At 43.1% G+C, this 112,372-nt stretch overlaps 3 protein-coding genes across 8 annotated transcripts; 1 reads left to right on the forward strand and 2 right to left on the reverse strand.

Annotated features, from left to right (window-relative positions):
* Window positions 1-6,585: 6,585 nt before the first annotated feature.
* On the reverse strand, window positions 6,586-65,172 carry LOC101958712 (disintegrin and metalloproteinase domain-containing protein 2). 6 transcript variants are annotated; one of them, XM_040292450.2, is made up of 21 exons: window positions 61,028-65,172; window positions 60,415-60,491; window positions 54,715-54,770; window positions 51,167-51,245; window positions 46,499-46,575; window positions 46,023-46,191; window positions 43,738-43,791; window positions 41,393-41,464; window positions 40,796-40,962; window positions 39,488-39,569; window positions 34,915-35,051; window positions 29,489-29,672; window positions 28,702-28,800; window positions 28,389-28,584; window positions 18,533-18,638; window positions 13,122-13,305; window positions 11,557-11,634; window positions 11,196-11,325; window positions 8,287-8,449; window positions 7,283-7,346; window positions 6,586-6,893 (listed from the first exon to the last, which is right to left on the reverse strand). In XM_040292450.2, the coding sequence occupies exons 1-20, from the start codon at window positions 61,098-61,100 to the stop codon at window positions 7,313-7,315; spliced, it is 2,217 nt and encodes a 738-aa protein (XP_040148384.1). In that variant the 5' UTR covers window positions 61,101-65,172; the 3' UTR covers window positions 6,586-6,893; window positions 7,283-7,312. The 6 variants fall into 6 exon arrangements, 4 of the variants coding, with proteins under 4 accessions (XP_040148384.1, XP_077886973.1, XP_040148395.1 ...); XM_078030847.1 differs by lacking the exon at window positions 11,557-11,634; XR_005737009.2 differs by lacking the exon at window positions 6,586-6,893 and having other exon boundaries at window positions 7,285-7,346; window positions 8,287-8,445.
* Window positions 65,173-65,316: 144 nt separating this feature from the next.
* Ephx2 (epoxide hydrolase 2) lies at window positions 65,317-107,988 on the reverse strand. Its single transcript, XM_078030849.1, has 19 exons — window positions 107,772-107,988; window positions 98,093-98,177; window positions 96,641-96,800; window positions 95,257-95,449; window positions 93,798-93,918; window positions 92,542-92,616; window positions 89,701-89,796; window positions 89,176-89,254; window positions 87,494-87,528; window positions 83,067-83,093; window positions 81,006-81,091; window positions 77,163-77,274; window positions 73,159-73,230; window positions 72,080-72,113; window positions 70,324-70,426; window positions 69,503-69,572; window positions 66,355-66,435; window positions 65,943-66,001; window positions 65,317-65,763 (listed from the first exon to the last, which is right to left on the reverse strand). The coding sequence occupies exons 1-19, from the start codon at window positions 107,870-107,872 to the stop codon at window positions 65,685-65,687; spliced, it is 1,668 nt and encodes a 555-aa protein (XP_077886975.1). The 5' UTR covers window positions 107,873-107,988; the 3' UTR covers window positions 65,317-65,684.
* On the forward strand, window positions 104,707-105,906 carry LOC101973672 (gem-associated protein 6). Its single transcript, XM_013363722.4, has 2 exons — window positions 104,707-104,995; window positions 105,516-105,906. The coding sequence occupies exons 1-2, from the start codon at window positions 104,868-104,870 to the stop codon at window positions 105,889-105,891; spliced, it is 504 nt and encodes a 167-aa protein (XP_013219176.1). The 5' UTR covers window positions 104,707-104,867; the 3' UTR covers window positions 105,892-105,906.
* Window positions 107,989-112,372: the final 4,384 nt, after the last annotated feature.

Genomic DNA, 112,372 nt, shown 5'->3' on the forward strand with positions numbered 1-112,372 from the left:
CACCTGTTAGAGCACGTGAAGGGATGGAGAAAGAGATTCCACACAATGGAAACTGAGGAGATCCGGAGGAGCTAGACTCACATTGGATAAAATAGACTTCAGTAAAAAAAACGGTAAAAAGATACAATGAAGGTCATGATATAATCAAAGGAGTCAGCAAGAAGATATAACATTATAAAGATATATACACCCAACACTGGAATACCTAAGTATTAAAGCAAATGATCTAAAGGGAGAGACAGGCTCCAACATGATGAGAGTAGAGAATTTCCAAACCCTGCTGACAGCAACAGATAGGTTAAAAACCAGCAACAGATAGACATAAAACCAGCAAAGATACAGTGGCATTAAAATGCATTCTAGACCAAATAGACTTGACATGAAGTGGCACCCCCTTTCTCCACAGAAAAGCCCTCTTCACCATGGCTGATTTTAGGACTGTCAGCAAAAGAGTCTCTGCAAAAGAGTCCAATGTAGATAAACTTCCTATTTTCATGTCACCCTGTTTACTTGGCCACTGGCCGAGAAGATACCAGCACTCCAGGTGCTGGACACCCCCTTACTAGTTTTCACAAACGTATCCAGTAGAGCACTTTGAAGAAATGTGCAAACAAGGCCTCTGGCCTTGAGCTGGGCTTCACAGAGATGTCTACATTTTTAAGATAAGTTACAATTGGGCTCCATGGTAACAGCTGGCAGGGGGAGGATAGAAAGAAGAGAAGAAGCTCTCCCCTTCTCAGGTGCTGTCCTTGAAGAGTTAATTTTCCCAGAACAGTGAAAGTAAAAACTGCTTTTATGTGAACTTCTGCAGACTGTGAACTTCTGAGCCCCTCCCCACTTACATGCTGGGTATAAAACTCTGAAACTCCCTGAACTCGGGGTTCAGGGGATTGCTGGATTACAGCAAAAGCTGTGCCCTCTGAACCTGGCTGCAGCCAAATACAACTGTTTCCGGCTATCTTCGGTGCCCTGCCTCCTTTGTCCCTACAACAGACGTAACATTGCAAAACATTTCAATGAACAGCTGCTACATGCACATTCTTTTCAGCTGCTTGTGGAACATTCTCTGGCACAGATCAGATGTGAAACCACAAAGCAGATCTTAACACATTCAGAAAGACTGAAATCATACCTTTTCTAACCAAGTGGTATAAAAGAAGAAATTAACAAGAGGAGGAAAATTTGGCAATGTTATGAAGACATGAAGGTTAAACGACGGGCTTCTAAATAACAAATGAGTCAATGAAAAAATTAAGAGGGAAGATAAAAAATTATTCAAGACAGGGCTGGGGTTGTAGCTCAGTGGCAGAGCACTTACCTCGAACACATGAGGCCCTGGATTTGATCCTCAGCACCACATAAAAATAAATAAAATAAAAATAAAGACATGTGTGCATTTACAACTAAAAAAATCACTCAAGACAAATGAAAATGAAAACACATTATACCATAAAGTCTATGGGACATACCCAAATCATAGCTATCCCAAGAGGGAACTTTATAGAAATAAATTCCTATATTGAAAAAAGAAGAAATATCGCAAATAAATAACCGAACACCACTTCCCCTTGAGGGAATAGAATAACAAAACTAACAACTCAAAATTGGTAAAGTAAGAGAGTAAGAAAGATCAGTGTGGAAAGAATTAGAGGGGAAAAAAAAATTCAAAAGATAAGTGAAAAGGAGGGTTGATTTTTTTTTTTTGAAAAAAGATAAAATTCACCAATCTTTAGGTAGAATAACTAAGAAAGAAGAATCAAATAAGTAAAATCAGAGATTAAAAAAGGAGACATGACAACTGACACCACAGACACAGAAAGGATCATGAGACCATAATTATCCAAGAATTATACACAAACAAACCCGGTAACCTAGAAGAAATGGATAAGTTTCTAGAAAAATGCAATCAACCACGACTGCCTTGTAAAGAAACAGAAAATCCAAATAAGTCAATAACAAACAAAAACATCTAATCAGTAATAAAAAGTGCCCCACCAAAGACTTGATGGCTTCACTGCCGAACTCTACCAAACATTTAAGGAATTAATACCACTTCTTCTCAATGTATCCCAGAAAGTGTGACTGACCATTACCCTGCTATGAAAACCAGACAAAAGATGCAGGGGAGAAAAATCTACAGACCCAAATCCCTGATGAACACAGATTCAAAAATCCTGAAAATACTGTCAAACCAAATTCAATACCATGGCAAAAAGACATCAACCCACCATGACCAATCAATACAAATCAATAAATATGATGCATCACGTTAAGAACAAAGGACAAAAAGCATTTCTATAGATGTAGAAAAAGTATTCTACAAAATTCAACATCCCTTCATGATAAAAACTCTCAACACATCATGGATAGAAGGAATGTATCGCCAAATAATAAAGGTCATTTTTGATAAATGTTTAACATCATACGGAAAAGAGGAAGTGAAAAGCTTACCCCTAAGGTCTGGAACAAGGCAAGGATGTCCACTCCCAACACTTCTACTCAACATTATACTGGTATTCTCTGTTTTATTGCACATCACAGATAGTGCATCCTTTACAAATTAAAGCTTTGTGACAATCTTGCCTTAAGCAAGTCTATTGACACCATTTTCTCAACAGCAGAGATGCTAATTAGCAATTCTTTTAGAATAGAATATTTTTATTTTTTGTTCATTTTAGATATACAGGATAGTATAATATATTTTAACATATTATATATACATGGTAGAATATTTTAAAATAAGGTATGCACATTGTTTTAGGCATCATGTTATTATTGTACCATAATAGCATGCAAACATCATTTTTATATGTACTAGGAAACCAAAAGACTCATGTGACTCATTGTGATGTTTATTTTATTGCTGTGGTTTGGAATCAAACCCGTAATATTTTTGAAGTGTGTTTGTTCTAGATGTCCTAGTTAAATAAACTAAGCCAGAGAAAAAATTCTGAGTTGGAAAGGAAAAACTTATATTATCCCTGTTTGAAGATGTCATGATCTTACATTTAGAAAATCCTAAAGACTTCCCTGGAAAACTGTTAGACATAATTAGTCAAGCAAATAGCAGGGTACAAAATTAGTACACAAAATCCTGAGTCATTTCTGTACACCAATTTTGAAATATCTGAAAAAGAAGTCAAGAAAACAATTCCACTTACAGTGGATTCAAAATATAAATGTTTAACTAAGGAGGTAAAAGATCTGTATGCTGAGAACTGCAAAATGTTAATAACTTGAAAAAGACAAAATAAATGAAAATACCACAAAAAGGCTAGGGATGTGGCTCAATGGTAGAGTGCCCCCTGAGTTCAATCCCTGGTACCCCCGGCTCTTGCCCCACAAAAGGCCAAAATACATTCTTTACAGAAACATAAAAGTTCCAAAATTTTCAAAATCTTGAAAATATTCTTTTGCAGATAAGGGATGAAGGCTTACTGCATACAATAAAGTTATCTTCAGATAAAGATCTTTCCTAAAGTTTATTTCCTGTATTTCCATTAACATATTTAACACAAATATTTAACACAAAAACATTTAAAAATGTTAATAGCAAGTATCATGCTTTAGATATAAGGTGTACTCTGTCTAAACCATGTGTGAGACAATGCAAGAAATGATTAAGAGAGCTGTGCTCTACTCAGTGGATTAATCCATTGATATGGGTTAACAGGGTGGTAACTGTAGTATGTAGGGTGTGGCTGGAGGAAGTAGGTAAGGGGGGTGGTGGTGGGAGTGGGGGGTGATGTGCCTTTGGGGTTTATATTTTGCTCCTGTTGAGCAGAGCTCTCTCTCTTCCTGTTTGCCCTGTTCTGAGCTGCTTTCCTCCACCACGCCTTTACGCCATGGTGTTCCGCCTCATCTCAGGCCCGGAGCAGTGGAGTTGGCCAAGGACAGAACCTCAAAAGCCATGAGCTCAAATTTCCTCCTGCCCGGGTCCTGCCCCAGCAAGATCCAGGGAGTCCTGAAGGAAGAGTGGTGTCGGTGAAAGCAGCAAGACAAAACCCTGTAGTGGGTGGTGGTTGCAACTTCAGGCAGTCTTCAGAAAGATCTGCTGCTCCCTGCAGAGCCTTTTATTCTTAAATACACTTTTTCAGATGGCCACAAGTGGCCTTATGGTCTGATTTTCCCGACTTACATATTTTCCTTGGGAGTTACACAACCTTTTAGCATGCCTCCTACTTTTACATGGAACCTAGACCACGCTTCTACTTTTGCTTTTCCTTTTGATCTTTTACTAACTTTGAGCTGTTGCTTTGTTCCTTGGTCAAGGTACACCAATTCTTGAACCTTTGTAACCTCTGACTAAAGGGCCGATCTGTGCGTCAGTCCCTTCTCCATTTACATTAACTACATGTCTTCCATTTTCTTCATAGATCCCGGTAAATGGCGCGGGAGGATCTGTCGGTCAGGAGAAGGCATTCTTATGAGCTTCCCTGTCCCTAGGAGGGGACCACAGTCTTCCTTTAATTAAATAAGCTATAACTGGCGGCCTCGCACTGTGGGCACAACAATTCTTTCCCTGTGATTAGGCTTACAAACAGGTTGCACTTTTGGATGAGGAGACCTAGCAGGAAATGTCAACTGCCGAGCAAAGAGTTCTGTAATCTAAGCCTTTCCCACAAATCCTGGTCTGGAACTATGTGTTTGTGTTTACTTGTATTCTTGGTAATGTTAGTCTTAAAACGCATCTCAGGACCTTTTTTTTTGTCATGTTCTTAGTCTCATTCTGCAAAAGCTCCCGTCCATTGTAACAACCTCTGTTTTTAGTTTGGATTGACATGCTTCCTGTTAACCACAGTAGTATTCCCAGGATCAGGGCAGCCATGGCACCCCTTGGTTTTGGTTTCCAGGTGTGTCAGCCCTGCCACGACACCCCCCACGGTGACCTGGTCAGACATCAGGGGCAGGAACACCTCACCATCCTCCTCTAGTCAGGGTTTTGTGGTCACAGTGGCTCCAAGCTGACGAAAACACCAAGTATCTTCAGCTTGTTCACAACATCAGAGGGCAGGCCATAGTAATTCTATTAATTATGGTGAATGTTGGACACGTTTTCTTTTCATTAGCTTAAGAAATTACAAATCGATTCCTATTCTATTTGTGTTTTCTGTAGGTATGTTTTGTAAATCAGTCACCTGTGTTGAATTTAATCAGATGGTGTGATCCAGACTGCAGACACCTCTTGTATCCTACCTATTTCATCAGTGCTGCAGCATCTGGAAGGATTTCTTTCCTTACCGTGCATGTTTTGCCATCAGTGTTTGCTGGCCTCATGCAACATGTAGGATTGAAGTTACATCTTCATCAGCGTTTGCTGGATTTTATTGAGGAAGCTATCCAAGACCTGGAACTCTTTTTTTTTTTTTAAACAAAGTTACTTTCAATTATGATTATGATTTTTTTTTAAGAAGCTGCAGTTCTATGTAGATATTAAGTCAGATAGTAAGTTCTTCTTAAGTCAGTTTTGAAAAAGGGTCTTTCTACAAAAACATTTCTATTTCATCTAAAAATTTAACATTCTTATTTGTAGTGACTCGGTGTGTCATTTCATTCCAGATACTGCTACTATCTGTCTTCAAAATTTTTCTCCACCTTGAACATGTTCTAAAGAGGTTTTTGAATTTGTTTGGTTTTCCCAAATAAATAAGATTGAACTTCTTTATTCTCAATATTGTAGATATCTACTAATTTTTTGTTTCTCAATTATTTTCTAATTTCAATCACTTTTCAAAATCTAATATGCTTTCCCATTAACATCTTCAAGTGGCTTAGATTTCCTCTAAGCAAAAGCTAGCTAGCTAGCTAGCTAAACAGCAAATTTCTTTTTTCTATAAAATTTTTATAGAATACGGTTCAAAGTATGTTTAAAGTTCCATTGAATGTACTTGTTGACCTATGGATTATTTAGAATTATATTGCTTATTTCAAATACTTGAAGATTATTGCATTTTATAATATGTTTATCTTACATTTAGAGAACATAATCTGAAATATTTCAGTCCTGAGAAATTAAGACTTGTTTTATTTCCCAGCACACCAATAAATGATTCATATGTGTATTGTATATATTTTGCAGTGTGGCCAAGCCCGGTCTATATATCAAGCAGACCATTTCTGTTTAATTATGCTTAAATCCCTCACTAAATTGGATAATTTATTTTCTTTTTCTTTTGGTCTTGTCAATCCTCATTTCACATATGTTGAAGTTATATGAAAGTCATAGAGACTGGGGATGTAGTTCAGGGTGGAATTAGGCCCTGGTCTCAAACCTGGCACTGCTTTTTAAAAAGTATTAAATTATCATAATTTTTATTATTACACCTTCCTCTCAGATTGATCTTTTGCATTAGGATACATTCTCCTTATATCACTGTGAATGCTATCAAAGTCTATCAACTTTCTTTTGTATAAAGTTCCTATGGTATAAATTCTACCATCCTTTACTTTGAACCTTTATATATCTGAAAATGTGTCTTTTGTAGGCAGTATAAAGATGAGAATTTTTTCCAAATCTTAGGATCATTGCCTTTTTGTATTGGTCATAAATTGGCAGAGTGTAATATAACAACACACTCAGTGCGATTTATAACATAGAAGTGGTCTTTAATAATGGCATCACATTTATTATGTTATAACCTTTCCTGTAACATACCTTTTGGCTAACAGAAGTAATGTGAGATAACTTATAATTAGGAAAATAATATAAAATCCATAATCATTCATTTCTTGCAAATGAATTGTCTGTGGAATTGTACATATTTACAGTCAATGTGAAAAGGCTTCTGTTCAGATGAAAATCATAATATGCAGGTTTTGAGTTTGAAGAAATCAGGTGATGCCTGTTTTTTTCTTTTTCATTTCCCTCCCCTTGTTCAATGAAGATAATTGCTCTGAAAGAATGAGTAAAGAATAAAAAGTCACTTGTTTGGCCAAGGAAATTAATGATGCCGGATGTAGCTAAGAGCAGAAGAGTACTCTTATCAGGAAGTAGACTTCAAACATACCCTTTAATCAACATTTGCAATCCACAGAAGCTAAAGGAATAACCTAATTTAAAAAGTAATTAAAAATATAATTCTGCAAGAAATTTTAAATAACTTGCAAATATCATTTATAACATTATCATATCAATGATGTAATTTAAAGTATCAAAAACTATTCTTCAGTTTAGTTATATTGCATGCAGCTATACAACTATTGCTATTTAATATATATTTTATTAAACATATTTATCTAATACATTTTTCTCTCTCTCTCCCTTGAAGTATCTGAAACTTACTGTGATATCATGATATCCTTGTTGTCCGAACTACTCTTTGGATTCAGTCTCGCTTTCAAGCTGCCTATGTATTTAAAAAGGAAAACAAAAATCCCTTAAAATTTTATTTTATTTTATTTTCTTCAAAACTCTATCTTGAAACAGTTTTGAATTCCTACCTGCTGGCTGGGTTTCCAACACTCCTCACCTGGTAATCAATGAAACTAGCAATGAAACTCTCTCCCCACCCACATAAAAGAAAAGGATCAGTGATATAAGGTTATTTGAAAATAAACTCAAGATTTTTTTATATTCATATTATTATTAGCTAAATATTCGTAAGCTTTATTTTTTTTTCACCATGCATCCTTAATTTATTAGCTTATAATTTCTTCAGTTATTTGACATTAATATTTTCACAATAGTTACCCCAAGTAAAAATATCTTTGATATATTTAGATAACTGCATTATAACTAGCTACATGTTCTTTCTGCAATGTCAACATATTTCCATGAAGTATATTCTATTTATTTCATTGTATTAATTTAATTAAATTGTTTATGAAATTCAATTCGGAAAAATTTAACTACATCTCAATTTATGTACAAAAAAAAGCTAAAAGTGCAAACAGGGACTGTCCTGGTCTTCCTTATTACCATTTATCAAAATAAAATATAAAAATTCTTTGAAATATACAAATACTAAAAAGTAAAGTATTGCTGTTTACTATATATTTAATAATTAAGATCAAAATGATAAAAGGAGGTAGATAAACTAATTAGAAATCATTTCCTTTTAATTTTGCCCCTAAAAGAGTTCAAGCTTTTGTAAGATTAAAATTGCCGGCCTTTTTAAAATCATTGTTGATTCTTTATTACATTAATCATGAATAGATTAAGTACTATCCTTCCTTGTAAAGACAAGTTAAACCTTAATTATTACTAATCCATCTATCATGATGTGATTAATAAGATATTATGCTAATGAATAATCTAAGTAACAAAGCAAATATGAAATAACATACTCATCACTTGTATAGTCTTCAGATTTCCATTTTTTCCTTTGGAAATGAACTTTTACCAGCATACCAATTAGTACACAGAGAATCACGAAGAAAGGAATAACTAAGAAAAATGGCCATCTTGAAGTTCTGGACTCGTAATAAGTACGCTCAATGAAGCGCCTTTCTAGGAGAGAAGAGCACAGTTAGAAGGCAATCGCCAGAGACAGAGTAAGAGTACTTCTGTATTTTACTATGACTACTAGAATAAAAATTTAAACTACTTAATAATTACAATTAGCATTTTTTATACGGAGTAAGTAACCTAACAACATAAGTAGAAGCTCTTTTGATGCTCACATAATAGTCCTGTTTCTTGCTTTTTTTAATTGAGAACCTTTGATTCTTGGTAGTCTCTAATACCATAGATAAAAGAATTAACGTGTGGTCCCTAGAAGAGTTGAATTTTTTCTTGGGCTTTTATTTTCTAACAAAAAATACTGCACATATAACATTTGGATTAAGTTAAATTGTCTTTTATTGCACTGATATATATTTTCATGTCTTATATAGGAAATTATCATTTATTTTGATTTTGAAGGAATTCTCATACCTCCTTCTAGAATCATCTACACATAAATCTGCACATAAATGAATTCATCTTTCCTAATCTTTCTGTTCCTTCTTGCTTATAGGCTAGGACCTAAGGTAAAATATTGAGTAGACATGGTAAATGCTAACTTTACTGCTTTGCTCCCAATTTTATGGGAAAACTGCAGAATGCAAGTTTTTTTGTTGTTGATGTTCTTTTATCAGATTGAAGAGGTTGTCTTCTGTTGGTTTGCTCTCTTTTGAAGGGATACTTTTCTTTTTTGTGCACTAGAGATAGAGCTAATTTGATGCTTTTTAAAAGATTCAATATTTTTTTAAAAATATATTTTTAGTTATATATGGACACAATACTGTTATTTGTTTTTATTTTTATGTGGTGCCAAGGATCAAACCCAGTGCCTCACACATGCTAGGCAAGTGTTCTACCACTGAGCCACAACCCCAGCCCCAAAAGATTCAATCTTGTCAATTATTTTTTTTTTTTTGCACCAAACTAGACAACTGTATTTTTTATTGTTTTGATATGGTGAATGATAAATGTGAGTCATTCCCAGAAAACACTTAGAATGCCTTTTGTTTAGGTAAAGGGACTTGTACCAGATGTCAACATAAGTTTTTCTGAAGTTTTAACAGAGAGGATTATAGTCAAATGCTTGACATTTTTTTAAAATCTGAGATAAAATTTTATTTTGCAAAAATCTCAAATTTGGCCTTTAGCCATTTCTTTTCTTAAATATATATTTTTAGTTGTAGTTGGACATAATATCTTTATTTATTTTTATGTGGTGCTGAGGATCAAACCCAGTGCCTCACACGTGCAAGGCAGGCGCTGTACCAATGAGCTACAGCCCCAGTTCTAGCCATTTATTTCTTTAAAAAGTTTTTGATTGAAAAGACCTGGAATGAAATTTAATTTTATTTTTAATCCCGTTCCCTTAAAAAATCCAGATTCTTAATATTTGCTCTGCATTTTACTTCTCATCAATAGGAAGGCTGGATTCTATTTTCTCCATCAGCACAAGCAGCAGTGATGACACATAATTCATCACTTTATAATAATGTGTCACTTCTTCCAACTTCTAACGAAGGCCATGTGTGTTGGGTTCTTGTGACAGAAATATACTACACCGGGTATTAATTCTTTCTGCTAGATATTGCTGTATAAGAAACTACCTCGAAGCTTGATTACTTATAGCAGCCATTTAATTTTTCTCACAATTTCGTGGGTTATGAATTCAGGGGGTGCTTAGTTGAGTGGTTATATTTTTGTGTCTCAGTGCCGTTCAAGTTCATACAGTGCAGATGATTTTCAAAAGAATAAGTGTGTCTGGAATGAGAGTTCCAAGACTGAATATTTTTAAAAATTCAGAATCTGCAGGAAGACCATGGGAGACCCAGAATGTCAGTTCTGCGGACTGGATTGATGAGTAATGCCACTAACACCACCCTGGATTCTAGGAAAGTAATCTTCACTGCATATTGGGTAAATGGCTTGTGTGCTCATAAGCAGAAGCCAGTAATTGCAACTAATTGTTACTAAGATGGAAAAAGCTTCACGTTTCCAATTTGTCAGCCTATTCCTATGCCGAATGAAATGTAGAAATGTTAACAACAAAAGTCAGGAAGAATCGGGTCTAATCATCTGGAAATTTAAGTGTTTATATCAAGTAAATCAAGTCTCCTGACCCTCGGTGCTATTGGATATGTTGGTCTCTGCTGGCCTTCTCTAAAATCCATCCTGGTAGTGCCTCTGCTTTGATCAACACTGCAGAGGACTGCATTTCCCAAGCCCCCTGACCTGCTGTCTTCTAGTTAGGACTGTCCAGTGGGGATCACTGGATGATTTACAGGATCAAAAGAGAATGAGGCAACCATGGTATTTCTCCTCCTTCCTCCCTGTGTCTCCTGTAACCTCTGAAGGCCCAGTCCTCCCATCCAGCCCTGACATCACAGGCCTGCTGCAGCTTCGTGGCTGCTTCTGGCAATTTCATTCCCACTGACTGTCCTTCCTGCCCCAAGGAGTGGACGTGGCTCTCTGGTGGTGTTGACACCTGGGTGGCTCCACCCTTCTCTGGGTCAGCTTTTCATCTTTGCCATTGTGTCACCTTAGGCCTCAAGTTAAAGTCCCTCCACTGGAAAACCACAGTGACTCCTCTGACACCCTCAGAAGTAAAATGTAAATGACATATGTGTTTTATTGTTTGATGTCCACTCACAACCTAGATATAAACTGGTGTACCAAAGATGGCTGTTCACTTAACTAAACTTCATGAATTAAAATGACACTTGAATTACGTTTGCAGTTTCTCATTCATACTCACCAGTGGCAGCAGCAGTATTTTCATGATTGCCACTGTCAATACTCCCCCCTCCTGAGCCTTCCCTTTCTTCTTGGCATTTAGGAGGTACAAAATCGGCATTACAGTGACAGTTTCTTTTGTTATTGCATACCTGAAAGTAGGAAAATATTACCTAATAAGAAAAGCAGCCAGATTTTTATATGTGTTTAATTAACTAGGTTCATAAAAGGTCACCTCAGGCTGATTTTCCTGTTGGCTTATGGGTATCTGAGTGTGTGTGTGTGTGTGTGTGTGTGTGTGTGTGTGTGTAGGAGCATTTGCTTTCTTGGGATAGTATAAATGATTTCTAGTCTTACCTCATAGCATTGGTACTGGTACTTACACCTTGATTGTTGCAAGTTTCTGGTGTGCAGTCATAATTCAGGTATGAATTGTCTACACATTCCTTCTCCTTGCACACCTAAAGTGGAAAGTCAAACAGGTGATATGCCACCTGGATTTACCATTTAATCTAAAGCACTCCACTATACTGAGATTAGAGACTTCCACAAAATATCACCCCACCTCAGTTTGAAAAGATAAAAAGTAACAAATACTGGCAAGGATGTGAAGAAAATATGAATAGCAGATACATGACATTTTTGCTCTTCCTCACTCATGTAGCCTAGAAATAATTTACAACTAAAGAAGGTTTTGGGTTTTAATTCGGTAAGTGTTTTTGCAAAGTAAATTCCATGAAAGCAAAGGTAGTACAAAGTCTTAAAGATGATCTAGTTTTTGTGCAAGCACTTGGTGTTACAATTTTTTCTTTTGTATACTTTTTCTCCTTTCCAATTTTCTGAGCAAATATTTAGCAAAGTTAGGTTGTAATAGAACTATTTGTATGGAATATATTTCCTTAACTAAATAAAAAAAAGATCTATTTTAAATATGTATACATTCATAATGACAATTAATACGTGAAAAAATTCTTAGATTTCACTTATACTTGCTGACAACCAAAATGTGGAAAGTCGTTTCTTTTTCTTAATGTTTACTCACAAAAAATATCTTTCAGCTCCCAAGTATATTTTGGCTTTCCCTCTTTTCTTCAACAAGTGGTTTACTATATTCTGGCTTTATGATTTCAAGTTTGCACATGAGACTAATTTGAACTTGAACCATCTTCTGTACCTATGTGTATGCATACAGGTATTCAATATTTCACAAAATGGGAAAATCTTGGAAGACAAGAAATGTTGACACAGAGCTCATGTGTCTGATAATGTTGAGTGATAAAATATCAAAAGCAGATAAAACAATGGAATATTTTATGCAAATTTAAAGATATACTAGAGAAATAGTCTATATCTCTATATATGTATGTAGAAATGGAGGAAGGCTCATGAAAATGGAAAGCATGATTGTATTTCAGATATGTAACTTGTTTGCTTTATGAATTCTTTATTTTCATTATCTTAATGGGCATATATTATTTAAACAACTATTTAAAATCAATGATATCACAAGAGTATTTATGACATTTGAAGTACTCTGTATAATATGAGATAATTTGGGGCTGGGGTTGTGGCTCAGTGGTAGAGCACTTGCCTAGCTTGCGTGAGGTACTGGGTTCGATCCTTAGCACCACATTAAAAAAAAAAAACTAAATAAAAGTATTGTGTCCATCTACAACTAAAAATTTTTTTAAAAACATGAGATAATTTAATACAGTGAATGAACAGTGTGATTCTTAATTCAGTGCATATGTGCAGCATCCGTAAGAAAAGTATAAAATCATTGGTGAAATATTATAGTAATATCATCTATGCATGGTGACTGATTGCAGTATTTTTTTTCTTATTTTCTAAATTTCTATTTTGATTGCACACTTAAATTCTGAGGAAAAATACTAAGTTTATTATGTAATAAAAAATATTAGGAAGTTAGGAAGAAAAGAACACCAACCTTTTTTGTACCACAAACAGTTCCATCTTTTACCCACATGTTCTTTATTTCTGCATGACCCTTGTTATATTCCAAAGAAACACAGATGTCTCCAGTTATGTTGGCATAAATGGCAGTGGCATCTTTCAATTGAAGGATATGACTACCTCCATATTTACATATTAATTTTCCACATTTCCGATCCCTAGAATTTATCCACAAATGAAAAACATTAATTTTAATAGAGAAATATTTGAATGTCATTTCCAAAGTGAATAGATTTAAATAAAAATTCAAGATCTGCAAAAGGATGCAGGCAACAATTAATTTTGAAAGCCCCCCCCCTCAAAAAAAACACTAAAAACATGAATTCATTTTAATAATACGGAATAAGAAGCATTTGAGAAAACAAAACCTCCATGCAAAACTGAAAGTTTTCAATAAGCCAGGACTAGAAGGAAACTTCCTCAACCGAATAAGGAATGAAGGAAGAGTATCTGTAAAATCTCTGTAGCTAACGATAAACTTAAGAGTGAAAGGCTGAATATTTCTGCAGAAAATCAGGAAGGAGCAAGCATATTCTCTTTATCCACTTAAAAGTGAACATTTTAATGGAGATCTAGAAGTGCAATCAAGTTTGAAAGAAACTGAAGGCATAGCTATTGGAAAATAACATGTACTTAGAAACTGACTTGCATATGACATGATACTAGACATAAAGACTAAGAAACTCACACACAGAAGAAAAATGTTCAGGAAGGTCACACAATGCCAAAGATCAAGATTAATATAAAGGAGCCAAAGAAAGTCTAGTGGAGTGGAAGGAAAAGGGGAAAGGAGGTGGAGGAAGGGAGGGGGGAACCGGAGGGAAAAGGTGGGAGCAAGGGGGAGGGGAAAAGGAGGAGGGAAAAGGGGGGATCTTGAACTGAAATCAGTTTCCATGCCTGGGTGAGTTTGTTGGGATGAACTCAAATACTATATATAATCATAAAGCTCTGATAAAAAAGATCAATATAAAACATCATTTGTTGGATAAAGGGACAGAATGGGTACTCACAGAAGAAGAAATACAAATGGTCAACAGATATATGAAAAGATGTTGAACATCTCTAGCAATGAGAGAAAGGCAAATTATAACTATACTGAGATCCCATTTCACTCCACTCAGAATGGCAATTATCAAGAATACAAGTAACAATAAATGTTGGCAAGGATGTGGGGGAAAAGGCACACTTATACATTGCTGGTGGGACTGAAAATTGGTGCAACCACTCTGGAAAGCAGTGTGGAGATTCCTCAGAAGTCTAGGAATGGAGCCATCATTTGACCCAGTTGTCTCACTCCTTGGTGTATACCCAAAGGACTTAAAATCAGCCTGCTACAGTGACGTGGCCACTTCAATGTTCATAGCAGCTTAATTCACAATAGCTAAACTACGGAACCAATCTAGGTGCCCTTCAACAGATGAATGGATAAAGAAAATGGGGAATATGTACACAATGTAATAATAGCCATAAAGAAGAATTAAAATTATGGCATTTGTTGGTAAATGGATGGAACTGGAGACTGTCATGCTAAGTCAAATAAACCAGTCCCCCAAACCAAAGGCTGAATATTCTCTCTGATGTGTGGATGCCAAACCATAACAAGGGAGGGGACGTACAGAAGTTCTTCATTGGATTAGACAAAGGGGAATGGAGGGGAGGTGTGGGGGAGGGAAATGGGAAAGACAGTAGAATAAATGGGACATCACTTTCCTATGTTCCTATATGAACACACGACCAGTGCAACTCTACATCATGTACAATTGCAAGAATGGGATCCTAATTAGAATAAGTTATACTCCATGTATGTATAACATGTCAAAATATACTCTAATGTATATCTAAAAAGAACAAATAAAAAAGTTTAAAAAGTAATAAAAACTATCATTTATAATTTTGTTTTGATAATTACAGATCAGCAACAATGTGAAAATTAAATTTAGAAAACTATTGTGTTCATGATAGCCTTGAAAACACAGTATTTAGGGATGTATTTAGCAAAAGGAAGAGGCCCCTTGCACACAGATTCTAGTAAACTAGCAGAAAAAAAAAAATCAAAGACTAAAATAAACTAAGAGACATTCTAAATTCATTACTGGGAAAATTCAACAGTCCTAAGATGATGATCAATGGACCTTTCCTCATCCCTCACTATGAATTTCTGTAAAACAGATGAAACCTGAATAAAGGGCATGAATTTGCCAATGTTCAATTTCCTGATTTTGATCTTGTACTGCACATTTTTATGTCATGGCAGATGTTGCCTCGTGGAAGCGAGCTGAAAGTCACAGGGATCCTCTCCATCACCCCTGCCGTGATTTCTACAACTGTGAACCTACAGTTACTTAAGAATAGAAAGATGCAAAGTAATGGCATGAAGTCCAAACCTGTGATACCAACTTCATGAGGATAAAACACTTAGTGGTGTGCATGTGCTCAACAGGAAAATCAGATTCTTTAAAGAGCCATGTAAAGAAGGGAAGGAACAGTATTATCAGTCCCAGTGCAGTTAGGGACAAAAAAGGTAGGGTTCAAAGTTTTCTTTTGTGAAGCACATAGATAATATGTTGCAGGATGGAATCTAGAAGTGTGTACATTTTAGATAGAAAGCTAGACTTTACACAATTAAAAATGGGAAGCAATGGCTCTCTTTAAATACATCAGTTGAATTTATTTCAGCTGCCAAAAATTTGCTAAGCATTGCGAATAGCATCTGTTTCAAAAGAGTTATTTTAAAATGAAAATCTTGAGGATTAAAGTTACATTAAGGAATTAAAATATCTTTTGACATACTAGGGATGTCTATATATGTATATACAAATGATATGTATCATTTAGGGTATTATGTTCTAGGGATTAATGTGAGCACCTGCTTGGAGTACATGCTATGCCATTTCATTTTGGTTTGGCCCTTGTATTCTGTTTGGCATCAAGCCACCCAGGTTGTCTTTTCTTTTTTTTTTAAAAAAACACATTTTTAGTTACAGTTGGACACAATATCTTTATTTTAGTTATTTTCTTACTTAATGTGGTGCTGAGAATCAAACCCAGAGCCTCAGACATACCAGGCAAGCGCTCTACCACTGAGCCGCAGCCCCAGTCCCCAAGTTGTCTTAATGATCCCCTAATCTGGGCTGGGGAAGTAGCTCAGTGGTGGAGTGCTTGACTAGGTTACATGAGTCCCTGGGCTCAATCCCCAGCACCACAAAAATAAATGAGTGAATAAGTAAAGAAATATAGATAAGATGACCTCCCAATCAGCAGCAGTTCAGCCATCCTGGAAACCGGGATATCTCAGAGCAATTTGTTGTGACCTGAATTTTTTGTCTTTGGCCCATGGAGGGAAGGGACAATGATCAAAGCAGCCCCTAGTTTTCAGGCAAAGGCCAGATGTTATCAGCAGGACCTGAGAGCACACAAAAGCTGTCCTGCACTGCTGGTGTCCCCTGCTGAACACCAACGTTAAGCAAAGTCACCCTGTGACCATGGAAAATCAAGAAAGACAAGCATCCTCCACAGGTCATGTCTGAACACACAGAGAGGAGACGCAGACAAGAGGCATACGATCATGGAATTACCTCCACTTCTTGGAGACATCCATTTTAGAGCAAAGATCCACTTCCTGACACCCTCCTATAAACCACCCACACAAGCACGAATCTGACAGTGTGACTCGATAAAACTCGGAAGCCAAGGTGCTCACAGTTTCCCATCATGTGCGTCTGTGCTACAGTGTGTGATGGATGCAATTTAACTTCAGTTGTGCTCCTGGTGGTCTTTGGCTGGAAGGCATTGCAATAAGGTGGAATTGTTTGCAACATACAGCATGTGCATGTTCACACATGCTCAAACACACACACTCTGAGCACACTGGCACATGACTAGAAAGAAAAGGATTGCATGACATTTGAGCCTTAAGACAGGAACTGTGTAACATGGTATTTTGTAGATAAGACTTTTTTAAAAATTCAAGCAAGCACATTTAATTTTCTTAACTTGAATATCAGGGGACAGAATTAGAAGATGTGCACAGGTGCTGTCCTCTATTTTTGAATGGTAATGTATTCCATTGAATAAATAATAATTACCGATTCAGAATGGATATTAATGAGTACATAGATAAGGAAAGGCACAGATATAAACAGAGAAGTGGACTGCTTTTTCCTGCAGTAAATTTGTACCTGTACAAAGCAAAATAAAAAAAATTGAGTTAAAAATTCATCAATGAATTTGAAAACAGGTGGATCAAAGAATATGCCCACAGTCTCAATATGACTCACTCTCAAATTATATGTTAACTACAATGGGAAAAATTAGAACATCACAATTGGGAGACTTAAAAAAATAACTCAACCAAACAATTTAACATGCAATTTCCAATTTTGAAAGAAAATTGTATGCACTTGTAAAAAAATGTATGTACATTCCAGAGTACAGCATTACTTGTGTTGTAAAAAGATCAAAATGCAAACAAATCTAATTTTGAAAACTAACAGAAAAATATCAAACAAATTCAAATTAGGAGAAAAATTCTACAAAATAAATGGCCTGTCGTGTTTAAGAAAAGCAAACACCTAAGGAGAAGAAACAAATGAAAGGAGAAGAAATGTTCCAGATTAATGAAGCCTGAAAGTACATTCTGAATAGATGCAAATACCTGACTTTGCATTCATTCCTGAGCAAAGGAAAATAGTTCTAAGGAAAAGGTTTTAAAAACGAATGAAATTCTAATATGATTTATCTTTTATAACTACAATAGAATTTATTCACAGGAAAGACAGGATGATTGATTTAGGGGTCATGAAGCACAATCTCCAACTTCCACTCAAGTGGTACATACAAATTATGGACAGAGAAGACTTATAAAAAGAGGAAGATAAAATAAATTCGTAAAATGTTAACTACTGATAAATCTCATCAAAGGGGAATATGGGATTTTTTTGTGCTGTTGGTGCCTGAGGTCACCCAAAGAGGTCAACAATGAAATTAGGATGTAAAGTCAAGAAGTCTGGTGATAGAATGTACGTACGTCTGTTCTTCAGCACTATGCTTTCTAGATAGTAAAAAATTCATGTATTTTCATTTCAACCCTATCAGGATCATCATCCTTTTAAAATTAAGGAGATGGCATGCAAAACAAAAAAAAATTTACTGATGAGCAATTAATGTACCTTTGTGTAAACAAAAACCTTGATGATAAAAACAACAGGGATGATTTGGATGAGAAAGAGAAATGTTGTGTATTTCTGCATCTACTACATGTATCATCTCATGAAACATGGTCTTACTTCATGGGTAGATGATACTTTGTTTATATATAAACTTAATTGGTGACATTTTCAAATACAAGGCTATAGAGGTTCTCTGTCAGGGTTTCCTAAAGCGTACTTAGCTTCACATGCTTTGTATCCATCATCAGTTATACCACAGTTCCCAGAAATGTCAGTCTTAGAGTTAAGTTCGTTGTAACAGTCTTCAGAAGCAAATATTGACCCTGAAAAAGAGTGAATTTATTCTAAGTATATTTTTAAACTCTAATATTGTGTTAAAAAGCTGGACTTGCTACATCTATATTAAACAATATATAATATAAACAAAGTATAACTAGCAAGGGATATTTCAGGGACATTACAAAGTGACGTTACATAATTAATTTTTAAGGCATAATATTCCCGAATGTATATGCACTGACATATCAATTGCAGTTCTTCAAATACTTGAAGCAAAAAGTGATAATTTGAAAAGAGAAAAGTCCACAGTTATAACTGAAGACTTCAACGTTTCTCTTTCAGTAATTTGTATAAACAAGAAGGCAGAGGTATAAAAGGCTCGAAAAATAATATCACCTAACTTGACCTAATAGACCTTCATTTTATTAAACACTAAAAGTTACAATCACAGAATACGCATCTTGTTCAAAAATATGTAAAACATTAAGGTAGACCATATTTGAATCATAGGAACATTTTCCAGACCACAACACTTCTCACCTTCACAATAGCAAAGCCATTCGAATTGTGAAGTCTGCACGGAATCAAACACCGCTCTACCAACAGGGGCTGCCAGATAAGGAGGGGATGGAGCTGAACATCTAGACTCCCTAGCAAATTTGGCCAGTCTGGGTAAGAGCTGTAAACCAACAGCAATATATTTGTGTCAGACAGACTCCTTCATAGTTGGGAGATTCTCAAATCGAAATCCAAGAAAGATCTCCAGTTCAGAAACCTCAGCAAGAAGAAAATTGAGTATCTGTAAGACAGTTATTACATTAACTGCTTCATGTAAACTGCTCCCCAATGTCTTCCCACAATTTGCATTTTACCAGAGTTCTAATTTGATGTATTTTGTCATTATTTGAATCCTTTTTGATACCTCTTCTCCTTTTTCTTCCATGTCCCGCCCTCTTCCACTCCTTTATCCATTTTTCTCTCATTTTACTTCTGTAGCCCTTTTTAATCTTTCTTCTAATTCAACTTGGCATACTGTAACAAATGCTTGATCTATTCACATAGTCTATATTATTTCTAACCCACTTTTCTCTTTGGTTAATGGAGTTGCAGAGATTTTTGGTAATAACTCTTATTGCATTTGTTGACATCTGGCTTGTTTTTAAATTACCACTGTTACTTGAAGTTACTGTCTTCTCAAATTGCTAGTAGTGGTTGGACTTATCATTTGATTATGCTGATCAAATGTGTAGAAGCTAAGACACACCCAAAGTCAAGTGCTTCTCATGAAGAGATAACTATTCACTGAAGGACTTTAACATTAAAGAGGAAGAGAGATCCACCTCAACACATGCACAAATATAGGACCTCAGAAAACCTTAGAAAACACACCAAGAAGATGCCTTCAAAAGTTTATAACCCCCCACTGGCTGAATCCACAGATAATAAAGTAGATGAAATCCCAAGGAATTAAAACAAGCTTATTGCTAAGGTGATCAATGAACTAAGAGAGAAAACACAGGATTTGAAAGAGAATTTCAATAGAGAGAGATGGGTTCTGAAAATGAAACAAATGGAAACCCCAGCATGAAAGACACAGTAAATCAGATTAAAAATTCAGTTAAAAGTCTCTTGGACAACATTAAGAGACCCCACATAAGAATTATTGGAATTGAGGCCATAACTGAGATACAGGCTAATGACACTGAGAGCCATTTCAGTGAAATAAATATAAGGGATGATATGGACATCTACATACAGTATGCAAAAAAGAACCTCTGTGTGACATTATAATTAAAATGCCAAATATATGGGATAAGGATGGAATTTTAAAAGCCTCAGGGAAAAATGTAACATTTAGAGGAAAGTAAAAAAATCAGAATAACATCTGATTTCTTTAAAAAAAAAAAGGCAGGAAATAATGTAAACATCTCCCTATAATAATGAGTGTAAATGGTCTAAATTCTCCAACTAAAAGACATGGACTGGCAGAGTGGATTTTTAAAAGACCCAACTATATGTTGTCTGCAAGAGACTTACCTCTTAGCAAAGACATCCAGAGGCTGAAAGTGAAGGGTGGAAAAAATATTCCATGCAATTGGAGCCTAAAAGAAAACCAAGAGTAGCCATACTTATGTTCAACAAAGCAGACTCCAAGCCAAAATTAATTACAAGAGACAAAGACAATCACTTCATATGGTAAAAGGAACAATCCAACCAGAATATATATATAATAGTAATAAATATTTCTGCCCACCATGGGTGCACCTGATTATATAAAACAAATGCTAGACGCCAATACAACAATACCAACTGATTTCAACATACCTTGATCAACAATAAGTAGGCCAATCAGATATAAAATCAGTAAAGACACTTCAGATCTAAAGTTTATTATAAACGAAATGGGCATAGCAGACATCTCTAGGCTATTTCACTCAACAATAGTTGAATTCATTTTTATCCCTCAGGTGTTCATGGAACATTCTCCAAAAGAGAACACATTTTATGTCATAAGCAAGTCTTAGCAAATAAAAAAAATCAAAATAATTTCTTGCATCTTATCATATCGTAATGAAATTAGAAACAGCAAGAAAACATACTGGGGCTGGGGATGTGGCTCAAGCGGTAGTGCGCTCGCCTGGCATGCGTGCGGCCCACGTTCGATCCTCAGCACCACATACAAAGATGTTGTGTCCGACGAAAACTAAAAAATAAATATTAAAAAAATTCTCTCCCTCCCTCTCTCTCTCTCTCTTAAGAAAAAGAAAACATACTGAAGCTATGTAAACACATGGAGATTGAACAATATACTTTAAATGATGAATGGATTATAGAAGAAATCACAGAATTTAAAAATTTAAAAGTAATGCAAGAAATTTTAGAGGTGAAATGATTGGGTTATGAGAGCCTTAATCTAATCCATTTGAATGGATTGGTTGGTTGGTACTTTTAGACAGATAGGACATGGCTAGAGGCATGTCTTTGGGGTTTATATTTTGTTCCTCGTGAGTCAAACTTAGTCTCTTTCTCTATTTTGTCATATTTTGAGCTCTTTTCCTCTGCCACACCCTTCCACCGGGCACAGACAAATGGAGTTGGTCATCTATGGAGAGATCTCAGAAACTGAGCTCTAAATAAAATTTCCCTTCTCTAAAATTGTTCTTATCAGGAAAAAGCAATGAAAAAGCTGACTAAAACAAGAAATAGAACATATCATAATCTTGGTGTCATTATGAAGAGGGCTCTAAGAGGAAATTTTATAGTTATGAGTGCCTACATTAAAAAAAAATCAGAAAGACCCCAAACAACCTAATGATGCATCTTAAGGTTCTAGAAAAACAAAAACAAAACAAAATAAGTACAAAGAAGGACGTAATTAAGATAAAAGCTGAAATTAACAAAACAGAGAATAAAAAAAACAAAACAAAGAATCAATGTTACAAAGAGTTGGTTCTTTGAAAAGATAAAAAATATTGGTAAACCATTAGCTAAGCTAACCCAAAAAAATGCAGAAAGATCATTAGGGACAATTTTGAAAACATATATTCCAATAAATTGGAAAATCCAGAAGAAATGGATCCATTTCTAAACACATAAGACATACCAACATTGAACCAAGAGGATATAGAAAACCTGAACAGACCAACAACAAGCCACAAGATTGAAGCAGTAATACAATCCTTCCAACAAAGGAAACACCAACACCAGATGGATTCTCAGCTGAATTCTACCCGACCTTTAAAGACTAATAACCAATGATCCCCAAATCACTCCATGAAATATAAAGGGGTAGAACACTTCTAAATTCATTCCTCAAAGTCAGTATCAACTTGATACCAAAACCAGATAAGGATATGTCAAGTAAAGAAAACCACGGACCAATATCTCTATTGAACATAGATGAAAAAAATCCTTAATAAAATATTAGCAAATTGTATTTAAAAACATATGAAGAAGACCATATGTCATGCTTAAGTTTGTTTCATTCCAGGGATGCAAAGATGAGTCCGTATACATAAATCAATAAATGTAATTCAACATACAAATAGAATTAAGAACAAAAATCACAAGATCATCTCAACAGAAGGAAAAGAAAGGTTTTTTTGACAAAATTCAGCATCCATTCACAGTAAAAACACCGAAGAAACCACAAAATTTATCTCCCCATCATTGAGGCTATTTATGATAAACCCAAAGCCAACATCCTAGCAAATGGTGAATTGAGAGCATTTCCTCTAAAATTGGGAATGAGTCAAGATGTCTACTCTCACCACTCCTATTCAGAATAGGACCTGAAATTTTAGTTTGAGCTATTAGGCAAGATAATTGTTTAAGTTACATTTTTTAGCATTGCCATGATCAAAATACCTTACAAGAACAACTTAAGAGGAAAAGTTTATTTGGGGCTCACAGTTTCTGAGGTTTCAGTCCAATCATTACTCTGGGCCCAAGGCGAGGCAGGCATCATGGGGAAAAGCGCTCCGCAGAGGAGAGCTGCTCAGCTCCTGGTGGGTTCAGAAAGGAGAGAGAGAGAGAGAGAGAGAGAGAGAGAGAGAGAGAGACAGACAGACAGACAGACAAAGGTGGGGTCAGGTGGGGCCAGGCCACAAGGAAGGTGAACCCTTTTAGGATATGGCTCCAGTGATGTACCTCCTCCAGGCATGCTTCACCTGCCTTCAGTGACCACCAATTCATTCAAATAAGGACAGGCCAATTAGCTTACAGCTCTCATAGTTCAACCATTTTACCTCTGAATACTCCTTCAGTAACACAGGAGATCTGGGGGGACACCTTATATTAAAACCAGGATATAAAAGGGATACAAAGAAGAATTATCACCGATTGCAGATGATTTAGCCCTATATTTAAAATATACTAAAAGCTCCACTGGAAGAGAGATCCAGAGCTGATAAAAAAAATATTCACAAAGCAACAGGATACAAAAATCAATATATAAAAATGAATATTTTTCTTCTACACACAACAAACCCCCTGAAAATGAAATCAGGAAAATAATTTTTTGCACAATAGCCTCAAAAGACACACACTCATCTACCCCTAACCTCACCACAACAATAAATATAGAAGTAAATCTAATCAAGGAGGTTAAAGACCTCTACAATGAAAATTATAGGACACTGAAGACAGAAATTGAGGAAGATGTTAGAAGACAGAAAGATCTCCCAGGTCCTTGGATAGGTGGAATGAATATCACTACAATGATCCTATTACCAAAAGCAATCTACAGATTTAATGCAATTCCCATGAAAATATCAATGACATTCTTCAAAGAACTAGAAAAACATTCCTAAAATTCAATGGAAGAATAAGAGATCCAGAATAGTCAAAGCAATTCTGAGTAAAAACAACAATGCCGGAAGCCCCACAATACCTGGTTCAAATTATACTACAGAGGTGGCAGTAACAAACACTGCAAGGTACTGACATAAAGACAGACATGCGGACCAATGGAACAGAGCAGAACAGAAGGCACAGAGACAAACCCGCACAGACATCTTGACAAAGGTGTCAAAAGCTGTTTAAACAAATGGTGCTGAACAATTGGAAATCCAAATATAGAAGAATGAAACCAGATCCCTTTCTCTCACCCTGCACAAAAGTCAACTCCAAGTGGTTCAGAGGCATAGGAATTCAATCAGAAACTTTGCAATTGCTAGAGGAAAACATAGGGTCAACACTCCAAATACAAGTGCAGGCAATGACTCCCTCGATAGAACTCCTAAAGTTCAGGAAACAACACCAAGAATTCAATGGAATGGCATCACATTAAAAAGCTTCTGCACAGTAAAGGTAAGAAGAACATAATTAGATAGCAAACAGAATAGGAGGAAATCTTTGCCAGCTACTCCTGCAACAGGGAATTAATATCCAGAATATGTAAAGAACTCCAAAAATGAGTACCAAAAAGCAAATAACCCTATCAACAAGAGGGCAAATGAGTCATTTCTTAAAAATAAAAAATAATAAAAAGAAATAAATACACATTAAGAAATGCAAATTGCCAACAAATAGATGAAAAGATGCTCAACATCTCTAGCAATTAGGGAAACGTAAATCAAAACTACATTGAGCTTTCACCTCACTCCAGTTAGAATGACAATTAGCAAGAAAGCAAATAATGATAAATGCTGGTGAGGATGTAGGAGATAACATAAACTCATACATTATTGGTGAGACTGCAAATTAGTGCAACCCGTCTGGACAGCTGTATGAAGATTCATCAAATCACTAAGAATAGAACCACCCTATAACCCAGCTATCCCACGTCTTAGTATGTATGCAAAAACTAAACTCAGCATACTAAAGTGATACAGGTACATCAATGGTTACAGGAGTCCCATTCACCAAAGCCAAAGTTACGGAACCAGCCACGGTGCCTGTCAACAAATGAGTGTGGTATTCATATGCAATGGCGTTTTACTCAGCAATAAAGAAGAATGAAATTATGGCATTTCTGGTAAATGGAGATGGAGACTAGAACGCTAACTGGAATAAGTCAGGCTCGGAAAGTTGAGGGTCAAATGGTTTCTCTCACAGGCAGAAGCTAGAGCAACGTAAGGGGGGGTAGGCAGTTCAAATAAAAAGAGAGGGGAGATCGGCGGAGTAGAGGAAGGGGATTGAAGGGGAGGGACGAGGGGCAGAAGAGGGAGGATCGTGGAATGAAGTTGACAAAATTATGCTGTGCACGTATAAGTGTCCCACAGAGAATTCCATCTTTATGCCTATCTATAAAACACCAACTAAAAAAATAAAGAAATACAGGAAGACCAGTAGAGTACAAGAAGGGAAATTGGAGGAAGGAGGGGGTGAGGACAAGAGGAAGTGCTGGGGACTGAAATGGAGCGATTATGTTCCATGCATGTATGATTATGTCACAATGAACCCCCACCACTATACATATAACTGTAATGTCTTGTAAAGACATTTTAAAAAAGAAAAAATAATGAATAGCTTCCTAGCCTACTGACAGAGACCCTTCTAAATACAACACAAGATTTTAGAGAAAGATTAGGATTTATGAGAGGCAAGATTTCTCTCTCTTTTAGCCTTTGTCCATCCTCTGGAGACTGTAGGGAAATTTTAAACGCCTTTTTAATGTTTCAGTTTCTGAGCTGCTTCAGAACTCCACGCGTGCTCTGTGGAAAACATAATCCACGGTCTTGAGAGTCCCCTGCAATTCCTGCTGCTAAAACTCTTCTATCCGCCCCCACCCACGCCCCCATTAGAGGATCTCTGTCTTAGTTTGGCCCAATCTTCAATTTCCAGAATCTTCCAATGTTCCTAGGAAGATAAATGGTTGACTGTTGTGACCTCTTACTCGTGAGGTTACTCTTGGGTGGAAATCGGATCCATTGGTTGTCACGGGCTCCCTGGGGTGCCAATACCTTTACGACTCCCACCAGTTCAATGGCGCTTGCATTTTCTACCTAGTTATCGTCTCCTGGTTGCATCTCTCCCTATACGCCACATCTTTTCCCTAAGACTAAGTCTTCACACAAGTTTTAGAATTAATATAATTGTGAAATATTTAAATGTAAATGAACCTCCTCAGTCTTTGTTTTTTCCTAATCTAGTTCCCCCACGCTGTTCTAGCCCTCTTTTGGGTGCATCAGATGTTTTTGTGGTGCTTAGTCTCCTGCCTTATGCTAGGTCCAGGTTGTGACATGGGTATTTACTTATGTCAGTCCAACTCTACCCAACAACACTTTGGCCACTGATCGTTTCTATCCTAAAGCCAGTCTTTATTTTTATTTTTTTCCTATTTGTAAGGTTAAACATCATTTGATTCAGGCACTTTTCAAGTCATTCTTTTTTCTTTTCTGTCTCGAGCTTTTCTTGAATGGGTTTTAGGGATGGCCCATTCTCTTACCTTTCTCCATCTGGGTCTCCGTAACACGTGAGTTCGTCTCTTTGTCAACAGGTTTTCACAACTTGTTTTCTCGCTCTGCTGTGAGTCCCTCCCAGAGTCTGACACATGCTGCACAAGCGCTCCACCAGGCCCTCGCACCCCCAGGCCTTTCAGGAACTTTTCTGAGTTTGCCCTTCCTTGTTTTCTGTGAGCCACGATGTGCAGATTTTCTTCAGACTTATAATTTACTCTTCAGTCATGCCACTCCAGTACGATTCATCTGCGAGAGAACTCATCATGTTCCAACTTTTATTTTTGAATATTTACTTAATTTTCCACACTGGCAGATAAATTGCATGTGTTTTCTGGGTACGACAAGATCTTTGGACATAGACATTGTGGAGCCATCAGATCTAGCTGAGCTCTTAATTTCAGTTCTAGATATTCGTACTTCATCATATTTTTGTTTTTTTCAAAAAATTCCCATATGCTACGCTTCGCAGCAACCACATCTCTCTGGATCATACCCGACTTTTCATTCTTTTTTTTTGGCCTGTATTTTCTTGCACAGGTCTCTCCATTCTCACACCCTCCCGCCCCTTGCTTCTGTTGTCTGTTGTGTCACCCTCTTCTGTAGTTCCTATTTTGACATGCAGTGATTTGGGGACATCAAGGGTGACGACTCTCCAGCTAGGGTCTGCGCTTTGCCTCCAGCCAGTTCAGGATACAAGTGGATCCAATGAGAAGGGTGTTAGCACAAAGGTGGGCTTCCATCTTCCTGCGGCTGACCACTTCCCAGCCACATTCTGCCAAGGTCAAGTCCTCAGTGGGTCCCCATGGAAAACGCAGGGCATCCACAAGAGCTCGTGTCCCTTGCCACAGGCTAAACTGGAACGTGGCTCCTCCCAGCTCCCTGAGACTGCGGGAAGCTCTGTCCAGGTTGCCAGCTGCCCAGCTTACAAGGGCTGAGGGTTTCCTCACCTACTTCTTCTCTCAGCCGTCAGTTTCACAGTAGCAATGCTTCAAGGGCGGACCTCTCCTCTCCGGGCACCCGTCTCCTGGCCTTGGTAGCTAGGCAACTCTTCCAAATAAAATTTTAAGTTTCTTTTGCCATTTTGATAGTTGTTCTTACTTCAGGAAGCTTTGTCTAACTCAAACTTATCAACCATTGCAGAGACAGAGGTCGGCTACCTTTTCTTTTGTTTTGATGATGTCCGTTTAAAAAATAGTCTTACTAAGATACTGCCATAGTTCTCTACAGTTCATAGATATTTAATCACAATTTTTCAATTTTTGGCAGACTATCATCACTAATCTTCTGAAGATCCACTTTAAAATTTTCTTCCCCTTTTCCCATTTGCTTGTATCCATGGTCTCTACTGTGGAAGGCAACCCAAATTCTTAAACTTTGGCACAATTTTCTCACATGTGTATTTAAAAAAAAAAATTCACTTAGATGGTATTTCCACAGTATATACTTTTCATAAGTTTTTCTCTCAATGTTGCATTACTCAATACATACCTGTTTTGTTAATGAAAATCGTGTGATATTTGCTAAGTTGCAATTAGTGCATTTAATTTTTATTCTTATTCAATCTATTCAATTTTGATTACCAGTAAAGCTTAACATCTACTTCTTTTTCTTTCCTTTTTTGGAGGGGGATGCAGTACTGGGAATCGAACCCAGGGTTACTTTACCATTGAGCTACATCCCCCAGTCTTTATTTTTTAAAATTTTGTGACAGGGGTCTCTCTGAGTTGCTGAGGGTTTCATTAAGTTGCCGAGGCTGCCCTCAAACTTGCAATCCTCCTGCCTCAGGCTCCTGAGTCACGAGGACTATAGGTGTACACCACCACAGACAGCTACTTTGTTTTTTAGTGTCCAGAAAAACACATATATGGAAAAGAAAATTATTATAAATACCTTGGCCAAAGAGATCTTCACATTGTTTATCCCCACTTCTACACACTCCCCCGATGCAGATCCACTTATTTTCGCTACAGGGATGCCCATCTATGATAAAGACATTTTCTTGACATACTTGAGACGAGCCATTGCAGTATTCAGTGAGATCACATTCATTGGCGGCAGACCGGCAGACATGTCCTTTTTTGGAAAACTGAGGGGGTGAAGTAAGTTATATTGAATAAAGCAGAATGTGAATATACAAGCATTATACAGAATAGTGATTGTCATTTTCTAAGTCACATAAAAAACTTAAAAAAAAAACTCTTACTTTACATTCACTACAGCAGGGTCCCGAGGCACATTCTGAACCAGCGGTCAGAGCACAGGTACTGTGTTCGCAGCATACAGGCCTGTTTGCCCCACACTCCTGAAAGGCAAGTCAAATGCTCTCGGGCATCTTCCAATTTTTATTTATTGGGTGGACATTTTAATAATAGATGCTTAATATGTTGGCAAACAGAAAAAAAATTCACATCTTCCTGATTCCCCCTTGTTCATTACCACCTACTGGGAATGTTGCCAAAGCTCACTCTTGAGTTTCACTTCAAGTTTTCATCTCATTTACTTCACTTTATCCTGACTTTATCTTTACCCTTCCAACTTCCCTCTAACTCTGGCAGTTTTATCTAAGATGGAGAGAGAGAGAGAGAGAGAGAGAGAGAGACAGAGAGACAGAGACAGACCTCTAGAGATACAGAGACAGAGAAATTAATATATGTAGATATCAAATATATTAATATATTAATAATACAGCATATAATATAATTTGATAGAGGTAAATATCACAAAATATGTACACACATCATCAGGATTGTGTACACCAAATATTTACAATTGCTTCATTGTCAACTATGCCTCAATAGAGCTAGAATTTAAAAAGTTAGATCACTTTATGGAGAGTCTACAAATCAATGGGCCTATAAAGCAATACGGAGTTTCTCTCATGGAGGAGGAGGAGGGTGGCCCATGGAGGGAAATGACAGTACAGCATTATAAAAATCAATTCACAGTTTCTGAGGCAATTCTGGGATGTAGCTCTCCACGTTAGTCCTGACCTGTTCAGTTCCACAGTCACAGGCTTCTCCTTGCTCCACAACCTTATTCCCACACACCGCCGCCTGCTTGTAAGACGGCTCTAAGCGTGGATGATTCTGAAGACACTCGGACTTTTGCTTTGAAACAAAATGTGCGAAATCTTCCATACTGCAGTTACTGAAGATCTTCACACCACTGGAATGACTGAGAACACACGGAACTTCAAATGTGGGTGCGAGCAGTTTTCATCGACTGCCTACCCTCAGAATAAAGGCACTTAGTTAGCATTCCACGACAGACTCAAGGCTCAAAAACAGCAAAGACTTTGGGAAGTCAACTGTGCAAGAACTTAGAGATCTTCTAGTAGGAATAAGGGATCAGTCAAAAGTGATGGATTCTTCTATTACACTTATCTGTTACATCCTTTTATCTTCTACCTTACAAACGTGTTCCTTTCGTCTATACTTTGTCATCCATCATTTTGTTCAGCTCCACAGTGTCAAATAAAACCTACATCTGACAGCTCAGGTCTTGTTCCTCTAACACAAACTTACCACCTAATCCCAGAGGCCAATATCTGACTCTTTACTTGGCGTTTCTCCTTGAGTCTAGCTCATAGGCACCTTAAGTTTAAATGACCTAAATTCTAAATGCTTCTTGCGTAAAAAACATACCGCTTACAAAGGATGGCATGGTGCTTCGGAACATGTAAACTGTGCCCAATCCAACCGTGGGGATTAAAATCTTGGTTCTGCCACTTACAGGTTGTATGTCCTTGGGAAAGGTCTTTAAATTATATGCATATTTTTTTTCCAGTTTCCTCTTTGCAATATGGAGATCAAGGTTCATTTGTGTCATAGACTTGAGACTCCAGTACCTGTAAAGTACTAAGACCTGTCTGCCCATTGGTTCTACTGTTAATATTTCCAAACTCAAAAAAAAGAAAAAATCCCCAGGACAAAATCTTGAGGTCCTTCAATTTCTCACCAACCCAATATTGTCAAATCTATCCACTAACTATGTCCGGCCACCTCTGCCCAGCCTCCACCAGCTCAGTACGAGATCATGCAATAAATAGCCCCCTCGCTGAACAAGCACTTCAGGCTTTGTCCTTTGTATTTTTCTCTCAAAATCCGAATCAAGCAGTCTCCCTAAAACACTGATAATGTCACATCTCTTCTCTGTTTAAACCCACCTCAGTCATTCAGAGCACGACCTATGTGACCTCAACACCAACCCCTTCTCCAAGGTCATGACCTATGTGACCTCAACACCAACCCCTTCTCCAAGGTCATGACCTATGTGACCTAATCACCAACCCCTTCTCCAAGGTCATGACCTATGAGACCTAATCACCAACCCCTTCTCCAAGGTCATGTCCTATGAGACCTAATCACCAACCCCTTCTCCAAGGTCATGTCCTATGTGACCTAATCACCAACCCCTTCTCCAAGGTCATGTCCTATGTGACCTAATCACCAACCCCTTCTCCAAGGTCATGTCCTATGTGACCTAATCACCAACCCCTTCTCCAAGGTCATGTCCTATGTGACCTAATCACCAACCCCTTCTCCAAGGTCATGTCCTATGTGACCTAATCACCAACCCCTTCTCCAAGGTCATGTCCTATGTGACCTAATCACCAACCCCTTCTCCAAGGTCATGACCTATGTGACCTAATCACCAACCCCTTCTCCAAGGTCATGACCTATGAGACCTAATCACCAACCCCTTCTCCAAGGTCATGACCTATGTGACCTAATCACCAACCTCTTCTCCAAGGTCATGACCTATGTGACCTCTAATCACCAACCCCTTCTCCAAGGTCACGCTCCTCATCCACCTCATCTCCTTTGCTCAGCTAAGGGACCTTCTTGACTGTCCCCTCTGCCAAATATTTAACGATTTCTTCTGCCTTGGAAACTTTCTCAATATGTACGCATGGTTCCTCCTCATCTATTTCAGATATCTTTTCAAAATTTACACAGAGATATTTCTAAGGACCTTGATTGACTTCTCAGACCGTTTTTCAGCTTCAGGAGCTCTAATTGTTTCATTTACTAGCACAGAGTAAAACTCCACAATTATTTTTTAAAAAACAAATGTGTGCAAGATTGGAACTATCTGTTGTAAATAATAGATCCTGAGTATTTTATGATTTTTTTTTAATTTTTCAGAATGTTAATATTATTTAAAAAGATTGTGATCAACCAGACTCCTATAGCACAGGACTAAATTGAAAAATCAACAAATGGGATGGTATCAAACCCCAAACTTCCTCACAGAAAAGCAAACAATCAAGAGCATAAAGAAACAGCCTACAGAACAGGAGAAAAATCTTTGCCATCTGCACCCAGATAAAGCATTAATCTCCAGGATACAAAAAGAACTCAAAATGCCTAACCCCCCCCCCCAAAACCAAATTGACCAATCAATAAATGGGCTAAGAAGCTAAACAGACAACTGGTCAAAAAATATATGAAAAAATGTTCAACATCTCTAGCAATGAGAGAAATGCAAATTAATACTATACTGAGATTTCATCTCACTCTAGTCAGAATTGCAGTTATCAAGAATACAAGTAACAATAAATATTGGTGAGGAATGGGGGAAAAGGTATGCTCATGCATTGCTGGTGGGACTGCAAATTGGTGCAATCACTCAGAAAAGCAGTATGGAGATTCCTCAAAAAACTAAGAATGGAATCACCATTTGACCCAGTTATCCCACTCCTTGGCATATACCCAAAGAACTTAAAATCAGCATACTATAGTGATGTGGCCATATCAATGTTCATAGCAGCTAAATTCACAGTAGCTAAAACTATCTAACCAACCTAAAGAAAATGTGGTATATATACACAATGGAATATTAGTCATCTATAAAGAAGAATGAAATCATAGCATTTGCTGGTAAATGAATGGAACTGGCAGCATACTAAGTGAAGTAAACCAATCCCCCAAAACAAAGGCTGAATGATCTTTCTGATATGCAGATGCTGAATCACAATAGGTGGGGGTTGTGGGGAGGAGTGGAGGTTCACCAGATTGGATGGGGAGGAAGGGAAGGAGAGATGAGAATGGGAAAGACAGTAGAATGAATCCGACATCACTTTCCTATGTTCATATATGAATACACGACCAGTGTCACTCTACCTCATGTACAACCACAAGAATGGGAAGTTATACTCCATGTATGTGTAATATGTCAAAATACATTCTATTGTCATGTAGAACTAAAAAGAACAACAATTAAAAAGACACATGGACGATATTCAGGAGGATGTGGGGGATCCAAAGGAGTACCTGCATTTAAGATCTCCTGATCCTTCCTATCATTTCTTCACCACCCTAACTATTAGGATCATTGCAACAGCATCACAAGCTATGCATCACCATTGCCATCGCATGAAATGACAATTTGGACAATGGCAGATAAAAATGAAATGAGTATTGCTTGACATTATGCACACAAATGATATAAGAGGTTGCCTGTTTAGATTAGCCAGAAAAACAACAACAACAATGTATTTGGGAGTTGATCCTAGCAAGAAGAAATAGTGGATCAAGGATGAAGAAAGACAGAAGATTCCATGCCAGGGTGTGTTATTGACCTGGCATGTCAGTGTCCCTGGAAGCCACTGGAGGTAGCCCCGAGGACTTGTTTTATAGGTGACGGGGGTAAAAGCTGGTTGACATTCATTGATGGACAGCTACTTCTAAAATAAATACTTGGGAATTGAAAATTTGATCTAAACATCTGCATACAGCAGCCCTTTGGTCCCCACAGGGGGTGTTCGTGCCAGAATCCCTGACAGATACCCAAATCCTCAAATGCTCAAGGTTCTTGTGCAGCATGTCCTGATATTTACATATCACCTATCTCTTCCTCCCATATTCCTTAATTCATCTCTAGACGACTTATAATACCTCTGGCAATGTCAATGCTAGTAAATAGTTGTTACATTGCATTGTTTAGGGAACAGCGACAAGAAAAAAGTCGTCTGCACATGTTCAGATATTTTTCCAGATATTTTTGATCCGTGGTTGGTTGAGTGTGAATGTGGCACACAGAGGGCCATCTGTACTTTGTGCCCACTCTGAATGCAGTTCATACTCCTTTCCCCACTTGTCCAGTGTTAAGAGTATACGGATCCTTGACCAAACATCCAAGTCATTGGCCATGGCAGAGGAATCTTTCCCAATCCCAGTCTCCATGGCTTCTCTTCCACAAGGTCAAAAGCCAAATACATTGTTTGCAAATGTGCTCACTGGGCCCTTTACCATCTCCCGCTGTCTTTAGGTCTAACCCTAACTGGACTATAATATGTAAAAATGATTTTCAAAATTCCACAACTGGTATACTGAAAGAAGACAGAGGTGTTTCGCTCTTCATCAACCAATTTTAGAGAGCTCCTCTGAGTCTATCGGTATACAGTGATGAACAAATATTGGTGCAATAAATGTAGGTGACATCAGGACCTGGGGCCCTCATTCATGTTATTTTTTTGTGCCATTTGGACCTACTCTAATTGCTTCCAGATATATCACATGCCCTTGGTCTTATAATCTTGTATCTGAGAATACCAATTGATGGTGAAAATGTTTAACTTCAATGGCATAGTCACCTGTCATCTCCTGGGTGCATGCTTCACTCTATAAAAACCTGGTAGCCCACCAGGAGCTGTAACACAATTATAGATCTCCCTTGCAAATGGCTGAAACTTGACAGAGACTCCATGATACTGAATGTACAAGGAACAGCTTTAGTTTCATAGTCCCCGCCCCCACTCCCCAGTACTGGATATTGAACCCACTTAGCTACACCCCTAACCCTTTCAATTAAGTAATTTATTTTTCTGAGACAGTCTCACTAAGTTGCATAGGCTGGCCTCAAGGAGGCTCCCCTTTAATCCCCTCGCTCTCTGGTCCTACTTCTATAAATTTCCTTATGAACTAACTCTAAGAAGAATGATGATAAAAGCAAACACATCCCCTAGGTCTTGAAGCACCACAAGGTGACTGCACAAGGTGCTCTCTATGACACAGCTGGATGCAGCATCTCTGGAGTCAGTAGAAGCTAAGACTTCAGGTGGAGCCAGAGCAGATAAAGGAGCCACCTGCAGACGGTCACACTAACAAAAAATTCTTGTATTGTCATTGCAAACCTAAGAAATAAAAATCACACAAGTAAAGAGTAATAGATGTAGCGTTTGCTCACCTATGAGAAAGCATGTGTGGCGTTCGATTTATATAAAAGATTGAGACAGATATGCAGTATGGGCTCTGGAATATGTCTGCAGTCTTGGGTCACAATTGATATTCAATCATTAATATTTATTCTAACAGCTTAAATTTTCTTAAATTACATACACAAAAATATCTTAATATAAATTATATATATATATGTACATATATGTATGAAGTATAAAGGTTAAGTCTCTTACATTGCTTCTGGGTTCATTATACAGATAGTTCCTGGGCAATGGCATTTCTTGACGTCATCGTATGATATCCCCATATTCAAGCTCACTAACTGAGCTAAAATAATGGCAAGTGATTCCAGACCTATGGCTTTGGGGTGCTGGGAAAAAAAAACAGAAACCCACAAATTTACATGTACATATTGTTATAGGCATTTTATTGACTTGCAGAACAATGTCATTATTCAAAATAGTCATATAATAAAAAAGGAGTAGAGGCATCTAATACTGTTATCCACAGAAGTGCCATCATTGTTGACTGAACTCTATATATTGCAGGTATTATCATAAATATTAGGAAAATATGAAAAATCAAATCTGAAATTGTACTAAAATGTAAATGAAAGACTCATTTGGTGGCATCAGGCCAAGGAATTAAGTGACCCAGTAGCTTATTAACTATATATAACAACAGTGTCGTACTCACAAACGAAATCTTTCAAGACAAACACATAAGACAAGTGTATCTCAAATTATTGGTCAATTGTGTTTATTTACTATTTAATTCTTCAAAGTTGAAGATATCTTGTGTGACTGTTCCATAGGTGTTTTTTAAACTTATAAAATCACTTGTTGAAATAATAATTGATATTATGGTAATAACGGCTGAAAATAAAAATGCTGTTTTCAGTTATTTACTCTTTATGTTCAAAACTAAAATACTTTTATTGTTTCCCTTTTTATAAAGATAATAAGATTGTAGCATATTTTCATACTATTAAGACATGAATTTTGAAGGAGACCCACAAGTCTTGGCATGCCTTCAAATATACCTAATGAGCATTTTGATGAGCAGACTTCAGGTAGGTTTCTAGGCATAAGTTTTAGTTTCTTCTTCCCCTTGTTTTCCACCCTGCTTTCTAGACCAAGAGGATGGGACAAATGAATCCTATCAGAGGGTCCTTTGTCCTCCAGTTTTACTTCCATGCCGTCTGATGAGAAGGAGGGTGAGACTGAGGTGTTTACCACCATCCATGCTAGGTGGTTGTGAATCCCAGAACCTTGCACTGGGGGTCTGCTTTCCATATGAACCTGATCAGATGCTGCTGCTCCCCTCTCAGCCTGGTAACTCACTTATCACCAGGACAGAGGGACCTTGCGTACGCATTGTTAAATGTCCCATTTATCAAATTTCCACATTTGAATATACCATTTGATTGCAGAGAGAGAGAGAGAGAGAGAGAGAGAGAGAGAGAGAGAGAGAGAAGAAGAAGAAGAAGAAGAAGAAGAAGAAGAAGAAGGAGGAGGAGGAGGAGGAGGAGGAGGAGGAGGAGGAGGAGGGGCGGAGGAGGAGGAGGAGGAACGGGTAGAAGGAGAAGAAATTGAATAAGAGGAAGGAGAGAGAGAGATTGCATAATTCACGGGGAAGAAAATGAAGAATTCTGCTGCATTTCAAGAGTTTAAATAGAACATATTAATACTGATTTAGTTATAAATGATCTTGTTTTCAAGGTATTGTAGGAAAGTCCTATCTATCTATCTATCTATCTATCTATCTATCTATCTATCTCTTTCTCTCTTCTCTTTCTTCTTATAGCTCAGTAAAATGAAAGTAACCAGTAAAAATTCCTCTTTAGGCATCTGTAGAGAAGCAGGTGTTTTTCCGTTCATGAACAATCGCTCCTTTGCTCCCGTCTTCTTACTGATGTGTGTATTTCCATCTTTCCTTGAAGTAACATTTCTTTATAATTCTCTGTGAAAATCTCACTTGGGATTTCTATTAGTTGGATTGGCCTCCCATAACAAAATATCAAATACTGAGTGGTTTACCCAATAGAAACGTATGTTCTCACAGTTCTGGAGAATCTCAGTTCTAGAAGTCCTAGATCCAGGTTCCAGGAGGGTGGATTTCTGGTTTGGGGCTTTCTTCTTGGCTTGGAGGAAGCAGCCTTCTTGCTGAATCCTCTAAGGACCTTTCTTCTGTGTGCAGTGGAGAGGGCTGTCCCAGGTGTCTCTTCTTCTTAGATGGACACCAGTCCTGTGGATTGGAACCCCACCTTCTCCCCTCATTTAATTTTAACTACCTCTGTATAGATCATTTCTTCAAAAAAGGGGGTGGAGATTTAACACATGAGTTGTGAGGAACATGATTCAATCCACAACAGACTAGTGGGAAAAACTTGAAAAAAGAAGGGAACTGGAGAGTGAGACTTTTCTACAGTGCATTGCTATTCTTACTTCACTATTGAAAAAAAAATTTAAAAAATGCAAAACTATATTCAGTATTGAATTTTAAAAAATATTTTAGGGCAAAAATATTACAACAAACCAGATGAGTTCTTTTTGGTAAATAACACCTGCCTAGGACAATATTTTCATATAAGAATAACAGAAGATAGTATTTATTAAGGCTTCTTATGTTCAAATCACTAGGTCAGGAAATGGTAAATGACTAGGTATTTATGGAGAATTCTTTGGTTGCCTCACGCATAAATGTGTCTTCATGTAAGCTTTGAAAAAAACTTCCAGTCTATAGTTTTAGAAATCAAGATCTCATATATGCAATTATTTTTCCTTCAATCAACATGGCTCAAAGTTTATTCAACCCAGGATTATGAGGGAACCAGTAAGATGTTAAAACTAATTGAACAAGCACTTGGAGCTAGGCATAGAAATAACCAGGGTCTAAATAGATTGGTTCATGAATGTTTTTATTACTAAGGTCAACAGACACTCTGTTCAATACTATGTGAAGCATAACAGCCTTGAGTTTTTTCAACTTGAGGCTTCTAAGATTATGAATCCTTGAGTGGATAAGCCTCAGGGTAAAGAGTCACAGACATCAAAAATTATCTGCTGAGTAAATGAAATAACACCAGACAGAGAAGGACAAATGCCACATGGTGGCACTTATTTGTGAAATCTGAAACAATCAAACTCATACATGTATAGTGCAGAACTAGGGTGGCCAGAGGCTGGGGAAAGGGGACAGGTTAGTCTAATGGCACACTCTTCAGTTACAAGATAAATTCTAGAAATCTAATGTGCACTGTAATAACTACAGTCGTTATGTTTGGTGATTAGTGATTAATTTCATGTGGTAACCATTACACACTATAAATATATTATGGATAATCATTAAGTCATATGCCTTGACTATGCACACGTTTTATTTATGAATTAAATATTTTAAATTTTTATAAAGTCATACACTGGGCTGGGAATGTGTCTCAGAGGCAGAACTTGTGCCTAGCATGCACAAAGCCCTGGCTTCCATCCCTAGCACTGGAAAAAAAAATGCTGATTATTTTCACTTGCTTTTACTCAACCAAGAACTACTTGGGTTGTGGTTTCATATATAATTTTGAATAAGCAGCAGCCCATGAAAGATATAATCCCCTTATTGCACACCATAGCCCTGGGGGATTAGGAGGGAGAAAGGTGGTGAATATCTGGCAGGCAAAGCTTTAATTATTTTCTTCAACATCTCACTTCTGTGGGCCTTGGCTACTTTCTGATTTTTCCAGCAAAAGATCAGGCCATAATTATTCCAAAGAAAAGTGGGGAATGAGAAAGAATATTTAAAAAGCTTTCCTGCAATTGCTCCTTTCAATGTAGGGACCATTGTCCTCTGTCTACCAGCCATATGTGTGGCGCAGCCCTTCCGGCAGCTCACTGGATGTCAGGCAGGACAGCTCTGCTTCTCTTTGTTAACCAGGTCAGCGTTTGCTCCATATACATAAATCCTTGATTTTTCTTTTTTTCTTTTTAGTGTCATATGGGATTGTTTGAGGAAGTTGGCCAGGTTCTAGCTTTTGAGACTAGGTCAATCGCTTGCCCATAAATACAACTTGCATTTTTCCAAACTAGGATTTGTGGATTTTGAAGAGGAATCCTGTCTCCATTTGGTTGATGCACCTCTTGATCTCTTTTCTCAGCTTCACCTTCACTGTGGACGGGAACCAGAGGTCACGCGTTGCCTCTCAGAAGCTCCGGTAGGCATCATGCCGACACACAGGCAAGTCCCACAACCACAGCATCAGGAAAGACTGGCAAAAACAAGCCAGTTTCAGATACTCTCAGATTTTCTACCGAGATAAATAATGTCAATTAGGACCTTTGGTCCTCTTGTTCTTCACCTGTGACTTACGAAGCATTTTAAGGTAATGGATGGTTTCAAAAGTTTTATTTTAATCTGGTTCATAATTGTGTTAACTAGATAATTAAGTAAATTATTAAGAAAAGTACAAATCTAAGCTTTAAATGAACATAAATACATGCTTAAATATTAAGATTTATGATACTGATTATTAATGACATCTTATGGTAAGACTCAAAGAGATTTCAACCTGAACAACTTTCTAAAAAGGATATATGGAATCAGGAAATGAGCACTGCAAATTTTTGAATGTAGTGAGTTCTGAGAAAACTTCCTGTAATTTGAGCATTGCTATCAGCAGTAGGGACAAAGATCACTAGGTGAATGCAAGTTTCAATACACATGGAAATCATAAAGTGAAGGGACCTTTAATTCTATACTCTTCTCTACAGCATTCTGCTGACACATTTTAGCCAAGCAAATTAAGCCATACCATACCATGGCCACACCTCCTCCGTAGTCCCTCTCACACATCTTCCCTTGAAAGGTGGCACCAACAAAATCTGTTCTTTCTCTGTAACTTAAATTCAAAAAACTTAAATTTAAAACCAGATCACAATCCTCTGGTTTTGTAAAAGTAAGCACAATTCATTCTCAATTTTCCTAAGACAAATTTTAGTTTTGCACATGGATACTAAAATTAATAAATATTTCCACTTAACAGAGTATCACCACTTTGAATGTTTCTGTGCCCTTTGAAAACAACAAAACAGACTTAGGAAACAGGTACTAGAAAGAGGACTTTCCTTGGGTTTTCTGTGACATAAGCAGGACCCATTTTATGTAGTGTCTTTTTAGACGGAAATGAATATGTGCCCCAAAATAAACATAAGAATAAATGAAATTCACTAAGATGGGAAAGCAAAGGTAAAACAGCTGGCCAATGGGTAGCCAGTCACCTCAGGGATTAAAGTCTCCCCATTAATCAGCCACAGCTAGCCTGCCAGAGGCATGGGACAAAGGATGAGAAGTGTTAACATTTTAAAAATTGTGTCTGTAATTTTACTGTATAGACATATATTCTGAAAAACAAAGAGCTTATTAAATAGGAGAGACTTATATACTAAAAAATTAATAGCACAATGTGACTACATGATGTCCATGTTATATTGGAATACAAAGTAGTATTTCCATTTCTTTTTTTTTCCTTTAATGACAATGAAGTAAAGAAGGCTAAATTCCAATACTCAAATTCAGACATAATCTTTTAGAAGAGATATTGTTACAATTTGCAAGCTGGGCGTGGTGGTGCATGCCTATAATCCCAGCAGCTCAGGAGGCTAAGACAGGAGGATTGTGAGTTCAAAGCCAGCCTCAGCAAAGGTGAGATGCTAAATAACTCAGTGAGACCCTGCCTCTAGGAAAAAAATACAAAATAGGGCTGGGGATGTGGTTCAGTGGTCTAGTGCCCTTGAGTTCAATCCCTAGTACTCTTCCCTCCAAAAAAAAATTGGAGTATATACAGGGACATTTAATGATGTGGTGCTCACTCTAAGGTAAGAAGTTGTGGGGTCCCAAGATCCAAGGAGTGAGCTTTAATTACAAACCAGTTGGTGAGAGTTATGGGTATCAACAATTCCGTCATAGGTGTGGTGTAGAAAAAAAATAACTTTGACTTTACTGTATGACAGAAAAAGTTAATGGGAGGCTTTTTTTTCCCCCCTAGAGGCCTGTCAATGATCAGAAACAGGGCCAAACTAGTATGTTTTCTTTGTCTAAGCTTTAGTAATTCCAAAATGTGCTCACACAAGTAAAAACGCCACATCGTGCGGACGCAAAACAAGGTAAGATCTTTTCCATCGTAGAAATCTGTGTAATAACTCATTAGCATCTCCAGCGGTTGACATTTTGTTTTCGTCTACCCAAAGCTCCAGTGAAGACAGAATTATGGTAAGGTTAAAGGAGGTGAAAATCTACAACAGAACACATACAGAAGACAGATTCATACGGCACGGTCTAAATGGATTTAGTGATCTGTCTACGAAAATGAACTTATGACAGACACATGCTGACCATCTGAACTCATTCTGGAATGTACCTTTTAAAGTGTTTGTAGATAATAAATGCTACTAGAAATGATACTGAATATGAGTGTTTTATTTAGCTTAATTCTTAACAATAACCTAATTAGGAGTATACAGTAAATGTGTAATGGCATAAAATTAAAAATTTTTAAAAAAGGAGTATACAATTATCATTATTCCTATTTTATAGGTGGGAAAACAAACTTAAAATGAAATGATTTTCTCTACCATCACACAACGTGTATACTCATAAAAGAAGATATAGGAATTGTTTTAGTTAACAAACAAGTGCAGAGGTATTAGAAAAGCCAACACTTACAGCATTCGTCAGTCCAATCAACTGGAAAATTTTTTGCGTGACAATAGTAGTATCTGAACCCATATGATCGTACTGTAAAATACAATTATCTTTTAGATCCACATGTACATTGTTAGACCTTTAAACACATATCAGTTTTTATTAAAAACATTTAAATTTTTCTTTAAAAACATATTTTTGAAGTGCTGGGGACGACTAAACCCAATGTCTTGTGCATGCTAGGCAAGTGCTGTGCCATTGAGCCACGTTCCAAGTCCTACCTTTTAATTAATTAATTTTGAGATATGAGCCTGTTAAGTTGTCCAGGTTGGCTTCCAACTCTCTATCCTACCTCATTCTCCTGAGATTACAGGCATGCACCACTATGCTAGGCAACATTATTTCACTATTATACAAACCATATGATATTTAGTGTAAAAATGGAAAATCTAAAAAATGAAAAGGAGATTAAAACAAGAGATAATTCCATTATCAAATGAATGATAGGACTTCCGACTGAAAATATTACCTATTTCGCAAAAAGTAAACATCTAAGTCAGATTGTAGATCGACTATACCCATTCAAAACCATGTTTGCCTGACATTTCATTAAAGCAATGATAAAAATACGATAAAAGACTCAGAAGAACAAAAATGTACAGAGAAGAAAAAACTAAAAAGCAATGACAAGAATTGAAGACTGAAAACTGGATGAGTAGAAAATGATGACAGGTACATAAAAAATGTGAACCATAAACCAGTAGAGCAATAGCGTTCCCTGAATCCCTAAAATGTGCAAAGGGGTTGTGCTGGGATCTCTGCAAACGAGAGAGCTCGGCTTAAGAGCAGATGCATCGACCTAGTTCATTTTGTGTAAGAAGTAGTTAAAGCCGGGAAAACCTTTAGAGTAGGTATGCAAAAAACTCCCAAAAGGTTATCTGTTGAAGGATTTCATTCATCTAACCTTTTGGAAATTAAAAAAACTATGTAGACATGGAGATTACAGTCATGGATTCCAGGGGTCAGGGGACGTGGGTGAGGGAGAAATGGGTAGACTATAAAAAGAATGCAGCAGATCCTGGCTGTGATGGAGTTATCTATACTGAATTGGTTACAATAGCCTAACTGTAACATGCTATAGAGGGTATTATTTAAAGAATGGACAGAACTTCTATGTAGTCTTCCAACTGCATATGAATATATAATCATCTTCCCAAAACAGAATAACTGGGCAAAGAAGACAACAGAGACATTAAAGATTAAAACAAAATTATAAGTTAATAAGTATCTGAAGAACATTTCACTGCAAGACAGCACATGTGCCCTTGGAACATGATCCAGAAATACAGCATATGTAAGCTGTTAGGATATAATCCAATTAAAACAATTTTTTTTTAAAGAGAGAGTGAGAGAGGAGAGAGAGAATTTTTAATATTTATTTTTTAGTTCTTGGCGGACACAACATCTTTGTTGGTATGTGGTGCTGAGGATCGAACCTGGGCCGCACGCATGCCAGGCCAGCGCGCTACCGCTTGAGCCACATCCCCAGCCCTAAAAAATAAAACAATTTTTAAAAATGCAAAATATGTTGTCTGAATAGAATAGGATGAAATTTTAAAAAATAAAAAGAAATCCGAGAAGTTTGAAATATGCAAAACCAATTACAAGTAGCCAATGGCCAAAGAAGAAATCATAGGGGACTTAGAAAACACTATATTATCAAAATAACAAAACTTGTGGTATTCAGCTAGAATAACAGTCAGATATAAATTCATAGCAGGACATAGCAACAAAGTCAGAGTCCAGAAAGAAAGCTTCCTATTGATGGCTAGCTGATTATCAACAAGGGCACGTGGCATTTCCTTGGGAAAATCCTAAAGTACATCAAAATAAATTTGTCATTTTTTTTGATGATAAACTTTGGAACTTTTCTGCAAAATAGATGGAAAAATAAGATAATGAAATTATTTCAGTATTCTCAAATTTCAAATCATCGTAATTCCATTTCATTGAGGAAATTCTACAAGAAATAACCTTCAGGAATGATAATACCATCTCCTATCCGCAATATAAATCATTATTTTCAAAGTTTAAAAAAGTGTTAAGAGTACATTTCTACGATTCTAAATTCTTTAAATTACATGAAGTTACCATTGACTTTATTTTCATTATTATTTTTAAAATTAAGATTAAACTTTTTATAGAAATTTGACTCCCAATTTCCTACTGATATGAATGGTTTAGAATTTGGCTAATGCAGAATTGTCACTAATTCTCCTCTGTCAATAAATTCTTTCCAAATTATTTTTATAACACTTCATTGCTAACAAAGTGACATGAGACAAATCAATCAAAAATATACTTACCAAATGTTTTTCAACTATAATATGCATTTCTAAATACTGAGCCATCTCTTGTGGCTGAAAAATAAAAATCCACAAACCTTCCATCAAAATTGAAGAATTACTTAAATATTTACAGTGTCTATCACTAATGAACTCTATTAATGAACACAATGCTGAAAATATGATTTTACACAGAGAAATAGAACCAGATAGCAAGCAAAACTAAATGTCACAGAATCTTTTTCATTTAATTCTGCTGTCACTTCTTTGCACTTAATCAACCTTTTAATGAACTCAGAAAATAACTTTTGTCCACCTTTCTTCCTTTATGTTCTTATTGGTCCTACAAGCAATTCTATCAGCTTTATGTTACTGCATTACTCTGTGGTATGATTTTGCACTTGATCTTAAAGGAGTAATAAGAGATCCTTATGTGTAGGGGTTTGCGTTTCATGTAAAGGATACAATTAATTCCATATAAGCTGCCTCAGAAAAAGATGAGAAACAGAGAGTCAAATCATGGGTTTTCTTAAGCTAGACCACAGGTATCTCAAGATAAAGTGGTTGGGGTGGGATGCCAGACAGATGGTCATGGTTAAATTAGAGATATGTGTGGGGCTTTGAACTGTGGCTTGTCAATGTCAGGCTGTGCTGAAAATGGAAAAGAAGTGATGGTCATCATGGTGATTCATAGAAGTGTTGTCTTTTTTCACTCTAATTGTTACATGAAGACAACCTATAAGAAATGCACTGGGGACAGACAGACAGACAGGCTTCGCAAACATTCTGACCCAACAGGGTAGTGTATTCATAATATTCAATCACTACAGTAACACCACCCACAGGCAGGAGACAAGTATTTAAATGCAGAGTAGAAAATCCAAACTCAGCAGCTGAAGAAATTTTTATTATGTTTATTTCACATTGGCATTTAATCCCTTGAACATTCAAGACAATCTCATTTTAGTTAAATGTGTTCCTAAACATATGAAGAGAGCATTGAATAGCAAACCTGGGATTTGAGTAGAGATCAGAAAAACAATGGTTATAGTAACTTCAAGGAGGAAAAAGTTGAGTAAAGTCAGTAAGACAAATTCAGGGCATATTGGTTACTTGTTTTATCATTTAAAATTCTCTCTTCTGGTCCAAATCAAGGGTTTTGAATTTAAAAGGTGAACAAGATTCCCTTGTAGTCTAACTGATTTCCTATTGTTTCCATGCAATATTAAGCACCAAAATATTTCATGGCCTTACTGAGAAAGTTGAAATCCATTGCTTGGAAGACTGCAAGTCACTAAAGTCCCTAAACAAGCATGCACTACTGGCTTCCAACTCCTGAAATGCTAGATTAATGGACTGGGATTCAAAACTACGGATTGGTTCTAACCAACACCAAGTGGCTCATATCCCAAAAGTCATCCTGCTCATTTTCATTTCTGAGACTGGAACTGGTGGTAGTTTCATAACTCATTCATTAATTTCCTGAAAAATAATCTCATTTGAAGAAAAATAAGAAGTCCATTTCATCCAGGAGACAGGTAATAAAGGGCATGCAGAATGCCAGGAAAGGGGTCTGCAGGGCAGGTGAGCAGTGGGCTGACACAGCAATGTACATAAAAGTTATGCATATAATGGATGTGTTCCCATAAACCGTCATTTACATAGACAGACTGTGGGCCAGATTTGGCCTGAGGATTGGAGTTTGTCAGCTCCTGAGCAGAGTGACCATTAACATCATTTTACTGTAAATATGTTTTGTACTTATAATTAGGTAATACGTCATACAAAATACATTGAACAATGCACCAATTAAATACTCCTTAGAGGAAAAAACTAAAACCATTAAAAACACTTGATTAATAACAATGATGTAAAGGAAGAAGAAAGATATAAGACAAAAAAACTAGTAGATTTAATCCAAGACATATGTATTTGCATTAAAAGCAAATGCAACAAATGATGTGTTTTAAAGAAAAATTGGATGTGATTGAAAATTTTAAAACATCAAATTGTTTGAACAAGCCATGCTTTAATTGAAATATACCTGGCTTCTCTGAACACAAAAATATTGGAAATATTTCAGAAATGAAAGAGGGGACCATCATAGCTAATATTGCAGAAATTTAAAGAGCTATCGGTTAAGTTATAAAACTAGTTTTAAGGCTTATAAGCTATACAGTTTCTGGTACATGAATCCATATGTGTGTCTGTGTGAGTGTGTACAAATTAGTAGTTTCTCTGAAAAACTGAAGTGTTCGTATTGCTGTAGAGTAACAACTGTAGAGTTTACTCAATTGATCACCTACCTCTATGCTTTGTATTTTATAGGGCAGATTTTTTATTTCAATATCCTTCTCAGTATATAAAGAAACAGTTTCATTCTTATATTTCACTTGGTAAATTACATGTTCAAAGCCCACTGAAGATTCCAGGGGTTCAATTCCATAGGTAGCATTTTCAAACTGCAGTAAGCCCCTATAAATTCCAAGAAAAGTATATAAATAAAATGCTGCACTTTAAAAAAGTTAATTAAGAGCTACTTAGTTCTTTTTATGGCCTGCATATTATTATCATCCTTAGTGGGTACAGTAGGAAGTTACTGGGTATTTGCAAACTTGCTAAGAGTTACAGAACAGTAATGTGATTGGTATTTGCCTAACTATATTTCACGATCTCTAAATATGAGAATGATCTTAATTCATTATAAGGGTAGGAGCCATTGTTAAAAATAATTTTCAAGTAAGGAATCCATTTTGCGATTCATACAATTATATATTACAACCTTAATCCAGTACATGCGCTAACCATCACCATAGAATTTGGATAACCTTCAACAAATCCTTGGTAGTAGCAGAAATTCTGAAAGATAAAATACATACAGATTTATTAGGAGATAGAGTTTTCAGATATTGTGTGTGTATATCAAATACTCAATATTTGCACAAGGGATTTATAAGATTATTAGATGAATGTAAGACTCAATTTCCCAAAGCTTTTCCCCACAGGTTCATAAAGAATGTGTTAATTTTCACCCTCTTTCATATTCTGAAAACTAAATTCGATTTTCTTGATCACTAGGACAAAGTGAAAATAATCAAAACCTCACTACCCACCACCCCCAAATTATTCTGGCATAATTCTGCCTGGTAGAAAAAACCAATATGAATCCAAAAAAGAAAGTCTTTTTACACAACTATTTTGATGGTTTCTTATTCAAGCTGTGTGTGTGTGTGTGTGTGTGTGTGTGTGTGTGTGTGTGTGTGTGTGTGTGTGGCATTGAACCCAGGGCCTTGTGCATGCCAGACAAGCACTCTACCAACTGAGCCATGTCCCCAAGCCCTATTTTTACACAACTATTTAGAGTGCAAGGGCAGAATAGCTCATAGAGGTGTGACCCTCTCACAGATATCAATGATAAATACTGAAAAAAATGTATGTCTATATTTTAAAAACTTCAGCTACAAAAGCAGACAGAAAAAGAGAGTACAATTGATACCAGAGAGAAGGCAACTGCGTTTGCTGAATTCTCATTTGGTGGGTTTCCTCCAGAAAGCACCCCCCCAGGCAGAGCTGCAGAAAGCCTGACACCTCAACAGCAAACCCAGACCTTTAGCCTCAGGCTGAAGCCACAGTCTCAGAGTGCGGCACCGAGGGGCTGTGTCCAAGAGAGGAGGGAGGAGGCGCGGAGCCAGGACCCCAGTGCGCACCGGTACCTCCTCGGGTGCAGTCTCTACTTACATCCAGACCCAGGATTCGGGAAAGAGGCTCCAGAGAGTCTAGAAGGAGCCAAGACCAGGAAAGCTGGAGAACAGAGAAAAGGGTTTGTCTATCTGCAAGTGCAGTGGAATAGTCAGGATCTGGTTCCCGCCAGCATATTCGCCTACTAGAACAAACTTGGAAACCCTTTAGAAAAAAAGTCACAAGGGTTAAGTGTGCCATTGAATGTGGCCAGTATATGATTTTAAAAGGTGCTAGATATTCAGATAAAAGGGAAAATGTAGTACAGAGTCAACAGGAAAATCAGAAAGATAATTGACACTAAAATAACCCAAGAATAGGAATTAAAAAAAAAAAGACTTTAAAACAGATACTAAAAATGTGATGGAGAACATTAAAGAAAAATTGGACACAAAGGGGGATCCATCAGGAAATTCAGAGAAATAGAGAGAGAGTATAAAAATCTAACTTGATGGCCAAGCATGGTGGCACATGCCTGTATCCCAGTGGCTTGGGAGGCTGAGACAGAAGGATTGGGAGTTCAAAGCCAGCCTCATCAAATGAGGTGCTAAGCAACTCAGCCAGACCTTGTTTCTAAATAACACACAAAATAGGGCTGGAGATGTGGCTCAGTGGTTGAGTGTCCCTGAGTTCACTCTCTAGTACACACCCCTCCCCCCAAAAATACAACTTGAACAAAACATAGTTTAAATGAAATACACTGAGAAGTTTTCAAAAAGTATAAAAAAAAATAAATAAAAATAAAAATTAGAACTATAAAAGTTGCCAAATCCCAAATCTGAAGAAATGTGAGAGAAAGGAAGTTTTAAGAATGTCACAGAGGGTATGGCTGCAGAGGAGGTGCCAGTGGGGGAAATGATGGACAGGAGGGACCAAAAGAGCCAGCAGGCTGGAGCTGCCAGAGGACCTGAAGGAGACCTGTGAAGGTCAAGGCTGTCTATTCCAGGGCTGGAGGGGAAAGTTCCAGTTGCAGTGTCCAGATGCCATCAGCAAAGGAAGAACCTGCAGACCCTCCCTCCGCACCTACAAGGAAGTCCAAAGAGGGCTCGGCCAAAGCACCCCATCACAAGTGGGTCAAATCAGCCCAAGGAACTGTCCCAACTCCTGCTGCAGGAAGGCCTTCAGCACAGCAGCCCTGAGCCAAGACGAAGCAGTGAACGAAGGAAATGCCTCTGGAAGCAAAGACCAGGATGAGAGAGAGACTGGAAGAGAGACCCCCACATCCGTCAGCACACTCCTGCACCAGGCAGGCCTGGCTCCAGGAGAATGGAATGTGAAGCACTCAGCTCCCCAGCTCAGGCCACAGGGCTTTCCTGGTAGGAGAAGCAGGTTATAAAGCAGAACCTAACTTCTTCCCAGATGCACTGAGTTCACTCACAACAGAGCACAGAGAAGCCCAAGGGAATGTTCCAAAGTTGATGTGGGTCACCTCGACAGCCTCCACAGGACTGGCTGGTCTGAGAGAGATGGATGGGCAGCAAATGGCTGGGAGGGGTCACTGATCTACAGAACTGCCCCTTCCGGACAGTCCAAGTTTAACTGGACAACAGAGCAACCCGCCAACAGTTAGGAGAATTTAATATGCTAACGTGGCCAGGGCGAGGGCCGAAGAGAGCTTTGCCATTCCACTTCATCCCACCCTGACAGTTGGGTGTACCCTAAGCTGGATCCCCCTAAAATTATACAGCCAGTTACCACACAGATAATCAAGCAAGAAACAATTAGAGGCCCCAGGGGACAGAGCAGTATTCAGATTGCCTACGATAAATCATCTAAAATGTCCCATTTCCAACGAAAAATCATAAGCCTTGCAAGGAAACAGGAAAGTATGACCTGTGATTGAAAAAAAAAAAAAAAGCAGATAACAGAAACTCCCTGTGTGCTACACACTGAGTGTGTGTGCCTGCCCCAAATTAATCTGTTAAAATCCTGACCCCTACGTGTAGGCATCAGAAGAGAGTCCCTTTGGAATGTCTGATGCCAATAACTGACCAATTGGCTCTTCTGTATATGTCTTTATTTTTCAAAACGATGTGCTTTTAGGGATGAATGCCACTTGCAAAACTCATGAAAAAATTCAATAAAATCATCTGTTTTAAATCTAATTTAATGAACTTTACTTGGTTTTCTTTAGGGTAGAAATAGGCTTACAGCATAACATATCGATACAACAACATATATTCATGACATTCGAGACCAACATTCAACAACTTACCACATTTTGGTTATTATTAAGGCATTTTTTTTAGTCTTTTTTAATCTGCATGCATATCTTTCTTTCATACCTCTTAAGGTATGCAGTGGAATTGGGTTTGGCAGAAAACTATAAAATTCAAATGTGGGATATTGTGGCCCTGTGTAGCTCTTTGATGATTTTTCTCTTACACACACACACACACACACACACACACACGCACTCGGGCGCACATACACACAAACACCTACACACCCCTGCACATATAAGTATTTGTTTGCATATAACAGTACATATTATTTCTTTATTTACATTGACTCACTTGTATTTGCCGTCTCTGATGGCAAATTTAAAAATGAAATTCAAAGCAAGGGCTAAGTCTATAATTTCTTCTGTTAAAATCTTAGCCTCTCTAAATGATGGACTCACTGTGTAGAAATCGGGAATGAAAATGGAAAACAACCACAAAGATGAGGACAACAATAGGTAGGGCAGACCAAAAGCAAAACAAAAAAGAGCATTTCAGGCCCCTTTACGCATGAACAAACCCTACAAATTCTACCCATTATTTTTCAATTACTTTCACCAAAAAAATTATAGACATCATTAAATGAAGCCCTGAGTATTCCAAATACATGAAAATTCTATCTAGTTCCAAATATGCATGAAACTTTATATGTCCTCAAGAAACAGAGGACTTTGTCACGCTGAGAATAACCACTGATCAAACTTTGCCCTAGGGGGTGGACACCAAGGAAGCTGAAGGTGACAGGTTCTTGGCTAAATCTGCATGTGTGTGTCACTTGGCTTTTTTCCACACACTGTCACCACTTCTGTAAGGCCCAAGGAGAACTGTGACAGCTGCATATCCCATTCATCCGAATGCGTTAAGTTCGTTTTCCCTTTTTACATTGTTTGCTTATTTCATTTAAGTAGGTGTCCCAATCCTGCCTGGTGGGATCCTGGCAGCTTCCCTGTCTTGGCTGCTGCAGAATGGACGGAGACACTTGCAAACCCTACAGCTGGTGAGGGGTTAATATTTAATATTTAAAATATATGAAGAACAGCAAGAAAACAAATAACTCAATTTTCAAAATGGGGGAGGACAGAAATAAATGTTTCTCAAAACAATATGTACAGATGGTCCACGTGTATTTTAGAAAATATTTGGTCCCTGAACATTCTTCAGAGGACACTTTAGATTCTCCTTTTGTTCCAGATTTAGCTTCCCCTGATTCAAACCCTGGTCTTCACTCCAGGCATTTCACAATATATTCAACCCCTGTTGCCACAGACACATGAGCACACACATGAAGCAAATGATTTAGAAACGTGACAATGATATTTGACTCCGTAACCTTCTGTTTAATAGAGCTGAGGACACACTGTCAAAATGAAATGAATGGGTTCCCATCAAAACAAAACACGACCTCCACCCTTGGTACTCTACGTGGACCCTAAATAACATGATCAGAGAAATTCGTATCGCAAAGGTACAACAGATAATGAAAATCGTACCTGAAAATCTTTATCAAGAGGCTTCATGATTCCTGTACCATCATAACCATAAACTTTAAAATTATGAGGCAAAAATACTCTGTAAAAATAAAGATAAAAGGGTACTTAGTGGAAATTTTGTTTCCTAAACTTTCATTTTTTAAAAAGATACTAACTATATTTATTGTAAGGAGAGAGGTTGGCCGAAAAAGAGTTTTCAGCGTGTGGATTTTCCACCTCCTTGTTAAGTTTTCCCAAATAGCCAGAGCAAAAAGGAGGTACTTGGAGGTGTCAGATGACCTGATTTCAAAATTATTACTGCAAAGCTGTAATAATCCAAACAGCATGGAGACCAGTGGAACAGAAGAGATACCAGAGAAATCAATCCACTTATTTACAGTTAATTGATTTTTGGCAACATCACCAGGAACCCACAGTGGGAAGAGAACAGTCTCTTCCAAAAAATCACATATGGAAAATAAGGTCCACCTACAGAAGAATGGAAGTGGATCCTCATCTCACAACACTAGAAGTGAACTGAAGACATCAATGTAAGACCTGAAACCAGAAGTTACTAGAAGAAAACATGGGAAAGCTTTGTGACGTTGGTCTGGGCAAAGTCTTTTTGGATATGACCAAAAAAGCCTAGGCAACAAAAGCGAAAACTAAAACTAGTGGACAGCACCAGGCTAGAAGGCTTCTGCCCAGCAGGACAGTCAGTCAGCAGAGGGAGGAGGCAACCTGCAGAATGGACACAGACACTTGCAAACCCTACAACTGGTAAGGGGTTAATACTTAATATTTAAAATATATGAAGAACAGCAAGAAAACAAATAACTCAATTTTAAAAATGGGAGAGGGCAGAAGTAAATATTTCTCAAAATAATATGTACAAATGGTCAACATGTATTTAAGAAAATGCTTGCTATCATTAGCCCTCAGAGAAATGCAAATGCAACCATCAGGAAGCAACACCTTACACCTGTTAGAATGGCTGTTATCAAGGAGAAGAGAGATGACGAATGTTGGTGGGATGAGATGAAGGAAGAACCCTTGTACAAGGTAGGTGGGAAGCAAGTTAGGATGGTGGATATGGAAAAGAGTACGGGGGTTCCTCAAAAATTAAGGGTAGAACTATCATCTGTTCTGGAAATCCCGCTGCTGTTCTGGAAATCCCGCTGTATATCCAAGTGAGGTGAAATCGTAAGTTGAAAAGACACCTGCATGTTGATTGCAGCAATAATCAAGCACACACTGGAAAACAATTAAGCCTTTAAAAAGTAAGAAAGAAATCTTGTTCTTTGGGAGACATGGATCAACCCGAAATATATTATGTTAAGTGAAATAAGCCAGGCACAGAAAGAAAGATAGTGCATGATCTCACATATATGTGGGATGTAAAAGAGTCAAACTCATAAAAGCAGGCAGGAAAATGGTGGCTGCTAGGGGCCAGGGGTGAGTTTCAGTGAGGATAAATAGGTTCGGAACACCTCTTACACAGCATTGTGACTAGAGTTAATAATAATGCTAATGAATACCTCGGATATCTTTTAAGATGCTGTAACCATGCACTCCCCACGTTTGTCAGGATTGCCTTGAGCAAGGTGATTGATTATTACCTGCTTTAAAGCCCTCAAAGATCGGGGCGTAGCTGTGACAGGTGCAGGGCGGTGCCAGTTCTGCACATAGCTCAGGTGTCAGTATGTGGTGAGCAACTTTTACATCCACCTGTTTACACAGAAGCTGTTGGCCAACACTCAGAAGGATTAACTATCAAGGTATCCTGGTCAGGGCTGGCAGGACTGGCCTCAGACCAAGGCCAATGGCCACTGAAGACCTCATCACTCCACCTGGGGTGACCCAACTATACTCATTGGTCCCCCCACAATCCCTTCTCCAGCCCTGCACACTTGAGTCTCATCTGCTGCATGTAAAATGAAAAAACAGTAAAAGCTCTGCACTGTATTTTGATTATAGATCTGGTAATTCACATTTAGACTGTTTGATTGATAACATTCTATCTGTTGTCATATTATTGACATTTTTGCCATAATGCTTTGAATAATTTTTTAATCCAAGAGTTATTTTGACAATTACTACCAAATTTGCAAATAGCTGGTGCTTCTTTGATTAAGCATTAAGTATTTGTAACTATCTTCTAATTTTACTCATTGACAAGGTGGTTATTAAATGCCTTTTGCTTGCTTGTGTGCAAGAAAAGAAATACATTTTTTGCAAGTTGAATAGTAAAGGGTCATTTACAAATTCATCATGATATCACCATTAATTGTATTGTATATTCTATATCCTTTTTCCAATCCAAAACATAAATCTGCAAAGACTGCATTTTTGCAGGGGGCGGGTATACCAGGGACTGAACTCAGGGGCATTCAACCACTGAACCATCTCCAGCCCTATTTTGTGTTTTATTTAGAGACAGGGTCTCAATGAGTTGCTTAGTGCCTCACTTTTGCTGAGGCTGGCTTTGAACTCCCAATCTTTCTGCCTCCCAAGCCTTGGGATTATAGGCATGCACCACCATTATTGGCTTAAAGACTGCATTTTTTTTTTTAAAGAGAGAGGGAGAGAGAATTTTTTTAATATTTATTTTTTAGTTTTTGGAGGACACAACATCTTTGTTTGTATGTGGTGCTGAGGATCGAACCCAGGCTGCACGCGTGCCAGTCGAGCGCACTACCGCTTGAGCCACATCCCCAGCCCAACAAAGACTGCATTTTAATTTAGATCTTCTTACATTTCTAACCCACTGTACTTCACCTACTTCCATCTCTATTGAACACTTGTATGTATTGTACTGTGATGTGGAAAGTTATCCACAGGATGGCTTAGCTCTCACCACTGGCTCATTTGCAGGCCCATCACTGTTGGGGAGATTCTGTCTGGGGTTTCCCTGCACATTTATTGCAAAAACACTCAGTTTTTTTTTCCTTAGGAAGAAGTAATTTTGAGTCAGCTTTTTGTGTCTTCCTTCAAACTAGTTCTTTTTCTTCCTTTCATTACTTTTGGTAAACTCATTCTTATTGAAACAAGGATCATATCAATTTTGATTTTTCTTTTTTGCTCAGCATGTTATGCTTCATTTTTCCCAAATGTATCAACTGACATGAGATTGAGTTTGGGTAATTACAATTGTAAGTGCTTAATACAGTGTGATAGGGTATATATGCTAAATTAAAAAAATTGTCATGATTCACAACATCCAAGAATCTGCTATGATCCTTCAACTTTAAGTTGGATAAAGGAACTAGAAAACAAACCATATTTATGTTTTCAGGAAATAATCAAAATTTGTCCTCCATGAAACCCCATGGGTAGCCCAAACCAAATTGGATGCTACCAGGAAGCATCACTACGGGGAAGATGGGAACAGCACTGTGGATTCCAACCCAGGTATTTGATACAGAGACTTAAGGTATTTTTTTAAAAGAACAACACAAGAGAAAAAGGAACACTCAGTAACATTTCCAAATGCAAAATAATTGCATTCTGGGTATTCACAAACAATAATTATAAATAGAACAAAGACAGTTGGTAACTCCATCACCTACTTTTGCGTTAGGTTCATAGTATATGTTTTCCCCTCAATTGTAATGTTGTAGGCCACCTGGTAGGAGAGTACATTTGAGAAGCAAAGAAAATGAGGGAAAAGAGGTTAGAAAGAAAAACTAACATTTTTACATTAATGACAATCAAAAACATATTAATGCAATAAAAATTAAAATCTAGAATTTGATAAAATTTTAGCTTGGATAATAGAATATGATTGGTATAATTTCTTATTCATGAATTTTCAATTTATCCAATAACAGGCTCATAACAAAACAGTGGATTTTATAGAATATATATATTTAATTTTTTTTTAGTTGTAGATGGACACAATGCCCTTATTTTACTTATTTATTTGTTTGTGGTGCTTTTTAGGATCAAACCCAGTGCCTCACACATGCTAGGCAAGTGCTCTATCACTGAGCCACACCCCCAGCCCTGAGACTAGATTTTTTTTAGTCCTATAATTGTGTTAGCTTAATATTGAGGACACTGGAAAACTGTCTTTAAAATGGATAGGATATGCCTAAATTATTTAATAGAAAATTTATATATAGTAGAGCCAAGAATTAATTAATAACATGTAATATATAATAGTAAGAAATTTTCTAATATTTGTTCATAGTTTGAATGCTAACTCAATCTATTTTATAAATAAGAGGATTAAGAAATGGTATCCAATGAAGGGACAATTAATTCTCTGCCAATCTGCAGACATCTTCATTATGAACAAGCATGTAATACATCTCCAGTTATTAAAGTCTTTATTTTCTCTTGTTTTATTGTCTTCAATGAGGTTTTGCTGACCTATGTAAGATCTGCATTTAGATTTTTATGTAGTATAAATTAAATCTTATTAAGAATTATGTTTTATATTTTTTTGATTGCTGGAATAGAAATACTACTTGTTTCTGTATTTCAATTTCAATCATGTCTCCAAAAAATTTACTAAGTCATGTATTATTTCCAATTTTTTTCTAGATTTAGATTTTATTTCATATATCACTATTTTGTCTGCAAATATGATGGCATTCTTTTCCCCTCCAATTATGCCTATTTTTATTGTTTTCTTCCCTTCTTGCAATGGTTAGTGCTTCCAAGACAATGATAAATAGAAAAAGTGATAATGGGCTTCCTTCCTTCTTGATCTCTAGAGGGAAGCTTCCAATATTTCAACTTTATATATCTTTTAAAGGGAATTTTAACTTCTTTATAAGCCACTCTTATTATTTTCAGTCATGTATTTTAGGCATATAAGATTCAAAGAAAAGTCTATAAAATATCATGTCATTAATGATAACATTGAAAAATAAAAAAATGCAAGTCTTTGAAAATAAGGATAAGCCTACTCAATAGATTATATTTTCTTTTTTACACCCCAGATAACCAGCCTCCCAAATTTCATGTTTATTATTCTCATGCCTATTTTCATAACTATATTAGTTATGGATGTTTGTCTAAATAGTGGTTGGTTTTGCAAAAATTTTACCTTTACTTGAATTTTATCCTACAAGTTATATATTTTTTCTGTTGCATGAAACACTGCCTCAGACATAATAAGCACTATAGCAAATATTGCCTGCCCTCACCATCACCCTTAGAACCTGAACCTTTGTCATTTATTTCTCTATGGCATAAAACTTCATTTTCTGAGTATACCACAGTTTATTCAACTATTTTCTTACTGGATATGTAGTTCTATTTGTTTTAAGCAATACTGCAATATGTGTATAATTGCCAGATATATGTTACTTATGAATGAACTTCTTTTGTTTAAAAAAATGTTTTTACAACTTCACTCATAATTTAAAAAACAACCTTCAAATTTGTTGTGCCAATTTACATATTCAAAAGCAGAAAATAAGACTACCTTTTTATTTATATCTTCTAATCACATTTTGTTTTCCTAGATTTAATTTTGGCCAGTGATGGATGTAAAATAGTGTCTTACTCCATTTGGCAATTCTCTGCCAAATAAAATTTCTCAATTTTTCGATTACATTTGATGTTTGCTACCCCGTCAGGTTTAACACTTTCTTGCCATTCATAGCTTTATACATAATTTCCATTTTGTTGGGTTTTTTTTTCTTATTGATTTGTAAAAGTTCTTGATCTGTTCTGGAAACTCTTATGTGCAGTAAGTGGACTGCAAAATATGAGTTTGGGATATTTTTCACTTTGTTTATGGTCATTATTATTTTTATTTAAATCTAGGTATTCCTTTTTTCATTGTTCAATTGTTCCCTTATATTAGAAGGTCCTAAAATGTATATCCTATATTTTCTTCCAAATTCTTATTATTTTACTCTCATCGATGCATTTACATGATCTAGAATCAACTCTGGTATAGGAGGTGACACTACTGTACAGTTCATTATTATTTTGTGTTGCTAATCATTTGACCTCCATCATTTATTAAATCAGGCATTTTAGGTTTTGTTTTAAACAACTGAAGCCTGCAATCAGAGTGTGGGGACGGTGGTTTCCTTCTGAAGGCCGCGAGGGAAAGACCCCTCCAGGCCTCTGTGCTGGCTCTGCACATGGAGTCTTGTGCCTGCACTCAGGTCAGGGTGCACATTCCCTCTTCTCTCCGGGGCACCAGTTATGTTGGACTAGAACCCACTTTAATGAACTCATTTTAATTTAACGACCTCTCTCTCCAAGTAGGGTCATATCATGAGGGGCTAGGGGTCAGGTCTTCAACAGATGGATCTTTTGGAGGGGAGGTGTCACAATTCAGCCACAGCATGCAGTAAACTATCCTGACAGAATGGGACTCCATGCTGGATCTGACTGTCTAGAGCTATCATCTCTAGAAAACTTCAGCCATGGCTGTTACCATGGCCCTTCATGAACTGAATGTATCTGGGGGGCAATGTATCCAGGGAAGGAATTAAAATTAAGAACCAATTTGCTCCACTAATCTGAAGACACTATTCATTTTCTTGTAGGTGTTGTGTAAAGGATGTGTGGCTGGGGCGGCTACAGAACAGCGGGGGAAGGACCTGTGGGGGAATCACTCCCTGGGCCTCCATTCCTGTGTCATGGCAGGCCTCCTGTTATCCCCCGTGAATCTGAGTTGTTATGTCGGTGTTTCTCATAGGCCGTGCTCACTGTAGGTGCTCAGAAGAAAACCAGGTGACATTGAACTCCAGAGTGAATGTGAAGGCACTCTTCTGTAAAGCAGGACACAGGCCCGACCTGCCTGTGTCCATAGGCAAGGCCCAAAGGGCCAGGTAACTATTACTCCTATCCATTCCCTTGTAGATGCAGCAACCTGAGACCAACATTTTGTTTCCTTCTTTCTCAGGAAAGTAGTATAATAGCCAACTCTGGCTAAGAGATTGAGCTCTACTGTGGTTTGTGTAGGCTGGGGATGTGGCCCAGCGGTTAAGTACCTCTGGGTTCAATTCCTGGTATCAAATGTTTAAAAAATGATATCTAGAGACAGGGTCTCATTGAGTTGCTTGGGGACTCACTAAGTTGCTGTGGTGGCTATGAACTTGTTATCCTCCTGCCTCAGTCTCCTGAACTTCTGGGAAGACAGGCCTGTGCCACCCACCTGTTTTGTATCACTCATTTTTAAAAATGTGTCCTCCTTTCTCATACAGGCACTTTTCCCTATCTAGTAACAGTTTTTATACCTTTGTTCTATGTTACTTTGAAGACTATTTTTTTTCTTTTTGCCTGAGAAAAGTATAGCTACACAAGCTGCTTATTTGTGTTGCATTTTTAAAAATAGTTTTGTGTCCAGCCTTTGTATTTCTTTATTATCAGGTCTGACTGTTAGAGTTATATCCTTACGTCCAATCTGAGATGTCTCTGTTTTCTGATACATGTAATTAAAGATCTAATATTTAAATTTTACTTGGATTCCCTATTAAATTGATACTGATATACACTTTCTACTCTTTTGATGGTTACTATTAAATATCATATTCAATGTGTTGTATTTTGAATTAAACACATTCCTCAGCTTTTTTTTTTGCAGCTTCTATGTTTATGTTATTGTTTGTCTGCTTTCATTTTCTACCTGCCAAAGTACATTATTATACCTATGTTCTCCTCTTTTAACCTGGAAACCATCAATAGATACTAATTTGTGAAGTATACTTCACTTGAGTAAATGACAAGATTTTCTCATTCCCGTTGCTGATTTTGAGACTTCTGCTGTTAGTTTATTTACTGTTTGGTTGTAGGTATCCTTCCTATTATTCATGACTACCTTCAAGACATTTTCTTCCTTTTAGTATTCTGACATGTAAAGATGTCATTTGACCTTTACTTATTCTGCTTTGAATTCGTGAAACTGGAGCTGAGGGCTCCATTTTTTGAAAATCGTTTCTTGGTTAATATCAACTCTCCTCCACACCTCCCCTTTTCCTTCAGGAATTCCCATGGTGCTACCTAAGCTTCTAATTCTATTGTCCTCTTCTATTAGTCTTTTATATGTTACACCACTTATTCTCTTCAGCTATCTCTGATCTACTACTAGTTCCTGACTTTTATAGCTTCATATTGTATTTTTCACTTCTACAAGCTTCATTCAGTTATTTTAAAAAGCTTTACTAGTGTCAAGTGTATATTCTCCCTTTATGCTCCTATATTCTTTATTATGATAATTTTAAACATACATTGTTTCATGCTATGTTTGTTGTAATTATTGCATCAGTCAGTGATAGCCTCATTGATTCAAAAATACTACTATTTCCTTACTATACTCTATGCCATGAGAATGCAGATATTAACAAACAGACCATTTTTGTCTTGAATTTTGACTGTTGAAGAGAAATATTTTTATTTTTCTTCTACTTCACTTGTTCTAAATCATCCTCTTATAACAATCCAGTGATTCCTGCTTGGAGATATTCCCCTCTAAACAGACTCCTTGTTTATTTTCTAAAATGAATAACATGCCCATAATATTTTTGCATTAATATACACTCCTAAAATTCTATAAGAGCTTCACTACTTTTCTTAAGTGATTTTAAAATTTCATAAACAGATATGCATTCATTTAAAAATAAAGAGTTATAAACTTAAAACTCTAAGTTGTTGAATGGAAACTTGCTAAGGGCATACCTAAATCATGAGAACATCCACTTCCCAACCAAAAGGAAAAGTGAGGTTTCACAAAACATATTTGACTTCTCCAGAAATGATTCTAGAATTTACTTTTAAAAAAGGAGCTTTTAATTCAGATAAGATTGGGCATGTTAAAAAGCCTTTTATTTCAAAGGAGAAACAAGAATAATATAATCCTAAACTAAAATGAATGAAAGCAGTTTTAAAAATCTTAACCATTAACATATTTGCAATTAAAAGGGGAAAATCATCCATATAACATATATCATTAAATAAAATGATCGTTATCCCCCACCCCCATTTTTTTTCCTCCAAATATAGGCTGGTGGGTGGGTGAGAAGAGACCAGCAGATCAGGTCAGCTGGTACTCAGAGATACCTAGGGGGAAACATTTGGGGGGTGGGGCTCCAGGCTTTAACACCCCACATCACTGCACCATTATTTCTAGGAAATAATAATCTTGGCTCATTTTTAGAAAAGACTTTTCCACTCAAAAAAAAATTGAGTATAAATATAAAATTCAGTAAATGTGCATGAATGAAAAATGGCCAATTAACATCTTGGGAACAACATATTCGCATCATTTCAAATCGTGAACAATGTTAATAATTCATTACATGTGATTCAAATCCTCCGTTTTTAATTGACCGTATTTTCACTGGAACCGTAACTTGCACGTGTAGTCTTTCATAATCTGCAAGGTGCAAAATGTCTTATTAGAGGGTTGCCCCGCGTTGTACAGCTCCCTTCATTCTCTCACATCTAAAGGCATCCTCTGCATTCTCTAGGCCACCTCTCAGTTTTACTATCTTTCCAATATTCTCACTTCTTTCTAGAATTACGAGAGTTTTTAAAAGACAAGTATATTGCTTTAGGAATATGGCCCGGTGGGCAGGGTCTGGTAATTCTGGGGCAAAAGCCAGGCTCCCAGAACAAATACAACTCATACCCTTTGAGCCCCTAAATAGAGAGTTCAGAGTTGGGTCTCCACGGTCACCATCACTAGAGCGCAGCAGGACCTGAAACCCCATCCTCCAGCCATCCTGGAGCAGGCTGGGGTCCCTGTGGGCGTGGGAGGGCGCCCCGCTCCCCGGTGAGCTTTGGGATCGTGGACAGCTGCAAGGCCGGGAGCGGGCATCCTGCAGGATCCACGCATGTCTAGTGCACCCTGGGAGGCGAAGGGCGAGGGGGGCACGCGCACCCGAAGGTCAGGAAAGGTCTGGGACTCACTGTGTTCTCGGTGGCGGGGGCTGTACCCGCTGAGTCCACCCAGCCCGCCGAGAAGGAGGAGGACGCGCAACATGGCTAGCGATCCGGATCCCAGTCCCAATGTGGCCGTTGGCCAGCCACAGGGCAGTTGGGAGCGCGAGGTGCGGTCCGGCCTCGCACCCTGCGAGAAGGCAGGGACTGCGCCACGTGCGCGGAGCCCAGCGGCCCTGCTGTTGAACCTGGGCGGCCTGGGCCAGCGAGTCTCTCTCCAAAGAGGAGCCCACTGGATTTGACTCCTATTTGAAGCTAAGGAAAAAGGAAGAAATAGGCGGGAGGCAGGGCCAGGGGGAGAGAGGCCACTGTTTTCTGTCTACCTTTTTGATTACTGGGGATTAAACCTCGGGGATGCTTAAACACTGAGCCACAGCCCCCAGCCCTTTTTTTGTTCCGAGACAGTCTCTCTAAATTGCTTAGGTCCGCGCTAAATGGCTGAGGCTGGCTTTGAACTCAATAATCCTCAGGCCTCCGCCTCCTGAGCCACCGGGATTACAGTCCTGCAGCCACCATGCCAAGACAGCAGCAGATTCACTTCCAAGAGGCAGAGTGGGTGAAAACGCTAAGAAGAGACATATCGACTTCTCAAGTGAACTTTCAATTCTTAATAATAATGTTATATAATAATATATTACATGTTTACGTACAGTTCAATCATACGAGGACAGCTTGATTAATACTCAAGTGAACAAGTCAGTGTAATTATTACCTGGATCAAAACAGAGACCACCAAAGTCCCCAGTTGCCCGCTGACAGTTATTACCTCAAAAACTATTGCAGTTGCTCTTTACATTTGGCTTCCTTTAATGGGATGGTTGTAAGGCCCATCCATAGCAACATTTGTCTTTCCATTTTGCTGTTGGTGAACATTTGGTTTGTTTATACTTTCAGCTATTAAAAACAATATTTGACTATAAAAATTCTTGCATATGCCTTTTATGTAGAAATTTCTCTTGGGCTTATTTCTAGAATGGATCACAGGCTATGTCTTAGTAGACACCTCCGTAGTACTAATATATGCTCCCACCAGAAGTGTCTGAACATTCCAGTTCCTCCACATTGATGCCTACACTTTTTTCTCCTCTTATTTCATGTATTTTTATAGGCCTGTAGAGTTTTCTGCATTTGGGGTTTAATTTGCATTTTCTTGTGGTTAATAAACTTGAACACAATTTTATAAGTCAATGACAATTTATATAGCTTCTTTGGCAATTGCTGCTTGAAATTTTGGTTCATTTTCTAATGGAGTTGCCTTATATCTTTTATTCATTTTTTTTTTAAACTGGGGATTTAACCCAGGGGCAATTTACCACTGAGTCACATGCCTAGCCCGTTTTCATTTTTAATTTTGAGACAGTTTCTCACTAAGTTTCTTAGGGCTAAATTGGTGAGGCTGGCTTTGAAGTTGTAATCCTCCTGCCTCAGCCTCCCAAACCACTGGATTACCTTTATGTGCCACCATGCCAGGCACCTTATCTCTTTCTTATTATGGGTTTGTTTCTTTCATGTTTTTTAGTATTTGTAAATGGAGCTATTAAGACCTGGAGTTTTCTTTGTGACAGGGCTTTTTACTTATGGATCTGATTTCTTTAAAATACTAAGATAACCTCTTTCCCCTTGGGTTAGTTTGAGAAAACTGTTTCTGAAGGAACCTGTACATTCTTGGGAGTTGTCCTTTCCACATGAATCAGTGAAAGTTGTTCAAAATGCCCTCCCCTCCTCGGTCATTCTTTTGCAATCTGTGGCATCTGCAGAGATGTCCTCCTTTTCACTCTCAGTACTGATCATTTGTGATTTTTAAAAAATTTGGGGTACAGTAGTTTATTAAATTATTAAATTTTGGAGCTTATTGTTTTTATTAACTTAAAAGGCCTCAAATGTGACTGTCCGGATTTTGTTCTGTTATATATTTGTTTTCTGTTTTGTTGATTTTTGTTCTCAGGTTCCTCTCTTTCTGGTTTACTTTTTCCTTTTTCTGGTTTCTGAAAAATGGAAATTTATATAATTTAAAACTCTTCTGACATGTGCATTCAAAACTATAAATTTCCTGGTATTCACAACTTTAATTTCACCAACAAATTTTTATGTATTTTGTCTTGTGTATTTTATTTTGACATACTGTATAATCGTGAGTTCATCCTACCCTAAGATTGAAAGAAATAGCCTTTCCTCCCAGCTAGTCTAACAGCATCCCTTTTTTTGAGGCTATTTGTTTTGGAAACCTTGGGTACAGCTAGTATGACTGATCATAACTCCCTGGGCACAGCACCACAACCCCACTGGTACAAGGGTGCAGAAAAGAATATGGGGATTGCCACGACTCTTATTAAAAAGCCTATTTCTTGTAGCAGAGGTAAGTTTGCTTGTTACTTATTCCTTTATAGTGATGATATAAAAACTAGCATTCTGTAATCAATTTTGAATACACTCCAAGCAAGCATAAATGAAATGGGTCTGAAAATCTTCCCTTTCTATCCCGGTGAATCCCTTTTACTGCTAAAACCGCAGCAGTTGACATATGGCCCAAAGCTCCCCAAAGAAGACCCAGAGACACAGCTGAGGGTATTTTCTCACACAACCTTGAGACCTTTTCCAGGCTAGCCTCACGCTGGGCTTTCCATCTTGCACCACTGGCTGTATTTTCGTGGCAATGTTATGGACTCAATTCATTGGACTCTTATTTACCAGAAGAGTAGAATTTCTGATGTACTTAGGAACTTTTGATGGTTTATGGGGGCTAATGGACAGAATCTTTCAACCTGAGCTAACAGGGCAAACAGATTTTCCTGTTTGGTGACTTCTTGTGAAGGGTATTCTAAGATTCTTCTTTCCCCCATTTGGTCTCTCCCAGATGAGCTTGGACAGATTCAACTAGCAAAATGATGTCGTCTGGCTCCTACAGCTATTCCCCGTGGGTCTTGCTCTGGAATCAACTGGAGACGTCACACCAACCTTCCCCCAGAACTCACTCCATGCCAAGCACTGGCCTGAAACTCTGTGTATATTACCATATTTAGTTCCATCAATTCCCTATGGCCTAGGTATTATCAATGTCCCCTATTTATAGGGGAGGAAACTGAGGCCCAGGATCCCTTTCTCAAGGTACCCAGCAGACCAGATGTCTGACCCAGCTGGTCTGGCTTCAGATTTAGGAAGTAGATTTTTGGTAGAACTTAGCAGAGCTCAGTTCAGGCTCTGCCCCAAACTGCCAAGTGACCCTGAGCCAGTTGTCTGCACCTGTTTCCCCCTCTGTTAAATGGGAAGGAGCCTTGGAAGGGATCAGAGGTGACATACGTAAAACCAGGCACGCTGGGGTAGTGAGCTGAGGAGATGCTGCTAGCATTCTGACTGCCCTGCTGCCTTCGCCCTCCCCCCCACACTGCCTGGTCAACTTATGCTCATTATAATTTGGAACTTGCCTGGGGAGATCCCTTCCTCGGATGGCTTTACCTGCACAAAGTGCAGTGAGGAAAGCATGTGTTTATCTGTGAATGCTGGCTGGGGTAGGAAGGACCCAGGACCCAGCCTGAGATTTAGTGGAGGGGACTACAGCTGGGAGACTCCAGAAAAGAATGCACCATCAGAGTTGGAGCGTCAAGGAGAACCAGTGTGCGCAAGATTCAAGGACAGCTGCATTGGAGGAAGTTGAGATTAGAGTGATGGGCCTGGTGGGAGTGACAGGGCCAGGCTTGATCCTGGAGGCAGCTGGGAGGATCCGACCTGCAGCGTTTAAGATCTGACCTGTTTTAGGAGGCTGCTGCTGTAGGGCTTTGGCATCCAAAATGGGAAACAGACAAGATGATTGCAGGAGACCAAATGAGTGTGACCTGGCGCCTAATGATGTGACAAGAGAAAGGAGAGGCTGGAGGGAAAGACAAGGCTACATCTGCACTGAGCCCTGCAGCGGCAGCTGACTGAAGGGGTCTCTTTGCATTTAAACTAATTAAAATCAAATCTTACTAGCACATTTTAAACACCCAAAGTGTGCATCACTACCTGAGAAAACTCTGCTATGGAAACGTTCAGCCAGCTCTGTTAGGGCTCAGGGCTGCCGGAGGCCAGCTGCTACAGACCACTTGCATCCTTCCAGAAGGCTCCCATGGCCAATCTGGTCTGGATGATGCAGCACCTGGAGACCATGGCAAAGCCCAAGAGTGGAGGAAAAGCTTCCTTCGAATGCAGCTGTTTCTGATAATGAAGAAAGCAGCATTCTTCCAACAGTGGCCCACTCTCCCAAGAGCACAGAGAGAGCGGGAGCAAAGCCATCTTAGATTTATTGAGTAAAGGATCCCAATCTCTGCTGAAATACTTCAAAATGAACTGCAGACTTGGCTGCAAAACTATAAATTGGTCAGTCAATGTGACCAGGTGGGTACTGCATTCTGTCCCCACAGGGCACTAACCATCCTCAGAGATGAAGTGATGATGCATCGTACCCAGGGAATCTACGGGTGATTCCTCTTGGATTTAAAATCACAGCATATTTGATTAACTTCATGTAAAGACCACTTTTGGGCAAATCCCTTGGAACAAAGCCACTGGTCTTGAGAGGTGCACAGGAGGCCACATCTGGATACAAACAGGGCTCCCCAGCAGATGGAGCGCTGCCGGCTACTGCCACAGGCTAAATCTTTGAAATCACTGGTGGGTTCCTGACATTAGCCTGCAGCCACTCAATGAGGATCTGATTCAACTCAGCGGGCCTGGAAGAGAAATGAAAGGCAATTCACACTCTGAACTCTCTCTCCCGTGCCAAAGAGGAGCCGTGTAGGGTGAGCGGCCAGCGAGGCAGAGCAGGACAGAAAGAAACCTGCAAGGCTTTTCAGGAAGGTGAATGGAGAATCTTGCTTCACCCTCACCCAGGGGCCCCCAGTCTCCTTACTTCTCCATCTGTGTCCAGTGCCCACAGTCCTTAATGTGTCCCCTTTTCAGGTCCGGGATCTGAAAGAAAACCCATCCAGAAAGGTCAGCGGCAGGACGCACGTGGGTGGGGCTTCAGGCTGCTGCAAAGAGCAGCAGAAGCCCCTGGGAGGGTGCACCTTCCTCGCTGCTTTCTAAAGGCCACCCCACCTCCCACCCCCAGAACCCTGCATTACCCAGGAAAGGACTGAGAACGGAATAAGAGCCCACATCAGTGAGGGGCAGGAAGGGCCAGCCAAACAGGGACAGTGATTTCAGCGATGATCCCCATCAGGGCAGGGCTTCAGCTGACCCTCCCGTCTGTCAGGACAGATGTGTCCTCTGCTCCTGTCCCTCCCAGGACACCCCAACCCCATGCAGGGCCATTCCCTCACCCAGTCCTCCATGTTCTTGGACATCTGAGGGGTCAGCACAACGTCCTTCTCTGCTGTCACCATCAGGGCTGGGACCAGGATCTGGGAAGAGAATGGGCTACAGGAGTGGCCAGCAGGCTGCCTTCTGCCACCCCTCATGCCAAGCTTTTATGCCCTGGGGCAGATCTCCACGCTGAAACCCCTGGGAAAGACCCTGGTCGCCGCCGCTGGGGGCCTGGCTATGTTTCTGCCGAGCTCTGCAGGACAAGTCATTGTTACTTCTGGAGATCTTTAGGATGCTGCATTTAGAATGTAGCAACCAACACATGTTGGGGACATCTGTCAGAACATGTGCTGGCCGCTGAGACTGATGTTCATGAAACTGATTCCATGGCACTAGGAACGACAGACGCCCTTGAATGAAGGTCAAGGTTCATTTTTTCTGAATTAAATGCTTAAAAGGGCGATCAGGATTCCAGAGGCAGGTGGGGCCATAGCAGTCGCCCATGTGGAATCAGAGCAACAGAAATGACCTGGCCTTGATCTGCTGCAAAGGAAGGGCACAATGGGTCCTGGAAACCTCCGCAAGCTGTGAACTGCCTACACTCTCCACGCCCAAATGCTGGGCGTGGCCATGCTCTGTCATGCCCACCACTCTCCCACACCTGACAGCTGGTTGTGGCCATGCTCTGTCCCTCCTACCACTCTCCCACACCTGACAGTGGGTGTGCCCATGCTCTGTCCCTCCTACCACTCTCCCACACCTGACAGTGGGGCGTGGCCATGCTCTATCCCTCCCACCACTCTCCCACTCCTGATGACTGGGCATGGCCATGCTCTGTCCCACCCACCACTCTCCCACACCTGACAGCTGGTTGTGGCCATGCTCTGTCCCTCCCACCACTCTCCCACACCTGACAGCTGGGCGTGGCCATGCTCTGTCCCTCCCACCACTCTCCCACACCTGACAGCTGGGCGTGGCCATGCTCTGTCCTTCCTACCACTCTCCCACACCTGAAAGTGGGGCGTGACCATGCTCTGTCATGCCCACCACTCTCCCACACCTGACAGCTGGTTGTGGCCATGCTCTGTCCCTCCCACCACTCTCCCACCCTGATAGCTGGTTGTGGCCATGCTCTGTCCCCCCCACCACTCTCCCACACCTGACAGCTGGGCGTGGACATGCTCTGTCCCACCCACCACTCTCCCACACCTGACAGCTGGGCGTGGCCATGCTCTGTCCCTCCCACCACTCTCCCACACCTGACAGCTGGTTGTGGCCATGCTCTGTCCCGCCCACCACTCTCCCACACCTGACAGTGGGTGTGGCCATGCTCTGTCCCGCCCACCACTCTCCCACACCTGACAGTGGGTGTGCCCATGCTCTGTCCCTCCCACCACTCTGCCACACCTGACAGTGGGTGTGCCCATGCTCTGTCCCTCCTACCACTCTGCCACACCTGACAGTGGGTGTGCCCATGCTCTGTCCCTCCCACCACTCTCCCACACCTGACAGCTGGGCGTGGCCATGCTCTGTCCCTCCCACCACTCTCCCACACCTGACAGTGGGGCGTGGCCATGCTCTGTCCCTCCCACCACTCTCCCACACCTGACAGTGGGGCGTGGCCATGCTCTGTCCCACCCGCCACTCTCCCACACCTGACAGCTGGTTGTGGCCATGCTCTGTCCCGCCCACCACTCTCCCACACCTGACAGCTGGGCGTGGACATGCTCTGTCCCTCCCACCACTCTCCCACACCTGACAGCTGGGCGTGGACATGCTCTGTCCCTCCCACCACTCTCCCACACCTGATGACTGGGCGTGGCTATGCTCTGTCCCGCCCACCACTCTCCCACACCTGACAGCTGGGCGTGGCCATGCTCTGTCCCACCCAACGCTCTCCCTTGCCTGATGACTGGGCATGGCCATGCTCTGTCCCACCCACCACTCTCCCTAGCCTGATGACTGGGCGTGGCTGTGCTGGGGATTTGCTGTTTCTTCACCTACGTGCAATAATGTGCTCCTCACCTGACCCCTCCTCCATGATGTTCCAGGAACTAAAGGAAATGCAGAAGGGATTCTGTGGCTGGAACTAACCACAAGCCACTGCTATGGGGTTCTGTAAACTCTAGAATGCCCCTGTCAACTGTGGCAGGGCAGGAGAAGATGAGGGAGAGGTGTGAGGAAGATTGGATGGTGACCCTAGAGGAAAGGAGTTCCCAGCCATGGCACCGTCTGGGTTCACCTTCCCAACACCTTTGTTCTTACTTCTGTCCAGGTCACCAGAGATCTTGCCTATCCAACTGCAGTTTGGTAATTTCAATCAGTTAGAGATTACAATGGTGATAACAACAATGAACATGAATGACTACGACAGGCCACCTACTGTTCTTAACACTTTGCATGCATTAATGCATTTTGCCCATGCACAGCTGGGGGTGGGGGGCTTTATTTTTGTCATTTCCTCATTGCTGAAGAGGCAACAGTGGATCCAGTGGTTAAGTGTCTTTTTCCACATCACACAAGAATTAGAGGTGGGCTGACTTGCTTCCCAGCATGCTTTTAGCCCCTGTGCTGCACATTCAGTGGTCTCAGGACCTACTCAGGAGGTCAGGACCAGCCCTGCTGCATCAACCACAGTATCTGAGGCCTGGCCTGCTGCCTGGCACGGCAGGATGTCCAGTCCAAGCAGTGGGCCGAGACAGGGCCCAGACTCCCTGTGCTGTCCTGCTGGGTAGAATGCAGCTCTCCTCTAGATTTTAACATTTAAGATGGAAACTTGCTTCCTTTCCCACCAGAGATCTACTCAACAAATGAGAAAACCGAGACTCAGACAAAACCAAAGGAAACATGACAAGAGGCTAACACCTGTCTCTCTAAGGGGACCAAGTGCTCCTCTGTGGTTGGGACTCCATTACCCACATCACTATGTGGTCATCTGGCCCCACTTGCTATCCTGGCCTGGGCCACCACCAGGAGACCTGGGCACCCTCCACCATCTGAGAGGTACATCAGCCAGGGAAGCCTCCTGAGTGGAGGAGAAAGGAGCAGGATGCAGGACTGTCCACCCCACCGGGTTCCCACCAGGTGGGGCCGACAGAAGCCCCAGAGCTCCTGGGAGGGCAGCAGGGGCGGGCGGGGATGGATGGGGAAGGACACTGCACTCACCTTCCGTCCAGAGCCCCTGCAGCCCCACTGCCAGTTCCTTTCCATGTTTCGATACCAGTTGAGGGGACCTCTGGAGAATGGATCAGAAAGTCACATAAGAGGAGCGCCTGACCGCTATTTCCCCGAAAGGAGCCGTGCTGCACACAGCCAGCCATTCTGGGGGGAGCCCAGCTTTCTGCAGGGCAGGACAGACTCTGGACTCACGCCTGGCATGGGGCACACTCGGCCAGGTCTACCCAGCAAGGCCCGGTGCAGCCACAGGAGCTCTGCCAGAGGGGGCTTTGGGACCCATGGGAGCTGGCCCTGTGGGACTACCCTGGCTCTTGGAGGGACATGTTCAGGGAGGCTGCTGAGGACAAGAGCTTGGATCAGCCCTCGCCACCCGGAAGACACTGGCCTGCTCCAGGAACCCACAGCAAAGGGACAGTGGGAGGTTGTGGAACGGTGTCAGAGGCCTGTGACAGAGGTGCACTGGGTATGCTATTTTTGATTTTTGTATATATATATATATATATATATATATTTTTTTTTTTTTTCTGAAGACAGAACCAGCGTTACCATCTGATCCTCAGAGGAGTTGTGACTGAAAAATAATTTAAACTCTCTGGTCTGCTGGGACCCACAGCCACAAAGAAAGAGCAGCTGGGCCACCCAGAAGGAGGCTGGGCACATACAGCAGCGAGCCTCTGACACTGGGGCGTTCAAGCAGAGGCTGCCCAGGCCCTCCTGGGGGCTGCGGTGGAGGGGACCTGGGTCCCCACCCTGAGCCAGCCTCCTTCTCCACCCCCAGCTCGCCCCGGGCGGGGCACTGTCCTCTTTACCTGAAGCCGGGTTTCCTGAACTGCTGCACGTAGAACTGAATCTCCTCCTCCGAGACCATCTTGCTGAGGCTGGGCTCTTCCGGGGTATTCACAAAGAGTCCTCCTGCAGGAAAGCACCCGCTTTCTCTCCAGCCGCAGGCCGGGAATCCAGGTCTGCGGCTGGGGCTCCCAGCGGAGGTTGCGCACCTGGGCGCCTCTCACATCTCAACAGGGAGCATCGCTGCTCTTCCTGCTCTCACTGAGCCCCTGCCCACTCTAGCACCAAGCTTGTGATCTCACGGTCACTCTGGAGCCCAGACGTATCCCCCACACTGGCCTCAATGTCGCCAGCTGCCACCGTGGCTCTGGAACAAACCTCAGCACAGCCCTGCTCCCAGCATGTGCCCACCACTCAGCTCCAGCATGACACTGCTCAGGCAGACGTCCGTCCTATTCAGGGCCCCGATGCCCCCCCACTCCCACTCGCCCTTGGGGACTGAGCCTTTTCTGAACAGCTGGACTAACTCTGTCCCTCAGAGAGTCCCGAATCCACAGGTGCTTGGTCTGGTTTCCCTCCTGGCCAGGAAGAACCCAGGCCAGGGGCTCCCGTGCTGCTACCTTCCGATCTCACAGACCTCCTGTGGGTTCTCGGCACGGAGTCCCATCCGGTTGTCAGAGATGCACTGTGTCCCCGCAGCTCCCATGCCCCAAGGGTGACCGTGGTGCCTCCCAGCAGCCCCCAGGGCTACCAACACTGGCGCCTGGGTGGGACCAGCTCGCCATTATCAGGCTCAAAAGCCTGGAGGCACAGGCAGGTCACTCCAAGTTTGCCTGCTGTAGGTCAAGGGTAAGTGGCCAGCCGTGGGCCGTGACAGGCTGGTGCTGCTGCCCCGCTGGGCCCTGTGTCCTCTCTGCGCACCCTGCCTGTTTCCTCCGCTCTGTTACTGCTGATCTGCCTCCCCGCCCTGCTTGTGGTGCCTGCGTATCTGCAACAGCCAGCTCTGCTCACCAGGGTGTGCGCAGAACATTTGAGGAACAAACGAATGAATGAGCAGATGAAGAAGGTGGAGGCAGGGTGGAGATCAGAGGGGTGAACCCTGCTGGGCCCTCCTGGCCACATCACCCTCTGGGACCCATCCTCTCCATGTGTGGTACAGAGAGCATCCCGGCACCACTGGGGATGATAAATGAGCCCAGTGCCTGGGGCGCACTGTAGGTGCTTAGGCAAGTGGCAGTGATCTTCGCTACTAATAAAACACAAGGGGATAATGGCAAGGGCATCATGTTGGGGGGAATAGAAGGTTTTGTGGGGACAGTGCTGAGTGTAGGCGTGGATGAGCTCCCACCTGAGCTCCACTTACATCCAGCCACGGGGTGAACAAGGGCGGCCTCAGGGAGGGAGCAGAATGGCTGGAGCAAGGAGCCTGGGGAAGGAATACCTGGGGGGCCAGGACGGAGGGTGGGGTCTAGTCCCATCCTCCTTGCACATGACAGGTGATCCCACGGCCTGGGCTCACGTCCCCCTCAGTAGAGGGCGGACGGTCCCAGCCAAGCTCCAAAGGTCCTTTGAGCTCCAGCTACTGAAGATCTTGGTCCCAGCTCCCTAGAGGAAAGCCTGAGGTGCTGTGACCAGGCCAGGGTCAGGGTCAGAGTGAGCACCAAGTACCACCCTGCAGGGACATTAGCTGGGCAAGCCAAGTTCAGGATTGGAAGGGAGGCTCGGGCTTCTGCCACCGCAGTGTCCGGCTGACCCTTCTCTGCGAGGCAGGACTCTTACCCATTTCTCGGACTTTGTGCACAGCCAGAAAGCCCTGCGGGAAGGAGAGTTGGAAGGAGTGTCATGAGTGAAACAGGCACTGAAGCAGGTCATCAAAGCCAGCCTCAGCAATTTAGTGAGGCCCTAAGCAAATCAGGGAGACCTTGTCTCTAAATGAAATACAAAAAAGGGCTGAGGATGTGGCTCAGTGTTCAAGGGCCCCTTGGTTTAATCCCTAGTATCCCCCCCACAAAAGAAATATACAAAGGAAGGAACTAAATAATAAAAATAAAACAAAACCACAAAAAAATCAGAATGCTTTAAAAAAGAACCAAATAAAGCTTTCATAAATTAAAAAAGCTATTCATTGAAATTAAAAATTAAACTTTAAAGAAGGGTAAATGGTAGATTAGATACCATAGTGTCTTAGACAATTCATTACCTAAAGACAATTAGTAAATACAGAGGAGTGAACACCTGAGACAGATTTCTCAAAAGCAATAACAGAGAGAATTTTATACTTAGATAAACCATTCTTCAAGATCAAAAGCAAAAATAAAGATATTTTCAGGCCCCAACAGTCTGCTAACAGACTTATTGAGAAAACTACCAAAGGAGGCACTCCAGGAAAAGAGAAACTTAACACAGTATGAATGAGAGGTGAAGACGTGACCAGCAGAGAAACTGGAGACACAGGTAAGCTTAATAGGCACTGACTGTGCACACAACACTAGTGAGGAAGACCTCGGATGCTAGGCAGGAGGCGTGCACTGTGGAGGTGAAGCATTCTAAACTTTTTGGGGCATTCAAGAAAGGGCTAGGGTTAGGGTTAGTTTGGGACTTGGATAACTCAGTACCCATATTAAGATGGTAATAGTGATCATGGTGTGATTGCCAAACCATCACTGCTACAATCACGGTTTGGTCTGGTGTGACGGTGAGAATGTGACTTTTCTCAACTAACACGGGAACAGCAGAGTGAGGGCCCTCATCACCCTGACCACAGAAGTCAGAGACGAGGGAGCCAAACTGTGGCTCCCAGGTAGCCCCTTCTTCAGAGCAGCCCCCTCCCGCCCTGACCCTCCTCCCTGACTGCTCACCTCATCACTGGCTCTGAAGAAGCTTTTGAAAGTCCGACTCAGGTTTTGTTCAAGTTCAGCCTCAGCCACACCCTGCGACAGTCGAGAAGACAAAGTGAAGGACCCCCGACATTCTGGAAACCAGGCCCCTTCCCCATGTGAATGAAAGCAGGAAGCCCCACCCACGCAGCCGAGTTTCATTAGCATATGAAACTTCAGTATCTGTTTTGAGACACATTTTTAAAAAGACTGAAATAAAATACAAGATGCTAACAGTACCCCCCTTCCCCAAGGTGGGTTCATGGGTGCTGCTTCCTTTATGTTCCCCCAAACTCCTGCCATGAGAATGTGTTACTTGCAATGCTCCCTCTAAAGGGAAGGGAGAAGGGGCTGGCACAGCAATTGGTGGCCGCGGCCGAAGGGTGTTAAGAGGAGAGAAGGCTGGGCAGACTCTCTGAGGAGAACAGGGCTGAGTCAAAGCTGGGCATTCAAGCATCTCGGTTTTGCTGTAGTAACTTCAAATGCAACGCCTTGGATCTGGACCAAAGTTATTACAGACCAGAAGCTGCCGATGGATTGTCTTCTAAAGAACAGAGCAGCAAAGCCCCATTGTTCAAGAGCTGGATTCGCATCCTTTGTAATGACAAATTACCAGGCTCTTCTGCCCGTGGAGGTGTTATTGCATGTAATTGCTTAATTCCTTCCAGTTCCAGCAGGCCAAATTGTGGGTCCTGACTGCTTGGCTGCAGGAGATGGGGAGCAGAGAAGGAGGGGAGGGCGTGGGGCTGTGTGTCTGTTAATTTCTCTTCCACTTCCTTTTTCCTTTTCTTGTGCTTTTGAAATTAACATTCATAAGACACATATCTACTGCAAAAAAGATGCTGTGGTAATGTGGGTGAGGAGTTGACTGTCACACATAGATTTAAATGTCAGAGACATGTTGACCGGTGCTCTGTGTAGAGACTCCATACTCATTAATTCACCTGTCAAATGCTTATGGGGCTTCCAGTATGGGCCAGTTTCTGAGGGGGGTGTAGAGATGAGAACGAGCTCTGTGTGCTGGAGCGGGGAGGCAGGTGGTGAAACGTGGAGGATAAGGCAGCGTACAGGACTGCAGAGGAAGGCACAGGAGACCTGGCTGCCCCAGAGACTGCAGTTAGCTTTTAGCAAAGGATGGCCCTGGAGCTGGGCCCCGGGAGAGGAGCAGACTCAGGTGGGCGGGTTGAGAGGGGAAAGGGCCGGGGATGCGCTGAGACTCCTTAACCTGGGGATAGAGATGGAGAGGGAGTGTTCTAACAAAATAGTCAGGGATCCTTAATGTGGGCTTCAGGAAGTCTGCAGCACCTTGAAGCTGCCACAGGATTTAGCATGCACATTTTCCTGGGGAACGAGTCCCTAACTTGTCAAATGCTAAATCATACAGCGAAGGCAGAGCTGCTGGGCGGGGCAGCCTTGCTGCTGGGGGCTGGTGCTGCGAGCGGCAGTGTCCACTCGCTGGGAGCTGGTGAGAAAGCAGATCCCTGGGTCCTCTCCCAACTCTACCCAACAGGACTCTGAGTTTTACCCTACCCCAGGATGACCTGCACCCCTGGGAGCCCACAACGATCCTGCCCACACCACAGAGGAAGTAGTGGCCCACCAGCAGACAAGAGCTGGGGTGCCCCTGAGCCCTGCAGAGACTCCACCCCAGCAGGGGCCCCCCCCCAGGTACACTGCCTCCTCTGGCTGGGCCACCGAGGCGCTGCCGGTATCCCTGATCTCAACACAGTCACAAACCAACACACCACACACACCTGGGACGTATCCTTCCCTGTGAAAGTCACTGCATAAATGAGAAGAGGCACAGACCCACACAGGACTGAGGCGACAGGAGCAGGCCCACTGGGCGCCCGCCTCCCCCTCTGCCTCTTCCTTCCTGCTCTTCTTCCCAGCCACCTCGCCCTGCCATTGCCTTTCTTTGGCAGTGGGAATAAAAACATGAATGAGGGACAGCGTGTGTCCTTAAGGAACCCACAGATGGTGAGGAGACCAGACCACAACCAGACAATCCTGGAGAACTTAACAACGTTAAGAATGTAGAAAATAGGAATGATCATGATCATGGATTGATATTCTTCTAGGCATCAAGCATGGTAAGAACAAGCATTAGCTCACTTAATTCTTACAAAACCCCCATCTTCCAGGTGAGGAAACCGAGGCTCTGGGGAGCAGCTTCCCAGCTCATCAGGGCCAGCACTGGGGCTTGAAACTACGTGTGTTGCAGTCTAAAGTCCATCCCTTAACTCCAGTCTCAGGAGCCAAAAGGAGGAGCCCCTGACCAGCTAGTCAGACAGGAGGGCATTTCTCATTGGTCTGTGGGACTTAAACACCAGCCTTGGCTTTTGTAAATGAGTGTCAGTATCAGCTGGGCGGCAGCCAGAGAGCAAACGCTCTTATCTGCTCCTCTTTCTGGCCTTCACCTCTACCCCACTCTCCCTGTCGGCCTGGTGGACTTTGATGAGCACAGGTTATTTGCCCCTGAGCTCTTTGATTCCTTCCTGGCCCTTTGGAGCTACCCAGGCCCCTGTGAGGACAAAGCCCTGCCCATGCCCTGTGGGTCCCCCAGCTCAGGAAGAGCAGCTGCTCTGGGCTGGGGACGGCCCTCCATAAATAAGAGTCGCGGCTGAGGGTGACACAGGCTGGCCAGGGCTGCATCGATCACCTCGAACCAGTCCTGGTCAGCTGCCCCTCCCCCTGGCATTCAGCACGCTGCAGAAGGCCGCGATTGATCTCCACCGTAATTGAATCTCACAAATGGGCGGCGGCGTAATTAAGGGGTCCATGGGGCTTCATCAGAAATCTCCAAGGGCAGAGCAGCGCTGCCGCGTGATGAATGGCCGCCCTCCTGCCCTGCTCCCAAGGCACAGATCCGGAGCTCTCGAGGGCAGCCAGTACAGAACAAAACAAGGTGATCCCTCAGAGTGTGCGAGGAGAAGGGCCCGCGGATCACTAGACTGTTTCGTAGATGTGGTTTTAGGACTCTTCTCTGGGAACCTACGTTCAGACCCTACTCTACCCCAGGAGAGCCACAGATTCTGCCCAAGCAGGAGGGGTCCCTGCCTCCAGGAGCCTCCGGGAGCTCCCATTCCCAGCTCTGCAGGGTCAAGAGCACAGGGATGATTTGCTCGTGGTGGAGGTGGGACTGCTTCCTGGAGGAGGGGGACATCCTGGAGGAAGCAGTCTCCAGCCTGGGACAGGCTTCAAGGCCAGGTTGAGGGGAGCAGGCGCTCCCAGATGGAAGTCATGATGTGCTAACCAGGAGGCGGGAGAGCAGAGTGCCTGGTTGGGAGACATTCTCCAGTCCAGCTCAGCGTGCAGGGTGTGTGGCTCTTTCATTAGGGTCTGGGTTGAGGAAGCATCTCTGCCATTCCTGAGCAGGAGACCATGATGCTCAGTGAACCCCCATCAAAGGTGGCAGTGACACCCCACATGCGTATCATCCATGGTCCAGGGGCTACCTTTGACATGTATCTTGTGGTGCATGGGTTAACACACTTGGCAGCTGTACCCAAGTACACACAGCATGCTTGGGACCTGCTGCAGGACTTTTGGTTTTCAGTGAGTGACATAATTGCAAAACTCAGCTCTCCATGAGCAGATACACTAAGTCCTTGGTGACAGGCCAAGAGCTGCAAGAGCTGTCTCCACCATGAGACAGATTTCTCCAGCTTTCCAGCCAGAAAAGCAAGGGCAGGCAGTTCCCAGTGAGCATGCAGACCCCCACTCCTCAATTTCAGAGAAGCAGGACAACCAGTGCAGAGTCATCCTTCCACGCAGGCCCCTCCCCTCCTCCCATCCCAAACACACAGAGATGCACCACCAACCGGAAAAGAACCAGCTCTGCAGCCAGCTGCACCCAAGCCAGGCTGAAAAATCACTTCTGACTAATGACACAGAAAATTAAAGGGGACAGAGATAAAGCAAGAGGCAGAAGGAGGGAGGACAGGGAGGAAAAGTCAGAAGTCACCTCCATGCCCCACACTTACTGGTTCTTGGAAGTAGAGTTGGTAATCAAACACTGGGTTGGCTTTGATAATCTCCATGGGGGACACCTTGGGATTTGCTGGCATGAAGGGAGTGTTCACACTGGCCACTGCCCTGCAGGAATAAGAGGCGCGAAGTCAGAAAGCCTGCAAGAGGACAGTCTACAAGAACCAGGAAGAACCTTGCATGTCAAAAACTACACCTGCCAGGTCTCCCACCAGAAGTGTGTGGGATAACGGGATTAGAACTCAGATACATTTGGATTCCTAAACCAGTGGGATTTTTCCTCCGACTCAATTGCAATATTTCCTCACCTACCTGCCAAGACAACACACACCCATACTACACACACCACATCAAGACTGACTAGGTGATGTAGACACTTGGATCTCTTCCTTATTTTTTTTTTGGGGGGGGCTGTAAATTGAACCCGCTGCTCTACAACCAAGTTACATCTCCAGTTCTTTTTATTTTTTATTTTGAGGCAGGGTCCAATTTTATTTTGAGACCTGCCTCCAACTTGTGATCCTCCTGCCTTAGCCTCCTGAGTCACTGGGATTACAAGCACCTGGCTGGATCTCTCAACTTAAGAGTGTATTCACTATTCACTTTTTCCCCATTCCTTCATCCACTCACTGTGTCTCCTTGGTGTAGAGCATAATTCCATGTTATAGACTATGGAAGGGAAAACATAAAATAAATAAAGCACATCCTCTCTCCTCCAAGGAGTCCATTATAATTTAATAAGGACACACAGAGAGAGAACTGCGCAGATGACCGCATCACGAGGCGGACTGTGATAGAGCCATAGAATTGCAGGAAACACCATGAGAGTCCAAAGGACATAAAGAAGGACTGAACTGGACATCATGGAGGCCCTCGGGAATAAGAGAGCACTTGAACCTGACCTTTGAGGGTGGAGAGAGTTGGGGGAGAAAACAGCCGACAGGACCATCCGAGGAAGCAGGAGCAGGGTCTGGAAGTGGACCGAAGTGTGCAGTCCTACTGAGTGGAGGGAGGAGACTGGTCAGAAGCCCAGCGTTTAGTGCGGGAATGAAAACAAAAGCCAGTGGGAGCCTGGACAGGAAGGGCCCGAGTCTGGACTTGATGATGTGAGACAGGAAACCATGAGAGCTTCCAAGCAGAGGGGAGACCGGCTCAGAGTCACGGGGGGGAGACTGATCCAGCAGTGACACAGCAAGAGTCCAGGGCACAGAGGTCAGCAGAGGTGCTGCCTGGCCACCCTCACAAGGAGCAGGAATAAGAAGGCGTGGGCTTGAGACCCAGCCGGAAAGCAGAGTTGACAGGACACTTAGTTGGCCTGGTCTGGAAAGGATTCCGTACCCCACCCAGCCTGGGTCAGAGGAGACAATGTCAGCAGGAGACAGGGACCAGGGAGAAGCCAAGGAAATGAACTGGGAGAGGAGCAGTGTGGTTCAGGCCAGTGCTGGCCGATGTCATATAATTGAGCCACAAATGAAACTTGAAATTTATCCCTAGAGGGGCCAGACTCGTGGCTCAGTGGCAGAGTGCTCACCTAGCACTGTGAGGCACTGAGTTCGATCCTCAGCACCACATAACAAATAAAATAAAGGTATTGTGTCCATCTACAACTAAAAACAAAATTCTTAAAAAAAAATTTACCCCTAGCCACCATAAAATAAATAAAAAGAAAGATTAAATTTTAACATTTAACCAAAGATATCTATAATATTAATAATTCAAAATACATGATTCATATAATCAATAATCATTAATGAGCTATTTCACATTTCTTTCTTTATTCTTTTTTTTGCATGTCCTTGAAACCTGGTTGGTATTTTTCATGTATGGTAAACTCGATTTGATTGGCCACATTTTAAGACCGATAGCCACATGGCTGGTGGCTGCAAGAGAGGGTGGTACAGATTACAGTATAAAATAAATTATACGGACGACTATAGGCTTCTAATGTCACAATAGCAAACCTATTTTAAGCATTACTTAAGTCACAGATCAAGAAAATTTTAGTTTTTAATAAATATTCTGAGGGTAAAAGGGTTTTCTTTTTTAATAAACTTCACACAGGGGCTGAGATCGTGGCTCAGCAGTAGACCTCTTGCTTAGCCCAGGTGAGGCCCTGGGTTGGATCCTCAGCATCACATAAAAATAAATAAAATAAAGGTATGGTGTCCAACTACAACTAAAAAACTAAAAAAACATATGTTAAAAAATAAACTTCACACATAATTTATTCCCCACTTTTATAAAAAAAAATTGTCATTGTAAAATGAGGAAAAACACAGCCTCTGGTGGGAGCCGAGTCTCCAGGTGATTGGCAAAGACAAGAAGGATGTCAAAGGGTCTTCCTGGGCCAGTGAGTGAGCAGCCCTGAACTAAATAAGCCCAGAGCTGATCTCAGTAGAAAATCAAACAAAGGGTGGAAAGAGTACTCCCATACGGGGGCGATTTTCCCACTTACTGTCTGGTTGGGGAAGTGCAGGTCAATGTTGTCACCAATATTCTTAAAGGACAGGTTTGCTCCCATCCAGAAGACTGTTTCCCATCACAGACTGCCCTGGAAGAGGGTCTTGGTGCCTCCGCCTCAGGGGACTGCAGCGGCAGGCTGCCCAATGACAGCCGAAGTGACAGCCACCACTGCCAGGGCCACAAGAAGTGGAACCGGAAACCAGAGCACGCCGAGGGGCCTTGGATCTCACATCATTTGGGCAAAATTTTAATTCTCATGGGAGAGATTAAGTTCAGTAAAACAACAAGGTGTTTTTATTTTTCCTTTAATCTCCTTTAAGGAAGTTTCTTGCTATAGTTCCTCTTGTTCATTCCTAAAAGCACATGTCATGCCCATGGAGCAACTGTTTGGTTAACTTGACTTAAGAACCAAGCTCTTGTTTCCATTGCCGAGGGTGGGTAGGGGTGTTAGGAAGATCAGCAGAACAAGAGCACAGGAACTTTTTAAAAAATCTGTGTATACGTGGCCATATAACTAATGTGATTCTGCAACCTGTACACGTGGAAAAATGAGAAATTATACCCCATTTGATTCAAATGAATGATATGTCAAGATCATTGTATTGTCATGAGCAACTAATAAAAAGAATACTTTAGGAAATGTTTGACCCTTTTTAGTCCTGGACATAACCTGGCCATGTGAGCAGGGGCGGAGGCTGAACCCAGTTCTCTGGACAGAAACTTAGCTATTGAGGAAATAACTGGATCAGCTGGGATGCAGAGGGCTGCTGACAACCATGTTTACCTCACTTGCTAGGTGGGGCTCAGGCCGGTTTTGGCTGTGACTTGCCAGCCAAAAGGGGTACAGCCACGAGGCCACCCACTGTCTGGGTTCCAGACCTGACATCTGGAGCTGCTGCTGGAGACTGGAAATGCCTCTCTCTGGTCATGTGCCGCCTGATGGTGAGGGCGAGACGCCATGTCCAGGTCTCACTGCCGCCTGTGGCTCAGGAGGCAGGCCTGAGAGGTGAAGTGGTCCGTCCCCTAGCCACTTTGGGGCAGGATGGAAGGGCAGGTGCTCTGACTCCACCCAGAGGAGCACTCTCCCCTGCACTCGGACACCTTCCTCCTCACCTGTTCCCTCAGAGTCTGCCATGGATCTCCACTAGCCTCCAGGCCCTGGATGATTTGTCCCAGGACCAGTAACAGGCACAGGCGCTGCTCCCTAAGACGAGAGCTCCTGGTGAACCTGTAACGGCCCTGAAGACCTGGGCGGGGCCACTTTCCCATATCACCCATTAGTTTTCAAGAAGTCTCGTGGGAGGGAGATCCGAGGGACAGCTTCAAGGCATTGAAGTCCGGTCTCTCCAGACGCTGGTTATGCGTGGCCTGCTCACCTCACTCTGTCGGGGTAGAAGAGAGCCATGCTCCACACCAGCACGCCGGCCCAGTCGTGGCCAATGAACACTGCTTGCGGGATGCCCTGGTGGAAGAGAAAGCAGGGACCCCATGTGGGAGAGCCCAGCGCCTCGCCCTGCAAGCCCAGGGTCTCCACAGACCCCTCGAGAGCTTCCCTCGACGTTCACCCTCCTCAGTCCTCCATCCCTATACATCTCCAGCCCCACACCCTCTCTCCAGCTGGCCTTTTCCTTCTCATGGAAGACTGAGGCCACTGGCCACGAGTTCCTTCCTCTCGTCACCTTCTCTCAATCCGACTGCGTTTCCCCTTTGCTCCTTTTCTCCTAGGTGAAGTACACCCTCCCTCCCCAGGTTCCGCGTTCACATTCCACAGACTACGATTGCACCCTCGCTCTTTGGGGAGTGCCCCTTCCAGTCCAAAAGCATCTTTGTCTCCCCTTTCCCTTCTGCTTTGCTGCTGATGACAACAGCTCCCCTCTAATGAGCACCTACTACGACCGCGAGGTCTTGACCTCCATATGAGGTATTGAACCCCTCCACTAACCTCAATACCCATTTCACAAAGGGAACCGGGCTCCCACCCTCAAATACACCAGGCTCTCTCCTCTACCCCAGCTGCTGCCCCAGTCGGCCACCTCAGGGCCGTTCAGACCCTCCCCACCTTGGTGGTCCCTAGCTACAGTCCCTGCCGTGCTCTGCTCCTTCACACCATCAAACTTCTCATGGTGGTTTGCACCAGTTGTCTCCCTAAGCACCATCTAAGTCCCCAAAGCTTGGCTTCTTCCCTCTCATCCCCAAGTCCAGTGCCACCTCCCGCTGAAGGCCCCTGCTCGCCAGCAACGGTGGGTGTGGGTTTCCCCTCCTCAAGCTCCCTGCTCTTCTGCAGCGTCAGACATTTCCTCTGCCACTGCCTTCCCATGGCTTCATGGTGCTGGGCCTTCCAGCCTCGCGTGCCCCTGGCTCTGCTCTCTCCTGTGCCTCTCAAGGGCAAGTATTTTGCCACTCGGCTGTCAGGACTGTCCTTCTGAATGGACACTGTCCACAGAGAATTCACCTGCTCCAACCACTTCAGCTACCACCCCGGGGGAGGCAGAGGCCCACCTGGTCTGCAGGTGGCCCAGGCTCCTTGCTGCATGTCCTAGCAATGACCCAAAGATGGACACCTGATTCCACTGACCTGTACCCACAAGCCCCTCTTTCCACAGTTGGACATGTTCTCAGACAGCTGGAAGTTTTGTAGTGAGAAGTCACAGAGAGTCGCTGACCCTTTGAGCTTGGACTTCCAACCTTCAGAACTGTGAGGTCTGGGCAGCCGCACCAGGCCATGCTCACTTGGAGGTCTCCATCACACACGACACTTGCAAACCCAATTCCATCCACGGAGCTGAGACCGTGCCGAGGGCAGACCCCCAGCTCCTCTCCTCCCATGCACCCTGTAGATCTGGAAGTTGGCGGTCTGAGTCTTCTCTCCACCCTCACATCTCATTAATAAGCCGAGTCCCTCTGCCTTGCGGTTCTCTCTGCTCTATCCCTCTGTTGTCACTGACCTGGCATGGCCGCGGTCCCCAAGACTGCCCTGCAGGTTCTTTCTGCCCCCAGCCTAATCTGGGGAGGCAGAAGACATGACAGGGCAGGGTCTGGGGAACAGTGGTGCTCATTCCATTCGTCATCACTGAGATTGACATGGCCAGCGATGCCAGATGAAGGCGTCAGCCCTTAGATTTGTCAGAGTACATGATGGCACAAAGCTGTGAAGCGGTAGCCTATGGGACATTTTCCAGTGCCTTTCCCTGGTACCCAAGGCTCTCCTCCCTGGCCAGCCCAGCAAAGGTACTTCCCTCTACTTCCTGGAACAGAGAAGCATGCCTACCCCACACTGCCCTCCAAACACTCCCTGTCAGTCTTTGTCACTCTCCTCCCCAGCTGCCCCAGGTGGGCCCATCCCCTGCCCTGGCTATCTCTGCTCAATGGCGCCGACAGCTGAATGGCAAAGGCCACACAGAGTTCTCCAAAGACACCTGCTGTGCCCATTGACCTACCAGCTTATCCAGGAAGGTGACCATTTCCTAAGAAAGAAAACAGACAAAATCAGAAATCGAATCCACCCACCCCATCCTCCTCAAGATCCTGGTTACTGTGTTTGTGCCATGAGCTGATGGCGTGCCCCACAAATTCCTACGTGGAAGCCCTAACCCCCGTCAGACTGTGACTGTGTTTGAAGACAGGGTCTTTAAAAATGAAGTCCTTAGGGTGGGACTATTCCAATATGACAGGTGTCTTCATAAGAAGAGATCAGGACATGGACACCCACAGAGAAAAGGCCAGGTGGGAACACAGGGAGAAACCAAGGAGACGCATCTGCTGGCCTAGGAGAGAGGACTCAGGAGAAACCAACCTGCTGACCCTTTGAGCTCGGACTTCCGACCTTCAGAACTGTGAGAAACGTACGTCTGCAGTCAGTGGGGCTGTGTCATGGCAGCCCTGGGTGCCTGAGACAGTCACCAAAGAAGACTTTGGCTGAGGGTTCTCCAGAGATTCCTAAGGTGCCTAATGGCAGCAGCACACTAGAGGTTCTCAGTGAGGACCAGGGCTAGGGAGTGTCCCCGTGTAAGGGAGAGTCTTCCAGGCTCAGGGTCTCGCAGGAGGCAGGGTGCAGAATTTTGGTCCAGCTACAGTGGACAGAGTGACCCGAGTCCCCATCAGCCACATACGAGGGATGGGATTCGCCTTTCACATAAGCACAGGAACCCATTTACATTCTCCTTCTAGAGACACCAGCTGATGGTCCTGTCCAAAGCCCTTCGCCCAGCACGACCGTCTCCTTCAAAGTAGCTCCTGACTTTCCCTTTTATTCTTTGACCTTTGGGGTTCTCAAAGTCGCTCTCACCCTTGCCCAGGGACCTGATACTGCTGTCTGGGGGCCTCATCTCTGCAGCACCTTCTCCCTTTCAGCTGTGGGAGCAACTCAAAGCCTGGGATTTTGCTTCTCAGCAACTTTTAGTGGCTGATTAGGGGCAAGGTGGAATCAAGGTCAATAATTCCAGGACAGGTAGATCTTTAGTGCCCCTGTGGCGATGCAGAATCTTATTTCTAACTACAGCCTCATTTTCACAGCTTCACTGATCCCAGGAAAAATGGTTTCCAGAAAGAGGGGTCTGGGCTAATAGACATTCTCCAGGGCTTGCCCGTGTCACCACTGGAAAACTCACCGAGGAAGCTCCCCAGCCAGGCCAAAAGCGTGGAATCACCCTGGCACGACATGGTACCCTCATCCTCCCAGGAAGGAGCACGTGCCCTGCCACTGCTTCCCTCCCCAGCGCCCCCCCTCAAGGCGAGACCCGGTAAGCTCCCAGACCTGTGTGGAGAACACTGATCTGAATCATTGCTTCTGTCTCATGGCTGCGTTGTGCTGGGAACTTCCTGTGCAAAAGTGCAAGTTAAGATGGCCCTTTGCTATGGTGACGCCAGCCTGAGAAGTCTATATACAAAGATGTAGAGCTGTATCAGTCTGAAACTCCAGCTCGGGCACCCACTCCCGGGGATAGAGAATTCTGGGCATGACAAGAATGGATGTCGTGCAAATTCCACTGCAACGTTCAAGTCAGTCTGCTTTTCTGAAACTTTCTCACAGATGAAGTTTATATATAATAAAACCTATATAATAAATGTGCTGAGCTAACTCTGAGTCAGTCACACTCCATCAGAGGTTGGCTAACCACCGGGCCCCAGGTTTTCCTCTCCATGTGTCCATTTGTCTTTTCTTCATCTCCCCTTGTCCCTGGCCAATTTTCCCCTGAATTAACAGCCACAGCTGAGAGATGAGAGGGCCACAGCAACCTAGAACACACACCCACCAATAAAGCACACCGAGAGCCTGCAGTGCGGCACTGTCTGAGCACTGGGGTATGGCAGCAGGCAGAACACACCCCTGACCTCAGGGGACCTTAATTCAAAAAGACAGATGAACAGTGGATGGAACATGCCAGGCTAGCCCTGCCCCTCCCCCCACCTACAGTGGTCACTCTGTCCCCTCTGACTCTTGAAGTCTCTGGTGAAAATCCTGGATCCTCCCCCTGGAAACGCACATGGGCACCTGTGTCTCAAATTCTGCAAACTCTTCCAGGAGTTCATGGCCCTTTAGGGTCCTGAACACCACAGATGACATGTCCCCACTTAATGGCACATGGCCACGTCTTTTCACTTCCCAGTCCACCGCAGAGGCTGAATGAGTTCAGTGTTCCCCCCACCAGAGCCCACAGAATCTTACTCAGACCCGGCAGGTGCCTGGGACAACGTAGCCCAACCATTCACTGCACGTTACACCTGAGCATATGACCTGCCACAGGCAAGTGACTCACCCAAGGTCACACAAAGAAAACTGGGGGCAGCCAAGTCTCTACCTGTTAATGAGCTTCGGAGATACTATGGCTCTGCTGCATTCCAGCATTCCCAACCAGGAAATCTAGGACTACAGAGGCACAGGGAAGGGGCTGACAGATTCCGTAAAGGTGCCCATTCTAAAGCCAGTCAGCCCTCTGCACACCCGTGTTCAGTGGCCAAGAGGCGGAATCACACTTGTTGAGTGGACGAAGAGAACGTGGCACATACACAAAGAAATACTCTTCAGCCACAAAAAGAATGTCATTCTGTCATTTGTAACAACACACACAAGCCTAGAGAACTCTATGGTAAGTGAAACAGGGCAGACACAGAAGGCAAATACCACACAGCCTCACTCAGACGCTGAATCTCATACACTTGACCTCATGGAAGCACGAGGCAGAACAGTGGTCACCAGAAGCCGAGGTGGGTAAGGGTGAGAGCAGATGGTCAGTCAAAGGAGGCGGGGTTACAGTTAGGTGGCAGGAATACATGTCAACAGACCCACTGTACAGCAAGGTGACTATAAATAATGAAGATATACTGTATTCCCAAGAAATGTACAGGGCAGATGTTTACGCTCTCCTCTCGAAAATGATACCCATGTGAGCTGATATTACTGTTACATTCCAAAACGCATGCACAGTTCAAATCATCACGTTGCAAATAGGACAAAACATACCACGTGACCTGTTAATTTGAAAAGTGAAGCTAAAATTGGATCTTTAGCTTTAAAAAAAATTGTGTAAAGTATTGTCATGCAAATTTAGGGAATTGGGGTTGAAAAAATGAATTTTCAATATATTGTGGGGGATAGAGTTGAAAAAATGCTTTTTATGGGCCTTGACAGCAGGCAAAATATCCCATTTTCTGTAATGCTGTCTTTAAAGTTAATGTAATTAACTATTAAAATCTTACACTAACAATACTATGATAATTTTTAAAACATCAACTTTATTGATATGATTCACATGCCACAACATCCTCCCTTTTAAAGTGGACAGTTCAGGGGTCTTTATTAGATTCACAGAGTTGTGAAACCATCACCATTATCCAGTTTCAGAACATCTTCTTTGCCTCAAAAAAACTGCATACTCGCTGGCCGTCACCTCCTCTTTTCCTTCCCTGTGCTTGGCAAACAACCACTCCTATGATTTCGGGGCCTATAGATTTGCCTGTTCCAACTGTTTCAGATGTAACATGTACTTTTTGTAACTGGCTTCTACTGAACACAGTGCCTTCAAGGTTTGCTCGTGAGGAAGCGTGCACCACTACTTCAGCACCGCTGCGTGGTCAGGAATGGTCTAGCCCATGGGTGGACCACATTTTGCGTGTCCATTTGCCAGCTGATAGACAGTTGGGTGGTTTTCACTTTGTAGCTACCATGAATAGTGCTGTGTCAACCCTGGTGTCTGGTTTTCTGGGGGCACATGTGATGGATCCTCTTGGGTAAATTCCTAGTTTAGTGATGGTACAGGTGGCCTGGGAGGACGAGAGTGTCCCTCTTTACCTCGTTTGTTTGGGGCAGCAGGACCCCCTCAGGAGTGCGGTTCTCTGAAGCGACCCCTCATGCCCACACCAAAAATAGACTCTGACAGGTCTAAGTGGGGGTCCACGTGAGTGGACAGCAGTGGGACAGGAAGAGGGTCCCACTCAGGGTCACTGGGGAGATCCTGGCTTCAGGAGAGTCACCAGCAGGAGAGGGGGAGAGGCAGACCTGGGACTAAGGAAGAACAGGCTCGTCTGGAAACTGGGCTTTTCCCTGACTTGCTGCTGTGCCGCCAAAGCCCCCTGTGGGGCTGAGGGCCGGACACACAGGGACAAGGTGAGAGGCGGATGAGGAGTGTGACCCACACGATTCCGCCTTAACCTGCCTGACACTCGGTTTCCCCGGGAAACACACCAAACGCTTCATGCATGTTGGTGATCACTTAGAAAAGCCACCCCAACTTGCAGGAAGGATTCCCACTCAATGCCGTGCAATGCACTTTCTTAGGGTTTAACTGGACACCCGAGCTTCTGGCTTCCATCCACAAAAACCTGGAGTGGAAAACATGTTCCAGGTATTATCAAAGATCCTTCTTACCTTACATAACACTTCCATGGCATATTCTTCTATTTCTGCAATTCAAAAAATAGAGAAATACATTTGACTCACATGATTCAAAATATAACAACAAACTAAAAGGACCCCTTTGCAAAACAAACCAACCAACCCCAAACTTCTTACGTTGAAGTCTCCAGTTCTTTGTGACCCTTTGTGTGTGTGTGATGTGAGACAAGGGCCTGGTTTCATTCCTGTGCATGTCCCCTACTGCCACCTGCTGAGACCATCCCCCCCCCATCTGCACTCTCGCACCCTTGTCCAGAGTCGGCTGACAGTAAGTGGATGCTGCTCCGTTCTGTTCCACTGGTCTATGTGTCTGTTTGTAGGTTTGGGCTGTGCGGTTTAATTACTGTAGATTTATAGTAATGTCTGGAATCAGGAAGTGGGATCTCAATTGCCTCCAGCTTTGTTCTTTTTCAAGATTGAATTTGCTGTTTATAACTTTGGTGGTTCCATATAAATTGCAGAATTGCTCTATTTCTATAAAAAACACCACTGGAAGAATGGCTGGGCATGAACATGGGGACAAAGGGGTGAATGGCAGCTCAGCTCACTCATCCTGTCCACCACCGTATCACTGACACCAGGAAGGACCTGGATGGCACTCATGCCTGGCCACTCTGCATCTCTGCCCTCTGTGCCTGAGGCTCTTAAGAGTTCGGGGCTGAGGACCCACTGGAACTAGTCAAAACAAAGGACTCTAACCACGGGGAACAGGCTCATAGCCCCATTCACAGACTCAGGGTTCCCAGGTCATCTACTGACCATCTGGATAGATTCCCACAGGGATCCACAGACACTGGGTTAAGAATCTGACCTACAAATCACCACCAGACCCTGCCCTTCTACTTCTGGGTAAATATCCTAAAGAATGAAAAGCAGTGGCTCACAGATACTTATTTGTACACTCATGTTCACAAGAGCATGACGTGAAGTAGCAACTCAGGTGTGCTCAGGTTCACACAGGTGCTCAGGATAAGCAGAATGTGGTGTGCACACACACGAACTCTCATTCAAGTGCGGCGCGGTGGCACAGGCCTGTAATTCCAGTGGCTTAGGAGGCTGAGGCAGGAGGATCACAAGTTCAAAGCCAGCCTCAGCAACAGCGAGGCGCTAAGCAACTCAGAGAGACCCTGTCTCTAAATCAAATACAAAATAAGGCTGGGGGTGTGGTTCAGTGGTGGAGTGCCCTGAGTTCCATCCCAGGTATGCCCCCCCCAAAAAAGAATTAGCATTCAGCCTTAAGGAGGAGGAAGGTTGGCACTATGCCACGACACGGATGACCCTGGAGGACGTCAGGCTAAGTGAAAGGAGCCTGTCACAAGAGGGCACACCCCATTTCCATATGTGAGGACCTGGAGGAGCCAGTCCCTGGAGGGAACAGTGGCAGCGCCAGGGGCTGGGGCCGGAGAGGTGATGCAGGTGGCAGAGCAGCCTGTGTTCTATACCCCTGGTGACCAGCAGGAGGCTCCCTGGGCACAGGCCTCGGGCTCCTGGGTTCATTTAGAGCATGGGGAACGGGCACTTGTGAGCCCCGAGGGCACAGACAGAGGACCCCTTAGGATGGCTACCGTAGCCAGGGGTAGGAAAGCCTAGGTGCTGGAGAGCTCAGACAGGGAGACGCAGGACCACACAGGACAGCTGCAGGACAGCCAACCCACCTGGAGGGGAGGACGAGTCTCCATAGCCTTTCATGTCCATAGCCAGAACCCGGTAACCCGCCTGAGCCACAGCAGGGATCTGGAAAACAAACGATTCAGGCACCCGCCCCACGGCCTCATCAGTCCTGCCGAACCTTCAAGACTGGTTCCTCTAGCCCCTGCTCCTAAAACGGGTCATTCCAAAGTCCACAGGGTACTACCTGGCCTCCTCACCACAGAGCTGGAAGGGGCCCCCAGGCAGGGCCGCCATGAACAGTGGCGGGGTTTGTGCACTGTGTCAATGACACATTTAGGAGGGCACCTTTTACCAAGATTCTCAGCAAGATTTTATGAGAAGAACCCGCCTTTTCCCAACTGGTTCAGGTGCTGTGGGGCCTACCACAGCTCTGAGATCTGGAGCCTTCTCCACAAAGGCCCCTTTGGAGACGATGTTCCACTTCCTCATCACATTCCAGACTGGCCACCTCTCCCGGATGTCCCCCCTCCTCATCCTGCCTGGGGCGTGCCTTCCTTAGTCTCCCTTACCTGGTACCTCCAAGAGAACCAGCTCTCAGGAAACCCGTGGCAGAAGATCACCACGGGGCCGGAGCCCAGCTCCACAAAATGCAGACGGACCCCAGGCTGTGGGAAGAGAGGGAGGAGACAGTGACCACCGAGTCTGGCACCCCTCCTGCAGGCCACCTGGCACGGGCCACTTCAGTGGGTGGCTGGATCTCACAGGACCCCGCTTTCCAAGCTAGGACCCAGGGCTGGGTGATGGTGGCCGGCAGGGCACTGGTCTGCCTGCACTGACACAGGCAGCTCTCACTTCAGAGTGGGAAGGTGACGAGGCTGGACACCAACAGACGCAGAGGGACCTCCCCTTCCCTGTGTTGTTCTGAAGAGTCTTCAGCACCTGCAACTGGGGGCTAATTTTGGACAAAGCTAAATGTTCACGGCATGGTGAATACCACGATCATTTTATTAGGAGCTGTGTACTCCTTGGCGGGGGGGGGGGGACTTTGCTACACTTGTAATCCTTTCTGAGGCTGCAGGAGTGGGCAGAGACCACCAGTGCTCACGACATCTGCATTCTCCCTTCCTCCTGGCACAAGGTGGCATTCTCCAGGCACCCCCACCCCCACCTTACAGATGGCTATGGGACTGAGTTCTGGCCAACAGGTATGACCAGAAGACATTCCCCACCAGGGCTTTCTACGCTGAGCCCTCCTTCCCTTTCCCTCTCTGCACCACCAGTCCTGCAGACCACCAGTCCTGATGAAGGTGGAGGCACTGAGAAAAGGCACCTAGGCTCTTAGGTGACTGCTGGAAGGAACCCACACTCCCGTGGTGCAGATAAGAAACACACTGGTATGAAGCCACTGAAACAGCAGGATTGCTTGTTATAGCATCTAGCCCATCCTGACTATCACAATGGGCTCTAAGCAAATAGACCAAAGTTATACCTAACCCAAGTGCCCTATTTCCCTCAAAGTGCACGTCTCCAACATTCTGAGGGCAAGGCACGAGAGTAATGGAGTCTTATCACAGAGATTCACTAGAAACTATGCACTTGGTGGATTTCAGTGGCTCCAAGCTGGTGTCCCACACTGCAAGATTTGTGATTCAAAACAAGCTATCTTGCTCAAGAGAACATCAGGTATGCATCTTGCAAACCCTTTCACAAACTACATTCCATTCACTGAATATATTCTGTAGTCTTCCCATTAGCATTTGGCAGAAGTTAACTTTAAATTCTCAATTCCTTATGTTGAAAATTGTGATAATGTTTATGCTTGATCCTAATTTGCCTCTATTATGCATCCCAACTATAAAATTCTCTTGCTGCCTCATATTAAACTCAGCTGAGAAATTCATAAATGTACGCACCTTCCTATCATTTTTTTATGTTTAAAAAATGGCTGTAAAACCAGAACAAGAGAATTCTGGCTACCAACTCAGTTTAGGTGGCATTAGGCTTTGATAGCCTGGCCAGCTGGGACTCTCCAGAGGTCAAATGAGGAACCTATTAAAACTGTCAAGCAGCGAGAAAGTGCTAGACTAGCCCTACCCACAGTGGAGGGGAGTAATGTTTACATCCCACACCCTAGTCCTGGGCAAGTCTTCCCTCCCTCCCTGCCAGGGAGTTGAGATCTGAAGGGACCTTATTAAACATACACCCCTTCAGGAGGACCCAGAGGTCTAGGGGTGACTGCAAGGATGCTGACCAGTAGCTTATAGCAAAAAAAGAAAATCCTTTTTTATAGTCCAAATCCCACTGCCCTCCATGGTCCCCTTCATGATACCCGCCAGCTACATTGCCATCACTTAGGGTGGACTTCACAGTTGGGGTCTCCACCCGCAGAGCCCCATTCTGAGCACATCTGGGCACAACTATTGCACAGGCACTTCATCCTGTAATGGAACTGCTGGGGCTTGAACATATTTCATTAGACTGCAACACCTCTGGGGTCACAGAGGGCCCCTCATTCATCACAGCACTTCTATCTGCACCCAGCAAACAGCAAACGCTCCGGCAACACATGTGGAGTCATCCTCCAGGTCAGCAAGTCTCCGCACGGTCTCTGAGGGCAGCGCAGCTCACTCTCCACCTCCTGACCGTGGAGAACGCAGGGGTCAAGCCCTGTGCCTGGCGATCTGGTGTGGTGTTTCATCTAATCCTAAGCAGAAACCTACAGGAAGGTAAGGCCATCATCCCTTCATGAAGCGGTGGGTACTGAGGCTCAGGGTGGGCAGTGGCTGGCCCACGGCTGTGAGCTTAGTGAATGGCAAGGTCAGATTCAGCCTGGTCTATCTGGCCTCACCCTGCTCTTGAGCTGACCCCTGCTTTAGATCTCTTCCCATTTAATGCAGCCAACGACACATGAAGGAAGATCCCAAAGTGGATCCATAAGGACATCCTGAAGCTTCGGGTCAGCCGCTGGGGGAGGTCTGCTGGCAGGGCAGGAGTCAGGGCCCCTCTGCACCTGGTCTTGGCCTTGCCATGGCCCTGCCCACTGGGCACCATAGTGACCTCGTCCCTCCCTTCACCTCAATGGACTCCTTGTTCATCCCTGCTCTCCCGGTATCCAGCCTGCGCCTCACACAAAGGAAGTGCTCTCACTGCCCAGTGAGAAGGGCTCTGCCCAGAGCACAGGCAGGATGGGCACAGGCTCCCGCACACAGGCTGCCAGGCCCCACATTCCCGGGGGTTTGGCCACATCGGCCGTGCTGATTAGGGTCTCTGACTTCTATTACTTTTTCGGGAATGAGACCTTGGTGAAACCCTTCCTCATCAACGGTGGATGTTCAGCTCCCCTCCATATTTCACAGGTGACTCAGCAGGAGGCTCACCCAGGCCTGGTCAGAGAGCCCCGGCTGACTTACCTTTACTGTCACGTACCCATGGCTCACGTCACTTGGGCTGCAGGGGATCGGCAGAGGGGCCACAGAGTGGAGCAGCTGAAAGGAGGACAGGAACAGTGAGGGACAAGGGACAGCCTCCTTCCCTGAGGCCCTCCCTATATCCTCCCCAGTCCTGCTGGTGCCTGACCACCCAGTCTCTCTCCCCCTTTTGGGCCTAGATAGACTCCATTTCCCAAATAAATTTGTGCAAGATTGTGGAATTGTTACACGTATACTTTTCTTTGTTTATTAAAGATGGGCAGTAAACCATTTTCTATTCTGTCCCTCCTCAGATTCATATGCTAAAGCCTTCCCCACAGAGCCTCGGGTCTTTAAGGAGGTAATTAAGGTAAAATGAGGTCATTAGGATGGCCCTAATCAATATGACTGATGTCCTCATCAAAAGAGGAGATTAGACACAGGTACCAAAGGAAAGCCTGTGCAGAGGAGAAGCCAGCCTCAAGCCACGGAGAGAGGCCCCCAGGGAACCGACCGTACTGGGCTTCTAACCTCCGAGAGAAACAGACTTCTAGAGCTGAAGCCACTGGTCAGTGAAACTCTGTTGCAGCAGCCCTCACCGACTGGTATCTCCCTTGGAGGAAATGGCTGTGAAGCCCTGGAGTGTGCCCAGCTCAACAGGGTTCCCGACTCCTGGCCTCCCCCAGCTCCTGCAGACAGGAGCCAGGGCCTGCGCCCCAGAGGCTGGGGTAAGTCTGCTCCTGCGGGGCTTGGTGTGGTCAGGGACCTCGGGTGGACCCAGAAGAACAAAGGTGACCAGGTCTGAGGTGCTGCTCATCTCCAGGCAGCCCAGGGACCTTAACTCTGTGTCATCCTTCTATGTGAAAGACAGATGTCAGGGACATTAAGTCTGTGGCATCCTCCTATGTGAAGGACAGAAGTCACCTAGGAACTTCCTTCTGACTGCCAAGAAGGCGTGAGCCAGATGGAACTGGTCAGCTGCACCTGAGGCCCAGTGGCACGTCCATGGACCAGCGAGGTCTGGAGGCTCCGAATGTCCCTGTCTTGCCTGGTTCCTGAGTGGGCACTGAGCCTGGCTGAAATGCTGGCGTTTGGCTTGTCTGCTTCCTGCTCACAACCGCAGAGAGAGGAGATGTTCTCCAGGGACTGCGTGGCTCACGGTACTGTGGGCAGCAGACGCCTCTGTGGAGGGGAAGCCGGGTTCTCTGTGGACACCCCAGACACCAGCAGGAAGCTCGCTCTCCTCAGAGACAAGTTACCTGCGTCCCCGTGACTCTCTCCAGTTCTCTCAGGGCAGTGTTGGTGTCGTGGACGAGGATGGTGACCATTCCCAAGTCACGGGCCGGCTTCAGATTAGTCCCGACGTCATCTAGGAAAGCCACATGAACCCAAAACAGCACGTCAAACCAAGGAAAACTCCTGTGAGAGGGAGTGCACCCGAAAGCAGGCCGCCACAACACGAGCAGGGCTCCTCCAGCACAAGGGCCTCGAGAACCCTCCCAGCGTGCCCACTGAACACCAGCATTACACCGCACACACACGAGCACAAGGCCACAGCCCTGTGCCCACAGAATACCTGTGTGGGTTTCAGCCGGTTCTGAAGCTGCAAGAAGATTCAGGAGGATAGACACGTGTCAAGAACACACTACCACCCACCTGGGAAAATCGACAAGTCCAAACGGACCTGGCGCAGCTGCAAAAGAACTCTAATGAGGGCAGACAGTGAAACAAGTCATAAACAAGAGCAGAAGAGTTTGGTTCTAGAAAAGAAAACAGAAGTGTCTATGAAATAGCAGAGAATCTAAGATAGACACAAATGCAAATGAGAATGTGTTTTCTGATGGGGGAGTCGTGTCCCTTCACAAGGAGGACTGATGCAGGGCCTTGGTGACTGCTTGGTTAACTGGGGAAAAAGCAGAGCCCCCGTCCACGTCACCCCAGAGTCAATTCTGAATGGGTCGCAGATTTAAATCTAAAAAGAAAAAAGACTTTTGAAGTTGTAGGGGGAAAAGCATGAGTGTGTTTGTTTAAAATCTTGGACCAGGACAGCCCAGAATTCTAAGCAGCTCATTCCACCCAAAGGTTATAAAAGGGGGGACTGGTAGACTCAGGGGCACATGGCACCTTGGAGCTGCTCCCTGCCAACTGCAGCTGCTGGAGAAAGGGTCCTCAGGGGTGGGGCCAGGGTCTGAGGTGGAGTCAGCAAGAGAGGGTCTAAATTAAATTTTGCAATCACCCGAGGAGATGAGCATAGGAATCCACAGTGAAAACGGTGTCTTAGCTAGAAAACGTTGGAAGACAGTATGAAAGACATGCTTTGGGGCACACAGGTGCCTAGAAGGAGACTGAGGCAGCATGGGGACCCTTCCCTGCTCACCCTCAGGTGGGGTGACCCTGACAGCCCACGTGGCCTTGGAAAGTCTCCCAGGGTCTCTGGCTTTTCATAAATAAGCTTGGAAGCTGGTCTAACAGCTTTAGATGATACCTGTTCTACTCAAGTCCTGTAAGAGATTCCCAGGGGCCAGGTGTTCACCTCTGATAGAACTCTCTAGACTGAAGGACAGGTACCAGTCCTTTAGGAGAAGTCCCAGACTGGGAGAAACAGACCTGGACCTGCCCTGCCAGGCCCTAAATGTGCCCGACCTGTAACCTTTCCCTTTTTCCTCCAGTTACGGTATCTCTGGTACCTTCGTTTTCCCTGAAAGGAAGCATCTGCATACCTCGCTGGGCTTGGCCTTCAGGGTGTCCAGTAGGAACTTGTAGATCTGAGGCTCGGGCTTGACCATCCCAACCTGACAGGACTCTATCAGGAAGTCGAAGTGTGGGTTCAGCTCACACATGAGCTTGGCCAGGCTGTCCCTCGTGGCGCTGTCATCCAGCCAGTTGTTGGTGAGGATGCAGGTCACAAACCCTAAGCACAAAGTCACCCGTGAGCAGAGCGGCCACTGCAAACTGAAGCTCAGACAAGTAGAAGCGGCCAGAGTCACGGGGCTGGGGAGGGTCCAGCGCTCCGTCTCTGCTACTGCCAACTCTGCCTGGCTGCAAGCACCTTCCTGGCTCTCAGGAGCTGCATCCCCACGTCCAAACAGAGAAACAGAAACAGAGGTAGCATCATCCCCTGGCTTGGTCTGCCCAGCCAGCCCGGCTGAGAACCAGGTGATGTTGGAGATGTGACACAAGGTGAGGCCTTTCCATGGAATATGAGGGAGCAATGATGGACATGGGATGGTGCTGCAGTTTAAACATGCTCGTCAAAAAGCTTGTGCTGGAAACTTAACCCCCAATGCTAAATCGTTGGGTGGAGGAGTCTAAGGAGCAGTGATCTGGGCCAGGGGGGCCCTGCCCTCATGAATAGATTAGTGCCCAATTATAAAATGGCTTGAGGCTGCAAATTAGATATCTTGGTCTCCAGCCTGCAGGCCTTTTGTTGCCCCTGCCTTCCACCATGGTATTATGTGGCATGAAAACCCCAAAGTCCCCTGATCTTGGACTCCCAGCCTCCAGAACTGTAGGAAATCAATCTTCTTTATAAATTACCCATGTTCAAGTATGCTGTCATAGCAGCACGAGGCGAACTAAGACAGATGACTTAGCCATAACTGCTAAAGTCCACTGGTAATAGGGTGGGACAATTTCAAACATGCCTATGAATAGGAGCCAGACATGGGCACTAAATAAATACTGGAAGAGCATGACCTTGTGTCTTAGATCATGTGACATAATCTAGACTTGGGTCACTTGGCTTGGCTACTCTGACACCCAGAGACTGGGAAAATCATGGTTGCTTAAAAGGTCTTGTTTTTAAATCTGGGATAAAAGATTGGGTCATCACTAATACTACTGGAAGGAGAGAATATGGCTCACAAGACAGTCACTGGTATCAATGGCTTGATTAGATGAAATTATGTCATTTTCTGAGTATTCTAATAGTGCTGTTTGTTGATGTTTGATAATACTTGCAGTGGGCCATGTTTCAAGAACAGTTTTCTGTCAAGGCTCAGAAGATCTGTGATCTCAAAACACACTTGGTCATCCATGGCGTTCACGCTGCCAACGGTCCTGGTATGGTCAGGTCAGAGAATGGCCACTACAGGACCCTTACCCTTCTTTCTGAGATCAAGAGCTGCCTGAAGCATGGGGCGGTTGATGTTTCTTGCTGATATCGCCTTGCAAAAGATTTGGTTTACAGAGAAATTCTCGGGGAGGCGGATTCCAGAAGCTTCTGAGCGTTTCCTGTAGTTTTCTTCCATGAGTGGCACCCACTGTAAAAGCGAATCGAAAAGGGGGACCGTTAGTGGGTGCAGCCACTCACAAAAGCTGTGCAGCACCTACTAAACGTGAACACAGGCATCCCTGTGACCAAGCAATTTCACTCCTAGGAATACACCGACTGGGAATGTCAACATCTATTCCCCAAGAGACGTGGGCAAAACGTCCTCACAGCACTCTTCCCAAGAGTCCCCAACTGGAAACTACCCAGAAGCCCTCTGAGCGGGAAACGGGGGTGGGGCACATTCACACACCTCAGCAGCATCATTCCCAGGAGCCCCGTCTCCTCTGTGTGGGCTGCTATGACAGAACATCAGAAGCTGATCTCTCCTGCGAGCGCTGGGGTCTCCCAACTAACCGCACTCCCACACTCACGATCTAATCACTTCCTGAAGATTTCCCATCCCAATGTGAGGATTCAGCATGTGAATTTGGAGGCCACAGGCATTCAGATGCCAGTGAGCTCCCGCCTGGAAGCCACATGAGTGTCCTCTGTTATGGGATGAATTATGTCCCCTCATAATTCACATGTCGAGGTTCCTACCTCCTGTACCTCAGGGTATGACTGTACTTGGAGACAGGGCACATAGGGGGGTAACTTAGGTGAGAGGGGACAGGTCAGGAGGCCACGGGGATGGGTTCTGATCCTCATAAGGAGAGAGCAGGGCCTGGCAAAACAGGCACAGGTGATGGGGAAAGTCAGGTGGGAGCTGCTCTCGGAGGGGTCGGTGCTGGGGTGGGGCACAGGTGGGGGGCCGTGATGCTAGCTGCGCTTCATTTCTTGGCTGGGTACCGAGGCTACGAGTGTATTCAGTTTGTGACACTCACGCAGCTGTGTGCTGCAGTGCCTCTCTGTTTGCACAGTACTCATAGGTGAGAAGCTAAAAGACAGCAGGCACTTCCAAGAAATCAAGTGACTTGTGTGGTCACTCAGTCTGTAAGTGGGTCCTGTGATTCAAACTCTGGTCTCTGACTCCAAAGTGCACCTATTAGTAGTTATTGAATTAACAGTCCCAGTGGTTCTGTCCTAAAGTAGTTACTCTGGCTGTAGAGTTCCCTGGAATAGTTCTTCAAGGTCTCGGAGATGTCCCCCTGGTTTGACTGTAGTCAAAGAGATTATAGACCAAATGCCCCTTCAACGTCTCCTGGCCTTCTGGGTGGTCCTGGGTGACGGGACATTATGACACTGGGGGAAGATGTGGTCCGGCCCTTGGGATTTGGTGGCTGGTGCAAGGCAGAAACAAGCAGAGTGCGCCTACCCAAGGGTCCCGTGGTGCCCCCTTACCTGGGAGAACGTGATCTGTCCTTTCATGAGGCGAGCAATGGGGCCATCCAGGCCTTCCTTCAGGAAAGGCTCATTCAGGAAGCCTCTGGGGGACACAAGAAACACCGCGGTCAGGTATGCTCCGCCTCGCAGCCGCGGGAGACAGACAGGTTCACGTTCACAGCGGCCAGCGATGGGAGGTTAGAGTTCAGCGGCCCTCTGTCCACACAGTGTCACCCAACGTAAACCAAACGGTAAATAGGCTGAAGGGGCAGCGGCCTGGGGGACAGCCCTGCACGGAGATTGAGCAGGGTGGAGCCTCGGCTTTACAGTTAAGGAAGAGAGCCAGAACTGGACCCGGGTCATCACTGTCCTCAGCTCATTTGCCTAAGGAAGTGTCCAGACGACTTTTTCATTAGTTCACATTCATTGAAAGGAAAGAAATAGCTCTTCTCTGGTTTTGATGATGTACATGTGATTTCTATTTTGTCTTAATCTCATTGTCTACATCTTTAAAAAGTTTTGGGTGAGAGCTGAATTATAACTCCCCCGATTCCCTTGTTGAAGTCCTAACCCTGGTCCCCCACACCGCGCCTGTGTTTGGAGACAGGGTCTTTAATAAGATTATGAGTTAAAAGAGGTCACTGGAGTGGGTCCTAACCCCATATGAGCAGGATTCTTATAGGAAGAGAAAATCTGGACACAGATATGCACAGAGGCAGATCATGGGGAGACACAAGAAGATGGCCATCCTCAGCCAAGGAGAAAGGCCTCCAAAGAAATGACCCCTGCTGACCCCTTGACCATGGGCTAGTCACCTCCAGAGCTGCTCTCCTGTTAAAGGCAACCAGTCTGTCTTATGTGCACAGAAGCCCTAATCAAGGAATATGCCTTAGCTCTTATCAGCTGCCGAATGGTAAGACAGCCACACTATTTACCACCCCAGAGAAAGAGAACAGAGATCTCCAACCTGGGAGTTTCATTTCTGATAATAGCCAAGTACCTTTCAGCAGACTAACCCTTGGGCAAGTAACACGATAAACTCTGGACAAACTATAAAAAGACGTAGACTTATCTAACACTGCTCCACTGCCCAGTATCAGCAATGGCTCTGCCACACCTTGGCCATCAGTTTTTTTTTTAAGTTTTAATAAGTTGGAATTACAGATCACCAAAATTCACATTTTCAGTGTATAATTTAACAATTTTTAATAAATGTATGGAGTTGTACAAACACCACCCTATTCCTATTCAAGAACATTCTTCATGCTTTTCAGCAGCTGCCCTCCAGGTTTAAGAAGCAATGCACAATTCAACTCAATGAACTTTTATTAAGCACCTATGGTATACAAGGCATTGTGCTAACTGCTGAGATATAAAAATGGAAAAATATGGCTGTCTGCTTGGGGCACTCATAAGAGAACAAGGGAGGTGACATGTAAAGATAGATTTACTCATTAACTCAACACAGAAGGGACGCCAGACCTCCATAGATGAGGTCAATTCATTTTTCAACAAAGAAGTCACCAAAATTGAAAGTAAACAATTTTTCTTCAATAATGGTGTTGGAACTACTGGACTTCCACAGGGGGGGAAGACATCTAATCTCCCACCTCACACTATATAAACAGAGATTAACCTGAAATGGTTCATAAACCTATGTGGAACAAAGTCAATCCAGCCTTAGAAGAAGGTAGAATATGACTCTTAGGTAAGTAAAGATTTCTTAAAAGGACACAAAAAGTGTTCATTGTAATAAAATATATATATAAATTAGATGTCATTAAAATGAAGGATTTCTGTTCATCAAAGACATCAAGACCGTGAATGAGTAAACCAGAGACATGGGGCTTTGGCAGTATGTACATCTGACAAAGGCCCAGTTTCAGGAATATGTGAAAAATCCCCAAACATCAACAAGAGCAAACTAACTCGGGGAAAAAATGGGCGAATCACCTAAGTGTATTCTTCAACAGAATTACTGTGGTTCATAAATATATGAAAAGAAGCTCAGCGTCATTCTTCACAAGGGAAACCCAAACTAAAACCACAAAGACTTGCCACCACGTGCCCACGGGCAAGGCTGAACTAGACTGACTGGCAGTGGCATGCAGGGTGGAAATGTGGTGGGACTCACTGGAGTTCCCTTACGTTCCTGGTGGGAGTGTGACGTGATAAAACCACTTCAGAGAATAGCATCTCTACAAAGCCCTTTTTATATATATTGGCATGGGCACAATCACAATAAAGCTATCAGGCACAAGTTTTATGTACTGATTAACATTGAAATATGCAAAATTAAGAAAGTAGAGATTGTATCAAGATAGCAAACCCAGGATATATCTGTTTCTCTTTCTGATCAAACATCCCACTGAGATTGTTGCCAGAGTCCCAGGCCAGGGTGCCCTGACTTTGGGGAGTCCCAAAACACCAGGTCTGGCTCCTTGCCCCAAAAGGAAACCAAATGAAAAAGTAATGACAAAGTAGGGAAGGAATTTAATATTCAGTACAGCCACATTGGGAAGACAAGGAGACTGGCGTCCTCAGCCCTGCCTTCCAGGGGTGCTGACATGAGCTTCAAGTTTAAGTAGGGAAGAACTGGGATGGGGCAAGAAGACTGCACAGCAAAGTCACTAGTCCCACTTGGCGGGAGGCAGTGCCATCAAGGGGTGACCTGCCTGCAAGGCTCCGTGTTCCTGGCAGGTTTAGGGCAATGACTGGAGACTTCTAGGGTGTTACCCTAACTACAGCCATGTTCCTTTTGCCCAGACCCCGCTCTATGAATACTGTTCTTATTCCCAAGAAAGAGAAAGTAGCCCGAGATAGAATCTACTGGCCTGGAGGTGTGCTAGTCTTTCCCTGTTCTCTTACTGAGAGATAGGGGACAACCTACAGGCTCCTGAAATGGGGACACACTGGTTTCCCTGTTCTCTCCTTGAGGAGATAAAGGGACATGTCAGTTTCCCTGTTTCCCTTCTGAGAGAGGAAAACTGCCTGTCTCTGTTCCCAAGAAACAAACTTGCCTTCCACAAGATCAGGAGATGCTTACAACGTTGGTCAAGACTAACTGCACCCCTAATGCACGGCCATGATTCTAGCCTATTAAAGGTAACATTCAAGGGGAAGTTGCTGCTCTGTCCCTCTCTCTGCGCAGAGCAGGCTCCTGACAATAAACCCGATCTTTATCCCAGGTGTATGTGTGTGATTAGTCCTGCCACTTTTCTTTCCTAGGGGATCTGACACAGGACATTGTAAAAGCTGGCAGCTGACAATCTGTTAATTATAATGTTCCTGAAAATCTTGAAAATACCTTAGTTGCTCCTATCTTGGTGCCTTCAGCCTTGGAGGGAACAAGAGAGGTTAGGTAAATCTAGAAACAATCCACCTGTACTGCCAGTTTTTAAATAGACACTCCTTAAGCAATTAACTTATCTATGTGCAAAGCTTAGCAGGAATTTGACCCAAAGTTTAAGGGGAAAAGGAAATATACAATATGAAAGCAGAGATGCCAAACTTTTATCCTGTTAGTTACCCATCAGGCACCTGTAGGCCCATGTGAAGAGTCAGTGCTTTTAGCAAAAGTGGACTCTAAGTCCCTGTTAAAGATTTTACAAAAGATAACATTAAAAATTTTCTCAAAGCTTCAATAGTACTAAAAAACCCAAGAAATATGAATTATCAGACTAAAATAAAAACCTCAAAAAATCTTGGAGACAGAAGGTAAATGGGAACGTATTGACTTGAAAAAAGAAAAAGGAGAGTCCAATCACGGGACAAGTTCATTGTTCTCACTAAACCCCAGAGGAAGCTCAGACCCAGCGTTGGCAAACATCACATGTAGAAAGTGGGCCTGGGGGGGCTTCAGGGTAGACAAACGAGGGGCTGTGTTGAGGCAGTCTCTCCCTCTACCGCCTCATTTGTTCCTGCAACAGATACTTATGGAGCGCCTTCTGTGTGGCAGGCACTGCGGCAGGCAGCACGGGGTCACTCCAGGTCGGCTGGTTTGGGACTTCCCCAGCACAGGTGCCTCAGGGCAGTCTGCTGTGTCCCTCTGAATCCTTTTCACAATAAGACTTTATTTACAAATTAGTTATGAAATCAAAATTCATTTTTTTTTTTTTAGTTAAAAAAGGGAAGATGCTTCAGGAGCACATGAACTCTTGGAGGTGTGAAGAGCAGCGGAAAGCCTGGGCGCTGACCTGCAGATCCTGGAGGCACTCAGGAAATATCACAGAAACAGCCACAGGACACACCTAAGTCCTACTGTCAGACCCTCTTTCGAGTTTTGCCTAACTGTATTGTTCTGGATCAAACCAGATGTGCCTTGACCAGACACACTCTATTTTACCCGAGACTCCATTTCACGTAAGAAATGTTTCTCCCATGAGAAAACGCCGCCTCTGCCACCTTCTGCTAAGCATGTCCTGTTTGACAACGCATGACAGCCGAAAAATGTTTCCTCTACTTTTATACAATATATTATTAAGAAACACATTTGTAAGATGTTCTCCATTTAGTTACCATTTTTCTTGCACAGTATACTGTACCCTGACCAGGGTTATTCTGACCCATTCCCTACGTTGTTGTGGTTTTGACTTACTGGTAGTTGGTGGTTTGCAGGCTCTAAGAGTGCACCCTACCTTCTTCAAGGGGCTGAAGGTTGCAGAGATGACTTGCTTGCTGCCCTTCCAACCCACAGGTGAATAAAGTCCCACGTCCTGCTTCAAGACTGACCTGGTGATTTATTTCAAATGTGCCACAACAGTATTAAGAATAAGATCTCTTATCTAGCTCACTCAAAGAACATCTATTGAGGGCGGGGGCTGTAGCTCAGTGGGAAAGCGCTTGCCTTGCATGTATGAGGCACTGGGTTCAATCCTCAGCACCACATACAAATAAATAAAGATACTGTGTATCTATCTACAACTAAAAATATATTTTTTAAAAAAGAACATTTACTGAGTTCTGTAGCATGAATTTTTAAAAGATATTTGACAACTTAACCGTCTCTACTTTTTAGTCTAGTGGTGCTGGGCAGACCCTCCACCATGATGCCGTCTGAGCAATTGTACGATTACGCACATACAACTTCCTATGGACTAGGCATGGTGCTGAATGCTTGTGATCCCAGGGATTTAGGAGGCTGAGGCAGGAGGATGACAAGTTGGAGGCTAGCTGGGGCAAGTTAGCAAGACCCTGTCTCAAAATCTCTAAATTGCTTAGTGATGATGCACCCTGCTGCAGGATTCAATCCCAGGACCACCACCCCCAACACTACAGAAACAAAACTGCCTACAGGTCATAGGAACCTTGGGAGACCACACTGGCTCCTTCAGAACACTTCAGTCAGTTTTGGCTGCAAAAGAAAACATCATTTCCAGGGGCTGGGGATGTGGCTCAAGCGGTAGTGTGCTCACCTGGCATGCACGGGGCGCTGGGTTCGATCCTCAGCACCACATAAAAATAAAATAATGATCTTGTGTTCATCAAGAACTAAAAAAATGAATATTAAAAAAAAGAAAACATCTTTTCCAGCACCCTAACTCTCAAAGACACTGGTCCAGATGGCCACAAAGGTAGAGCTTCTTCTCCTCACTCTGTCTGCTGCATGATGCTAGAAGATCTAGCACCCAGTCCTCCCACAACCTCTGACTTCCAAAGTCCATGGCAGCCTGAGACCAGGACCCTGCCTTCAGCAGTTATTTATGGGTGACCAGGACTTGTGGGCCCCTTACCTTAAGCCTCAGCACCAGGCTCAAGGCTCCCTCTTGTCCTCAGCTGGGCCCTTCATCCTCCATGGCAATGACCCCACAGACTCCTAATTCAAGCTCTTGTTCTCTCCATTTCCAACATTACAGGGCTGTCCTGTTATTCTATTACTGGTCCATCTCCAAGCTCCCAAACCCTCAGTCTTTTGCCCCTGTCAATTTACCTGATCCAGCACCCTGACAATTGTGTGCTGTGAATTAGAGTTCCAATTACTTTATTTCCTCTTCAGCCCATCTCAGAAACCTTCCAGGACTCGCCACTGGCCATGAAGTAGGGGCATGCTCATCCGCTGGCTTCCAGGCTGCACCCAGTGAGGGCCTGGCCACCTCTCCAGGCCCTTCTCTCCAGGTAGGCTGCAGCATGCAGTGTCCCACTCACATTCCAGGCTTTCCACCTCCTGGCCTGTGTACCTTCTGTTCCCCTCATCTGGGAGGGGCCCCCTCACATTCCCTGACAACCTCCTGTCAATCTTCCTCCTACACTTAAGCCTCTCCTGATTCCAGTGATCAGACCTCCTCCCCCCTGCTTTGAACCCCTTAGAACTTTGCACGTCTTCCGGCCCTGTCTTCCTCGAGAGTTATCACACCAGTGCAAGGGAGGCCCTTCTCGTTCACCTTCCGAATTAATACCTTCATGGTTGGTTCACAAATCTCAAGGTCATGCACTCTGATCTGAGTTCAGCTAGTTTTGCTGTTGGCTGCTTTAGGGCAGCTGGGAACAATCCTAACAATGGTCACAAAGGAAGTGCATCAGCACAACACCAAAAAACAGCATAAGTCAATGCACTGATTTGTACATGCGTGGAATTTTTGTAATTAAACAAATGTATCAAAAATATAGCTGCCCTGACGCAGGCGAGGGCCCGCCCGGCTCCCGCAGGCTCCGCTCAGCTCCCGGTCCTCGCGGCGCGCATGCGGGGGCCACCCGGCGTTCCTGCTCTTTGCCTGGTTTGCGAGGATTAAGCGTTAAGTACCACGTGGTATCGAACCCGGTGCCTCATCCGTGCTAGAATTAGCCACCTGGAACTATGAGTGAATGGATGAAGAAAAGCCCCTTAGAATGGCAAGACTACGTTTACAAAGAAGTCAGAGTGATAGCCAGTGAGAAGAAGGAGTATAAAGGATGGCTTTTAACTACAGATCCAGTCTCTGCCAAGACACCTTACCCACTGAGTTACATCCCTAGCCCCCTGCCCCCCCCCTTATTTGGAGACAGTCTCAGTAAGTTGCCAAGGCTAACCTTAAACTTGTGATCCTCCTGCCTCAGGCTTCCACTCCACTGGGATTACAGGTGTGCACCACTGTGCTTGGCGTAACTTTTTAAAAGAAATTGGTATTGGAGATCAAACCCAGGGCCTCATGCGTGCTGAATGTGCACTTTGCCACTGAGCTATACCCCGCAAGCCAATGAACTCTTAGGAAATACATTAATTGTATCCCACAGTGATTAACCAATATGTCAGGGAAGATGTTTAGGATCCTCAGGGAATGCTTGTCAATCAAGTGAAAGCATCTGGTGGTGAGAAGATTAATATTAAATAGGGAAGGTTGTTCCCTCCATTCTAGTGACCTATTTGGGTTGAGGATGCCTCTCATTGCATTGCTTCTTTTGTAGTTTCATGGGCCTTTAGATTTTTCTTTTGCAAATCTGCTCTGCACTGATTTTTCTTTCAAAGTATTGTCCTCGTGAATTTCCTTGAAGATGGCAGCTTGTCTGTGACTGGAATTATGGGACATTCTGTGCAAACTGTTGAAATTGTGAATGAAGGGGACCATGGAGTAAGAGAGAAACTGATGCATTTGTTCATGTCTGGAGACTGCAAAGCTTACAGCCCTGAAGATCTGGAAGAGAGAAAGAATAGCCTAAAGAAGTGGCTTGAGAAGAATCACATCCCCATCACTGAACAGGGAGATTCACGAAGGACTCTCTGTGTGGCTGGGGTCTTGACTATAGATCCACCATATGGTCCAGAAAATCGTAGCAGCTCTAATGAGATTATTCTGTCCGGGGTTCAGGATCTTATTCAAGGACATCTTGTAGCTTCCCAGTGAGAGATCAAGAACTGTGGATACACTAATTGAAACCGACTTTATTTTTTTGTTCTGTCATGGTATGTTTTGAATTTAAGTCCATCATATTGTGGGACTTCAAAAAAAAATATATAGCTGCCCTTCAACCTTACAGGTTATCTAATGTAACTCATAAAAATGTATAGGAGAAAGTACTGTCTTATTTTATCAGCCAGATGACTAAAATTATAATAGGCTGAGCAAGGCTACCCAAAAGGAAGTGTCAAAATTGAGATATGAACTTGGGTATGACTCCAGTGACCAGTGCTCTTCTAGGTAGTCCCCACCTGGACACCTGTGTCTCATATACTCAGAAGCCATGCTCACTTCCGCATCAGTGAGGTCACAGGTACAAGCAGACCTCACAGCTAGCCAACCTCGCAGCGTATTTATTCTCTTTGTGTATTTCTAAAAAAAAAAAAAATTCAAATGTATGTGTCAAAATGAAGTGAAAAAAGGATTTCTTATTTGTTAGAAAGGACTTAGAAATTAGGTCATTATCCCTTCCTCAGTTTATCCTTCCAGTCAATGACCTGCACAGGGTAAGCATGGCTCAGAGGTGGCTTTCCATTTTCAAATATGATTCTCTGTCCAACCCTAGCTCTTTGCGTATGATTATTCTGATGTAGACTCTGTAGCCAGTTATTTTTGTTTTTAGCTATTAATGTTTACTCACCCTGGACCGATTGATCTTTCCCAGAATGACAACAGCCAAGAGAGGTGCAAAATCATAATGAACCAGAGGAAAGAATGCCAGATTGAGGGGGAGAGGGGCAGAAAAACTGGCCCCAGACCTGCCTTTGATTAACCATTGTGCAATCTGAAGCAAATTAATCCCCTTACCAAGCCTGTTTCCATATCTGTAAAAGTGAGTTTGCTCTGGATTTGGGGCTGTCTTTTGGTCTGGCTTGCTGGCAGACACTAGCCTTTTATGGTTTATTTAGGGTAAAGGTTAAAGAGCCCAGTCGGCCTTGTTAGCATAACAATTCTAGAATCCTTAGATGGGAAGGAACTCCAGAATGCAAAGCTTTCACTCTTTCCCTCTGCTCCTTCCTCAGCCAGAAATATACAATTTGCTCTTCTTTTTCTTTCTTAGTTCTTCTGGGGTGACCTACTTTCTTTCTTTTTAACTTTTAAAAATAAATACGCCTCTCTCCCTACTGAGAGTAGGAGTAACACATTTGTAAATCTAAGTGTTGGAAAATACAAAAAGTTTAAAAAATAAAATAAAATCATTCATGATACCACCTGGAGATTAATAATGCCAGGGACATTTTGGTATCTAGACATTTTCCACGCGCAGCTTTTTCCCCACAGTCGAAACCATGTTCCATAAATAGTGTTACAATCTGGTGGGTTTAGGTTTTCACATATTATAAGAAGATATTTACTGCTGTCCGTGAAACACACCCTGAGCTCACATTCATTGGTGGATTCTTCCTGATTTCCCAGTTTCCAGTGAGTAGGCCATGGGCTATTTCTGTAGTTCGCTGGAAGTACACTTGTCACACGTGCCTTAGGTTAGAACTTCCTTCTCTTATAGTTTAATGAACCATTCCAACAGATAGAATTTAGCTCAGGGAGTAATTCCTCGTGCTTTGGGAAGCTTTCAATATAATGGGCAATTCTGGCGCTTTTAGCAAGGCTTAATTACTTAGGATTTAGAGCGACAATAGGTCCACTTTAACACCCTAGAATTTTAGAGCCAGGTAATTGTTTTAACCTTTCAAGGGCCTCGCCCTAAAGCAATCAGAAACCAGGGCTGCAAATCCATTAAAAAAAAAAAAAAAAAAAAAAAAGCACTCCTCGGCAGGGCGTCCTGCTCCCGACCTAGGGAGGGCAGCGGCGCAGGGTCCCCTTACCTGGGCAGCGCCAGGGCCTCCTCGGCGCGGCCGAGGGCGCTGATGGCCGAGGGCAGCGCCAACACTCCATCAAGGTCGAACACGACCGCACGCAGCGCCATGGCGGCCTGGGGCCTGGGCACAGAGACACAAAGCGCGAAGGCCTGGACACGGGACCGGAGCCACCCCCGACCCGACCTCCCAGCTCCAACCCGGTGTCCAGCCCGACCCGCCCAGGTCCCGCCTCCACCACGCCCCCTGGTCCCGCCCGGCCCCGCCTCTACCACGCCCACGCCACGCCCCTGTCCCCGCCCCCTGAGCCGGCCCCGCCCAGGTTGCATCTGAGTGGGACTCTGCTGAGGCTCTGCCTCCATTGCTTCCCAACGCCTGACCCTTGACCCAAAATCCTGCCTCTGGAGATTCCGCCTAAATGCAAGCTCTCCTCCCCTCCCCTCCCCATGTTGACAGCGAACCTTCCAGACTTCTACCATTTTCAGGCAGTGCTAGGAGGAGACTCACCTGAGAAGGAGTTGGGGACATGGGGAGAGGGTACAGTCCCTTGGGGGAGATGGAAAGGTGTGTGTGTGTGTGTGTGTGTGTGTGTGTGTGTGTGTGTGTGAACACATGTCCAAACACTTTCACATTCGATATTTGGATCCTGACTAGCTATCTAGTAAAGGTCTGACTTTTGCTGAAGTGTTTTCTAGATCTGGTAGGTATGCTTCCAGACACCTCACTATCCTGACTACCACTGGTCGCAGGCTCTTCTCATGTGTTTCTAGAATAAAAGGTATTGCTCTAGTCATGTCAGCCGGGCTACTTCAGCGCCAGTCTCTTGAGATATAGAAGACATAAATTTGATCCATTTCCCGTTTGCACGTTCTGCTTGAAATTATCCTCCCTAAGAAATGGGCAAACCAATTTCCACACGGTTGGCTGGTTTATGTTTCACTAAAACTTCATGGGTAGGGCGTCCACCCTTGTGTCGGGGTTGTTGGAGCTCTCCTGTGTAATGCAGCTCTGCAAATGAAAACAGGCTTGGTGTTCTCTCCTCACTTTCAGGGACTAAGGACACACATGATAGAGACCTCACTTTCAAATGTGTCATCTGAATTGATCAAAGACACTTTCCACCATGTAGTCACGAGACTGTTGTGAGAGACTGTCAGAGGCCTTACTGAAGAGTTCTAGAGCAGTCTTGGGGTCTGGCAACCACCAATCAGATTAACAAGAGAAATGGGCTTACTTTGGGTTGGTTGGTACTTAGCTGTGTGAATGTTTCCTTCTCCTGCTTCATAACCTCTTCTGGAATCCTACCTGGGACAGTTATTGGGGTTTTCTGAGACTCACATCTAAGGGCAAAGTTATGAACAAGGTCAATTATTGCAACAAGAACTGAAAAAAAGAGACTTTGATTTTGGATGTGGATGATGCTGAGTGATATGTTTCAGAGCATTGTCAGTGGAGTTTGGGAGGTAAGAGGTGGATTAACCTGGGCTTAAAGTCTGAAAGAGAGGTAAAGAAGGGAATACAGTAACTTCTCTAGAAGTTGGTCATCTCAAAGGTCAATTGAGTTTTCTAAAAAGAGAAAGCAAATTGCAGCCTGACCCATAGAGTATGCAACCTCTTAAATTCAAATCTCAAACTTAAGACTTTCCTCTGGGCTCCAGATTTGCACATCCAACTTCGTATTTAACACCTCCTGAATGTCTAATAGGTATCTGCAGTGCACCTTGACTGCAGCAGAACTCTTGATCCTTTCCCTCCTCCCTCACCTGCTCCTCCCAGGAGAGCTCACACCTTGCTAAGTGGCACCCTGCTGACTCAATTGCTAGGAAACTTGGAATTCTTCCTGACACCCTCCTCTGGCCTTGTGTTCTTTAATTCTTTTCCAGTGGGGCAAAGGTAGTAGCTTCTAGTTGGGAGGTGTTCTCTTAAAGGCCCAGCTTGGAGCTGACTTCTACATTTCTTTCAAAGACTTTGTGGGACTTTCTACCCTGTTCAACTCTTTCCTTCTCTCTCTGTTTGGAATAGCTGCAGTGATTCCTGTTGCCTGTATCTGAACTCTGACTGGTAGAGTATTATTTGTGAATACCTGAATTTGTCTGTAAAAGTAGCAAAGTGAAGATGAAAAACAAGACTACAGAACTGGACTTCATAAATCCCCCTTTTGAGAAGAAAAAATAAGAAACTCTACTTTCAAAGGCGAATTGTCTTTGGTTGAGAGAAAGCTGTAGTGCTCTCACATGGACCTTCTGTTTATTCAGGAGCAGTTAACTAGCTGCTCTGGTCTGGAATGTTTTACAGTGCCTTGTGAGTTGCAGGAGTGAATTGCTCAGGCATAGATTAAAGGTCTCCTTGTGCTTCACTGTGCTCTGTCCTTTTGAGTTCTGCTGCCCAAGGTTCTGGAGATAAGGGCTCACTCAGATGGGGTATGGAAGCTGGATATCTTTTTGAAAAGCAAATCCTAACTATGATTTCTGGTAATCAAATTTTATGAAATGTGTTTTAATGACAGTATGAAATCGTAAAACATGGCTAATTGTGAAAATCATAGATGACACCTGGTGTCAATCACTAAACTCTCCAAGAACTTATATGGAACTCAACATGTTTCCTTGAGCTCCTTACTTTTTGTTGGGGATTTCCTTTGGTGGTTCAGACATTTTGAGTCTGCCTCAAGCACAGCATTTCCCGGGCTCCCCCCGATGCTGGTCATATGACATGGGCTCTGCCAGTTGGGTGTGCTGGCCTGAGATTTGGGCATGGGAAGGGGCAAGCAGAGGTGCAGCTGTGGGGCTGGAACTAGCACCTAGCTTTTCTAGGGAGGCTGAGATGGAGCTTCAGTCTGGTCCTGAGTGGACTCGGTGTCCAGCAGGTGTCAGAGGGAAGGCTCTGTTAAAATGACACCATGGCATACTCTGTTTTCATTATGTCGTTCTTGGTTATAGAGTTTCCAAACCTGTGTCGCATCCACCTAAGGATCTGTGAGTTATTGGTGTCCTTAGTAATCCCATCTGCTTATGTGACTGGAATCAAGTTCTGAGTTGTAAAAGCCCCCACCCACCCTAGATTCACACACGTGAATCCTGGAAGAAGAAAGAGCCCTCTGACATTAGAATTCAGAAACGTCATGTGCTTGTTTTTGCCTGCCTCAAATCTTAGCCCACAGCCTGTGAACTAGGTGCACCAAATCAGATGCACCAGCCCAGACTTGAAGAGTCTTGGACAGCAGGAGAAGAGTCTTGGACAGCAGTTTCAGGGACTGCAGCCACTGGCAGGCATGGCATAGCCCTGGCCCTCAGCAGTCAGCTGCTGCAGGGTGTCCTCACAGGCTTGATCCTGCATTATGATTTTGGTGGTGGCCTTACTTCCGCCTGGTTTTCAGATGTGGTTCTCTAACCTTCCAGAAGCCCTTGCTGATAGCCTGTCATCAGCCAGAGTAGGCACTTATGGCTACTCACCAGGTCCCAAAACATTTCTACTGTGCTTTCTGGAACCTTCTGGAACTCACCATGCCTTCTGGAACCTCAGGCTCGTCATCTTCACCTCAACCTCATCTCTTCCTTTCTCATTCTCCCTGGCGTCTGGCCCTCCCAGGTGTCATCTCAGGGTTCTGCTGTTGTCTTCCCTCCTCCCCCTTACCACTGGGCAGGGGCTGTGCAGATGGCCTCGTTGCTGCTCCCAGGCCCTCCCTGAAGACCCACCACATCAGTGTTGTGGCACCGACTCTGCCACCCCCAGCCCACGAGTTCTGCTTCTCTTTTTCCAACGTGGCCTCTCTCCTAACCTCCCAGAAGACTAGGTTCCTTTCTGTCCTCAAATCTCCAGTACTCTCTCCCTCATCCTTACTCTGAGCCAGTGAGTGTTGTTTCATGGAGAAAACTGGAATGTTCTAGAAACTTCCACCAACACCCACCTACTTGCACCTTTGCCTATTTCCTTGTCACCTTTCCTCCTCCCACAATGACCAGCCACCTCTAAGAGCTGCTCTTCTTTAAGGCTCTGTCTTCCACTGAGGCATGAGATTTGGTACTCTCATAGGCATGAGGACAATTCCCCACCTCCCACCCCCATCCGGTACCTCTGGTACGGGATCATTCTGTTTGTAAACTGATAGTCCGCCAGATGGAGGCTGCAACTGCGCCCTCCCCATGTCTGTGCCAGAAATTGCAAGGAAACTCTGTCTTCTTCTCTTGCAATGTCCCTCTGCTACTCTGAACTAAGAAAGTTTAACATTTTGCACACTTTGAAGGAGAAATGCTTAAAGAAATAGATTGAAGTTATATTCGGAGAGAAGGGGCGAAAAACTGATCACTGCCCAGGGCGCTAAAAATCCATGCTCAAATTTTGGTCCTGTGATTTGCCCGATTATCACTTCAGTGTAACACTCAGCATTGGCTAGGGAGAAATGAGGCTATAAGAACTGGCATTGTCTGTGATCAATGCCAGGAGCCTTCCTTGTCAATCAATGACAGTAGTTTCTTTCTCTGATTGATGAACTTCTTTTTGACTTCCTGAAAATCCTGTGACAACTTGCCAGAAGGATCTACTGTGACCAGGCAAGCCATATTTCTTCATGTCCCAACCCACTGGCCCTCCCTGTCCCTAGGCCTGAACTA

This window comes from Ictidomys tridecemlineatus, chromosome 14, assembly GCF_052094955.1.
Source record: "Ictidomys tridecemlineatus isolate mIctTri1 chromosome 14, mIctTri1.hap1, whole genome shotgun sequence".
Classification (NCBI taxonomy): Eukaryota; Metazoa; Chordata; class Mammalia; order Rodentia; family Sciuridae; genus Ictidomys; species Ictidomys tridecemlineatus.

Excerpts from the sequence above, each read along its gene's own strand:
- LOC101958712 (XM_040292450.2), bottom strand. The coding sequence starts at position 61,100 with ATGTTGCGCGTCCTCCTCCTTCTCGGCGGGCTGGGTGGACTCAGCGGG. Across the intron at positions 28,585-28,701 it reads CCTGCTGTAGTGAATGTAAA|TTTTCCAAAAAAGGACATGT; the intron begins GTAAGAGTTTTT and ends TCACCCCCTCAG. Across the intron at positions 8,450-11,195 it reads AAATACTGCTGCTGCCACTG|AAAGGCGCTTCATTGAGCGT; the intron begins GTGAGTATGAAT and ends CTTCTCTCCTAG.
- LOC101973672 (XM_013363722.4), top strand. The coding sequence starts at position 104,868 with ATGAGTGAATGGATGAAGAAAAGCCCCTTAGAATGGCAAGACTACGTT. Across the intron at positions 104,996-105,515 it reads ACAGATCCAGTCTCTGCCAA|TATTGTCCTCGTGAATTTCC; the intron begins GACACCTTACCC and ends TTTCTTTCAAAG.
- Ephx2 (XM_078030849.1), bottom strand. The coding sequence starts at position 107,872 with ATGGCGCTGCGTGCGGTCGTGTTCGACCTTGATGGAGTGTTGGCGCTG. Across the intron at positions 92,617-93,797 it reads AGAGAGTCACGGGGACGCAG|CTGCTCCACTCTGTGGCCCC; the intron begins GTAACTTGTCTC and ends TCCTCCTTTCAG. Across the intron at positions 65,764-65,942 it reads CACTGGACACAGATGGAGAA|GCCCGCTGAGTTGAATCAGA; the intron begins GTAAGGAGACTG and ends TTTCTCTTCCAG.